Source organism: Rhipicephalus sanguineus, chromosome 5 (genome assembly GCF_013339695.2).
Source record: "Rhipicephalus sanguineus isolate Rsan-2018 chromosome 5, BIME_Rsan_1.4, whole genome shotgun sequence".
NCBI lineage: Eukaryota > Metazoa > Arthropoda > Arachnida > Ixodida > Ixodidae > Rhipicephalus > Rhipicephalus sanguineus.
The window spans coordinates 106,847,536-106,969,431 of NC_051180.1; the positions used below are offsets into that span (position 1 = coordinate 106,847,536).

The window sequence follows — 121,896 nt, forward strand, 5'->3', positions numbered from 1 at the left end:
ATCCACTGTCGTGCTATATCATCTGGCAGCTCTTCATCCCAGTCGACTTTACGGACCCACAGCTGCTGAAATAACATCTTTCCTCGTACCACGAAAGGAGCAACTAGTCCCAGTGGGTCATAAACTCTCGACACTGTTTGCAGAAGAAAGCGCTTTGTATCTTGAGCCTTCTCCAGAAATGACAAGATATTTTGAGAGCTGTAAGTAAGACTGTCGGTCTCCATGTTCCATGTCATTCCGAGGACTTTTGTTGTGGTTGGCGTTTGTCCGCTGCCGTTAGGTATAGCTGGCTCGTTTGAGTCGAATATGTCCTGCAGCTCTTGACAACTTGTTGTCCATTTTCTGAGTGGCATTCCAGCGTCATTCATTATTGCCTTTGTGGTGGCGTAAAGCTCTACAGCTGCTTGCAAGTTATTCGCCCCAATCAGCAAATCATCTACATAGAATGACTTTGCAAGTAGTTGGGCCACTCCGTGCTGCTCGTTGTCTACACCTGTTTTGAGGTGATGTTGAATGGTCGCTGTAAGCATGAAGGAACTTGACGTCGATCCGAAAGGTACTCTTGTCATTCGCCAGACCTGTATGTCGTCTTCCCTGAATGGTAACGTCGGCTTCTCAGCAAACCACAAGAACCTGAAGAGATCTCTGTCTTGTGGTCTAACACCAACCTGCAGAAACGCTTTTTCTATGTCTGCAGTCATTGGTACTTTGTACCAGCGAAATCGCATGAGGACTTGTAGCAGCTGAGGATTCAAGTTCGGCCCGGTTTGTAGGCAATCATTCAGCGATTTTTGGTCTCTTGCATGCGACGAGGCATCAAATACCACCCTCAGCTTCGTAGTGAGAGAGTCCTCACGGATAACTTCTCGGTGCGGCATGTAATATGTACGCTCCTCATTGGGTTTCCTTTTGGAGACTACTTCCGCGTGTCCCGAGTCAGCGTACTGTCGAATGGCATGGTCGTACCGTTCCAGCAGGCCTTTTTTGGTTGATAGTCGTCGTACAAGGCTCTGAAGGCGGTTACGTGCGACGAGGTAGTTGTCTTCAATTAATTCTATGTCAGGTTCTTTGCACGGCACTGCAACTTCGTACCGTCGATCCTTCTTGACAATATTCTCTAGGAACCTGGACAACGTGGTTGACGAAGTTAGCTGTTCTTCCTCTGGGGAGATGCCCATAACATCCAAAGTCCAAAAGGACTGCAGATCATCATTAATCTCCGATTGTGACCGTATATCTGTTCTTAATACACATACCATAACTCTGGATGTGCTTTGAACAAAGCTCCTTTTCTTCACAGGTCCTTGTAGTGTCCAACCCAATATAGTGTTAATAGCCACTAGTCCTTCAATTTCTTGGCTTCTGATGACTTCACCGGTTATGACCTTCCATATTTGGTCTGATCCAATAAGCAGACTTATTCCAGGCTCGGCTTGCGCCATAGGAATGGTAAGCTCGTCCGCTAATACCATCTTCAGTTCACGAAGGTTCTTGCCAAAGGAACAGTCAGTATTCGTCACTGCGACATCTTGACAGATCACTGGTATCGTGATAGCTTCGATGACCTGTTCTTTGTCTCCAAACTGACTTCTCACGTGCACTTCGACTATTTTACTTCGTCGTGGTTGGGAAGGTTCTTCAGACGCAAACGTGTTGATTGCCAGCTTCGTTTCTCCGATTACTTTCAGCTGCAAACGTGCAGCGAGTTCTTCCTTTATAAACGAACGCTGGCTGCCGCTGTCTAAGATTCCTCTTATGTAGCATGCCTTATCTTCTCTTCCCACCCAAGAACGAAAAGTTTGAAGATGTACACCTTCGTCAAGTTGGCAGCTCGTTACGGCAGTTGATCTTTCGTTCTGATCTGACTGCGTTTCGTTAACGCATGCTGTCGTTGTGTTCAATTTCCTAGTACTCTTTTCATTGGCGTTTGGGTTGCACATAGTTGTTGCGTGCCTTTTTTTACAAGAAAGGCACTGTATGCGTCTTCGGCAATCTCTGGCTAGGTGCCCCGGTATAGTGCATTTATAGCACCTCATGCTTCTGCCTAGTCTATCTTTCTTCTCTTCGAGCGTTAGAGAACTGTCGCATACCTCCGTTTCATGTCTCATGGATTTGCAGAAGAAGCACTCACCATATTTCGGCTTTCCCGTATGCGCGGTATGCAGCACAGATGCCGATGGAATATGCTTGCGGTTGTGAGTGCGTTCTGACGATTCTTGTGTCCCTGATCGCTCTCGGCTTTCGATTTCGATGCGGGTAAACTGTAGCAAGCTCTCGAGCTCCTGACACGATGACACTGTTTCTTCGTTTGTAGCAACCGATGTTCGGAGCATGACTTCACTTATACGGCGCTGGCGGTGAAAAGAAATGACGATATCTTGCGGCAGTGCTTTTAGTAGAATGTCATAGAGCATCGCAGAAAAGCTGCTTGTCGGCACCCCGAGAGCGTCGAGACCACGCATGTTCATCTGGACTTGGTCGTATAGAGTGCGCAGCTGTTGTACGTCAGACGCCAGTCTCACGCATCGAATGTCTCTCAAGGCTCGTAGGTGATGTTGCTCTATTTGCCGTTTATCCCCATATCTGTCTTTTAGTAGCTGAACTGCATTTCCGTAGCATGCGCTTGTAGTCGCAAATCCAGCGATTGCTGCAGCAGCTTCTCCTCTCAGGTAATTCCGAAGGTAATGGAACTTGTCCGTCTCGCTTAGCGTCGCATTTGAATGCACGGTGCCTTCAAACTGCTCCCAGAAAGCCGTCCACTCCCGTATGTTTCCGTTAAAAGGCTTGATCTCCAGTCGAGGTAGGCGGGGTCCAATATGTGCATTGCCGACATTCGTAGGAGCATGGACGGTACTTGCTGGATTTCCAGCGTCGACGGCTCTCTGCGCGTTGTTGATGTCCTCGATTCGGCACTGTAGACGTGCAAGTGTCGCTACCGCTTGGTCTTCGTAGTCTGCTGCTGCGGCGTATTCAGACGCGAGCTCCTCTGTCCGATTTCGTCCGATATCTTCTTCAGCTTTTCATTGCTGGATGTCAGCCGCTCCTTCAATGCGATGATTGTCGCTCTATCGACGCTGTCGCTTTCCAAAATAGCTGTCGCCTCGTTGATTATCTTGGTATTCTGAGCTCGTGCCGATGATCTCTTCTGCTTCAAACGATCCATTGCTGCAGTGTACTAACAGGAAACCTTGGGCTTGCGTCCACTCGTTGAAGTAGCTGGTCGCGGCCACCGACGAGGCTTACCAAGCACCGACGATTATTCCTCAGAGAAATCGTTCTTGTCGATGCTGCCGTCCGTGTCGCCGATTAGCCGCAGATCCCGGGTTTTCGGCACCATATGTTATGGCACGACATAGCCAATCCTGTGGCACACGGCAATAATACTCAATGCGTAGTAGAATGAACTACGATCGCTTTAATGGCGACATAGAATCCGAAGAAGAAGAAAAACACGTGCGTCGTGGGTCGCTTCTCCGCTTCCTCTTTCTCTTCTTTTCTAGGTCCCAACAAGCTGCACGTTAAAGAACCCCAGGTGGTCAAAATTTCCGGAGCCCTCCACTACGGCGTCTCTCATAATCATATCGTGGTTTGGGGACGTTAAACCACAGATATTATTATTATTAACGGGTTATGTCATCCCGCATGCGATAAAATCACTGGCTATAAGAACATACAGGTACACAGGGATGCCCTGACCAAGGTGGCCAAGATGAACGTAAGCGACATGGGTGGCCTGCCGGCCTCAATTTGCCTGAGCATCGGCAAGCCGTACATGATGACGGCCAACATTGACGTAAGCGACGACTTCGTTAATGGAAACGTGGGCACCTTATGGTACATGGAGCGTGACGAACACGGCAACCTCGTGCGAATGTGGCTTGAATTCCCAATGTCCACGGTAGGCATTGTCATCCCAGCCAGGAAGAAGCACATCACTATACCACACACCCCTTAATAGAATTGAAATGGGTGGCCGTGGTTATGCGAACCACCGCAACCACGATATACGCCAGGAAAACATCTCGTGTAAGAAGACATAGTTTCCCTTGAATAAGTAAATGCCATATTGGAGGGAAACAGCGCGAAAAGCGAAAGACCAGGCAGAGAAAGACACACACAACAACGCTGACTTACAACAAAAGTTTATTCGTCGAACCACGCATTATATACCTGCGCAGTTGAAAACGAACAGAAGAAACAAAACATGACAAGTCGAAAATAAACTATCAGAATCATCACCGAAAAACATGTCTTTCGTCTTTCGTGCTGTTTCCCTCCAATATGTCGTACCAACACGCCCAAGCAACCACTTTAGTAGCAAATGTCATAACTATATGTTAGTCACAAAGGGCCACATACGCCCAGGTATAGTCTACGAATACGATAAGCGCCAACCACTGAAGGTGGTCTACGTAGCACTTTCCAGGACGACCAGCCTCGACGGCCTATATACCTCACCAACGCAAAAGGTGACTTCAGGCTCCGACATGTTGCCGGCTCTATCGACAGGCACTCTGTCGATGACATGACCCGGCTAGCAAACAGGCCTCTAGACATGGTCTTGGTCCGGGCTACCACCTTCATTCGATGCCACAACCACAACAATCACATCAGGCTCGCCGCTCTCAACGTACAGTCTGTGCACGCGCACGTGCACGGCCTCGAAAAAGACGCTCAGCTCACAGAAACTGGCGTGTTAGCACTTTCTGAAACCCGGAGCGATGAGCCCACTATGTCGTCCACAGCAAGCGGCTTCATTGCAGGTGCGGAGGCGTGGGCACATATAAGAACACGGCGGTGCGCAACTTCAACGCAGGCCGCATCCGACTTCGCCTGCCGCCAGACACCGAACACACACAGAAAAGCACCGGAATCGGTGAGGTCTGCGTTGCGCACATCAATCACAATAACAAAGACATTCCGCTCGCCGCCATCTATCTGACAACTCTCAAGAACCCCTTCCACACATGCACACGGGTTCGTGAAACGTGCGCGCTTCTCCACTATAACGAACGAGTAAAGCACTACATATCAGCTTACCGCGCATGGTATTGTTAATACCCATGTTGCTGTTGGCATCGTTACGGAACTGTAAACAACTGGTTATGTAACACATGTGCGACTTTGAAAACATGTGTCTGCGTATACCGTTGTGAAGGAAAAATAGCGCTAAGAACGGACGAGGACCGAGGAAGACACGACACAGCGCCTACGTCGTGTCTTCCTTGGTCCTCGTCCGTTTTTAGCCCTGTTTTCCCTTCACAATGATGAGCCAACTAGCCCAAGTTTCTCTTCTTGTGCGTAACCATTTGAACATACCTTTAGCGTCATTTCATAACGTTTCGCTAAATGTAAACAAGTCACAGTTTCACCGCAAGGGCGAAGCAATGAATGCGATAGCAACAAATTGTAGTTATACGAAGTGAGGCTGGCAGCTTACTGTCTTGTATCCGATCTCGCGTAACTACAAAACGCTGGTGTAAGAGAATACGGTCACTCTAGAGAGAGATGCTCTGTCCGCATAGTCACTTCGCATTGAGAGCGCAGCACGTAGAAGGGTATACGAGCCGCCTGCTGTGATGGTTGTCGAGATAGCACACGCGCCAGCGATCGCGACCGCGCTCTTAGATTCAAAGTTCAAAGTTGCTGCTCGCACGACACCACCCCCTCTCTCGCGCGCGTCTTTTCATGCTCATTAAAGACGGGCGGGGCGTTTCCTGTCTGCTAGCCGGCAGGCCTCCCGAGCGGGGTGATATTATTGCATGCACCCTCCGAGCGACGGAAATGGGCCGGCTCGTTTCTCTGCTTCGGAAGCGTTCGTCGCCCCCGCTCGCGCGCTTTTACCCGCGGTAGAGCATACGATGCGCGGGGGGATCTTATCAATTTGGACTTCATACGGGACATAAGTAAGGTGGCAAATTGGGCTAGTTGGAACATACTCGCCATGTTCAGCGCAAAAAAAGGAACACGAAAACACAAGGAAGTGCACGACACAGACAGCGCTTGTGTCGTGCACTTCCTTGTGTTTTCGTGTTCCTTTTTTTGCGCTGAACATGGCGAATACGGGACATAACCTCTACGGCAAAAACCCGTCGAGAGTGTTCATATAATTGCTATCGCAATAAAAATTACGCCACAGTCACCTTCCCGCCGCATGCTTCGCATAACATCGATTTCCACGGTACCTGGGGATCTGCCGAATTTTTTTAACTCCTTTCGTTCCTCATTCGTTAGTTATATGCGGCAATGCAAACTTCAAACGGATCCCGGGACGCTTAGTAAGTCGCATACCCGCCTGAACGACGTTAAGTTTAGAAACGCTGACGCGATATTTTTCGCCTGTAAGATCCAACGCAGCCGCAATCATTCTGAAAACCAGATCAAACCAACTGCCTGCCGGCCTGCTCCGCTACACAATTTTTCCCGATTTGTTTTTCACATTTTCCGATGCGCAAGCATAAAACTGCTTTAAAAGCAACATTAAGGGTATCTGGAACTCGCACGCTTTCAGCGAGTGTGAATAAACGCTGAGTAAGCGAGGCAAATAGTGAAGGGCGTGCAGGGAAAAAAAAAGAAAGAGAAAAACAAATTGAAGCACCGGCTCCTTCTCTTCCACAGAGAATTCTGTCGTCTCACTTCCGTTCTTGTCGTTGCTTTGTTTTCTTACTCTTGGTGTTTCACAGCTCTTCAGCAAAGAGAAGCTAAAGGCCAAGTTGTGTGCAGCGTTAGGTAAACAAACATAAAAACAAACCGATAGACTCGGGCAGAGGTGTGTAGGGTACATTAGTGCACCGCACTTTGCACCGCTGACTCGGCCGCCGGCCCGTTTGAAGCTATGCGCGTTCCCTGTATTTTCTGGGCTGCTGTTCATGCTTCATTTTAACCGCGAAGCTGTTCTTGGTCGAGCCTTTCACGTCCGGGATCCGTGGTAACGCTTGTGGGCATCATGAACGGGTATGCGCCACGGACATTGGGTAAATACCACTACTCACCACTGGTCCACTAAAAATGAAGGCAACACTTAGCCCAACAAATGGGTATGCATTCAGTCGGGTCCCGCAGATGAGACTGCAAACGATGGCCATAGATTCATTGGTGTGCGGTCGTGAGCGTTCATTTATCAGTAGCACGCGTCTCGAAGGTCGCGAGTGGGTGAGGTCACTGTTGAATACGTTGAAGCGCCTACTTGCCACAGAAATCTGTGCGGCCTATCAGAAAACTATCATCATCATAGACGCGTACGTGCCACAGAAATTGGGTAAGTACCACTACACACAACTTCCACTAAAAATGAAGAAGGCAACAGTTAGCTCAACAAATGGCGTGTCCGTTACCATAGTCACACCACTGTCACGTGATACAGTGTGGTTATAAAAGGGAGTGGCTGTACTACCACCTCAAATCCTAACAAAAAGTGTTTAATGAAGAGCAGTGATACAACATATCTGAAAGACTTGCAAAACATAGAAATGCGTTAGCCTGACGAACGGAAGGCCAGCCGGCTTCGCTGTTTCATCGGTGTCCTCGAAGCGGAGCTGGTTGAATTTTTTTTTCTTTCTTTCCTACTTGCACAGCTTGAAGTTCTTAACTGCGTAAATGAGAGCACGCCATTCTGTAGTGCCAGTTATTCACGTTTTTTAAGCGCATGCGACAGCTTGACGAAAGATTTCTGGCGCAGACTGAGAACCAAGCAAAAAAAAAAAAAATTCACCGACGATTACGATACTGCCTAATGCGAATTCTGAGCGCAGCTGTTTAGGCGTTTTGATTTTGCGATAAGTCGAGGCGCGACTGCCTTGCTAACCGGGAACAACAGTTCAACGCGCCCACACGTTGAACTGTTGTTTATACATCCACCATGTTATGCAACGACCGTGTTGTTTATACAATAACCATGTTTATACTGTATGTTTCGGGTCTTTTCTCCTCTCCATCTACATTTCCCCGCTCCAGGAGCCCCAAGGACATAGTTTAGCCGCGTAGTAAAACACACACAAAAGAGGAACACAACGGCAGGAATAAAACTTGTAACTGGGCGAGTTGGTTCATACTTGAAGGTAAAAACTGGTAAGCGCAAATAAACAAGACAGGGACACAGGAAGACTGAGGACTGAGTCTTCACTCAGTGTCCTCAGTGAAGTCTGAGGACACAGGAAGCGCCTGTCCATGTTCAGTCTTCCTGTGTCCCTGTCTTGTTTAACAGCGCCTGTCCATGTTCAGTCTTCCTGTGTCCCTGTCTTGTTTATTTGCGCTTACCAGTTTTTACCTACAACGGCAGGACGAGGGGCGTTGTGTTCCTCCCTTTGTGTGTGTTTTACTTCGCGGCTAAATTATGTCCTTGAGTAAATACTAACTAGGCCACCAAAAGGTTTTGTTAAAACGTATTTCCAGGAGCCCCTTCCGCATGCTGCGCACATTTTACTGAGAACTATTTCTCCATGATTAAACTCGGCGCAACGGACACGATATACAAACGAAGAATACACGAGCTCAGGCGCCGTTTGTATATCGTCTCCTTTGCGCCGAGTTTAATCATGAACCCATACCAACTTGCCCAACTATCAGTGTTACTGAACTATTTTTCCCTTCGCGAGATCTCCACTTTTTTTTTCAGCATTAACACCGATGCCGTAGAATCTTTCCGAAAACTCGAACTTTCGATCCCCGTACCTTATTCCTGGTCGAAAGGAACCCCACCCCATATACTTACAATCCCCCTGGCCAGAACGTGATACCTAAAATGAGGTATAAAACGAACAAATGCAATAAATTCCCCACATTGGAACCTTTAAGCGCCACAATGACTACCCCACGGGATTTATTTTCGGCGCATCGGCGTTCGATAGCCTATACCGTTCCATTCTGATATCGGTGAACCCTCAATCACGTCATCTGCGTGGTTCTGCGAACATTCCCATCCAATCCTATCTCTTCACACAAATTTCCTTTCCTTTCTCTTTGTCCTGCACTCTTGCGCTCTTATGGCCTCGTCTTGACGGCTTCCGGCGATACCGAGACCGGCGCAAACTCTCGGCACTCGTGTCCCCGTGGTCGATCATCTCCCGCATCGAACGGTGTTCCAGGCCACTCTTCATCGATTCCGAAAGGAGCTCCTTGGAGGCTTGGATCACCCTCAAAACCGCCGTCAACGAAGGCCTAATAAAAACTGCAGAGGTGGGTGAAGATTGTTGACTAACGGTTTCTTTCGTTTCTGGTAGAGAGAGGCCGTGTCGTGCTATTTTATTCGCAAACTTTTTTTTTTCAGGCCAAGGATGAGGGGGAGCAGAAGGATGAGGAAGAAATGGATGGCAAGACAGCGAGGTTCTCAGACCGGCTGGCTACCCTGTGCTGGTGGAAAGGGTAAGGGGGATAAAGGACGATAGAAAAGAGATGTTACAAAAAGGAAAGGAGAGCAAAAACAGAAAAAGGAATGAAGAATACGGCACTGCTTAAAGTCTTTCACCAAGACCATCCTCAAGCAACGCAATAACGCTTTCAAAGCCTTTTGCGACAATGGGCGATTGCCAAGAGTGTTAGATGCGTAGGCTAAGGACAACACTTCTACAGATCACAACCCCCTAATGCGGTGGTTCCGCATTGATGAGTTTAATTTTGAAGCGTTTACGAGCGGCCGTTCGCAACGCGAATGCGAACAGCGAATTCGTTTACAAGCAGTGATACTTCCCTAATTCATCAATTACATGCTCCCTCTGTTATCGCGCACACCTATAAGTATTCTTCGTGGCCTGAAATAAAATAAGTAGCGCTTTTTACGTTGATCCCCAGATATTCACAGTTCAAGAAATTCGATAGCCTCCTCGCCAGATTTTCATGGTTGGATACGGAAATGCCAACTTCTTTTCACTTGTATGAATGGGAATTTGAAACTTTCGGGTGGCCGGCAGTGCGATTCAGACGCAACAGCTGTGGAAGGTTTTCAATGAAGAACTTTCTCGCATGGTGGTCTCCATAGCAGGGCGAAGCGTGGCCTTCGACACTGGACATGATGCGTTTCAGTAATTCAGGTGGCAAAGGGACGACTTCTGCACTTCGTCCCATGCTTCTGATATCAAGACAAAGATTACTGACCATTCGCGTAGTGATATGGAAAAATGACCGCTGACGTCATCGCCCTTATGACGCTTCGTTAATTATCAACTGCCTTACGCATTAGTTTTTTTTTTGTTTGTTTGCGCAGGATAGATGTCAATTATATCTGGGGTTTTACGTGCCAAAACCGTGATATGATTATGAGAGACGCCTTGGCGGAGGGCTCCGGAAATTTCGACCATCTGGTGTTCTTTAACGTGCAGTGACATCGCACAGCACACGGCACACGAGCCTTTAGCATTTCGCCTCCATCATATAATGCGACCGCCGCGGACGGGATCACACAGAATATATGTCAAATCGAACAGAGAAAACCTCTGTTTCCACATTGAATAAAAAGAATAACAAGACGTTTTAATGAGAAGAAAGCAATTATTTACGAACTGTTGACATGCTTCCCTCAGCTGCCATCATGACAGCATAATAAGATTCCCTCCCCCCCTCCCTCTAAAAAAAATTCATGTCAACTGAAACACGCAGAGTGAAGTAAGAATTCATGAGAGAATAGTTGGTTCTGTTTATTGTATTGGATAAGGGGAATAATACGCTCGCTAATCTGTGTCCATTAGGTTAAATGCACTGCTTAGGGTGGGAAATGATCCCTGTGTCAATAATTGTCTGGAAATACTCGTTTTAGGTTGCACAGAAGCGTAGCTATAATTCCTTGGTGTGATGAGTTCAAACTGGCTTAAAAGCAATATAAATACGATCAGTACAGTCAGTGCACCTTGTGTAGCGCAGCCATACCGTGCAAGTCAAACTTCTGTGTGTTTCTTTTATGTCATATTTTTAGACGCTGTCATTAGAATATAAGCTGGCGGCCTTAAAAAAGCAACTGCTACAAGTACGCTGTGTACTCATTATCCAACCCCGGACACATCTTCGCGTTATTCCATTTTAAAGCAGCCCGCTAGCAGTGAACTATGCTGACCTTGCGTAACAGTGGAGTGTTCTCGATAAAGCGCGCAAAACAACTTTGAGAGCTGCTGTCGGAATCGGCGGCCGCGAGTTTCGCCTTCATTTTTGTCGTCGGCACGGTGAAAGCACTCTGAAACGCATCTAGCGCGGGGCCCTTTGTTTTCACGCGCTGCACTTCATTAAACTGCAGTGTTTACTTTAGAAACGCGCGAAACCATCCCTCGTTAGCGAAACAAGCGAACGCAAACACAGCAGCCGCTGCTGCGGCCTGTCGACAGCGGAAGGCGCATTAACAAGCTACGCACCGTAAAAAATACCAAGGCCTCAATTGAGGGGAGCGTCGTCACGTCTGCCACTCTTCAAAGTATACACCTCACCACCCTCCACCTCTGTATTTGCCTTTCTTTGCAAGTTTGCCTCGTTTAAAACAAGCTCACTAAGTTCTCGTGGAAGTGCTCGTGTTATCAGGACATTGTATTCCCTTTGATTGCAACCATGTTCTCAATTTCCCCCTTCTTTTTATTGGTATAGTTCATGGGGAAGATTTAAGCGATGAAATATTCTTGGAACGCGAGCTGTCGCTGCAGTCGACGTTTCGACAGGCGGTCTTGTCTTCCTCAAGGCTGCAACTTGAAGAAGTTGTGAAAACGGGATATTTATTATTACATGTCGTCATCAACTTCCAGTTATCCATTACTGGATTGATCAACATTTAACACGAAAAAGACGCTTAGAGTAGTGAAGAGCAAAAAAAAAGAAGAAACAAGTACTATATAGAGGAAGAATGCACGGAATGCGAAAGAGAACGGTCACTTTCTTTCAAGATCTAGTTATATCGTAAAGTGGGACAGGATAACTGTAATCACGGCGATGTTTTTAACATTAAAAAATCCCAGACGATAAAACAGAAGACGCGGAAGAAACAGGCGGAAAGACAGGCTGGCTATTCTGCTCTAAGAAAAAAGAGGAAGGGAAGGAAAGAGAATAGAAAGGAGGCAATAAAACACTGCACATATCAAACCTTCCGGCAGAGTCCAACCATTCTTTTTAAGGAACCGCATGAAACTAGTTCCAGCTGGCTGAGAACAAAGTCCCGGCAGCAATCACCGCGCGAAGTGAGGCCCCAGAAATGTCTTTCAGTGTTCGTCTAAATCCATCAAGAATTAAATATGAACAGTAAGGGCTGTGGGTGGCACTGGTTACGTCTTGAAGCTACAGCCAGATGGAAGTTATATACAAAAGGTTGAGTTCAAACGCGATTGGCTGGAGCGGGGCGGGGCACAAAGGAATTTAAGACGGTCTTCTCCTAATGATACTAGTGGGTGGGAAAAACTCGCGGTTGCCCATTTGAGCCTGCGGCCACGGACGGTCGATAGTCATGAGGAGACCGTGAAGGCGTCTTATCCTGCCACCCGTTTCTCATCAAAGGCTATGGCAGCGGCACCTTATTGTGAAAGAGACGATTCCTTTTCATCGCAGAGCCGATACGACCCCCCGTTGAATTGACGTAATCAGCTGCACAATACCTTGAAAACGAGAGGTAATAAACAGGACGATATCGTTCCGTGGTCGTTGTATTTTCTTCGATACTGGAATGACTACGTTGCGCTGTGCACGTAAATTGTGAATAATCTAGAATTCTTGTTTTCCTTTCGCTCTTCTGTAAGTGTGTGTGTGTGTGTGTGTGTGTGTGTGTGTGTGTGTGTGTGTGTGTGTGTGTGTGTGTGTGTGTGTGTGTGTGTGTGTGTGTGTGTGTGTGTGTCAGGGGCGTAGCCAAGGGGGGGGGGGGGGTTGGGGGGTTGAACCCCCCCCGAAATTTTTCAATTTTGCTTGCGTATACATACACGCACACATACAAACGCACGAACGAGCATACATAAAGTATTGTTGAACCCCCCCGAAAAAAATTTCTGGCTACGCCCCTGGTGTGTGTGTGTGTGTGTGTGTGTGTGTGTGTGTGTGTGTGTGTGTGTGTGTGTGTGTGTGTGTGTGTGTGTGTGTGTGTGTGTATGTGTGTGTGTGTGTAATAATTGTTGGGGTTTAACGTCGCAAAACCTCGATATGATTATGAGGGACACCGTAGTGGAGGGCTCCGGCAATTTCAATCACCTGAGGTTCTTTAACGTTCAACTGAATCTAAGTACACGAGCCCCAAGCATTTTCGCCTCCATACCTCATGTACCAATTCATGTGTTTAACAAAGATACGTTTTATTATCTTCAATTTTGTGCTGTGATCTTGATTTCTTGCGCTGCCCTTAACTGTGTAACTTAGATTTTCGTCTTTATGCTCGCCCAGTTCATTCACCGTTATTACGTACTACTGTTGTTGCTGGTTGAGAGCTGAGATGGGGTCGTTCAAGCGGCTCTTTATGCAGGTTTATTTTTCCTCGTCTTCCTCGCCACAATTTTTATTTTTTTTTTGTATATTTGCTCACGAAAGAAGTAGCACACTGTACCATACCATCCAAAAACGACGCGAGCGTTTAGCACGAGGCTAAGACCTTTTTTTAAATATTTGCCCGAAAGTATTTTAAAAGCCACGACTGCTCTTTGCCGTGTACATACAGCTCGAGTGTTAGCCATGCGCTAATATGCAACGTGATGTGGCAGATATGACGGGAGCAATATCCCACACGCTGTTATATTGTAGAAATGTAAAATCATACGCCGTAGGCCGACTACGGTGGCTCACAGTCAAATATGTCAACTCCAAAGACCCTTCTTCCGCATTCTCACGCATACAGAAGCGATAGACGCATACGAAGCGGCGGGCTTCGTTTGTCGCCTCTGGGCGTGTAGAGCTGTAGACAAAGTTTTCAAAGTGCATGAATGGGTTTCTTTCTGCTCTTTCACCCACTTTTGTATAGTAGGCTGATTATTATACATAATGTAATACATATTACATATATTATAGTAGGATAGTAGTATATCTGTATAATAGGATGACGATTGCGTGGCGCTTTTAAGTGCGTAGCACTTTAGGGGCCCGGCTTGTCGTTCATCCAAAGGTCTCATTGGGCGTGATCGTGCTCACAATCAAGTGGTCAATACAGGCCTAAAACAAGGCTATCAATGCTCAAAACCGGGTTAAAATTAACGAACCAGGTTTAAAATAGTATAATTAACGGAAATACCTAAGAAGTAATCGCATTAATTAACTTAAAATTGCTAAAAGCGTTTCGAAAACATGCGGCTGACTTCGGCGCCGTGCGAGAGATGGTGCAACCGCCTCGCTAGGCAAGCGATTGCTCCTCGCACCGCAGTTCTTCTCCGGTGCTCTATCTGACGGGTGAAACAACCTGACGGAACTCGGCGCAGACGGCACGTATCTTAACTGCCGTAACAAGCAGGAAGTCGATAAAGCACAGCAAAAAGTAGCGCGCATTGCGCACACCGAGTTTGCGAATCTCCCTAACAACATTGTACTCGCGCCGGGGAAACCCTACATGCTTATACCTCAAACATTGACGTCATCGACGCTTTGGTAATTAAACGGAGCAGTGGGATCTCTAGGAACGGGAATCTCTGGGTGCCCGTGCGACGAACTTGCTCATGTTTCACAGTAGTGAGGCTGCATTTAGCGCAGGATTTAGAACCACACCAATCGCTTCACAAGAACGACATTTTTTCTCTGTACCGGGTGAACGTGGAAATTATTTCCTAGCAAGAATACAAGTACTAAAACAAAATATTACAGTAATAATAACAATGATGATGATGGTAAAAATACTACAATCGCTAGCACGATCACTGACGAAAAGCCCGACGCACCCATCTGTCTAGGCTGCAGCGTTGAATTCAAGCTTACATATAGTATAAGCGACGTTTGCTCTGGCCGCTTCCGCTGACTCAATATCGTAATGACATCGAATCGCGCAATGAATCGGCCGCTCTCTGTGCAGGATGCTGCTGGATCACCGTCTCTATCGCTCGTCGGCCCACGTGACAGACTTTTGCGCTTTTTCGAGGACGACGGCCGGGCCTATAGCTGCGTGAACGCCTCCGACTTTTGTTGTGCAACCCACACGTATACAGCCGCCCAAATCTTTAACCGGCGTGCGCGGGCGGCAACTTTTCTATGCGTCAGCGCCATGTGACAGAGCCAAGTTGCAAACAGGGCGAGGGCAAGCGCGTGCATAAAAAGTGCGCTCGGCTGGGTCCATCGTCTCCTATAGGCTGTTCGTTCTTACGGACGCCACCCCATATTAGCGCACTTCAGACGAGCAGGCAGCGTGAAGAGGCGAATGGTTTTACTCGTATTTTATGTTCCGAAGGTGAAAGTTGCTGCGAACAATACATGAAATAAAATTTAAACATACGCCACACGCTCACAGGGAGAACGTGGTTTGGGATGACGTCTGTAAGATGGAATAGCCACTCGCGCACGCTAGTTGAAGACTTGGGCGGCTGTAGGCGTCAGCGCATTTATTGCTCATTTCCTCCTTCCCTCCTCTCTCTCATCTTTTAGGGGCGAAGCTCCTTAAGGCGGCACCCGTTCGTCCCTCGTAATCGTCGTCATCGTAGTAGTCCGTAACAAGTCTTACGCTTTGACCTCCAAGGTGGTGCCGGTGGGAGATTTCTCCTGTGCGTTGTTGAACAATAAAAAATTCGCAGCGTGCGCGTTAACTAAAAGCCGAATTCTTCTGTCTCTCATTCCCCATTAGCAGCCATTGGCATGTTCCAGTAGGAAACGTTAGCAGAAGTAGAAGTGTAAGTGTTAGCTAAAAGCCGACTTCTTCTGTCTCTCATTCCCATTAGCAGCCATTGTTTACCTCCAAGGTAGTGCCTGGTGAGATTTCTCCTGTGCGTGATTAAACAATAAAAATTTTGTTCAAAACGCCGTTGATTGATGAAATAAACCAACGAAAGACGCCAGATGTTTTGTAAAAGCAGAACGAAAGAACGCCAGATGTTTTTCTTAAAGTGTAGTAGTAGTAGTTGTATGTAGCCACCTCGCCCGATCGTCAACGGGCGAGGTGGACCGGCAACGGCGCGAGGACCCTGCCGTACGAGAGTTAAATCACACTAAAAGACATACTTTGCGGGCGATACACTCTAGTGAGCTTTCAACTTTTCGTCTTAATGTACATGATAAAGAAATTATTTCTACGAAAACGCAAGGCACACCTTGAGCAATATATTTGGTTTTGGGACGCTAAATGGAACCATGAGGCGATGCGAAGCCGGAGCACTTGCACGATCGGGTTCCGTTGGCTTTCGTTGGGCATGCTACCGACCTCGCGTCGTGGAACGCGCGTCCTGTCTTCCCTCTAGCCTTGCGTTTAATTCGCACAGGGCGAGCGGGGAATGCGGTCGCTCTTGGCGCTCTTTCGCTCGGGAGCGGACTTCTTCCTTGCATTTCACCGATCACAAGTGATAATGAAGGGACCACGTAAACCAACAGTACAATAAAAGTTTGATGTTTAATATATACACGATGTTTCACACTCTTTATATTATGTACTGGGCGCATTTCACGGAAGAGTTTCACGGTTTACAGATGATTCCCTCCGTAGCTTCGCCCCACTCATCATCATTCACCCCGTGGATATGCTGTGATTTTTTTCTATTATACCCCAGCGTAGGGTAGCCAACAGGACGCTTTTCTGATTAACCTTCTGTCCTTCTCTCTCCTTCCCTCCCTTCGCAATGACAAAAGCGGACAATGTGAGTGAGTGAGTGAGTGAGTGAGTGAGTGAGTGAGTGAGTGAGTGAGTGAGTGAGTGAGTGAGTGAGTGAGTGAGTGAGTGAGTGAGTGAGTGAGTGAGTGAGTGAGTGAGTGAGTGAGTGAGTGAGTGAGTGAGTGAGTGAGTGAGTGAGTGAGTGAGTGAGTGAGTGAGTGAGTGAGTGAGTGAGTGAGTGAGTGAGCGAGCGAGCGAAATGATCAGTTCCCTGCGCTTATATATATAGTGAATAAAAAGCTAAGAATGCAGTGGAAGTTACATACACCACTGTCCAAAACAAAGTTAGCCTGCATGGACGCATAAGCTAAATTACGCTCACTCATTTCCACGGCGAGATCTACACTAATCGAATCACATTGTAGACGAACCCAAGAAAGCTGTAGGCAGAACAGAGATGGAAAAGCAACATGTGACCAATTGCTCTCACCAGCGCGTAGCCGCAAAAGTGTGGCAGCGAAAACTGCGACGGCTCATACGTGCTATGCACACGATCACGCTACTCTCGCAACCGTGTCACGTCGAGCCAAAGCCATTCGCGATGGAGCACGTGGGCCCGTGGTCCTTGGCGTCGCCGCAGTAAACAACGACTTCGAACCAGTTGCTTCGTAGCCGCGCCATTTGTATGCAATTGCAAGCCATCTCTTCTTGCCCTCTTTAGTAGCGGTGTAGCTTTTTCTAGCTTACTAGTCGGTTAAGTTGTGGTTTGGATATGCCTTCTCAAATTCTCTTACTACAGTCACACTGGCGTAAATCATGAGAGGTCAGGGGGGCCCTAAACCCCCTTTTGTGATCAAGTCTTTTGGATCAAGCCGGGGGGACACCCCTTTCAAGTGCCCCCCCCCCTCCCCCCTTTTGAAATTTATTTTTCAAACATCATATTTCAGTTGCATAACAGAATTAAGTATGGCATTTTCAACTTTTTTTAACGCCTGTTTATTTTGTACTACGTGTGCACCTGTGTTCAATACCGCTCAGCTGTGTAAAGCTGTAGTGAACTTGGAACTGGTCATTCAATCAGTTTTCGAGAACAAGCAACAGTACAGTGATCTACGTGAGGTGTGAACCCATGCTCGCTTTTATTTTTAATTTTATTTCAAAGCGTGATTTCAATTATGATATAATTAGAAATACAATCTATATTTATAAAAACGAAATGGCCGCCATGGCAAGATGTGCGTCCCCCTTTGTGATTTTTCTGGATTTACGCCACTGCACAGCAATGACTGACGTGGCTGACAGCGCTGCTTGTAATGTCAGCGGCGGCTTCGATTTGTCCCGACTTTGATCGTTTTGTATGGGAAACGTTGCCCCTCAAACGTTCGCTGATTCGTGTCAAGACTCGCGAGAGGAGATAGTAAATATATCGCGGAAAATAATATTCAATTTACGACGTCGCACAGACAAAAGTTTCCGTCGGTCACGACGCCGAGCGCCTTTACAGTGGAAACATTTACTGTACAATTACAGTTCTACAGAAATCGGGGAACGAGGGTTTGCTACAGAAATCGGGGAACGAAATCGGGTTTGCTCCGTTAGTCTAAAAACAAGGTATACCCAATACTTGTCTGAAAATTTAGTAATCTAATGCAGTTTTCGTGCTGATAACGTACTGTCACTTTTCACGTATTGACCCGCTGTTTATGCCCTGTAATTTATTTAGATTTATTTACAATTTATTTAAACATGGAATAACCTCCCCCCCTCCCCCCGAACTCCATCTCCCCTTCCTGAGATAATGTCATGGCCACACCCCTGTTCATCAAAACGAATCCAACGGTGCTGCATCGCCAGCGAAGGAATGTAATGAACCACACTGTGAATTTTTGATGAAGCTAATTGTGAGGTAACGGCTTATATGAATAATTAGTAAAATAATGTTATTCGTAACTGAAAACGCTTAATAAATATTGCCGTTTCTAGTCTTTTCTTTCCTACGTTGAACCCGAATGTTTCAGACACGCAAAAAAAAAAGAAAAGGAATTAGTTCGATATATCGTATAATTCGATATACACTTTTAAAAGTATTTACCGTATTTTCGATGCGCAAGTTGGCTTCACGGCATGACCTTACGTCAATGCAAGGGAGGCGATTTCATGGCAATGCGCGGGTTTTTTTTTTTAGTTATTTATTTTTCACGCGGTTTGTAGTTGGCTTGGCGGGTTATGTGCAAGGGTGGGTTATACGCGAAGAAATACGGTAGTGATGTAAACAGCGCCTCAACATCTTCATACGCAGCTGCGCGTACTCGTCGGTGGTCGGAAATCTATGGTCTGTTTTGGCCACTTTGCGACACGGGGGGGTGGGGGGGGGGGAGGTGATTCTTAAAAGGAAGAAGGAAATGAAAATGGAAATTGGGTGTGGAGTGCACGATAACTGTCTCTCAAGTGAGGACACCTCAACCGATACACTCACGGGGGATTGGGGATTAAAGGGACAGTGAGAGGGAAAAGAGTATGGTAATAGACTGTTACGGCGGAGCTGAAAGGTCGAGGTTGGCCGTGTGTCGTAGCTAAAAAAATTATCATCATCATGAACCAACAAGCGCCATCTTCGTCCTCTTCTTCATCGCCTACGTCTTCTGCTTCGTTACCAGAAGACGTGGGCCGATTTGTCCGGGGAGGGATGCAATAACTTGATGGGTGGCAGATCGAGTACAGAGAGAGAGAAAGAGAGAATTTCTTTTTTTTTTTTTTTGCCGAGGCGGGATTCGAACTCGAGTATCCACGATCCGAAGGCGAGCGTCCTAACCACTCGGCTATCCAGGCACGCTGGCAGAGCAGAGCATAGCCTTGTATAGTATAGTATAGTATAGTATAGTATAGTATAGTATAGTATAGTAAGGTGACGGGAAAAGAAAGTGAGGTTGAGGAGGATGGAAAAGAGGATGAGAGAACGAGTACAGAGAGAGAGAGGAATAGGTAGAAGGAAAGAGAAGAAACAGAGAAAAAGATAGAAGGCGAGAGACCAGCTACAGAGAAAGAGAAATAAAGACATAGAAAGAAAGAGAAAAAAAGAGAGAAAGAAAGGGAAGAAAGAGAGAAAATGACAGAGAAAGAAATAGACAGAGATTGAAAGCAACATACGCGAAAATATTATAGAAAAAAAAGAGAGAGAAAGCATAGCCGTGTGTAGTACAGTAAGGCAAGTATAGTTTAATTGCCCTGTGGCGTAGAAAAGCTATAACGTTCATAAACCGGCAGGCGCTCTCTTCGTTATCTTCTTCGTCTTCGCCCTCTTCTGCTTCGCTCCCAGAACACGTGCGCCGATTAGTCCACCACCACCAGTCCACCAGCTGTGCTGTGGCCCAGCCTTGCGCGACTTTGTGCAAGCTGCGCTAATTTTTTTTATGAGTGCGTGAAAGTTACATAATTTTATTCCAAGGATCTACCACATTTAAAGAAAATGCAAGTGTTAGAATAAATTATTGCGTATTTTACAGCAGTGTATCCAATTACAACGTAAATGATTGTCTGATTATTCATATACAGGCAGTCACGCTACATTCCTTCATAAACCGAACTCAACGACACACTCAAATTACATCACACAGTTTTCTGGCAGCGAGCATTTCTAAAAGGGTAAGAAAATATTGTGAACTTCCTGCCAAAGCGCCCAACGCCTCTTTAAACACGGCACTGCCTTCACCAAAACGATCTTGTTTAGCAAAATAGTTCTACCAGAAGTGATATAAAGTAACTTTATGCAGCAAGAATGCTTCATTTACCACCAGCTCAGTGTGCGTAGTCTTAAGCATGAGCAGAGTCTAGGTGGTGTTGGCAGAGTTCCCCAGAAAGGGGGGACGAGGTTCATCGCAGCCCTCCCCCCCCCCCTCCCCGCCTCCTTTATGTGACTAGGGGGGGCCCCCCCCCCCCCCCCCCGTGCGCGCGCCTATGTTCGTAGCCTCTTCCTTGGCAACAGTGCACAGGAATGGCAAAAGTAAGTCGCGTTTCCATAACGCCGTGGCGCAAAGGGCTAGCTACTGTTGGAATAGCTTTTCAATACCATAATCAGCGCGCTTCCTGAGATGCTGAACGCAGCGGTGACTTCAGACGTTTTCTCCACGCTCGACTGTGTTCATCATCGCCATGCTTTGCGGAGCACGGCAGTCATCGCGTCGCGTTAACAAATGATTGCGGATAAATAGGCAGTTTTAGAATAGCGTTAAGTTAGCGTTAGCGTATGAGGCATGCGCAGTTTCGCGAAAACCCAACGCAAAGCTTTGCGTACGCTATTCTAAAACTGCCTAATCTCGTAGACGCGAACGGCGCGACCACGCACTACGGGCCAACGGGCGCAACGATGAAGAATCACGGGAGAAGCACGCGATGGCAAGCGGTAGTTTCTGCTCGCTCTGCGCGGCGCCCTCCTAATCACACCCCTCGCTCTCCCAAATGCATGTGGGCGGTGAAGTCCACCTTTTGTGAGGAAAATCCAACTTCTTGTGAGGGAAAGCGAATTTCTTGGGGCGCTTCGCACTGCCCGATATTCGATATATCAAGTGTTCCGCATATTTGTGTTCAATGTAGCTGTAAATTCTCGTACGCACTGACGTTAAAACATTGTTGTGTGTAAAATAGTTCGACATGAAGAATAATTCGATTTACTCAAGTTCGATATAGTCGGGTTTGACTGATTTGTTTTGTCGCCTAATGCAGTAAATTTCGCCACTGTATCAGTCGCATTTCAATCGGCTATTTTGCTGCAGCACGCGGCAAAGCGAATTAACGGGTTTCTGCAGTGTGGTTCAAAATTATTTTTCAACTCGGTCGATGTTGAAAGCCAACAGACAATACTGACTTGCCAAGCATTCTGTGTTGACGGCATTTCATACGCAGAAATGACACAACCACCAAATTCGAACGCATGTACATACGTTTTGTGTCAAATGAGCGACACGTACACAGCTCAAACACGCACAACATTTTCAAAAGCCTGCCAGCACACAATCGAAGCAAGCGGCTCACGTAAGTACTAAGGCGACGAGCGCTTTCAGTGGAGAGCACTAATCTCAGTGGTCAGGCTCCAGTGAAGTGAGAAGCGCGTTGATACGAAGCGCCAGAGCGGATTGGGCACTCGGAGATGGTAGCGGTGTTCGTACTAGAGGTGTGCACGGGCTCCGGGTAGCCCGAAAGCCCGAGCCCGACCCGGCCCGCGGGCCGGGCTCGGGCGGGCCGACGTATTTTAACCTCGGGCCCGGGCCGGGCTCGGGCTACTTGGGGTTTTATCGGGCCGGGCTCGGGCCCGGCGCAAAGCCCGACTCAAGCCCGAAATATAGAGAATGAGCAGAAACTGTTTTCCAGCACGCATACAGCGCCTTTTCCGCGACCGCCCTTCACCGCTTTTCCTTTCCATTCGCTACTTTAAACAACAGGGGAGCAGGTAAACCACTGCCTCTGTTGCGCTCCGACAAACAGCGAAGTAACACCACCTGAGCTAGTGACGGCGCCACGCGACTGTTCGCGTTAGATTTAAGGCCAAATACCATATGAGTGAAAATGCACGCGACAGCGACGAGCGACCCGACGTATATCGCCTTCGTGCAAGCTGACGCTTGCATGGACATACCTCATACACGTGACGGCTTTGGCGAGAGAACTCCATTGTTGCTGGCATGAGGCCGTATACTTGTATAGCAAAAGCGCCGCACTTCGTTGAAGCCGGAATCGTTGGACTGCTTGCTGTTTTTGCTCGACAATTTGTAATGTGTGTATTATAGACTCTTCTTCGTGTGTCGTTTGATCATACTTGTGCCAAATTATAGGAAAACGATGCTTTGTTAAATGCGAAGCATTTCTTAGCGAACTTCTGCGACTTTGAGCGTATCTATCTATCTATCTATCTATCTATCTATCTATCTATCTATCTATCTATCTATCTATCTATCTATCTATCTATCTATCTATCTAGCCGCCTACGAATTTGTGCTCTCCTGGCCGTTTCGTTAATCGGATGTATACCAAAATGGGTGTGTCATAACATGGCCTTATTACAAACATAAATGACAGGTCATATCATGAAAATCACGACTCGCATGTCATGAACAGCATGATTTACATTCCACGACCTTAGGCTCTTGCGGCCGTTCCGTTAATTTCATATGCACCAAAATTGGTACGACGTGACAAGAATTCATGACAAACATAATGACTGGTCCTAACATGCAAATCATGACGCGCATGTCATGTGCAGCATGATTTACGTGACATGGTCTCTGCGCGCTCGCGGCCGTTTAACTGAAGGGATATATACGAAAACTGGTATGACGAGACATTTATGTATGAAGAACATAACTGACTCGTGGTAACATGAACATCATGACATGCATGTCATGTATGACATGATTTACATGCCGCGCTCATGGCGCACTCGCGGTCGTTTCGCTAGATTTATATACACCAAAATTGGTATTGTGCTATGTGACTGTATGAAGAACATGAATAACAGGTCGTAGGATAAAAACCATGACATCCATGACATGTATGTCATGATTTACATGCCACGCTCATGGTGCACTTGCGGCCGCTTCGCTTGCATGATATACACCAAAATTGGTATTGCGCGACACGACCGTATGAGGAACGTAAGTGAGAGGTGGTAACATGAAAATCATGACGTGCAAGTCATGTACAACCTGATTTACATGCCACGCTCATGATGCGCTAGCGGCCGTTTCAGTAGATTGATATACACCAAAATTGGTATTGCGCGAAGTGACTGTATGAAAAACATGAATAACAGTTGGTAAGATGAAAACCATGACATGCATGTCATGTATGTCATGATTTACATGCTACGCTCATAATGCATTCGTGGCCGCTTCGCTAGCTTGATGTACACCAAAATTCGTATTGCGCGCAGCGACTGTATGACGAACGTAAATGAGGCGTGGTAACATGAAAATCGTGACATGCATGGCATGTACGACATGATTTACATGTCATGCTCATGGCGCACTCGTTTCCGTTTCGCTTGCTTGATATCCACCAAAATTGGTGTTGTGCTATCTGACTGTATGACGAACATGAATAACAGGTGGTAACATGAAAACCGTGACATGATGTCATGTGTGTCATGATTTACATGCCGCGCTCATGGTGCATTCGCGGCCGTTTCGCTAGCTTGATATACACCAAAATTGGTATTGCGCGATGAGACTGTATGATGAACATTAGTGACAGGTGGTAACATGAAAAACCATAATATTCATGTCATATATGGCATGATTTACATGCTCTACTCATGGTGCACTCGCGGCCATTTCGCTCGCTTGATATACACCAAAATTGGTATTGCGCGATGTGATTGTATGACGAACATAAATGAGAGGTCTTAACATGCGAATCATGTTATGCATGTCATGTACGGTATGATTTACATGCCACTGTCATGGTGCGCGCCTCCGGCCGTTTTGTTAACGTGATATATACCAAAATTGGTATATCATGACACGAGTGCGTGATGAACATAAACGACAGGTCATGCATTTATATACCAGAATATGCGTTTCATTTGCATGGTGTACACTAGATTGTGCATGATTGCGTGCATGGCAAACATGCGATATATGGTGGACTAGATGCCATGGCATGAATGATTTCATTTGGCTCAAAGACAAACAAGGCGATGTATGCAGCTCTTTGCTGGCTGCTTCGCATTACATCGATTCCCACAGTGCGTGGGATCTGCCGAATTTTTTTCGCAGCGAACCTTCAAAAAGCCGGGCCGGGCCGGGCCCGGGATTGTGTTTTCGTACGTCGGGCCGGGCCGGGCGGGCTCGCAGCCCTTTGCCGTCGGGCTCGGGCGGGCCTTCGACAAAGTCAGCGGGCCCGGGCCGGGCTCGGGCTCGGAAATACGGCCCGTGCACAGCTCTAGTTCGTACTCCTGTGAAGCGCGACGCGCGTTCCAGCAGTTTCAGCGCTCGACACCGGCGGTGCCGGTGGCGCCTCCGAACGGCGAGCGCAGTTCAGAGATGGCAGCACTGTCGCGTCGGAACAACCGCAGAAAGCTCGGCAGTTAGGCCTATTTGTGTGTGTGTGTGTCCGTAAGTGTTCTGCTTGTTTATGTGCGACGAAAAACGACAGCCAGATGCCCGATAACACCTGAGCCGTGTGTGATTGCCTCGGATGTGACTGGTGCGACGGCGTGCTGCGCGGACGCACTATGTGGCTCGTCCTGGAGTGATTCATCCCCGGCGAGCGATATCTCCCGGCTGGAATTGACAGAAAAATCAAGATGGCCTCCGAGACTCAATTGCCCCCGGCTGCTGCTGCGCCGGACACCGATTCGGTGGTTGTGTATAGCACGAACGCGGTGGAAGAACGGGAGATTACCGGTACGTGTCCCCGTGCTGTCACGCCCATCGCTCACGATGATCGCGTCTCGCTGGCGCCCCCGACGCCTGACGAGAATCCGGAAACGCCTTCCTCTTCGAAAGCTGTCCCCCTGCGGGCTCCGCATGGGTCTGATCGCAGTTGTAACTCGCCGGCTCGAATAATTCGTGAGCTCTCTCACACGCCCATGACACCCAGTGCTCCAGCGGGCCGCAGGCCGCTAACCAGGCGCGGGTTTCGAAGCTTCCTGCAGAGCCGCATTCCGCGACTCGTTAAATAGGGCATTCGAAGTCACGGTCGCGACTCTGATGCAAGCACATCGTCTGACCTGCCGATCAGATGCAACTTCCCTCGTTGCTGACACCTCCCTATTCGTAGTGCCAGGGAGCGCAGTTACTGTTGGGCAAACGCGGCACAGATCGCTGTACCGTAAGCCTATGCAATTGATATGCACGAACGTGACGATCACTTCGCTTCGGGCGCGTAAATAATTACTGCTAATTCCCAGCAGCCCATCTCTCGGTCGATCGTGTACCATCTCAGATAGGGGGGGTTGAAGTAATGCTTATTGTTGGCTTCCGTCTCTGTGAGAAAAGAGTGCACCTGTGGAATTTTGTTTCCTTCACGCGCTTCGCAGTGCAGGCGCATTCCGTAGGCGCAGTGCTTTGACACCGAACACGACTCGACAAACAAGAGTCGCATTAGCCGATAAACAAGTTCATATGAGGATTCCGGAGAACACTATTGTTGTGATATCCAGGGTCGTTCCGCAAGAGGCGTTTTTTATCGGAGTGGAGAACTTGCTAGCCGTGCCCATTTTGAGGGCTCCGCGAAACTTAATCGTTCTACTGTGCCAGTCGTGCGCAGCTTAGCGTAGCACGTTTTGTTTACCTGACAGTACGCACTGAAGCAGAAGCGTACGAAACATGAAATAATTTCGCGTGTTGCGGATTTGGCCGTTTGCTTCTCACACTTCGAGTATATCTCGCACGATGGTGAGGCCAGGTAGGTGTCGAAGCGTCCCTTGCGTGTGATGTCGGCTGATGAAGAGATGAGCCGGTTTAGAAAAAAAGTTGCAACTCGCCTGTTGTCGAAATTATGACATTGCCGGTTAAAGTATGGCGTTTCTTATGTGACCTTCACTTATGGCTGTTACTTTCCTTCCTTTGCAGTCACAGAGCGGGCACCAAAACCCAAGCCACCGCCAATTGATGTGAGTAAAAGAGTTGTACTCACACCCATACCTGCACTGAATTTTGCAGTAACATCCAAAGTGTACCATATGTCACGGGATTTCTAAAATATATGTTTCATTATCACGTTGTTTGCTTCTCGTTCAGCCACATACTAGCATGGGCATGAGGCTTGTGAAAGTGTCTGCACCACCCATAATAACGTAGAAGTTGCGGATTGTATTTCAATCTTCTGCGTGGTTCAGCTGCCCTCCTAGTACAGTAATGCCCATCAAGTCTGTTGTTTTGTTTTGTAATTCACTAGGTGCCAAGCCCTTAACTGCTGCCACAAGATACCTACTAAACCGGAAGTTGTTGCTTGAAATTTACAATGCCATGTAGTGCAGAGAGATGACATGGCAGCAACACTTGTAAAGAACCACGTACATGCAAAATGAGTGTGCATACGTAACATACCACATGCGCTTAGTCTGCACAAATACACCATGTTTTTCTCCGTGGATGATATATCAAAATTCAAGTACAATTTGTAGCCTTGTGAATAGACCCTGTGCTCAGAATAAATTGTATGTAAATGTGTTTTGCCACCATCACATTTGACTGCTGCGTGTTATCCGACATTGATATTGCATTGTTAGTCTCCTTATAGATACGTCTAGCGCCGCATCAGTCTTCACTCACTTGACAGTCCACAGTTGTCGGTTGTGACCAGTATTCGACAATACAGAAGTAACATGTTCTCCTCTCAAGGTGTGAAGTCATGCAATTTATTATGCATGAGACACACACGCAAGCACTTACTTCGCTGGTATCGTTACACGTGTACGTTGCTCATGGAATGAAACACGTTAGCCAATTTAGTGCTATGTAAGGCACATATTTTCGTTTCCGCTGGCTTTCATTTGTGTCAGATCAATGTAGTATTGGCTGATACAGTTAAATCACAGCAACCATCACCTTTAATGGCCAGATTCAAAGCTACTCAATGTGGTCATTTGGAGCAATTGCTCATACCATCTGTTATACTAAAGTTTTGATGTTTCGTTTTGTGAGCACCCTATAACCTCGACCACGGCTGTATACAGTTATGCAACCTTGCACTGTATAACTGTAAAGAAACTTAAGTGTAATGTCAGTGTAATCGCGAGGTTCAAGATTCAGAAAGCATATGTGGTTTTCTGGTTTGTGTGGCTTTCCCAGAGCTCTTATCACTTCATCTCAAACACTGAATTTGGCCTCACATATTCATTTATAAGCACTCCATTCAGTCGTTCTGGAGAGAAAGGATGGAGTCCTAGACAATGTGTATAAGATTATGACTCGCTTATGTTGCAGCATTTCAACTAATTTGGCACGTGACTGTGTATTGGTGGTCATCAGGCTGGTGTTAATGCTCTCATGAAGAAGGGAAAAATTACATCGAATCACTGGAGTTATTTGAAATGAGAATAAAAAAAGAAAGAATCGCTGATAGTGATGTGTGTCTGCTGCCACTGTATTCTTAAAATCTTTCAAAAACAACCAAAGATCTAAGTTCTGTGTGCAAATCAACTTGTAGGCAACCACCCAATGATGTTTGGAATGTAAGCATCACCACGGTAATTTGCAGTGTAGCGTTCTCTATGCCATATCTGCGCTTTCCTTCTTGGCCCCTCTATCAAAATGTAAGGGAGGGTATCGCTCCCTCTACCTAGTGATTAAGAATACATACGCATGTACATACCCCTCTCACATGTGTATACATACAGGCAGCCCATGAGGGCTGGGGCTTCCTTTATGAAAGGGAGACATTGAATGTTGGGTGTACATGATGCTTGTCACTGACATAGGTCTAGGCATGACACTTCTGAAGTGCTTCAGCACCCCCTTATCTCAGAAATGCTGAAATCAATGTATGCCCTTATCATGTCTCATTTCCGGTGAAAATCTATGGCAGTATTCACGCGTTGTTGTGGGAGAGGTATTGGGATTGATACATCGCACCTCCATCACAAAACTGTTACGGTTGAAGGTTGATGGTTGATGGTGTTTGTTTACAGAATGAGGTCAGGCAACGACAGGCAAATGATTGCATTTATGAAGCAATGACAGGTGATGATGTCATCAGCTACAGAACCACTATGCCAGGGGTGCGTGCATTATCAGGTGGACTAGAAAGCCTACAAATATACAGCATGCAAGCATGTGCGTTTGGATGCTTGGGGCGTTTTTCACAATGCTGATGGCTTACTGAAGAACTTCCTTCTTGCAAGACAGTGCATTGAGATCCTTTGCACGTTTCCACACCGTTGGCTTTGTGGCGTCAAGTCACCGTTACGCTATTTGCATTGATTGTGATTAAGACCAGTCAATTTCTTTTTCTATGTCAGTATCGAAAATGGCTATTTTGCAAGCTTTTCGTGACGATTCTGCTCGTATTTCAAATGTAAAATAATTTTGCATGGAGGATCCTGAAAAAAAAAACTTAAAAATACGCATTTTGTACTGTCTAAAACTTTTTTTGCAGTTGATCCATAAACGCTCTGTTGTGTGCAGCAGAGAGAGATTCTTTGAAGGGCTCCTTTAATGTCATTTGTAGCCATGCCTTATAACAAGCTTCAACATCCATAAAATAATTTTGCGTTGTTATTCTTGTGTTTTCATTTCATTGAATTTGGAATTGTCAAATAGCTTGTTTCATTCTGACCTTTCTGACTGGGGCAATAAATTTAAGGGGGACATTCTTTGTCTGACAGCTCTGTCGCTTGCTCACAGGTGGTGGCGTCATGTCATGCGTGTTACTGATGCGACTTTTTTTAGTGAGGTCATTTCCAGTTCCATTGCTTTTATGAGCTTTTTGGTTGTATTTTTTATTCCAGTCATTTCATTTTTAACACTTGCAAAAACAGGTCAATGTTTTAAATGCACCTTCTGTTAAATTCCACTTGCACAGAATTTGGAAGCTAGGTTTAATTTAAAACCATGTGAATTTTGTATATTGTGGAGCATATTCTTGCAGTCCCAGCCAAATAAGCCTCTTTTAAAGGCACATGGCAGCCTTGGCATTGAGGTGTAGTCATCCTTTCCTGTAAAATTACCACTGGACAAACCCCTAGCTAATATTTTTGTTATAGCACGCGAGCTTGTGCTTTTTTTTTCTTTCATGATGTAGTGTGACTGTATAAGACCTTAAGCCCTTTAAAAAGCAATGTAGTCTATCAAAGGCAGCGTTCTCTGACTTTCAAAAGCATTAGATTGCAATAAAACTGTGCTCACATTGACCCTTGCTTTCTCATCTGCCAAAGGGGGCACTGCCAAGTGTCTGTCACTACATAATGAATGTAGCTTTAGTAATTACAGATGTCTATTTCCAACTTTATTACCTTGCAGCAAGTAGTAGAAGGAAAGATGACAAGCGAACATTGGGCAATAGGAAGAGTGTGGAATGGAGTAGGCTTAAAGGACTCTTAAATGGCAGCAGTTGCAGCAGAAAAGTAAATGGACCAGATAACTGAGTTCCCCAAAGAGCGGAAATTCAGTTGGTGTCAGCATTGTTGTGGATGTACAGTAAGATCTTAGAGATAGGCATTTGTCCCGACAGTGTCTATTCTGCTGGGCAACTGCTAAAACTAACTTTTTAGGCAATGTCATAGGCTGGCGATGGATGCAGAAGTGCAAATGAAGCAATCTGTGAACTATTTACAAACGTGTTTTTACTTCACAAAATTTGTTGCCAAGCTAGTTGGTTCATACTTACAAATACTGGAGAGCGCGGTTTCAGTGCAGGACCAGACGGAACACTGATGCACAGGACATGCACTTGTCCTGTGTGTCAGTGTTCTTCCTGTGTCCCGTGTTGAAACCATGCTATCCAGTATTTGTAAGTATTCTTTAAGTGACTATAGATGATAAACTGCGTTACAGGCCACCGATTCATTGTGAACACTTGTTCATTCAATCTGTCTTGTGCATCCTGTTTGTGCACTCAATATTATTTTATACTCTCTAGTGGTGGCGAGGATTTGTCCTGGCTTGCATAAACACATTGGAAGTGCTTGTGGACAAATGTATTATAAATTTATAGATTTTTGTTCCAAATGCAAAAGCATGGACCAAGGATGCTCATATGACAAAGTTACAAAAGCAGTGTGCATTTTAGTTGCACAGAGAATTGTACAAAACTTAGCTTGCACAGTCACCATTCATGAAAGTAGGGTTTGTATCTGTAATACGATACAGACTTCGGCAGTACATTTTTGCTTACTTTAAAAGTATGCATTATCATGAAGCTGACATAGACAAATGAGAGATCTGTATGTCAGCCATGGCATCACTGAGCTTCAGTTTGGCAGCTACTACGGGGACTCATACAATTGAATGAAATATTTATGCTTATCAATCACAGCAATGTCACATTTTTTCATTGTAAAATGCAATCATCTTCTGAGAAAATAGAAAAAAAAAAGAAATCTTCATTTCCTCATATATCTGCAGCACTTTATTTGGCGATAAAAGTTTTAGGAATATCATTAACCGTGACATCATGAAGGTTATATTGCAATATCATGTGTTGTGCATCATAAACAGCAAAGGGTCTGTCACATGGAATTTAAATTTCCAGTTTACATTTAATAGAACTTCATCTATTTGTCTAGTAGCACAACAATTTTAACAACAGATTTTATGTTACTTTCTCAATTTTTTGTTGCAGTTCACATAAAATGGCTTACTTGTGCAAGCTATGTAAAAATTTTCGTCACGAAATAGCTGTTTCCCGCTCTTTCGTCTCGTCTGCATTGCTCTGAAAGAAACTTGCTCTAGATCATGACCCAACCAACTCACACCAGTCTTGCTAAGTTGTAGTAGTTGGTTGTCTATCTACTGTTATGTTCCTTTTAGTTGGTGGGTAATTGTCTGCTGCAAGTTTAGTTTTGCTGAATTTCTATAATCTCCAGAACCATGAAGGGGGGGGGGGGGGGCATACAGCTGTAACACACATATTTTTTAAAATTTTTTAGTGAGTTTTGTCCAGTTTTTTGCTCAATCCAAAAGCTCTTCACAGAAAGGTCAGATGTAAGGTCAACTACTTTGTATCTAGCATGATTGAAAACCATTGATTAAGCTTATTTATAAGCGGTGTTTCTACATGAAAGAAAAGGCAAGAGCAATGCCTATTGCTCGCTTAGGACACTCCCAGTACCCATAGTATGACACCATCTCGTAACCTGTACCGTGGTGTTTCTGAGGAAGCCCAGTTGGGGAAGCCCCTATTTAGAGGGCTGATATGTCGACAATTCGGTACACTTGAAAACATGCACATACCTACACACACGAATATTCAAAACACAGATAGACTCTCACCATCTCGTTTTGGCTGTAGCGCAGCTCAGTTTGAGCCTGAAGAAAAGAGACAATAGCAAGGAAGGAAATTACAGTTAACGGGGTGACAACAACAAAAACAAGATTATGCTGCACCCAACTAGCCCAATCTACAGTTCTTGTCAGACTCTCACCAGCGTTGCATTGATTTTGTACTTGGTGATGAATTGTTACCACCTGATATCATCTGTGCATTACATTTTAACGTCTGCATTTGGGTCACCTCAACTTTTGCAGGTTACCGCAGCACAGCAATACCAACAGCCGGACAACAAGACGCCCACGACGGTGCAGCCACAGACACCCGGCAGTTCAGCTTATAAGAGCAAGCTGGACAAGGAGAAGAAGATTGGCCACCGGCGTGTTGACGAGGAGGGCCAGATCACTTACAAAAAGGTATGCACGCACTTGTTTGTCCTTTCTTTAGCCTGCAGTTGTTGCTTTTCAGATCTCAATTGACACTTATTGCACTACGAGACGAGGGTAAGAGGATGGCACGAAACGTACAAGAACTATTTTCCAATGATTTACTTCAACTCTCAGTATAGCAGATACAGTCGCTGGTCGTTTATTCAGACTCGGCGGGAACCACCGAAAAGTCCGAATAATCGGGAACCCAAAAAAAAGGATTCACCAGAAAAAGCACCTTTATTAGCCCAGTGGCCGGAAAAAACTTGTCAGTGTGCGTCTTGTACACATGCACGCTTACGCGCGACCAAGTCGGCGTGTATTTCAGCCAATGTTTGGCCACCCCTGTAGGTTGGCAATAGCACTGCAACAGCCTACGCTAGGTAAATCTGCATTTGATGGCTGTGGTGTGGGAGGCGTGTCATCACGGCACTCACTGTCCACCTGCGCTAGTTCGAGTGTAGCTGATGGATGATCTTGTCGCCCAAATCGGTGGAAACTCCTAAGCAACTTCGGATTGAGGTCGGCCTCCTTCAACCTGGCAAATAATCGTTGCTTTTATCACCATTGTCAGGGCCTTGTAGTTGCCGCGTTTCTTTAGTTCCGACGGCGCACTTGGAACGGGCGATGTTGGAGCAATTTCAGATCAGGCCTCGCACGCCAACAGAAACATCTGACAACGCACACCCTCAAATGCCAAAAGGGAACGCCGTTGGGCTAGTTGATGTTGCAGCGCTCGTGTTGTACTCTCTTTGTCCGAGATAGGATCCGCGTCATACTCGCACACGCTTTCATTCACCTCAAACGCCGCACCAAGCTGGTTCCGATCTTGTCTTGGCTTGGCTTGCTGTTTAGCCGTGGTAGCTGTTCAATGGATGCTTGACTGGCTAAAGCCAAAAGGCAACCGTTATGTGTAGCCAACAAACACAGCCTTTGAGATCGGTAATTTCTGCATGGATTTTGACACTGGCACAATCTCCACCTAGAGCCAGTGCAACATTTCAGTGCTGCAACCTAGCAAAAATATTCTAAACGTTGCTGACAGCTTTTCATGGCGTTCAACGTCGCACTTGACCAGCCAGCCAGAGTCCGAAAAATTGAACGGCGCACTGTGGGGCGTCCGAATTTTAGGTAATGACTTTACATAACTTCAATGAGATGAGTGGTGGTGCCGTGGAGGTGTCCGAATAAACGAGCATGTTCTGAATAAACGGTCAGCAACTGTATGTTGAGCAAAGCTTCAACTTGGGCGTGTTGGTGCGGCATTCTAATGTAGTTGTGCTGAGCGAAATGCACAAAGGACTAACAACTAACTACATAGACCTTTGCTATCGTCAATCTTTTGTCAACCTCTGGCGTGCTGTTGCGAAAATAAACAGTTGAAAGCTTGTGCACCATTTTTCCTGTACTCTTTTTTTATTAGTCCTTCGTGCATTTTGCTCAGCGCAACTACATTAGAATGTCATATGTGGACAAAAGCTGCATCACATGTACAGTAGCTCCTTGCAATATTTAGAAGTAGTTTGACTCAAAAGTGTTACAAAACTGGTGTATCGGCTCCATTTCGATAATTTTTCAAAACCATCTAATCACTCTATCTTTCAAGGAGCTGTCATGCTTACAATATGACCAGAACCTTTCTACCTGTTGTGGGTGTGTGATATAGACAACGTTTTTGCCTGGTTCAGGCTAAATTTTCATAATTTAGCAGTTGTGTCTTTTCATGTGTTCCTCTTGTTCTTGTCTACCTGCTAGTGATGCAGAACTATCGGTAAATTGACTATCGATAGTATTGATAGTTTTTTTTTAAACTATCGATAGTGTAACCAAACTATCGATAGTCCAATCGGTAGTACCATCGTTACTATTACTATAGCGATATTACTGCCATGCGTTTTTATTGCTTTGTTTTGACATATTCGGGTTACACCCACAAAGACTGTTAGCAACGTTTGACGCAGACCGCACCGTAATGTTTGAGAAGCTTCACAATTGTTTGAGATCATTCTGTTAAGATTACGCGAGCACCAGCGATAACGCTGGAATGTTTGATGACTGATGTATAAAGGATGACGCATTCCACCGATGATCAGATTACTCAACAGCTGACGACTGCTCCTGCCGCTATCAGTGCGCAGCATGTATCGCTTGTATTTTGAGTTTTGATTTTCTGGGCACAAGTTCGCCCAAATAACGAGCTCCGTATTTCTCAGTCTTGCTGCAGCATTCTTCACCATCACAACCACGTGACAAAGCTATCGATAGTGGTGTGAATAATCATGCGGTTGATGGCCGGCCATATTGCCAGAATATTTGCGATAGCCAACTACCAGCTTCGCTTAATTTATGAGCAATTTTTAGCAGAGAAATTAATTATTTCAGGAGTGAAAATGGCGGAATATATCCATCAATAAATTCGTATCCAAAAGCAACCAGTTAGACCTTACAATTAACTTCTTGTTATTTTTTTATTTTGAAATCATAAAATGCAATATCAATTTGAAGCCGTGCAGTCCCACCACATGTAACGTCTTCCTATCCAATACAGCTAACCAGTTTGACTTTATGATCATGTGTCGGCAAAGCACTCTGGTGAAGAACACAATCATGTCAACTTTCTTGCCCTTCAGCCTGCTCCTCCGGCTCCACTATGTACTACGCACGTGGGGAACCAAGATTATTCTGCAGTGAGTCCGCGCTGATATACTATCGATAGTACTATCGAATTTTTTACTATCGATAGCGCTATCGATAGTATTCTTCACTGTCGATAGTTCGATAGTGACTCAGCTATCGATAGTATCGATAGTACCATCGATAGTTCTGCATCACTACTACCTGCACGTTTTAATAAGCTTCATTCATGTCATACCAAGATGCCCAAATAGTCACATGAGTCAGCTTAATCACTTCCGTGTCATGCACGAGCTGGACTCATCCACACGCTTCTGGTAAAAACGTCCAAGGACGAGCCTGTCGACAGTACTTTCACTTTTCTCACGCCACCATGGACTAGTGCCTTTCGTCTTGGTGTTTTGCTGGGCTCTTGCAGATTGCAGCGCACATCCTGTTGTGTAGAAAAGTGGGAGCAAGCTTGTTTGTGCAGAGGAATTGAAACAATGAAAAAATCTGGCCTTTTTTGGTCAGAATTCTGGGTAATAGTGCGTCACGAAAGGGATCAAGGACAAGTATTTAGAAACGGAGCTCCTTACATTTATTCTTTTATTTGATGGGTGCTGCAGACGTAGAATGTTCAAAACTGCATTGTCATGTTATAAGTGGTGGTGCGGAGATATCGTATTCACGTGGAACAAAAATCATAGATGCAGGCTTATTGACATTTCGGCAGCACACTCGGAACTGTACCAGCTCATGCTAATGAACTGTGTGAAACTAATTGCACTGATTGGCTACTGTGGTAAATTGTACGGCACTTGTGTTTGAAGTGAACGACAATACCGTAAACCAAAATGTGGTCGAGGGCAGGGCACATAATGTTCACATGTGAAAGGGAGGGTGTGCATATGTGCGAGCACATGCATGTATGCATGCATGTATACACAGTGTAGCGCTTGAGGAATCGCCAAGTAGGTGGAAACCTGTCTTCGCCCTTGCTCCTTAAAAGAGCAGCTTTCAGAAAGTGTTATTGATCCTACCCATATCAATAACAGATAAAGGTCCTCTACTGTTGCTATCTTGAATATGTTATAGCAAAATAACTAGCATAAGGCTACTGTTTTCCTTCCTTCTTCTCTTTTTTCTTTTTTTTTATGCAGGAGCTTTTGTCAGATAACGGAAATATTGCACTTTATTTTCCAATGCGGACTTGTGTTTTTGTCTGGTTTTGCAGTTGCTTCTGTAAGGTTACGCTTCACATACATTAGCCTACTTCTGCTGTAAGTCCGGCGCAGCTGAGCTTGTTAACTGAGGAGTTTATTGCCTTTATTTAGACTGATTTTTAGGGGTAGCACTATTTAGTTATGTTTGGTTCAGGGAAAAGAATTTCATTCTCAAATTCTCAAGACTCGGAGCTGGGAGAAGCTCCAACGATAAATATGTGCAACAGGCCTGTCATTATGAAATACTTGCATAAGCAGTGGGTATACCAGGGTAATTAGTGATGTCCATGTGTACTTCGTAGGAACAGGCTGCTTAGCTCTCGAGTTTAAAAGTAATCTAAAATTATGGTTGTCCTTTGTTTTTGCTTTCTTCATGTTTTATGTACTTCTGCTAAGAATTTAGTAATTGTTTAGAGCTTTTGTGTCACTCAAATGAGCTCTAATTTCGTATTTTTATGCTCAAAAGGACACCCATTGTCTTCATTGTATCCTCCTTGACTGCAATTACCTAAGCCGTTTTTCAGTTATTTTACTGTGCACTTTAACTGCATGTATTTTTGCACAGAATGTTAATCGGTAGCCCTTATTCAGTGTCACCAAATCAGTAGGCACTACAGTGAAGAAAATTGGAATTATTTCAAAGCCCAAATTTAGAGTATTTTTTGTCAAGTGTGGGTGTGGTACTCAGGAAGTATGAACATGCTCAAATAAAATGGCCATTTTCGTTTTCAGACAACCAGAATTAGTATATAAGCAGTTTTCCTGTCCTGTGTTATCGCAGAGCATATTTTATGGAGCAAATTTTATCAGTTCACATTTCCACAAAATATGTCTGGGATAATTGTGGGCATTGTGTGGGCATCAAGCATTTGTGCAACTTGAGGTGTTTTTTGGCAGTGCTAATGTCTAGAAAAATCCTTATTCATTTTTCTTTTAAAGCTAACAAGCTGAAATGTTGTAGAGTGAAAAGTTAACAGAAGCGAAATGGTCTGAAATCGAAAGTTACGTCTCATGTCGCATTATTCAGGAATGCACCACTGGTGTAGTGCGAGACCTTGTAGCGGCGGGGAGTTGCTATTTTTAATGCTTACTATAGCAGTTCATGTCGAGACTGTATGCTGGTAGGAATGACTGCAATCAATAAGGATGGATGTCATGGCAACAGTGCTAAGCTGCACTCTGGCAGACATGTTTTCTTTCCTTTTTTCTTTGCTAGGAGACCTTGTCTGTATTTGCGGCATCATTGCAAACAGATGGTATCAGTTCCTACAGATCTTAACATGGTGTACACATGTTCCCTGAGGGCCGTGCTGCTTACGTTTCATACAGGGAATGGGTATTTTTCCTCTGTGTTCTGCCCCTGGCACTTTCTTTCTTTCTTTCTTCTTTTTTTTTCTTTATTTTTACATAATTTCTATATCTACTGTCTATTTAGTGCTTTTTCTTCAAACTTTAAAGGGCTGCTTTATTTTTGTAGTTCGACCCATCTATTCTACATCTACATCTATAACTCAGTATTGTCAAGGGACATAGCAGAATGGGCAACGGTTTTGTTCACCTTCTTACATGTTCAGAAGTTGCGCGTTGGTTTTTCACAGTCTATTTGGGAATGGAACGGCCTAATCTCTTTGTATTGGCCACAGTTATGTTTGACGAAATATTATCATCACACAGCCCGCAGGCATTGTGTTCACTTAAGTGATGTGATAGCTTATTGGTGCAGTTCGAATTTTCCAACTTGGTTTTTTAGATATAATACTTCGTTGCATCATTTATCAACTTCAGCAGGACTTACACATTTGGTTTCAGTGTTTTACTGCTCGGATATAATGTGGTAGATTATGTGGACATTCTTTTTCCTCTTTAATAATGTGGTCGAGCTAACTTATGTGAGGGTAATGGAGCTCAAATGTCCAAGTGTCCCTTGTAATGGAGGCTTGAGCTACCAAAAATGCTGTGTAAGTATGGACGTGTGCATGTGTACACGTGCGTGTGCACATGTACATCTTATTAGTGTTCTTTCTTTAATATATATTGCATCTTCTTTTCAGGACTGCTGACCTGATAAAAGTTTACATTGTATTTTTCATTGTTCATGCAAGACATAAATGGCCTTGGCTCTAAGACTGTTTTTAGCCTGTTTTTCATAATTTTACACTTTGCTTCATAATAGCAGATAATAGTGAATGTATGAATTGCACAAGTTTGCTTATGACAATGTGGAAATGTTGTGCAAGAAATGGGCAGTGAAAATGCAAGGAAAACATTTTGCTTACTTAAATGTTCCATGTTGTTTTGCTGCATCTTTCCTTGTTTTATTCTTACATTGTGTTATTCAACATCATCATGTTCAAAATAGGAGCATCACATGAAGTACATTTTATATATTTCTCCTTCATATTCAAAGTTCTGGATAGTGCTGTGATCTTTACTGCATGAGTGACCTGCATTTTTTATTCTCTCTCTTCCTCAGATTCAAACATCACAAATTATAGGTTCAATTCAACTAGGCATAGGTTACGCTGTTGGCAGTTTGGCATCGAAACCAGAGCGTGATTTATTGATGCAGGACTTCGCCATGGTAGAGTCCATCTTCTTTCCTGGGTAAGCTTTGTTGTTGTTTTTTTTTGTTTGCAACTCACATTATTGTCTCTTTTTCCCCAGTCTCTGAATTACTTTTGCATCAGTGTTTACAGGCTTATCCTAAAGATGTTTCCCTTCATTCTCTGCAGCTTGAATGCATTTTTCGTGCACATATTTGTCGTTTGCTAACCCCTGATGGCCGTCTTTCTTGTAACATCGGAAGACAAATTGGCTGGTTCAGGACATCGTCACCTCAGCATTGTTCAATATTTTTATTGGCAAAGGTGGACTGCATCCTGTTCTAAAGGAGCGACAGACTGAACCCTGACATGTTTCCAAAGAATTTGCTGCCACCGGGAATACCTAAACACAAAAAATTTCTATGAAAAATACCCAAACACAAGAAAATACTCGGAAATGTATGACGTCACACCGTCATACCAACACAAACGTTTCAGGGTGAAGTTCAGTATGCGGAAACTAAAACTTGGCCTTCATTTATTTCTTCCAATAACCATGTTACAGTAAAATTAACTAGCATAGTACTTTAAAAGCGTGCATTATCTTTAAACTTATTTGTGCTTCTCTTAAGTGTGTTCTTTTAAAATGCTTCTCAGCATACTTATCTTTCTGTCATAGAGAGTCGAAGCAGGCAATTTGAGGCACTCTCTCTCTCTCGCTGCCTACTGCACTGCCTACAAAAATATGTGTTTTACCTCATAGGCTTGGTAGCAGTTACAATGTTTCATCAATGTGTTAAAGTGACGCAACTTGAACCTGTAGCGTAAAGCTTCAGGGTTTGCTTCATTGATCTAATTAAGAGGCGTCCATACCAAAACCAAGACTGCCGCAAGTTCACAAGCAGAATTCAGCAAATACAGTGAAAAGTTTCATGCTTGCAACAGTAACTGGAACGCCTCAGAATTTTTATGCCTTTACCTTGTGATGCCATTCTCAACTGTCAGATTTAACAGCCTCATCCACTGTAACTGTATTATACATTCAGTTATCATAGAATCATTGGATATTGTGCATTGGCGAGCTCTTTATTGTTGTTCACTGCGAGTAGCTACTAAGCAAGGGAAATTGTAACTTAATAAGCAAAGTGTCAGCTACTGCATTTTCATGTTCACAGGTTCAGTGGCTACATTGCCATTCTCCGTAGTAGTGGCGTCCATCTTACTAAGAGAATTGCATCGAGCGCTTCACTGCTAACTTTACTCCATTCTATAGAAGAAAGTGTGGCGAAATTTTATCGCATAGAAATTCATCAGATGCAGACGAACTGTTTTTGTTTTGTACTAACATGAATTTTTCGTAAGGCATTTGAGTTTTCATGCTTCCTTTACTCTTTTGGCCACTTTCCAGGGAGGGGAGCAATCTCACACCAGCACATCACTATAGCGACTTCAAATTCAAGGCGTACGCTCCAGTCGCCTTTCGATACTTTAGGGACCTGTTTAGCATAAAAACTGAAGATTTTTTGGTAAGTCATCTCTGTCTCTTTCACTTCACACATTGGGTCGAGCCTGAGGAATTTGATGTTCCGTAAATTTTTGAAAGATGGAAATGGTCACTTCATTATTTGGAACCCAAAGGCTGTGGTTTTAATACGTGGTGCACATGTACATATGCCCTAACCTTTGCAGCCCATCACTTATGACGCAGCTGCAGTTTTATCGTGCTGAACCTTTAGGGTTCGATGTGTTGGTGGCTGCACACATTTTTCATAACTTTTGAACTTGCAGATAATCTAAACTATTTACTGCATGTTGCCATACTTCAAAAGTTACAACTGAAATTACTTGCGCTACAAGGTGCTGGTTTGGTGTTCCTGATGTACAGGAAAATCATGAGAGTTTACATGTAAATTTTTATGAAGGTTACTATAACAATGCTGATGCATCTCAGTGGTGCAGCAAAGACAGTGCCGCTGTGTGCAGTGCTCGCTTTTGGCTGTTTTAATCATTACCATAGCCGTGGAGGGACATTGTTTGGCCACACTGCCCACTCTTACAAACCTATGCCGCAGCACCCTAATGATGAGCATTCTAATTAGGTTTATAGAAAGAAGCGAAGTTGTATTGTTCGTTATTCAGAATCAAATAAGTGGCACACAGGAAATCAGCAAACTTCAGCCACTGATGCAAGCACTGCCATATTTTTCTGTCAGAAGCGCTTCTGAAATCATCTAATCTTCATGGTTGCAAACAAACATCAAACCTGATTGCCACCAATCCTGCAGTATATTTCCCCGCCACAGTGGTCTAGTTAGTTATTGTGCTCGACTGCTGACCCGAAGGGCGCGGGATTGGATCCCGGCCGCGGCGGCTGCATTTTCGATGGAGGTGAAAATGTCCCGTGTGCTTAGATTTAAGTGCACGTTAAAGAACCCCAGGTGGTCGAAATTTCCGGAGCCCTCCACTACGGCGTCCCTCATAATCATATTGTTGTTTTGGGACGTTAAACCCCAGATATTAGTGCAGACCACTTATAACGTAACCGTATATAGTGCAGGACTGGTTATAATGCGGTCTTTTTCAACTCCCGTTTACCCTCCCATAGAACCGCATGTATACGCATACCGCTTATTGTGCAGTCGCCCAAGATGAAATACCATTTATAATGCGGTTGCGGGAAAATATTTCTGACAAACGGGGTAGCGAGTGCGGTTCTCAAAGGAGGTACGCTGCTGGGGAGGAGCGACGAGGTCGTTACGAAGGGCGAGGGCACGCACAGTGAACGAACGAGGGGCGGAGGGAGGAAAAAGACCGCGGCAGCGCTGTGCGGGCTCGCCGAGTGGGGAAGGATGGTGGTTGCCTAGGCGACGGAGTAGCCTTTGCACCGGCGGTGGCGAGGCGGCAAGGCTCCGCGGCCGCTTGCCGACAGCGCGTTACGCGTGGTACGTACGATCGCGTCCTCACCAAGTGCGCTTTAAAGTAAGTTTCCTGTCGGTAAAAGCGTCGTTGTTATCACACTTGCTACAGATATCGCGTTTGCTACCTCGTCCGCAAATTGAAAAGTTTTGCGGCTTCATGACGCGAGCTTTCGCCTTTTCTGCCAGTGCGCGGACTTAAACGAGCTTGGCGGGCTGTTGTCGCCGCTGATCTCCCGACCGCGAACACAAACTTCGTATCACGCGCGCGCTGTTCTTGGGTTAGTGCTTGAGTGCGATCTTTTCGACGTCCGATCTTCATGTTGTCTTGGACAAACTTCCCACGACAACATGCTGAACCGCACGCTAGGCAGGGCTTAAAGTCTCCCTTCATTGGAGGGGGGGCCCCCATAAAGCGGACACACACACACACACAGATATATATATATATATATATATAAAACAAACGCGGTGCGCGCTGCCATTCCGAATAACGCAGGATTTCTAGATATATCGGTCAAGATCCACTTTCGCGGTCGTATTATCCAATTTTGGGCAAAAATGTGATCGTATTAAACGCATGAAAATGCATTATTTCCGAGGGATGCTGGCCGGGAATAAAACAAAAATGTATTGAGCTGAAAAACGTATTATGCTGAACCGTATCAACGAGATTCCACTGTATATAATAATATATGCTATAGACTAAGCGTTAAGAGAGGTGTTTGCGATGATCACAGTGCAGTGAAGCCAACTGTCTCTCCAACTGAACAAATGCTTATGAATGCTACACAAATATATTTCGGGCATTTATTCAACGTGTCAATTCAACCAAGCATTAAATGAAAGTATTTTGGCAACGATTCTTCAAAATTAACACGTGATATACAGGCTTAAAGATATGTCAACTCAAAGTAAGTAACATTAGTTGACTCACTGGATTCAGAACCTCAGGCACGGCAATGCTATATTTTATTTTCGCTACCCCTTGCCTAATAAAGTGGGCAAATTACATACGTCTCTGTAATTACACACTTGTGATGCACAGCTAAAAGGATCAAAATTGAGTGGCAGGCTAAACAGACCATAGTGAACCATTACTGATGCACGAGCAGGTAGCTTCACACTCAGGTGCCTTGTGAAGCAGTATGCTGCGCCAAGGCGCTCTGTCGAACAGGGTGGTGACCCGTGGTTTCAGGAGGCGTTGCCCGTGCTGTTCAGTGTCTCAGCGAATTGCATTCAGCAGTACGACGATACCCGTTTTCTTCTGTTTTGCTAACACCCCGTCAACCAAACATTCGCGATTAATAAATCATTATTCGAGAAATTGCAGAGTATAATTTCCCCGCACAAAGCACTACTGCCAAAAAATTCAACTCCAGCACTTGTCGAATGGGTGCCGCAGTGCCACCGTCGGACAGCCGAGGGGGGGCCGGGCCCCTCCTTAAAAAATGAAGGGGGGGCCAGGCCCCCCCGGGCACCCCCTGACTTTAAGCCCTGACGCTAGGCCTAATCAGCGTTGGTTGCTTTTCGGTAGCGGTCGCGGGCGATAAAAGTTGCGGTTTGGTGCGGAATCAACGAAACTTTTTGCGATGGCTGCACTTGAAGGGATGAGAATCATATCGTTAATGAAAACGAGGGCATGGTTGGCACATGCAACGTGGTTGGCACATGCAATGGTGGTTCCGGATTCGATTGCAATGTCGGACATCGCGTGCGCGCCCGTGAAATCGAACGATCGGTACCTCTCAGCACGTGAAATTTCGGTCACGATTCGACATGGTTTCTGTGTAATGCGCATACCTCGAGATGGCCTGAAAGGTAGTCGGCGAATTTCCGCGATGGCACTTTGTTTTGATTGCTTTTTTTCCCCCGTGTTCATTTCGTTGGCAATGCGGGTCTTTGGCGGTTAATTTTTGAACATTCAGAGATTTAAGTGGTTGTAAGCGCCCCAAATCGCATATGTCGATTATCGGACACGCGAGGCTACATACTCAACACGTTTTGCGCAAGTGCAGCCTTTGAAGAAGGTTGTTTTGGTTATAGTGCGGTACCGCTTATAGTGCGGATATTCGCGACTCCGGCGACTCACGTTATAAGCGGTCTATACTGTATTATTATTGGAATGGCCTTCCCGCAGACATTGTGAACATTATTCATCATGAACAGTTCCGTAATTCCATAGCTAATATTGTATACTCAGGCTCTTTCTAAACTCACTGTAAATTCACATTTTGCTCTATTGTTTCATGTGCGTTTTCTATTACTTTTTTTTGTTTTGTATTTCGTTCCTTTGTTTCTTGTTTTTTTGTGTCAAAGTGTTGTTACCACTCCCCCTCTGTAATGCCTCTGGCCCTGAGGGGTATAATAAAATGAAATAAAATGAAATGAAATGAAATTATTCTGCAGCATAAAACAGTCAGGCGTCATTATAACGAAGTTGCTGGCTGGCAGCCAGCCATGCCGAGCTGCTGGCCAAAGTGTTCAGGTGCATCTAGAATTTCCCCTTTTAAGGGGGGACATGGCTTGTGGAGACCAAAAAATCATCAAAGAAAAAAGTGTTTTTTAAATTATATTATTGACATCTACAGCTATTATTTCGCATGTAAAGCCTAAGAGAAGTCTTATTAGACCAGTATTTCATCTGCAGTTTAGATCTGTGCAACGAGTACGAGCTGAACGTTAAATGTTTTTGGGTCATTTATTTAGCTTGCCGGAGTCATATCTCATGATCTAGAACAGCTAGAGCTGTAATTACTTTTTTAACATAAAGCCCAAGCTGTGTATCACAAAGTGCTGAGAGCAGAATTCTAATTTTCTGCTCACAGATATTTTAAAATTGATTTTGTTTTTTCTTTACGGTAGTCATGGTACCAACATTGAATTTCGATCATCTGCAGAATGACTAGTTATGATCCGATCTGAAAACTGTTTGCAGCGTTGCACTTATTGCATATAGTAGTATCTAGCTATCTGATAATATTCACTTTCTGCTGAACGGCTTTTCTCCTATTGTCTCCGGAAACAATAGAGAGGCAGCTTTGTGTATCTCGTAAACCAGTTTGCTTACAAGAAAAATTATTGTATATTTGAAATCAGCCTGAAAAACCAAACAAGTCTATTTAATTTCATCAGGTTTGGACATAAGATACAGAAAATATCTCCACACACCATGTCCCCCTTTAAGTTCACGTATGCTGAGTACTTTATATTTTTGCCATTAGAATTGCAAACTTCAAGCTGCCAAGTGAACAAAGATTTACGTCACTGTAGCCGATAGTATTGTCGAGGTTCTTGCATTAGAATTTGTTTTTAGTTATGGCTGCAGAATATCGATTGAGATTATTCATTCCAAGCAATATCTTATACCTCTGTCATTATATATTATGTAATTCATTATGTTGAGGTTTCACTGTGCATTGAATTGTATGCACTCATCTCATTGGCCAATTTCAGATGTCCTTGTGCCACGAACCCATGAGGGAGCTGACAAACCCTGGTGCCAGCGGGAGTGTATTTTACCTCACCAACGACGATGAGTTCATCGTCAAAACAGTTCAGCACAAGGAAGCCGAGTTTTTGCAGAATCTGCTTCCAGGTTACTACATGGTGAGTGCGTCAAACTTGAACCCTGAAAGCCTTATGCCGGAGAGTTGACAAGAGACTGCCGGTATTCGGTGTTGCAAACAGAAAGGAACTGTGTGTAGATCACACGGCTAGTGTACTGTGATAGGGTGGCACACTGATTTCTAACGAGTAGGCTTGTGCGAATATTCGAGCACTTCGAATATTCGAACGAATATTACAGTATTCGAATTCACTTCCACACGAATTCAAATTCTAGGAAATTTCGAAGTATTCGAAGTGAACGAATAGACATAAATAAGCCTCATCCAATCCCCTGTAAAGGTGGTTTCACTGCAGCGGAGGGGTGCTATACCGTGCATACCCCTGTCCAGGAGGAATGCGCACTGCCGCGAAGCTACACTCCAAGGTTAAATGAACATACTACAGTCGAACCCACCTATAACGATCCCACGTATAACGATCTATCAGTTATAGCGACCATATTTGGGTGCACTTACGATTTTCCAATGCCAACCATTGAAGCTGCGTCCACATATAGCGAACATTTTTCAAAGCCTCCTACTTTTACAACGAACACTTAAGACACGGTCGCGGTAAAAATATGGTGCATTCGAAGCGAAAAAAAGTTAAAACAGGCCTTCTAAAGCGTGAGAGGGGCGCGCGCTCGCGCGTGCCCCACTCCAGTTTACTCGCGTCTCAGATGTCCCTGATCGGCGTGCACCGCACGCAGATTTCGGACACTATGAGCAAGGTCGCTCACTTTCCAGCCTTCAGTGGCACAATGGTAGTGAGGAAAAAAAAAAAAAGGAGGCAGCATGAAGCCTTGCGGTCAGTTTTCGCACGGTGACCTTTCCTGACGCCGTTCTCTGTAGCTACGATCGCCTACGATGAAGCAAACAGTGCCTTGGAACGCAAGAAGGCATAAATGCAAGAAGTTATAAACGCGATAACTTTCCATCGTATAAAGGTTTGCTGCGTCCCTAAACTCATCCACGCCACAACGTGCCGCAAAAGGTCGTCCGTCTTTTCGGTAACTGCAGAGACCGGTCAATCGGTGATACCGACATCCGCGCGATTGCGGCGATGCCTTCGCGGATAAGCATCAGAAAAGAGCGAAGGCGAGGTGATGGCCATCGATGAACGTGCAGTTATGACGTATAGCCAACAACCTTATGTAACAGTCATCTGTAGATATCTGCTCGGCTGCGCGTGTGGCGTACGCCGTACACTGTCGGATTGACGGCGGTACGAGCGCGCCATGCTGCTGTTCGCAAGTTCGCCGCCGCCGCGTCGTGCGAGGCCGCTTTAAAGTGCGTGTCGCTTTGCAGAAGTGAAAGTATCTCGCTGTTGTTGCGCGGCGCGGGCACCGAAAAACATCGATGCACTGACAGCGAGCGTATACTGCGTGTTTGACTAGGTGACAACTCAAGTGCGCCGCGCATCGTCGTGCAGGACCGCGAGAGCATCGCAATGACGTAGAGTGCGCGTTGCTTGCAAAATGCTTGTTTTCGCCCCGTTGAACTAACAGGCTACTCGCCGCACCCATGCACCGTCCGGAGTGAAGCTGGCATGAAGAACGTACAAACATGCACATACGGCATACAGCAAGCAGCCCGGCAGTGACTCCGCGAGCCGAGTAGGTGACGCGCTGCACGCAACTAGCCAGGGATGATCGGCTCCACGTGGCAGTACCGCGCTTTGGTGAAACGGTGTCAGTTCATTGCAAAGGCAGGTAATTCACTCATTAGCACGTAGCGGGCGTCGGTTCATGACGCGAAAAGGCTTAGCTTGTCACCGGAGGGGTTGTTATAAAACTTTAATAAAAGTGCACAGAAAAAAAAAAAACGAAAAACGGCTTGGCCGCTGAGTGCACGTTTTTAAAGGCGAGTACATATAAAACGAACTACTGATATATAGCGACCACTTTTCGCGACACTTTCGAGTTCGTTATAAGCGGGTTCGACTGTATTACCCTCACATCGATTCATCATTTTTAAAGTTTAAAAGCTCGTTATACCGGCTTATGGCTTATATGCTCTAAGTATAGTAAATTTTAAAATGTAACATATTTTACAGGTTATCACTTGCATTCTACCGAAAGCCAAATCCTGCTACTACTCAAAGTTGCTTCCACTGCCTTTGAGCCAGAAAGAATGACATATATGCATATGCCTTGTTTCAACTTTAAAAATATTGTGCAGGTTAGTTGGGTCATGACAAATATGCTCATTTTTCTTTATAATATGTGATATATACTATTCGAACACGCCTACTAACAAGTTCACTTCCCAGTTTTACCCAAAAGGCAAAGCGTTGAAAACCGTTGTACAGTTTAGTGGTGCACCGAAGCTCCTCAGATGTGGTTATAAGTAGGGGTGTACGAATATTCAAACTTTCGAATATTTTTGTAATAGTGCTTGCTATTTGATTCAATTCACACCGGAATCTTACTATTCGAAGTACTAGAACTTCCAGAAAATAAATATACCATTTCATTTGCTTAAAATCAAATCACAGTGCTTCTAAATGATGTGCGTAAACCCAATTCTTGCGAACTTTGACCTATCGAAAGGTTAACAGCAGTGACCACACCTGATTTTGGACTAGGTAGCTCGATGACTGCGCCCAGACTAGAAAGAGTGCAGCATAAAAAACATGGCTGATCCCTTTGTCATAGGAATCGGTATAACACGAAAGTGAAATGTGTCTTCGCAGACGTAGTTGAGCGTTTGTTGTACATTCTTTCGCCCCAAGCGCAAAGCAATGAATGCTACAGCATCAAATTGTAATGTTACGCGAAGCCGCTCGAAACTTGCAATGTGCTGCTCAAGCAGAAAGGACGCGCGGAACGAACATACACAGGATGAACACGAACTTTCACAGTTATAACTTATTTCTGTGTGTGTGAGCAGCGTGCTCCTTTCGCAAAAGCGGCCGCTGCAGTGAGTGAGGTGACCTTCGTGCTCTCAACGGAAACTTGCAGGCAGAGTGCAAGATGTACAAACCACCGAGATCACGAGATAAGCGCCCGCACGAGCGACCACGCCCTGTCGAGGCACGCGCTAATCCGTGTGGGGGACGACTTTTAAAGTGTGCTCTTCGAGCCCTTCGCGCCATCTCGCTAGTGATGACGAAAACACGCTGTACCGCCGATCTCTGAGTACTGCCACCGGCAAATGGTGTACATAAATAGCTCGCTGTTAGCGTAGCAGAGAACATGCCGTCTGTGGCGGAGTCGTTTCTTGCTGCACGCTGGCGATCGAGAGGTCGTAAGTTCGACTCTCGGTGACGGAACTTTTTCTTATAGTTTTTTCTTTGCCATTTGTTAGTCTTCATATTTTACAACGTCATATCCGTGACGGAAATGCGTCAGTGGAGCTGTGGCGGACCCCGGCATAAAACACTTTCGTGTTAAAATGTGGAGCGCAGCATCTGCTTATACTGTACTTAATTGAATGTAACATGCACTCAGTTTTCGAGAGTTCTAAATAAAAATGCATCTACGCGTAATGTAACGAGATCTTTTAAAACTATGGCATGCTGTTATGTTGACGATCCAAAGAAAAAAAAAGGCAAGCACAATGCATTCTCTGAGAAGGTGAAATTTATTTTGCTCGCAGTTCCTTTCCTTCAGTGATGCAGTTTTGGTGGCTTTAAAGGGGTCATGAACCACTTTTCCAAGTAATGATCTAATGACCGCAGTATCTGAGTTTACTGCCTCCTGAATCGATTGCCGCAAAAATTTCTCGAATCCATCAAGAATGAGCGGAGTTATAGGGGTTTGGTGCACGCGCTCACGCTGTCCCTCTTTTCTCGTGCCGACGAGCGCACTGGAAGCTACACAGAGAGGGATGGCACGGGGGAAAGATGTTACGTCAGTGCGCGTCATGAAACGCGATCGCTCTCCCGCTGTGATTCGCGTGCGCGAGTGCGGCTACGGTGTACTGAGGAGTGCGGCGCCGGCAAGTGGCAGCACCCCGTGGCAAGAAGCGCATCTGATCCGAACGCCACTCTCGATTTATGTTGGCTATCGGCCAATGAGGATTCTATGTCTTTTGCAATGTGGCGATGCAGATCGCGATGTCAGTCGGCAGACGCCCCGCCCACCGACGAGAGTGAGAACCGGCCTCTGTTTGAAAAGAGGGCGCCTGAGAAAATGGCAACTTCGCGTTCCGCTTGTAGCCTTTACGCGCCACGCACGACTGCAATATTTGGCTGAGCAGTTCATAGCCGTGTCAGCTTTCCGCAGGATGTGTTTTTTCAACAACCCCAAGGGGTGCTTCGTGGCCCCTCTAAGGTCACTTCTGGATACACCTCGATCGCCCTTTCAAGGACCGTTACCTTGACAAGCTCAGTCTACATGGAGGGGCTTGAACATGCAACTGAAGATTTTCTTCCTTTACACCACTCACGGACACGGGTTTCAGGCACGCAGGATGGACGTGACGCAGCAGTCCTCAGCATGCAAGATAACTTTCTTTTGATATGAGCTTTTATAATGAAAGGGGCGCGGCACCATTTCCATTTCGCTGGGAACAAATTTGACGCAAACAGACCATAGTCGAACACGAAATTAGCATGTGTGTTCGTCGCCATTTTGTGATGGCGATGTCACTACATCTGCCATTGACAGTCAGCTGTTGCTAATGCCGCAAATGTGGTTTCAGTTTCTAACTCGGATCAACTCGTTTTGTGAAACATGCTTTCCTAATAATGTCGTGGTGCCGCGAAATCAGCCTGTGGTATAAAATTCATTAGCATCGCCCGACAAACGGTGAAATATCAAGTTATCCAGGCTTGTGACATTACTGCATGTTACGTCATCCGTGTCACCATGCAACAGTTAGCAGCACAATTTCGTTCTCACGCAGCGGACAGCGCGCTGCCGCCAGGCCTGCAGGTTGCCATGCAAAAAGAGTTGTTTTGTGTTTGGCCATGCTTAGCACTACATTTTAACGTAAAAGTGTTACTTGGCCAGGTTATCGAAAGTGCGCACTTGTCTGGGATCCGCAAGAGCCGAGTGCGGAAAATGCATAGCCTTTCCCACCGCAACTCACGCCGGCGCCAACTGCCGCAGAAACCACTTTCAGCCGCGGAGTAGGAGAGGAAGATACACGCAGAAGATGAGGAACTTCCGACTTAAAGGAAGCGCCCTTGCCCGCCACTTCAGTTGGGCCTTCACAGAAGTTGAAGGAGTAGGGGAGGGAGCTTGAGGAAATAGCATCTTTTCCTTTCACATGTGAAGTGTTGTCGACACCACTTGGGTTGTACCAAATTATGTTAATAAGCACAATTCGGCCTCTGCATTGCCTCATTCTTTATAAGGCAACTAGGGAACACCACTTTGCAGCACCCTTGCAGCACTTCACCAACCTAGCCAAAGGAAGCACTTTCATATTCCTATCTCAAAAGAATGTTTTCAGGAATCCTCAGCAACTTTTTTTCTGTAATTTCACTTCGATGTATCCGAAAAATATTCGAGAAATATTCTAAAAGTACTGACAAAAATTACTTAGTGCAATACAAACACGACACACAAGAAAGGTGCACAAGGCTTGTCCCTTGTGCACCTTTCTTGTGTGTCGTGTTTGTATTGCGCTAAGTAATTTTTGTCAGTACTATGCACAAACTAGGCCCCCAAAGGCCCTATTAATTCTTAAAGTATTCGATTCGATTTGCACTCAAACCTTAATATTTGAATTCGCTTCGCACCCAGATTTTTGTTATTCGCGCAGCTCTAGTTATAAGAATTAAAGTCCCTAAAACTTCGTAAAGTAGCGACACTTTCCTCCTCCGCTCGCATTCCTCCTCGTTCTCCTCTCCTTCGCACTCTCTTTTCGAGCATGGCGCCACCTACCTTGCTCCTGCGTAGCAGACGACGCTTCGCAAAGTGAGCGCGCGCTTGCCAGGCGGCGCGCTTTAGGCATTCGCACTAGCCGTCTAGCTCTTAGTACGCTTTTTTGTTTAATTATATGTTTAGGAGATGTTAGGACACGTGTGTAAAGGACACATGTGATGTTGAACGGTAATGTCCCGCTCTACATGAAGCCTTCTGAAACCTATACATTGTACACGTCGTCCTCGCGAGGCAAATTCGCCGCGCATACCAATGACGCACTGAGGCTGCCAGTACGCACTAGAGGTAGCCGTTCTTTATTCCGAACTTGCTCAGAAATACAGGCTCGAACTGGTCCTCGGAGAAATGGTCCTAGAAAGATTAATTTCAGTTATACTACCCAGTACGCATTGCTGCTCATGAGAGTATTTATCTTAACAGCACTTAAGAATGAACGAAGAGCGAATGCAAGATGGCGCCCCGGCAAGATTTGTCATGTAAAAAAGATATGTGCAGAGAGCAATGACTGTCAGTGCAAGCAGCAGCTCGGAGCTTCATTGAAAGAAGAATGCGCCAGAAGGCGTACATCATTTCCAGTCGATACATTTATACAGCGTTGGCTGTTTCGTTAAGAGATTAGACTCACCAACCATAGTGCACAAATGCGCCTCGTAGACGTACTTGACATACGAACTGTACTCGCTGCTCAATGAACGAGCAAGCGATCGAATAAACTAGCCTGCCACCGTAAACGTTTCCTTCGCGAGAGCTCCACTCGCGGATAATAATATCTGGGGTTTTATGTCTCAATACCACGATATAATTATGAGAGACGCCGTAGGGCAGGGCTCTGGAAATTTTGACCATCTGACGTTCTTTAACGAGCATTGACATCGCATGGCACACTGGCCTCAAGCTATTCGCCTCCATCGAAATGTGACCGCCGCGGTCGATCGCGACCTTCGGGTCAGCAGCCGAGCACTATAACCTCTGCTCCACCACGGCGGAAAGCTACTCGCGGATATAAACCTCCACAAGCAGGGGCGTAGGCAGAAATTTTTTTCGGGGGGGGGCACCTCCTTGATCTGTAGTGGGGACGAGCAGGCAGATGTGGTCGAGTGTCATTTTCTGCTCTGTATGCTATGGCAAAAAAAAAATTTCGGGGGGGGGGGGGGGGGGGGCACAGGCCCGGTGTGCCCTAACGTGGCTACGCCCCTGTCCACAAGAAATGGCACGTAAACCTTCGCGCTAAATATACGTGAGGTTCCTAAACGATGAACGCACCCTGCGACTCGGATGGGCACGCACGCTTTGCCTACCTACCTTCTATCGCAAGTCCACCGGCGGATCCGTCGACGTAAAAGAGCCAGAGAAAGCTATTTGCTCCGGGAAAAAAAAACCGAGCACGCAACAAAACAAACAGAGAGTGCCACTCCTAATTTGAGCTTTTGCACTGCGAATCTCTGAAGTTTCGTAATCCCATTTTCGATCGTCAGTCGACGTGCCTCCGCAATCGGCGTGCCATGCTAGGCGCACAAATTAATACCGCGAACTCAAACCAGTAGGCGGATCACGTCAAGCAGAAAACGTAACCACATATTCTCGAAAAAAAAAAAACACTTAGTACAGACCCGCAGAAGCAGTAATAAAACGTGTGAGGAATAGCAACGTACTGCACGAATATCTGAGACCTGTCTACGGCGTTATAGCACGCAGCTATTTGTGCGAACCTCGACGAGTACTTATAGTGAGAGGATAGCAACATACATCGCACAGTCGCGTCGAAAACGTCGGCCAAAAGTTACTTCCTTCGCAACTCGTTGCGCTTCCCGGAAGGTATCATAAACAGCTTTTTGCCTTCACTTGATTTGTTTCTGCGTCCGAAAGCGCAGCAGAAGCACATGGCAACCAACCGTGGCGTCAGTCTTGTGTGCAAGGTATCTCAGAGCACAACGCACGCGAAATGGAAAGTGCGTATCCATAAAACACGTGCGCTGAGAAACAGTGAGCCCGCGCTACGCGAGCAAAGATGGCAGTTGCGGGCGACTGTAAACAAGCGACCGCTCCGAGCGGTGCCACGTGACGGCAGTTGACCAATGCCGACGCGGCGTCAGGCTCGGAGAGGGCAGAGGAGGGAGAAAAGAGAGGAGGCGCGCTTTCATGCACGTATGTCGCTACTTTACGAAGTTTCAGGGACTTTAATAAGAATACACGGAGGTGACGTGTTGCCACGACACGATATGGGACGCACGATGAGAAGTGTTGCTGCTGACTTTCTGGCATCGCACCTCAACTGCACACGAGATAATAAAACTGAAGGAAAACCATCACCTTTCAAAGCTCAAGGTGTACCATCCGGTTAGCTGCATGCACCACAGTTTGGGAGTTTACTTGTTCGATCGCAGAGGTTGGCTGTTTCTCTGTCATGGCGCTTGTGATGTTGTAGAATGTGATGCTGCACGCATTTTTTCCAGAACTTGAACCAAAACCCACGAACACTGCTGCCCAAGTTCTATGGCCTCTACTGCTACCAGTGTGGCGGCAAGAATGTGCGTGTTGTGCTGATGAACAACCTGCTTCCCTCGGTGGTGCCCATGCACCAGAAGTACGACTTGAAGGGCTCCACCTACAAGCGAAAAGCGAACAAGCATGAGCGCAGCAAACGCTCTCCGACCTTCAAGGACCTTGACTTTCTCGAGCACCATCCTGATGGCATCCTGCTAGAGGCTGACACCTACAACGCTCTCATCAAGACCATCCAAAGGGACTGCCGGGTATGGCTGCGCTCTTTGTTTCACGTTGACGAGTTTGTTTTGAGGGCTGTTCAAGAAAGCCAGCCGTGAACGTCATGAAGTGCCTTGCTTAAGGTTGTGTTTGTTTAGAGCAGCGTGCCTGAACAAAGTATTGCATTTAGGCAATGTGTGAATATTCGAGCACTTCGAATATTGGAACGAATATTACAGTATTTGAATTGGCTTCGACGCGAATTTGAATTTATTTAAAATGTCAAAGTATTCAAAATTAACGAATAGCCGTATGTTAGACAGCATGAAACCCCCTGTAAAGGTGGTTTCACTGCAGCATAGGAGTGCTATGTCATGACAACACCTATTCAGGAAAAATCTGCACTGCCGCAAAGCTTTATTTCAAGGTTAAATGAACATATTACCCTCAAGTTGATCAATCATTTCTAAGTTTAAAAGCTTGTTATACGGGCTTATATGCTCTAAGTATATAGTAAATTTTAAGAGGTAACATATTTTACCAGTTTTCACTTGCATCCTATGGAAATTCAAATCCTACTACTATTCATAGTTACTTCCACTTCACTTTGAACCAGAAAGAATGACATTCGCACATGCCAAATTCTAATTTATAAAAAATAGTGTGCAGGCAAGTTGGGTCATGACAAGTATGCTCATTTTTTAAAAATAATATACGATATATACTATTCAAACTGTTCAATTCAAAATTATTTGACCAAATCACTATTTACTTCGAACCTAAAATTTACTATTCGCACATCCCTAGTGTCAACCAATTGAGTTATTGTCAAACAACCCTCGTGTTTATCCCACAAAGGGTGTTTCTGTGAAGTTCCTAGTGAAAGCAGTGTGCAAAGAATACTGTTATAAGAAATTTAATAAGTATCAGAGTCAAAAGACCTGTGTCACATTGTACCAACCTCATATTAAGTCGGCGCATGTAGCATACAACATAAGGGCATGCCGAGTTTGAGGGCACCGGTTCAATTTCTGGCTGCGGAGGTTGCATTTCAATGCAAAAACATCGTGCACTTATAGTTAGGTGCATATTCAAGAAACCCTGACAGCCAAAATTAATTCGGAGTCCCCCCACTACAACATCCCTCATGAGCATCACGTGGTTCTGCCACATGAAACCAAAGAACTGAACTTTAAAATAAAATAATATAATAATAATATCTGGGGTTTAACGTCCCAAAACCATGATATGATTATGAGAGGCGCCGTAGTGGAGGGCTCCGGAAATTTTGACCACCTGGGGTTCTTTAACGTGCACCCAAATCTAAGTACACGGGCCTCAAGCATTTTCGCCTCCATCGAAAATGCAGCCGCCGCGGCCGGGATTCGATCCCATGACCTTCGGGTCAGCAGTCGAGTGCCATAACCACTAGACCACCGTGACGGGGCAACTTCAAAATAAAAGACAATTTTCTTAGCTTTGATTTCAAACTTTTTTTCTTCTAGAGGGAACAGATCAGAGGCTTTCTATGCATTTAGAGCAGCTTTAATTGGCCCATACTATCTCTCTTGTGTCCATTCAAAAGAAAGAACGGGTGCCTGAAGTTGTTGTGTCATGAGATTAACTTCCGCTTTAGTATTTGTTCCAGATAATTTGACTGAAATGATCGGTGGGGAGAGACTCTGTTGCTTCTAGTTACTCTTGAACCACCCCCATGGCAATTCCTGTGATGCATAGAGATGGGAAAGCTTAGCTGCAATGGTTGCCCTGTCCAGCAACCTTGAGCAGACCACGTTTGTACGAGCAAATGAATAGCATAAGGCTCTGTTCCCATAAATAGCATTTGTTATCACAGTATGTGCAGTGACCACTTACAAATGAGAATCATCAATTCATTGTACATTTGGATTCATAACTTGAAATAGGAGTAAGTTTGCAATCATGCTGCACCTCCCAAGGTCACAAATTGTAGGCTTTGTAGGTCTGCACATGCTAATCAAGTACATAGCGCTTTGGTTCATCCATTCTTTTACGTTGATCTAAATCACCTCAGTATGGATGGGGTTGCGAAGCCATTCTTGCTATCAATGCATTTCCCACAGATGCATAATTGTAGCCGTTCCTGCTGTTTTGGTGTTTGAGTTGCTCACCTCTGTGATTTCACAGAGGTAAGTTACTTTACTTACTTAACTTACTCATCTTAGTTGCTTACTCACCTCTGTTAGTTCCAGTTAATGTCACCTCTGTGATAGATTTTTGCTGTGATAAAATAAGTGAACCGGCTGGCTTAAGTGCACACATCACATGATGTTATGGGCTGCCTCGTGCCATGTGTAAAATTGAGGCTGTGTTCTTCATCAAATGTGCAGGTCTTGGAGAGCTTCAAAATAATGGACTACAGCCTTCTCGTAGGCATTCACAACATCGACCAGGCGGCGAGAGAACGAACAGTGAGTTCCTTCCATGTTTGTGATTGTGAAGGTCAAGCTTGCCCTCGTTAAATTTATGAAGTGTGAAACAGGATGTGCTAGCATAAGGGAACTTCCATGAGCTGCAGCCTGAGTCTTTCTTTCTCGACCATCGTTTACTGCCTTGTGCACTTAGTCATTGTTGAATCACGCCATGTACTGTTAATGTTTCCTATGATGTGGACCGCATGAGTAGTACTTTCTCTGTGTTTCTCTATGTCAAATTCATGACCCAAAACCTAAATAGTTAAAAAAATACTATGCGCATTCCTCAATTGAAGTTACACAACAAATTTTAAATAAATTGCAATAAAATGGAGTGTCCACTGTAGCGCTAGCATTTTGCAAATTAATGCAGACGTTATTTTGTATTTAGTTTCTTTTTGCATAGATGAAGTTGTACAGATTATATGGGGGTGCGTTTTGCATTATCGTACAAAAAGAAAAATGCTGTCACATTTGGTATCAGTGTTTGTTAATATGCTGAGCGTCAATACAGATGCAAACAGTGGTGAACGTGTTGGCTTTTTATAACATTGGTGCAGTCAGTATTCGCTGGACTGTGTTGCGCAAGATTTCGTAGGCATATGTTAAAATGCATGAATTGATTCACATTGCAAGAAATTGTGGGCAGTATCTGGCAGTTAGCACGTACGCAGACCTCACAGACTCACTCTTCACAGAGAAATATCAATAGTTTCTAGTGCTGTGCTTTCTTTAACGTTGATTGGTTTCAATGCTTCGTACATTCGCATTCAACTATACCTGCCAACTCTTCCGAATTTTCCGTAAAATGTACGAATTTCGACCTCGCTTACGGTTTTACGAATGTTAGCTGAAATTTTACGGAAACCATATCATTTCCGGTAAAAAAATTAAAAGTTCATTAAAACAGCGTGGCCTTCGTGATCAGCTACTGCGCATTGCCGTAGCTAGTCGCAGAGGCCCCGAAAATGGCGCTGTATTATCATCATCAGCAGCAGCTGCTTCAACATTTAGCGACTTCTGTAGTCTTCTCGGGGGGTGGCTACGAATCCATACCGCCTTGACGCGTACGCAAAGTGCGAACATGTGGCAGTGGGCTTTGTTCGCGGGTCGGCGGTGAGGACTACACTGTTCGTGTCGCTTTTCGTATGACCGGCTGCCGCGTCCGACGCAGTAGTACTGCTATCTTTAAGCCCAGGTGCGACGTGCAGTGGGCGCGTTTGGGAGCTGTTCGAAGTGTTGACGGATCGCTCAGGTTCCACAGAATTTTATTGGTTATGCTGGGCATTCTCTTCATTCCCCACCGTAATGCGGAATGCGAGAGAATATTCAGCACTGTCAACAAAACTCGAACGGAGTTTCGCTCATCTTGTCTGTGAAGAAACTCTCGAGAGCCTGCTGATGGTAAAAGGGAACCAGAGTGGAACTTGCTTTGAGCAAAGCTACACGGAGAACTTTCTGAAGCGGGCAAAGTCCGCAACAGCAAAGTCACTGCAAAAATAAATTGTTGCCCAATTGAGTTGTTGCTGATTACTCTCTGACCGATTTTACTTATGGTTGCAAAAACATGATTAAGCTTGTCGCCAGAGGCAAAACCCTCCGAACTTGAAAACAAAAAAAGTCACAGTTTCACCGCAAGGGTGACGCAATGAATGCGATAGCAACACATTGTAGTGTTACACGAAGTGAGGCTGGCAGCTAACTGTTTTGTAACCGATCTCGCGTAACTACAAAATGCTGTTGTAAGAGAATACGGCCGCTCCAGGGAGCGGTGCTCTCCGCATAGTCACTTCGCGTTGAGAGCGCTGCACGTAGAAGGGTTTACGAGCCGCCCGCTGTGATAGCTTTCGAGATAGCGCGCGCCAGCGATCGCGACCGCGCCCTTACATTCAAAGTTCAGTGTTGCTACTCGCGCGACACCCCCCCCCCCCCCTCCCCGCGTCTTTTAAGGCTCAATAAAGAAGGGCGGCGCATTTCCTGTCTGCTTCGACGGCAGGCCTCCCGAGCGGGGTGATGTTATCGCATGCACCCTCCGATCGACGGAAATGGGCCGGCTCGTTTGAACTCTGCTTTGGCCGCGTTCGTCGCCCCTGCTCTCGCGCGCTTTTACCCCGCGGTAGAACATACAATGCGCGGGGGGATCTTATCAATTTGGACTTCGTACCGGAAGGACATGACGGCGACGCCAAAAACCCGTCGAGACTGTCCATATAATTGCTGTCGCAATACAAAGTGGGTTGGCTACACCCCCCCCCCCCCCGCCGCATGAAAGTTTTACTAATTTCTATGTCGCCAGGTTGGCAGGTATGGTTCAACTATAGTTGTGTATTGTGAGCAATTTCCGTTGACTTGATTACACATTGCGAGATGTCATCTTTGGTGGTCAAGCAAGCAATCCTCACAGGCTCACTCTTTTGCAAAACACAGTCACGGTGCACACTGCTGTGTTTTGTGTGATGTCAAGGGGTGTGGCACTTCGTTTATACATATGTGTTCAAGTGTAGTTGTACATTCAGATTGTTTGTGCATTACCTTGATGAGCATCTTGCATGTAGGAGCAGCAGTCTCAGGGTGCAAAGGATGAAGTGAAACTTAATTCAGCTGGCTCGGAAGAAGACTCCAGCTTCAAACCAACAGGTGAGGCCTTTTCCAAGTGCTTCCAGCTAATTCTCAATGAGGCAGATGAAAAGGAACGGGGATTTTTTTTATATTGTTACAAGCCATGGCGTGATTAACCCATCTCGAGGATAATTTCAAGGTTAATGACACAACTCCTTTGACTAGCCCAAACTTTGATGTTACGTAGTAAACTCCTGGGTAACTGAGTTTAGTATGTTTCTTTTTAAATATGGTGCACACTTGGTAATTTCTAGCTTTCACGTGTAATTTGTAGACTAACTTGGCATCACATTTGCTTTGGTAACTGTGTAGCTGCTGCTTGAACTTCACTAGCACCGTTTATTACTGTTAGAAATGAAGATAAAATGTACTAACATAAACAAAGAAACTTTTATAAATAACAACCTTAATTTTTCTTTGTCAGCCATCGTTTATTGTCCTTTGCATACCTTCATCACTGTAGAACCGTAGCTAGATCTAGGCACTGCTTGTAATGTTTCCTTCCATGTTGACTTAAATTTAAATGCATGAGTCTTATTGCCCTGCTCTATGTGAATAAAGTGATGCTTATGTGAAACATTGGACGAGTCTAGGCAGTTAGAATACTCTTTACAAACTTTATTTGCATTACCTTGGGGGAAGAAAAATGATTATAATAGTGATAATCAGTGGAAGGGATGAAGGAGGAATTTTTCCAAGTTTTGTGGCCTGAGCCAGAGGCTGGGATGTCAGTGTGGAAGTGAGGATTACACCATACAGTAGGGCTGTTCTTACATTTTTTTTATGCACTACAGTAGGTGGGCCAGGTGTCTAGCCCCCGAGTGCATCACCGCTGCCAAAAACAGTTATCATCTAGGGTTTGTTTTTCGCTTAAAGCAGTGGTCGGTAGAAGAAACAATATCTTAATCTTTGGTGATGGGTGACAACCAGTGTCAAATCTGTTGCCAATTTAGCTCTGTGCCCAAATCTGACCACTGCTGCATTTTACACGAGATGGCTTGCTCTAATCATGCTTTTTGCGATCTGGACGCTGTGAAAAACAGCCTGTAATCTTGTGGGAAATGATGTGATAAGGAATAAAGCATTATCTACAGTGCAGTTTGCAATAATCAATCAGTGGCGACTTTTGCTCTTGGGTGATGTTGAGCAACTTGCATGGTTAACCCGAAAACTTTTTTTTTAGTAGGCAGGGTGTAACGGCGGGGGTCGCGCCATTGCAGAAAACACACTGGTGATGTGTCATTCCTTAAAGGAGTACTGACACGAATTTTAAAAATTTTCGGATTGTCACTGAGTAAAAACACTGGTGTAGAGAACCCTAAAAAAAAAAAGCATTGTGGTGTCTGTGAATGCATCGAATATATTGTCAATACCGTTACCTTAAAAAAAAACACTTTCGGTTTCGAAATCGAGGGGGCGGCTTCTCGGTGATGTGTAATTCTTTCTTTCTTTCTTTCTTTATTTGTTTCTTTCTGTGCAAGTACAGAAAATGGAGCGAAGGCAAAAGGCTTAAAAGCCTGACAAAGGGCCTTTGCTCCAGGTGCAGTGAGGCACGCAGGCCGTCATAAGCACTTTGCAGGATACAAATAATAGGAATGAAAGAAAAAATAAAAAAGGTACATGTGCAAAATAATGTAGCAAATACAGCAATAATAAAGCATGATTTCTAGTATGGAAATGTATACACTACAATCGTGATGTTCAACATACCAATTTGACATTAGTTGCGAGTGCTCATCGCAATTACATAAGGCATACAGAAACGACAAATAATAAAAAATACACAGGGATGCTCGGGGAAAAAGTACACAAATATACGATTAGGAATTGTCGTACGGTGTAGTATTTGTACCAGAAAAAAACAAACAAAAAAACGTGAGATACAATATGGGCAAACAGGAAACAAAAACAGTAGTCAAGAAAATTCAATGTTGTTTTCAATCAGTACTATCCTGATCATTTGCTTAGAAACTGTGCAATTTATATCTAGAAGGCTGTCGATTTTGTTTAAAAAGGTGGGTACCTGGAAAGATGTGTGTTGCCGTCCGTAGATCGTTCGAGTCTTTGGAGTCCTTCTAGCATAAGTACGAAAATCATACAGAGAACCACGAGGATCCTGTGAATGATAGAGTCTATTGCGTTTTATGTACTGAAATAACTTAAAATAGAAAATCTGGCTGGCTTTGAGCATACTAAATTTCGAAAATAGCGGTTCTGTCCGCAAGTCACGTATAGGGCCACGAAAATCCTCAAAGATTCTCAGGACCCTCTTTTGCAAAATAACCAATTTAGAATAGTTCGTTAGTGTTGTAGTCCCCCACACAAGCGCGCAATAAGAAAGTCGTGAGTAGAAGAGAGTGTAATAAAGTGAATTTTTTAGCCACAGTGGTATGAGAGAACTTAACCTGTATAAGCATCCAATACTTTTACTAAGTTCTGACATTAACTTCGCTATATGCTCATTCCAAGATAAGTCCTCTTGAAACCAGACACCTAGGAACTTCTGACTCTTAACTTGTTCTAATATATGGCCCTGGTATCTAATAGTCATATTAAAATTTCTTGGCTTATTCACGGGGGCAAACAGCATGTACTTGGTCTTATTTGCGTTTAAGCACAACTTATTGAGTTTCAACCATGACGAGAGCTGGTTCAAAAAAAGGTTCACGTTCCCTTCTAGGTCGACAAGTGAAGAACCCTCAAAAAAGATGTTGGTATCGTCCGCATACATTACTAGTTTGGGGCAATCTGGAATGTGGCAGAGATCATTAATATAAATTATAAATAGGAGGGGACCCAGAATGGATCCCTGCGGCACTCCTTTCTTCACCACGACGTATTCTGATGGCTTGTTATTTATGCTCACAAATTGGTATCGATTTGTTAAATAGCTTTTCAATAGGTCATGTGCAATTCCTCGTATACCACATGAGCTTAATTTATGTAAGAGGACGTCATGACATACGGTATCAAACGCTTTACGCAGATCTATGAATAGCCCAACTGTGTATAATTTTTCTCAAAAGTATCTATTATGTGATCTTTTATTTGAATTAATGCAAGCTCTGCAGACTTGTTTTTTTGGAAGCCAAATTGTGCATCATTTATAATATTGTATTTATCAAAGAAATCCTGGAGCCGCTTGTTCATTGCACTTTCATATACTTTCGACAAAACAGGTAGCACTGATATGGGACGATAGTTGGTCATGTGTTTCGGATTGCCGCCTTTAAAGATAGGACATACGCGAGCAATTTTCAGTTTGTCTGGGAAAATGCCCGTGGTAAAAGAAAGGTTGATAATATACGCTAGGGGAGCGGATAACACATCGGCTACGTATTTTATCGGCACAGGTTTTATTTCGTCGTACCCTGCTGCACATTTATTTTTTATTTTCCTAATACTTTTTTCAATTTCGGTGCATGTGACAGGGGTTAACAGAATTGTATTGGGAATGCTGCAATTGTTTAACAACAGATGTAGATCCTCACCATCTGTGTCATCTTGGGTGTCACAGCTAGTTATGAAATACTTGTTGAATGCCGTTGCTGCATCAACATTATTAAGGACTCCCGCTTCTGTCTCTATGATGGTTATATTGCTATGAGCTTTGTGGCCCAGCAGGTCTCTGACCTCATCCCAAATTTTCCTTGGGTCATTGCTTATTCTGCTGAAAACATCTGCGTAATAGTTCATTTTGGCCTGTTTCAATTCATAATTAAGTTGATTTCTGTATTTCTTGTATTCCTTTAGCGTATTCATGTCGCGGGACTCGACAAATGCATGGAACATGCGGTGTTTCTTCTTTATTTTTTTATGCAAGGCATTGGAAATCCATGGTTTTCTTATTTTTTTGCTCTGGTGTTTTTTCATAACCTTCGGAAACGCAATATCGTAGCATTTTTTCAGTTTTCCAAATAATATCTCATACGCAATGTTTGGGTCTGCTTCCTGAAGCACACGCTCCCAGTCTTCTATAATTCATTGACGAAATAACTCCAACGTATGATCGTTGATTTTACGAAATACTACATTTTCAGTCTTATTAGCTTGATAGTGATCACGTGATATAGGAAAGGCTAAAAAAATTGGCAGATGGTCGCTTATTTCTAAAGAAAGTGTTCCAGCGACACACGATAATGTGCATACGTTCGTGATACAGACGTCAAGCAGAGTTGCCGTTTCAGCCGTCAGTCGCGTGGCTTTTGTGATGACGTTTTCACAAGCAAAATAATTCATAACCTCTGTTAGCTGTCTAGCTGAGGCATCCAATGAAAGCATATCGACGTTGACGTCACCCATAACCGCAAAAGCTAAACCAGAATGACAGGAATAATTCAGTATATTTTCAATCGACTCCAGAAATGCTGGCTTGCTACCTGAGGGTGGCCTGTAGACCACGGTTATAAGCGCCCTAGGCAGGCGTATCATTAAGCATTCAATATTTTCGTTTACACTGGAAAATTGAGGAATAAGTTCATGGTTAAATATTTCCTTGACGTAAATGGCCACACCACCTCCTCGTTCTTCAGTACGCACTAGGCCATTGTAAGTGTAACCTTGAAAATAAGGAGGATCTTCGCCAGTCGTTAGCCAGGTTTCCGAAAACATAAGTACATCAAAAGCAAAGGAAAGCCGAGAGAAATAGTCAACCAGCTGTTCTTTTTTATTCCGTATGCTGCGTACGTTCACATGAAACAATGTTAATCGTCTATGTGCGTCATGCAGCAGTGAATTGAAAGAGTCAAGCTCATAATAGCACGCTTTTGCCATTTTGGTAGCGTTCCGACAATGTAATAACCACCAATACAACTGTCACTGATCTAGTCAGCCTCTGCGGTCATTTTACTTAGATCACTAGTAGTGGCTATACTGAGCACCGGCGAACTTTCGTTTCGACGAGTGAATACCTTCCCATTTGCTGTCCAAACGAACTTCCACTGCATCTCCCTTTTGCGTTGTATTGCGGCCCCAAGCAGTTGTTTGCCATTCCTTGTCAAGTGTTCATTAACGTACACTGGGGATGACACTCGACTGCCCAGTACCCCACTGTCAATTTTAGCTTTCTTTGCTTTGCTTAGCAAGGCATTCCGTTTAGTTCTTCGTACAAAGCGAACAACTATGTTGCTTACATCATGCCGAGCAGTGGGCACTCTATGGCATGTGTCAACATCATCCTCAGAAATTTCTTCATGCACAATGGCTCCAATTTTCTTGACAGCCTCAAATGGTTCTATATCAGTAGGAACGCCCTTGATTTCCAAGTTATTGGAACGCTGGTACTGCTCGACCTCCTCGACCCTGCTCCGCAATTTGGCATTTTCAGCTTTTAGCTCCTCGTTTTCTTTCAGTATTTGACTAAGGCCCTCTTTGAGGTCCTTCACTTCATTCAAACTGTCCTTAATCTCTCGGAGCTCTTTTCTTAGTTCGCGACGCAGGTCATCGATGGCCTTAGCAGTGTCACGCGAGTCCTTCGTCATTATCGGGTGGGAACAAGATACATGCAATGCACTCAGACAGAGCTATAATCAGTAAAAACAAAACAAAGAACTATGTCCGGCAGCAATGCACAAATGTAAGGAAAATAGCGGCCTCAATATTGCCGAGAACGTTTATCTCACCTGCAAAAAGGTGTATCTTTTAGTGTGTGGTTTCAACGTGCACTGCTGCCGGACTGCAGAAGAAGCGATGTTTCCGCAGGCTTTATATATCAGCGGGACACGTTGCCCTCTGGTGACGACAATCTTGCAATCTTGATCACGCAGTGGGCGATAGTTGTCCACCGGGTCGTCGATTTCCTTGCTTGCTGCGATGTCACAGAGTAGCGCAGATGCTCGCAAGAAGTGTCTGCAAAAAGGTGTATCTTTTAGTGTGTGGTTCCAACGTGACTGCTGCCGGATTGCAGTGTAACGTCACGGGGAGACAGCAAGTCGCAACGTACTAGTGGCAGATTCGTCATCTGCTCGGGGTGCACATAAACAACCATGAGTAAATTATTGTCCAGTGATCATGACAGGGATTTCTACGTTTAGGCTGCATTCAGGACGCAGAGTTCACAAACTCAGCAGAACTATGTTGACTCGTCGGGATAATGTCCATTGCGGTGGGGCTGGCTTGCTGATGGTCAGCAACGAAAACATTAAAATCAAAGTAAAACATTTGATATGTGTTGTCTGACTCCGGCGTGTGGAGAGCGTTGACACTGCATGCCAAGGAAATGAAAAACGTCGCTTTTACGATGTCTCAAAATCGTGTCACTGCACCTTTAAGAACATTTGTGTGCATTCAGCACTTGACTGGAAATACTAGTAGCATGCTGTTCACTGCTGCAAGCATGCATTGCTGCAACAAAATACACTGGCTTTACACTATGTAGACGGGATTGACCCAAAAATATGCCCGTTTTAACTAATGGTCTGCTATATCCAGGTTCATTAAAACTGAAACTGGTCACATATAGGCAGCCCAAACTAACTTCGAAAAATAATAAATTGGCTAGAGGAACGTTGAGTCACAGACATCTCGAGAAACACATCCTAGCAAGGGCATGCTTGAGCCTGGGGTTGATCAAAACTTACTTTAACTGTGGTTGCAGGATCTGGGCTGACGCGGAGTAAGTCCGTAAACCGGCAACGGCTGGCGAACTTCTCCACTGCCATGGAATCAATCCAGGCTGATGTAGAGCCCATTGATCATGACGAGGATGTTCCGTAAGTCCACTTTCCTATTTCAGTTTTTAAATTTGCGACCCATGCAAACACTTATTGACATGGGAGCCCTGCATCACCAAGGACTTAAAACCATTTGATGATAGTCTTTTTTGGATATGTATCTCTTGTAGCTACAGTTTTTCTTGTGGGTGTTGGGAGGTCATTTTTACTACAAGGCTTTGTTCAAGGCTATACCCACCGTTAGTCTGAAAACATACTAACCTGTCGTGACTACTCTAATATTAATGCATAGTTTACACAGTTGGTTTAAGTGTGAGTTACTAGCCTATTTTCTCTTTACTTCTTTACAGAACCGGTGGCATCCCAGCGAGGAACTCCAAAGGAGAGCGACTACTCTTGTTCATTGGAGTCATCGACATTTTGCAAAGCTACCGGCTCAAGAAAAAGCTTGAGCACACCTGGAAGTCCATGTTTCATGACGGGGTGAGAACCACTCCCTTGCGGAGGCACTGTCAATAATTCTTGGGCCCCTACGTTCTGATTTTAGTAATTTCCAGATGGTGTCACAGTCTATAGCATTTCTCGCACTTCGCCACGCAGGAAATGAAAGCTTGATCGTTCACTGTGTCATTAATTTACTTATTCACCAAAGTGTGGTATGCTCTGACTGTATGCTAAAGCATTGTCCTTCTATATATCAACTACAGCTGCACAGAGAGGTAGAGGGCGTACTGGGGACCGATTGGAGTGTGTCAACATAAAAAACTGTGTTTTGCGGCACTCAAGATCAGGGTGGCTAGCGGTGCATCAAACTTCAGCCTTTGTCTCTGGCTTTTCCCCAAGGCAGTTCATGAAAGTGGGAGATATCATTCTGAATAAGCATTGTGTGGTCTCGTATTTGGAATTTGTAGATGTTATTCTCTTTTCTATATGCATGCAACTTTGATAGGACCAGTGAGGCAGTTCAGAATTATTCATCAGCTCAAGAGGTTTCGAGTTACTGGGATTTAACTACATTTGTCTGCTATTTTGATCCAGTAAAGTCGCACATTTAGACATTTAGCTACTTAGATGTTTAGCTATGTCACGAAGAGGAGGTGATAAAACAGGCTGCTCCTAGCAGCACTTCATGGGTATTTGAACAAGGACATGCTATGGCACTCAAATGTTTGCTTGTGTTACAGCAGCATTTCCTAATCTTTTTTTTTTTGTTGGCGTATTACTTTATTACTGGATGCGAACTTAAGTAGATGTCTTGAACAGTGGTTCAGGTTAATCTTGTTTATCCCTCCTCTTTCCTGTTTGTAAAAGTCTGTGCTAAACACTCTTAAAAACAAGGCTAGAAGTCAACACTTGCAAAAGTAATACATTGCTAAATTTATTAAAATCTACTCATCAATAAATTGGAAGTCCTCACCCCGTGAACTAGCTGTGCTCTGAAACGTAAATCCCGACCTGATTTAATAATGTGTCGTCGTTCTTTTCTGCCCGGGCAGGACTCTGTTTCAGTGCACAGGCCCAGCTTCTACGCACAACGGTTTCAGGACTTCATGGCCAAAAGGGTCTTCAAGAAGATTCCCTCTCGTGAGTAGGGGCATCACCACAGAGGTGGTCATGCAGTCATCAGTCTGTTGCCTTCCGCACTCTCCTTCACCACTGAGGGCCTTCTCTGTCGCACTTTCACTGCCTATCCTGCTGCAACTAGCATTGTGCACAGCCGAGCATTCCTTTCTGTAGTGCAAAGTTCCACAAAAGATGGCAGAAAGAGTTCTGGCCATGCGTTGCCTTGCACAATCTTTGATGGCACTTTTTTAGATAGATAACTGGATCGTCCTAATTTGCACTCGTATAATCTGTGGTTCTTGAAACAAGCTTCAGATTCGGTTGACTTGGCCTGTTCTAAATGCACTTTTTCAAGCAGCTGTAACGTGGACACTTCAGATAAAGTTTTTCTTTTTTACACTTGGACAGAGTTGGGAAAATTACCATGCGAGTGCAAAGTAGGCCTACTTTCAAGACGCAGTTATATTTTGTATTCAAGTTTCTGCATACAGTGATGTCTGGCACACTACAACATGGCAACATCAATCTGGTTTGCCTCTAATGAAACCAAGTATAGCAATATGTGTGCATGCATGTCTCTGTTCAGATCATATAGCACGAGTTTGGATCGTCTCCTATTCCACTTCAAGTAACTTAAAGTACCGTATTTACTCGAATCTAACGCGTACCTTTTTTCCGGAAAAACGAGTCCAAAAATCGCATGCGCGTTAGAATCGAGTACCGAAAAAAAAAAAAAACTCGGTTGTCGTATTGCCATCGACATTTCAAAATGGCCGCCTCCTACGCGCCTTGGCCGTTTCTGCCATTTGTTCAGTTCGTACGTGTGCTGAGGAGATTGTCATCCCGTTCTGCGTTCGCATCGACGGCATGGAAGTGCCGGCTCCAAATACTCGACGAGTGTACCACAATGCCGCATTTAAAAGAATAGTTATTACATGTGCAGAGAGACGGACGGAAATCTGGCCGCATCGCGGTCGTTCAGATATAGTTCGGATATAGTGCGAGACTGGCGCGAACAGCAGAAGATTTTTTACAACAAAGCTTCACGAAAAGGTTTCAGTGGACCAAAGCAGGGCCGGTTTCCCGAAATCGAAGAGTGTTGACAGCGACAAGGAGTTGTCCGACAGCGACGAGGACTGATCCATTATGCGACTCGTATCGCCGCCGTAGTGGTGACAGTTTTAGCAGCAAGGCCCGCTTTTTGACTTTGTGTTTTACTTTTTTGAAACTTCAGTTCTTTAAAACCCAAATACTTGTTCTTTTGAATGTGCGAACTTTGACTCCTACGGACTTTTTTTGTTCTCTTCTCTCAGGAAAAATGGGTGCGCGTTACAATCGATGTATTACTTTTTTTTTTTTTTGGTCGCGGAAAACGGGTGCGCGTTGCAATCGAGGGCGCGGTAGAATCGAGTAAATATGGTATATCTCCTTGCTTGACAGTTTGACTTCACCGATGCTTCGAAGTGGCAGTACGCCTTTCTTTAGTTTGAAGGGTGTACAGGCTGCACAGCTACTGTAAAGGTGTTGTAAATATACCTTGCCATACAGAACTGGCAGGATGTCGTCAAGGGGTCAGTTGCTTCCCGGCATGTTTCACAGTGTAGTCGGGTGTGAAGCTTTGCACTGCAGAATGGAGTCTCGGTGCCATTCCATCTTCTCGGGACTACGGGCCGGAAGGGAATCGGAATGGAAGGGCACTATATGCGCACTTTGTCACCACTCTTCTCACGCATTTTGTTCCTTGCAGCCGCATCACGCATTGCACTGTATCTCTCCTCTTCTCCGCACTTGCTGACCCTTGCCCCTGTCGTTTTCCTTACGGAACCTGCTCTTGTTTATACTAGTTTGGCAAGGTGTACCAAAGGGCGGCTCTTGTGCCGAAACAGGCCGCACAGCGTCACTCACCATTTGGAGTGAAGAGACCAGAAGAGGCTGCGTTTCATTCGTGCTTAAGCATTTTGAAGTGCCACCTTTCGTGTGTTTATCACATACCTAACCTTCAGAGGCAGGCATTGTTTGTATGCAACAGCCACGCAATAGTTCTTGTGTGTAGCGCAACTTCTAAATTTCAGACGCCGTTTGAGAACTTTACCCACACAATACAGCTGGTATTGGCAATCAAGCAAGGAAGCAATGGAATTAGCTATGCTCTTTGGAGACTGTAAGCACTGGCACTTTCCTCTCCCGTCGCAGAGTTTTGGGACAAATGCAAATGTGCGCATTTTGAAACTGGTCATATCCGCAGTTTTTTTTTTTTCCCCAAAGCATTTTCTAAGTTTTGTTTCGCAGCTGTGGTCAGTCCACCTACATAAAAAGACTTGGGGACAACATTCAGTGAAATTATTCAGAGCATGTGCAATATTGCAACTGCAGCTATTGAAAGATCTAGGGTGTCCACAAAGGTAGCATTCGTAATAGTGTCTCTAGATTGATAAAGCATGCAGCACGCACTAGGAATGTCGTGTCATTTTGTGATAATACAGGAGTGAAAACCAGTTGTCCTGCCACTGTATGGGATGTTTCTTGAAGTGCTTCCGATAAGGTGGGTCATCATATCCAATTTGTTGCGGGAGATTGATGGTAGGTTCAGTAAGAGGGCTGACAACTTGGTTAATCTTTCAAGGCACGTACCTGCTGTAGTATATCACAACATGTAGCATGACTGACCCTGGCTGCGGAGTTAGTACCAGTGACCCTTAGCCCAATTTTCTACATATTTTTCTACTTATTACATTTCCTTGGTTTTACATTCCTTCTGTGCATCAGAGATTTCGGCATATGTAATCTTTTACAATCTAAACGGCTGCAGTGCTCTTGCTACTAGGCTTGAGTAGCACATTTGCTTGTTTGTCCCGTAAACTTGGAAGTTTTAACTGCAGTGATATTGCTTACAGTGCAGAAACATTGAAACGTTATTTTGTAGCCACAACCGATCGGCACTACAATTACTTATCACTGGTTTTAACACCCGGTTACCTTTAAGTTTCGAAAAAGGGTTTAGGCAGTTTCACACAATGTGCTCAAGAAAGTTGTGACGGTTGACCATATTTACCTATATATGCCAAGGCCTATGGCCGTGCGAGTTAGTAGCCGAAGTCAAAACAGAAACAGTTGCCCCATGCGACAGCTAGCCCTCAGACTTTTTAACTCTAGTGATATTTTTAGGAGTGCACATAAAACAGGGGGCGTTGTGATGGCAGTGCTTGCATACGAACAGTTCTTACGGTTTCCTGTGAGAGAGCCGAGTGGTTAGGATGATCACGTGCCAAAAGCAGCTGACTTCTCTGCAGAGCAGTTATCATGGGCCTCGAAGAATGCCTTGTGTAATCTTTTACCTTCTGAAAGTGACGTTGTGGAAGCTGTGACCATGGTTCAGCTGCCAATGCTGAAGTGGTTCAGTTGGTAGATATGTGGTATTGACAAGAGGCGAAGGCTCTCTTCACACCAGGTGTTTAAGGATTTAGTTTTGTAACTACGGATTCACTGTCTCTGCCACATTAATGTTTCTGAGCTTTCTTTTCACATTAGTTCTACAACCCTGAAATTTTCACTTGATGGTTGTTTCCAAGCAAGGTTAACGTATTACCAAAAAGCAAGAAAGCTCATATACATACTACATATTCATGATTATCCTGCAATTCTTGCATACTCATCACATCCGTCAGATTAAGTACACTAGATCACATAGGATAGTATACTCGTCCATCAATACATGCAAATTGTCTCCCTCCTAAATGAGGATTTTCAACTGCTTCAGTGGCAGTTTAACCAAAAATTCTTGCAGCAATGTGATTGTTGCTTGAATGCATAATTTGCATCTGAATAGCTGTAGTAAAAATTTGCCAGAGGTGCATTCGTTGCATTTTGTAGGTTAGTGGTGTAGGCTTATTTCTCATTTCTTTGTGCTGCCAGTACTGGCCGCTCTCTGCGAGAATTAAGCCATTCTCATGCGTCCACTACGTTAAACTAACGACCACATTCTGCATAGTCTCCTTCCTCAGTTTAACCACTGTCTTCAGCATCTTGACAGCAATGTGCACTGTTGATAATGCATGTACTATTTAATTAGGTAATGCTAAATTTAAACATATTTAGTGGGTGGCATCATAAAGACATTTAGTCTAACAATTAGTACTGTGAATGCTTTAACATTTCACCAGCAAATGAGTGGTGTTTTTGAACAGTGCTGTAGTCGCACAAAATCCCAAAAATGGCCCACCCCTAAACTTAGCCTAACGACCGGCCCCTCCTTCTTTTTTCCTGTTTGCTAAAAAAGGCGACCCACCAATGTAAATTTCAGTGTTCTTCAGCAAATATCAAAATAAATTAACAATAGCCATGTTAAAATTAAGACTACGATCAAAATAGATCTTGACAACTGGTACAGCAGCTGCATATAGAACATGCCATTCCTAATTTTGAGTTCCTTGTTTTCCCAACTTGTCACTTAACTGCCTGTAGTCTAGCCGATAAGGAAAGCTTCACTTATTGGCAGGATTGGTTGGTAAACATTAACAGTTGTCAATAAATTAGGGTTTGACACCTTTCTGTCAATATGTTTATCACCCGTGTACAACGTTGGCCGTTTTTAGCCGCTCAGTGAAAGGTGTCAAGCCTTTAAATCACATTATTTTCTGTTTAAGTGGGCTACCTCATGGGACTTTTTCTGTAACTGCAGGTAATAAATAGTGTGGTCATTTCATATTAAGACTTTGTTGAACAACAAACCTGGTTGTAAATTAATGATTTTAGGCTCCTGTTGTCGCAAACAGAGCAGCGAAATCCTTCCTGCAGATAAGCTCACCGTGTTCCTTGCATTTTTTTTATTATGCACTCATCCGTATGCTTAAAGCGGCACTAAAGGCAAACAGGAAAAGGTGGACATTAACATACTGTTTTAAAAACCCCACAATGCTTGTTTTGTGCGAAGAAAATGCTCAGTTTAGGAAACACTTGCATTCAAAGAATCCACATAGCTCTTGCACAATTCGAATCGTCCACTTCCCAACGAAGTGTGACATTGCATACATCATCAATGCCTGTAGCTGCCCAACAGTCAGCACTACGTTTTCTTGCATAAAAGGCTACAGTTTGGCCAGGAAATAAGCCTATGACACCACATTAATGTGGCATTTTCTTCTGTTTGCAGTTAACTCCACATTCAGGAATGTGCCTTGATGCCATGACTTTGCTTAGTGAAATCTGCATAAAGTAGCGCCGGACATGAACATGCTTAAGATGCTCATTTAGTCTCCTTGGGTGCACTCGCAACGGGTGTTATGATGACATCAGGTGGTCAAGTCGTGGCTTTAAATTGGGTCGCATTTCTGAACATGGAGGTTGTAGTGAGTTTCATGAGCGAGCAAAGCCTACGTAACAAATATACGTAATACAGTAGAACCCCGCTGTTACGTTCCTCACTGCTGCGTTTTCCCGGCTGTTACGTCGTTTTCCGCCGGTCCCGGCATAGCTCCCATAGGATACAATGTATTGGGAACCCCGCTGTTACGTCGTAACTGTCGGACCGTTCCCGTATGATACGTCGCGAAGTGCGATCGGAGCCGACCGAGTGACTACCAAAGAGAGCGGCCATGGTGCATTTTCACGCAGCTTGGCCTCGTTTGACCGTAATATTAGCCACATGAGAGGCGCAAGCAACAGAATCTTTCAATTGATGCAAACAAAAGCATGGCCTTCGAGATTCAAATTGCAAAGATGGCGTCTATGACGTAACTGTTCGCGAAAGCAAGGCCTTCGAGATTGGCATTTACTATTGACAAAAGCATAGCCTTTGAGATTTGCATTGCACAAACATGGCGTGTATGACGTAATTGCTTGCGAAAGCAAGGCCTTCGAGATTGGCATTCACTTCTGCCATCGCGTTGGCGTAGACTCATCATCAGGAGTTCGAGCTGGTTGGAGCTCGCATGGTCGTGCGTGCGGTTCGCGGTCGGACTCGCCACGCCGGTCGTGATTGCGTGTGCTTAGTTCTTTCATGCCTACAGCTGTTGGTGTTAAAAAAATCACATACGTTGATTACATTTCTGTGGATGAGGCCGTCCTTAGCTCCGCGTTTCTATCCATCGACCAGATCGCGGCTGAGCGCGCCAATTTTCGTGCTGCTCGTAAGAATTGAAATAAAATTCTGTACCACTAAATATTTTGCCGTTTTTCCTGTTTTTCGTCTCTTACGTTTCCCGTCTCTTACGTTTATTTCCTACGGTCCCTTCAAAAACGTATCAGCGGGGTTCTACTGTACGTGGCACTATGTGATAAATCCGCTGGTGTGCAAGTTCACAGGCAGTGTAGAGGCTTTGCAAAACTGACTTCTCAACCATCTCCCTATTTGCAAGGGATGTGGTTTCTTAAACATGGAAGTCATGTCATGTTTCTGATTCCACTGTCAACCGCAGTGCTCCCAGAGGCATAGATTTTGAGATTTGTAGCTGTTGTGAGAGGAAGTGAAGAAACTGTTGTTGGGATGTGAGCTTGGGCACCACCTATAGAAAAGCACATCAGATTTCATTCCCTCATATAATGCACTGCGAGGATCCTTTTATTATAAGTGGTTGCGTACAAGTGACAGAGATATACCAGAAATGTACGTCATTAGATAAGTATTCGAATGTTCCACTGGAGTCACAGCTTGTGCCTTATATTTACCTTAATATCTTTATTATGAAAGTAGTATATTGTCAATAGTACTGACGTTTTACATGCTCCGAGCACAGATTCATCACTGGAACCTAAGGTGTTATTTGCGTTTAGTGCCTCTTTAAACTAGTATGCTCTGCTTGGCATCAAGACTGAAGTTGTTTTCACTAGTAAAATTTGACATGACAAGACACAGTAGCTATAAAAAGGTATAACATTGATGTGTACCATAGTCAAGGGTTTATGCTTGACATAGCTTTTCCTGTATGCTGTGGCACGCCTCAAACATCCGAGCAAAACTATAATCTCTCACAGGACACAGGTATAACCTGTTGCAATCTACTTACAAAGGCTTGTTGCAAATAGGCTGTTGCTATGACTAGGCAGATTGGGTCGCACGGCTTTTTTAACGTGTTTCACACTTATAGTGTTCGTAACACTACTGTAGGCAGCAACTAGCATTGAATGAAACCATTGTAAGGAAAAAATGCACTTTAGGACATCACTTCGTTAGTAATATTCACTTGCAAGTTCTATTACTCAAAGTAGGAACACCGTAAACGTAGTTTATGCTTCGTTGTGTTTCAAATCTGCCGTTACCCTTTAACTCTTTGTTTTCTTTTAACTGATGCACATACTAACTGCTATGCACTTTGGGGAGTGCTGCTTGGTCTAACAGTGCCAGCTTCTCATTCGCATAAGGCCTAGACGTCGTCTCCAGCATCCTCTACATTAACAAGACCAGCTTCATCCACTCCACATTCTTGCACGTTGAAATTGATCGTGGTTTTTTTTTTTTTTTTATTATTAACGTATTTGCTATTTCTTAAGGGTTGTGTTCCATTGGTATCAATTGCGTGAACAGCGTCCTTTAGTGTTCACCGCTGAGCATGGTCGTCCTTGTTACCGTGTTTTTTCTCCGGAGCAACCGAGCATAACTTTGACTGCACGCAACAAGAGTGGGCCAGAAGCAAAGATGCAGATATTTATCTACTACTATATTACTTGCTAGACAGCCACACACTACCACCTTTTTCTTTTGTACCTGTTTTTTTTTTCCCCTCCCTCCTGCCACGGTTTTTGTCCTCCCGAGATGTTTGCCTTTTTCCTCCGTCGTCGTGCCCACTGTGGACGTGTGGTGTGTGTGTGCTGCCCCCTCCTCCTTTTGAGTGGTGTGGGAAAATGCCAAAAATCTTGTTGCACCCTGTGCTTTTTAATTGCACCATGCACTCGCATGCGGTGGCCATGGTGGTGATTTTGGTGATTTGGTAAAAAGCATTGGCAATTTTTTTTACCTCGTGGTAACAGTGTACCTTATTTTTCTTTTTCTTTTGGCTTGGACAACTTGACTGCCCTCGTGGCCTCTAATGGCTTTGCTTCTGTTTGCTAAAGTGTTTAGCAACCCAAGGCTTCTCACTTAAGTCCGCATCTCCCTCTTAACATTAAAAGTGATAGCTTTTTAAATGATGAGATGCAGCCAGAACAAACATGTCGTTATTTTTTAATTAACCAGATCTCATGCAGTTCTACGTAACTAGATTCTTCTCATTTTTTTTCCTATTATTGTTAAGGGGGGAAGAGGGTTTTTAAAAATCATCAAGATTCCCTTTACCAAATTTAATGAAACTGCACAGTCCTGTTTAGTTTTCTTTGCTGATTCCAAATATGCAATTATTCTTCAAATATGTCAATTAGTTTCAAAGTTAATTAAAATTAATTAGCATTGTTTCCAGGAACAATGAAGCAAGAACTACTTATCGATATCTTGCTTTAGGCACATAGCCGGATACTAGGAAACATAAGCTTCACAGGGGTAGGAATACTTTTTTTGATGTGCAAACTATTAAAAATTAAGGGCGCTACCTCTTTCTCAAGTACGATGAACCAACAAGCCCGCATCGCCAACCTAGTTGAACAGAAAGCTTTGATATGCTGTATAATTCTTAATAGTTTGCACATCAAAAAAGTATTCCTACCCCTGTGAAGCTTATGTTTCCTAGTATCCGGCTATGTGCCTAAAGCAAGATATCGATAAGTAGTTCTTGCTTCATTGTTCCTGGAAACAATGCTAATTAATTTTAATTAACTTTGAAACTAATTGACATATTTGAAGAATAATTGCATATTTGGAATCAGCAAAGAAAACTAAACAGGACTGTGCAGTTTCATTAAATTTGGTAAAGGGAATCTTGATGATTTTTAAAAACCGTCTTCCCCCCTTAATACAGCAGCATATTAAAAGGCAAATCTAGTAGTTTTGAACTTCCTCAGTGCAAATTGTTCTAACCACAAAGTGTAGTCTTTGCTTTTTAAACGTCTCAGCAATATCAGATTTTGCCGCGAAGACCTGATCACTTGGTTATAATACTCGGACACAAACTGAACGAATAACAATTTTTATGGGCTTTAGTCATTCCTTTTTCTTTTCCTGAAAAAAAAGTGACTTTTAGCATGTTGAATTTTAAGATTTAAGTAGTTACTACCTCGTCGCTGTTAACTAATGGGTTTTTCTTCGTTGAGTGGTCCTAGCTTTGCTAGCAATTCTTTGCCTTCTGGGCATTTGCTAACATGACCACCACTTGAGTGTGCCTAAGTGCAGTTATGCAGGAATATGGACAAAAACCACTCGCTGCTGTCGTTTATCAGCAGACCGGCTGCTTGTACACAAGCAGCAGGTACTTGGCAGTGCATGGATTCACTTAACCTCTTTCAGCCTTTGATTTCTAGCTTCTGGGTCACATATAGAAATGATTCCTAGGAATATAAAATGTAGTATGGTGGGAATTATGATCACTTAGGTTTCATAACAGGTACATTCTGAAGTGTCATGATTTGTTTATTCATTAAATATTATGCAGTAGTGTGAAACAGTTTAGTGGATGAAGCTCAATACTCTCCTTAAAGATCAACTCCTGCGATTTTTTTTTACCATGTCATGGCAGTTGCAATTCCATGTTCCTGAGACATTCCCATGACATGTGCGATTGTAGAAATGCCAAGAAAATGCTAATTTGGAAGTTAAATGCAACACTAGTCATGCTTAATTGAAATCGAGTGATGTCAGAAAGTACCTAAACAAGCAATTTTGCACATGTGAGCTCCGTTGCATCTCTTAGTCACAGTGGTGTGAGCAACCAGGCATTGAAAACAGTGAGATGATGACTGTATATACTAGTATGTGTTGTCATGTCTGCTTATTGATCATTCTTTGTACTTCTTTAGTGCCCACAGTTTGTGTTTGATAAACCAGGCATAAATTACAGCCTTGCACACATGATCACTCATTTCTAGACCGCATAGTTCTCTCACAGAAATGTGATTGCCAGGCATGTCAGTCCTGTGTTGGTATCTGTATGAGGCAGTTGTTTATGGTGCTCTGTCGAAGGGGCCACCACTTGTTGCCGGCTTAGAATGAGAGGCAAATTGGCGCACCTCAGAAGTTATATAACGAGTCAGCATAACAACACATGCAAATGCTTCCACCTGAATACATAGTCGCCTTTAATTTAGGAAGGGGCCTTGTCAACGTGACTTGCAGCCCTAGAGGATGGCAACATATCGATGTTGACAGTGCATCGTATGGCTGCTTTTCAAATTTTGGGATCGCATCGTACAAAAGAAAGAACGGGCAAATGAAAAACGTTATGCTATAAAAGCTGTTTTATTCGGCTTAAGGTTCAGGTAACATTCATTGTTATCAGATGCGAGAACTTTGTGGCTGGGCTAGGCCTTACCATGGCTGATGTATAGGGTCGTCCACATCTTAGGCGAACACCTCCTTAGCATGCAAGACCTCATGGAAGCTGTAAGGTCATGGACGTCACGGAAGCTGTGTACCATGGTGTGCTTCTACACACCATGCAGAGACCCTAAATAAACCTTCTAGTTTTACAGGCTCGAATACTAATGAGGTGGGCACCTTGTGTGTGGTCGACCCTGTACATGCAGCCAACAATGCAACATCAGTTAGTGCCCATCACATCCACAAAGAATTAAACTCTAGCGGCAGCATCATGTAGCACCAAAACATTAGCTCACAAACATCGCACTTATGCTGTGGGATATCTGTGCTGTCGTCTGCTATTTATTCCCAGCGTTCTTGGCAAGTGCCTTCATACAAAATGTGGAAGCAAAGTTGACTGCTTGAGGTAATCAGTAAAATTCATGTGTAAAGAATGTGTGCATCCCTCAAGCCTGTTGTTTTGCAGAGGAACGGGCCCTGCAAATCTCGTTGAGATCTATTGACCTTGAAAAATTGCTGGAGTTGGTCTTTAAAACATTTTAGCAGCAAATAGCAATAAAAGAAGTTGCCTCATGCTGTCTCAGGGAATCCATGTACTACCAAAGGTTCTTCTGGTTAATAAACAATGAGATTTTAAGTTTCCATGCACTAATCATACCACAAATCTTTATGCACCCACCACTGCAGCAAATCATCATTCATGAGCATCCTTTACGATGCGCATGAATACATGACAGATACACATTATAACATTTTATCTTTACGCACATGAGTTAGAGGTTGCCATTGCTACAGGGGTTCATGTTGAACAGACCTGAACGGCACTAAGATTTTTTAAACTTTAGTCGGCTAAACCAACTCAGTGTCTTTTTACTCTCATCACAGAATTTTCACATTAAGGTACACTGAATTAACACTTAGAAGTACATTTAAAGAATTTGTAAAGCTTTAATTAAATGAACTTATATGTATAGGAGCAGAAGCTGGGAGCTTTACATCTTATGTTTATGTGTCAGTTTGTTCATTATACATCACTCTGCTGCTGTTAATGATAGCTTACGGGTGAGAAACAGCGCTAAAAAGACGGGACAAGGAAGGACACGAGACGACGGCGCTGACTAACAACCAAATGTGCTTTATTCCTTCAGTCAGCATAAATATACTTCACCACTAACGTAATGAAAAAACAGAAAACTCAGCCTGCGCAGAGGCAGTAAGGCGATCAACGAGACAAGAATTCTATCTCCTTCGGAAGGAGGGAAATCGAGGGGAAGCTTACACATGCCTCGCCGCTATTGTAGATGTGATAAGCTTCTGAAATGAGGCGCGCGCGCTCGTCATGGTATTTTGACAAGAAAGTGGCATCGTTAAAAGATGGATGGCAACCGCAACTGTTACAGTGAAGAGATAACTGACTATCTGTAGCTTGTTTTTGTACCTTGTTCAAATGCTCGCGCATGCGGTCATTAGCGCACCGCCCCGTTTGCCCGACATAGTAACGCCCGCAAGAAAGTGGAATCTTGTATACAACTTCTTGACAACATTCAACAAACTTCTGCCTGTGCTTCTTAGTGCATCTTCTTTTCTTCTCTTCTTCTCGGTTGACTTGCTGGCACAGGCTACCAAGCTTATTTTGGGCAGAAAACAACAGCCTAACGCCTGCCCTGCTGACAACTTTCTTGAGATTGTGCGCGACTTTGTGCACGTACGGAATAACCGCAACAGTTTGCTTCGAGTTTTTCTCGGATTGCACAGCAGCTGAGCGCTTGTTTTTAAAGCCTGCTACGAGGCTTTCGGCAATGTTAGTCAAAAGCGTTGCTGGAAAACCTGCGAGCTTCAGGCGTGCTACTTGTGAAAGAAAACTTGCTTCAACTTGGTGGTCACAGGACCTGTCTAGCGCCGCCTTCATGCAAGCTCTTGCAATTCCGCGTTTAACAATCTTCGAGTGCGCAGATGAAAAAGGGAGAAGGCTCTTTTGAGATCTGGGCGCATAACTCCAACATAAATGGCTATTTGAGAACGAGAGTTCCAAGTCTAAGAAGCGCAGTTTGCTGTCTGAGGGATGCTCAGTGGTAAGTTCAAAAGAACTTAATTCCGTGAGGAACACGTCAAAAATTGTAGCAGCAGCAGGCTGCGCGTCAGAAGGGTTAGTGCTGTAAAAGATTAAAAAGTCATCCACGTATCGCATCACCTTAACCGTGCTCGTCTTACTTAGCTTGCTCTCAAGATTGCGGTCATAGCTAGCTAATAAAATGTCACTAAGAACAGGGGCGATGCAAGAGCCTATGCACACACCTTTCCGCTGTATAAAAAGCTTATCTTCCAAGCAGACAAAGGTGGATCGCATATAAAACTTTAAAAACTCTAAAAACCTGTCCACAGTGATTCCACTTGCGTTTTGAAACCTAAGAGCCCCATATTTGTCAATACAGTTGCTAACTTCTGTACACACATCTTCCTGAGGCAACGAATAATATAAGTCCTTGATATCCACGGAAAAGGCACGCACGCCCACTGGACACTCATCCCGGAGAAAGGCCGAAACAGTACCTGGCGTCCTTATGAGGTAGGGGTCGTCGACATCAAGGAGGCACAAAAACTTTTGCAGAAACACTCCCACTTCTCGTTGCCAGGTTCCGCGCTCAGAAACAATGGCCCGGAACGGGCACTGTTCCTTGTGGGTCTTGGCGCTGAAGAAAGCCGAAAGGCTGGTCTCTTTGCAGGCCTTTACGGAGGATGCCAGTTTTGCAAGCCCGGCATGGTATTTCTTGTCAAAATACCATGACGAGCGCGCGCGCCTCATTTCAGAAGCTTATCACATCTACAATAGCGGCGAGGCATGTGTAAGCTTCCCCTCGATTTCCCTCCTTCCGAAGGAGATAGAATTCTTGTCTCGTTGATCGCCTTACTGCCTCTGCGCAGGCTGAGTTTTCTGTTTTTTCATTACGTTAGTGGTGAAGTATATTTATGCTGACTGAAGGAATAAAGCACATTTGGTTGTTAGTCAGCGCCGTCGTCTCGTGTCCTTTCTTGTCCCGTCTTTTTAGCGCTGTTTCTCACCCGTAATCATGAACCAACCAGCCCAAATGCGTACCCTTCTACAGTTCATTTCTACTACATCGGGCTCTTTTTCATCGTTCGCGCCATTCTCGTGTTTACATTCTTCAGTCGTCTGCATCAATCTTCTCGCCACTGCGACTTGTAGAGCTCGTCTCTACGCCTACTCCCTCAAGCATTCCTACCTGCCGCCGGAAGTCGCCCTTCTTTTTGGGGCATTGAAGCCTTCAGAAGGCCACGTGAAAAGAGTGTGCCGAATTTTGAGGTCAGAAGCATGCCGACAAGTACGCTTCTACACTGACTGCCTGCAGGTTGTGAACCGCAACGAACTGCCTTTCCCCAGTGCCCAGAAGAAGTTTCTTCAAGACCTGCGACTGGCGTCTCAGACTGCCGACTTCCTATGGGGCAACGTAATAGTCCAGCTGCCTAGGAACAAGCATCGTAGTCCAGGGCAAGGTCAAGAGGTCAAGGTGCTCGGAGATGCCTCGATCCCGAAGAACGTGGCTGATCTTCTGAAGCTTGGGCCGAAATTTTGTGAGCACCCTGATCTGGATAAGACAGAGCTGCTCAGCCTGGTGAGAACAGCTGCTGGCAAAGCAAAAACGGACGAAGCTGACAGGTGTATCAGAGAAGGCGTTGACTGCCTGCCTCAGCAGGTTAAAAAAGGCAACAGAGGTAGGCTTCGCACAGCGGTTACCGTTCTTCGAGAAGCGGGGCTGAAACTGCTCCTCTCCGACAAAGAAGGAGGATTCGTCGTGTTGCCTCGAGGTCTCTACAAAGAAAAAGCAGACGCGGCCATTCTTGGTAACTTCAACGAAGTAAAAGGAGTGGTTCCTGCGAAGGTAAAAACAAAGGCCATTCAACTATGCGAAAAAGCCGGGCTTGCAAAACTGGCATCCTCCGTAAAGGCCTGCAAAGAGACCAGCCTTTCGGCTTTCTTCAGCGCCAAGACCCACAAGGAACAGTGCCCGTTCCGGGCCATTGTTTCTGAGCGCGGAACCTGGCAACGAGAAGTGGGAGTGTTTCTGCAAAAGTTTTTGTGCCTCCTTGATGTCGACGACCCCTACCTCATAAGGACGCCAGGTACTGTTTCGGCCTTTCTCCGGGATGAGTGTCCAGTGGGCGTGCGTGCCTTTTCCGTGGATATCAAGGACTTATATTATTCGTTGCCTCAGGAAGATGTGTGTACAGAAGTTAGCAACTGTATTGACAAATATGGGGCTCTTAGGTTTCAAAACGCAAGTGGAATCACTGTGGACAGGTTTTTAGAGTTTTTAAAGTTTTATATGCGATCCACCTTTGTCTGCTTGGAAGATAAGCTTTTTATACAGCGGAAAGGTGTGTGCATAGGCTCTTGCATCGCCCCTGTTCTTAGTGACATTTTATTAGCTAGCTATGACCGCAATCTTGAGAGCAAGCTAAGTAAGACGAGCACGGTTAAGGTGATGCGATACGTGGATGACTTTTTAATCTTTTACAGCACTAACCCTTCTGACGCGCAGCCTGCTGCTGCTACAATTTTTGACGTGTTCCTCACGGAATTAAGTTCTTTTGAACTTACCACTGAGCATCCCTCAGACAGCAAACTGCGCTTCTTAGACTTGGAACTCTCGTTCTCAAATAGCCATTTATGTTGGAGTTATGCGCCCAGATCTCAAAAGAGCCTTCTCCCTTTTTCATCTGCGCACTCGAAGATTGTTAAACGCGGAATTGCAAGAGCTTGCATGAAGGCGGCGCTAGACAGGTCCTGTGACCACCAAGTTGAAGCAAGTTTTCTTTCACAAGTAGCACGCCTGAAGCTCGCAGGTTTTCCAGCAACGCTTTTGACTAACATTGCCGAAAGCCTCGTAGCAGGCTTTAAAAACAAGCGCTCAGCTGCTGTGCAATCCGAGAAAAACTCGAAGCAAACTGTTGCGGTTATTCCGTACGTGCACAAAGTCGCGCACAATCTCAAGAAAGTTGTCAGCAGGGCAGGCGTTAGGCTGTTGTTTTCTGCCCAAAATAAGCTTGGTAGCCTGTGCCAGCAAGTCAACCGAGAAGAAGAGAAGAAAAGAAGATGCACTAAGAAGCACAGGCAGAAGTTTGTTGAATGTTGTCAAGAAGTTGTATACAAGATTCCACTTTCTTGCGGGCGTTACTATGTCGGGCAAACGGGGCGGTGCGCTAATGACCGCATGCGCGAGCATTTGAACAAGGTACAAAAACAAGCTACAGATAGTCAGTTATCTCTTCACTGTAACAGTTGCGGTTGCCATCCATCTTTTAACGATGCCACTTTCTTGTCAAAATACCATGACGAGCGCGCGCGCCTCATTTCAGAAGCTTATCACATCTACAATAGCGGCGAGGCATGTGTAAGCTTCCCCTCGATTTCCCTCCTTCCGAAGGAGATAGAATTCTTGTCTCGTTGATCGCCTTACTGCCTCTGCGCAGGCTGAGTTTTCTGTTTTTTCATTACGTTAGTGGTGAAGTATATTTATGCTGACTGAAGGAATAAAGCACATTTGGTTGTTAGTCAGCGCCGTCGTCTCGTGTCCTTTCTTGTCCCGTCTTTTTAGCGCTGTTTCTCACCCGTAATCATGAACCAACCAGCCCAAATGCGTACCCTTCTACAATGATAGCTTGTCCATTTTCTTGCATAATGAAGGAGCACAGGTGCAGCAGTTAATTATATGTGTTATTGTTTTCTTACTGAAATTTCGATGTCATAATTAATGTTTCCTCGCAACCTCACAATCTGAATGAAGGTATACGTGTATCTGTGCAGCTAACCATACACAAATAGTTTATGAAGCCCAGTTTTTATATCCACATGTCGCTGTACTAGACAGCTGGCATGTGTTCCTGGAAAGTACTGGTGAAAATCACCTTCTTGCCCAGCAGGTACATTGCCATTATTATTAGCCAACATTGGCATAAATATGATTTGCCATGGTAGTGCATGGTGGCATACTTGTTGTGTAACTTTAATTTTATAACTAGTTCGTTTCATTCAGTAATACGCAGATAGCTATTTTAGGGATGTGATTGATAAATAATCAAATACAAGTACAAATTACATAAATTTTTAATCGTTTTCCAACAGCTCCTTAATTTGTTGCAAAATAGTTGGTGATTTGTAGTCATGATTGGTAAATTATTTCAATTTGCAGGCTGATTCAAATAAATAAGAATATTTAATTTACTGTTCTGTCTTTGTGAATATCATACACCCTTTTGAAAAGGTTTTCATGCTTTCAGACTTTCATAAGTGTAAATATGCTAATAAGGAATTGTATAACTGGCACCTATTGTGTCTTCATAAGCAGCGCAGGAACCACAAGACATATAAAATTACTGCATCTATTTTTACTTGCACAGATACATGTACTTTTTAGTGTTAGGTGTCTAACATCTGTGTATACCTTTGTCACACAAATTGACTAACCCATTGCATTAAGCCAACAGAGAAGACCTTTAGTAAATACAGCAAAACTTAAAAATTGATGCAAATAGTACTGTAAAACTTTTGTCCCTGTTGTTCACAGTACTTGGCGCTCTTTAAAATTACAATGGCCAAGTTTGTAGTTTAAATGGTGTAATAAATTGCCAGCGCAGCCATTAAAAAACATGCCACCGACTTTGAGTTTGTAATGTAAAAGGCAGACATTGTTTCACATTCTTTTTTGTGCCTTTAGAGGAAGTGGCAAGCATGTGAACTGATTAGTTACTTGAGTGATCTTAAAGCTATAATAATGTGTGATGCAACAAAGCAAATAATTTTTTAAAAAAAGGGAATGAGTCGGCTGCAAGCAATACACAGAAGGTGCAGGTTGGCAATCTGGTGAAATTAAGTGTTAAAAAAAATACAACTCAAAGAAAACTTGCGTACGAACTCTGTAGCTTCTTGCTGGAAGTTTTTCCTTGCAGTTGCACCGTTTGTCTTCTGATAGCAGCAGACGAATAGACCTGCCATGGGAATTGTGTGCTTTTTAGTTGCCCTTATGTGCAAATGCTGTGTTGTCACTGTGGTGACCTGTGGTCACAGTGTTTGTATACTCGTTGTTGTTGTTGTCACTGCTTTGCGACCATCTTAAAATTGAAATCCTTTTTTTTTTTCTTTCCCCTCTCTCTATGTCTTTCTCTCTCTCTTTCTCATCTTGCATCCGCCTCACACATGTTCTCCCACTTGGCTTTTTTCCTCTTCCTCCTCCCTCCTCAACATTGCCTCCTATTTCTTTTCCCATGAAATCCTCGAAACTAGTGGATCTCCCTGAAATCAAGGGCCCTCATCGCAAATTTAGAGCCCTGGTCTCTAGTGTCTTAGGTAGGCTTCACCAGATTTTTTTACTTACACCCCTTTTCCCTGCTCCCTTCTCTTACGCTTATGCCTTTGCTTGCTGCCGGGGCTTTGCCTGTGACAGGTACTGATTAGTTAGTGCTACCTTGCCGATCACAGTCGAGCGAGGTCTTGCTCTGGCACTGGAAATTTGCACTTCGCTCTTGGTCTCTCTTGTCAAAGCCACTCGCTTACATCAGGCCCGCTAGGCTTCTCTCCCTCTTTTTGTCTCGGGATGCAAGCTTTGTGTCCCAGCTTGAGCCTTGTATGCAGGGGCATGCGGGTTATTTTTTCAATGCTTTCGCAGTAGCTGTCTCTTGCCTGCTTGGTGTTGGCGCTGCTCTTATCACTATGAGTTTGCCTCAACTTTTAGTGTGGAGTTTCTGCTAGTGGTAATGGGTTCTTCTTTCTTTGTGTGTGCGCTCTGCAGTGTGTGCTTGGCCAGTTATGTGCCAAAAGAATGGCTTTACTTTACCATTTGCCCAATGGATGATGTTTGATGTGTTTAGTTGCTAAAAAAGATGGCTTTAGTAAGCTGCTGCCATACTGGCTTATGTGTGGAGTGGAGTGGCTGCATGTCATAAGACAGCTGTACGAAATTTAGTGAATGGTTTCAATATTTAGGAAAATGACAGTGGTGTAGTGTTTTGTGTTCTGGTAGCATCTGGTATACGTGATAATAGTGAATGCGTAACTTTGTTGCAATGTGATATTGAAGATAATTGTTCAATGCTGCTAGCTCTAAGCATTTAACTGTAGTCAAGGTGTTTTGTGCTTGAGATTTGCAGGTTGTACACACTAACGCAATAGACGCATAATCACCTTCCTGTATTAAATGGAAAGTGCTCATTCTTTGGCATCAGCCGTAACATTTGCAACGTGGACTCTACGTTACTCAGTACTGTACGTCATTTCATGAAGGCATTCATTCTATCTTTGGGGGACACAGCAGTTACATTTCGCTCATTTAACTTATCATAGATAGAGGAAACTAGTACAAACTTAAAATTTTAAGCAGAGGGGATCTTGATCACATTGCTACTCATAAGGTTTTGGAAAAAAAAAAAAGAGAAAGGTTTCGTTACCATGGATTGGTTGCCATCCTGCTTTTTTCATAGAACATTTTTTATGCTGCATTACTTTTATTTAGGATGAAAGCAACGCTATGAACATGATATCAGCCACACGCAGTGGATCTCACCTCAGTATAGAACCGAATGTTGCTCTACCACATGAGACATAAGCTGCCTGACACGAACTTGATTCCACACCTTGTAAAATGTCACGCAAATAGAGGTGCAGTAAAACCTCGTTAATTCGAAGGCCTCGGGACCGAGAAAAATATCCCAATTAAGCGGGATTCCCAATTATCCGAAACAATGCGAAATCAATGAAATCAGCCAGAAAACGTGATATACGGAAGTCACACCTTTATTGTGGCAAGTCCGCCTACTTGGAGAAAAATTCCTCCATGCGTGACTGATGCGTTCGGTAGTTCCCAGCACTGAAAGTCATATTTTCCAGCCTGTCAATGAGGCGCAGTATCTCAGCCTCACCGGCGTTGCACTCGACGAAGCTGCGCACAACACTCAAGGCATCGATGACATCCGCCAAAGGGGGTGCTCGGGAGGGCTCGTCATCGCTGTCAACATTAGAGGCCGAATCGGTCGATCTCGCAGCTATCTCGTTGTCGATGTCGACGCAACACGTCTGCACTGTCCACTCGACATTTGCGTACTCGGAGAATCCGATTGGAGTGCACTCCTCGTCCTCCGCGTGCAAAGCCTCATATCGAGCGCAGAGAGTCTCCTCTTCTTCATCAAACGGGCAAGTGACAGCGGTGACAGCACACTCTCGGAGGTTGCCTCTTCTTTCACAAACCCGGCGTGCTCAAAACACCGTCGAATAATGGTGGCCTCCACCTGCCTCCATGCGTGAACAATGAGGCAAATACCACCGAGGAGGTCAATGTTATACTCCTTTCCGTTGTCATAGCAAAGGAGCATTCGCTTCAACAGATTGTAGCGATATATTTTCCTGGCATGGTGTATGACGCCCTGGTCCATCGGCTGCAATAGCGACGTCGTGTTCGGGGGTAGAAAGACCAGCCTGATTGCCTGCAGGTTCTGAATGTCGCCGTGAGCTGGGCAATTATCGACGACGAACAAAACGCTGCGCCCTGCGGCCGCAAACTTGCGGTCAAGGTGCCGCACGTATTCTTCAAAGAGTGCAGCCGTCATCCAAGCTTTCTTGTTGTTTTTATAGATCAGGTCATCCTTGGATGGCAGTCGTGCATTTTTGAAACAACGAGGCTTTTCTGTCTTCCCAATAACAAGCAGTGGCAGCTTGTGCTCACCGCACATGCTTGCACCAAACAAAACAGTGATTCTATCTTTGTTCTGTTTCCGCCCCTTAATGTCTGCCTCCTTCAAAGCGAACGTCTTCGTAGGCAACATTTTGTAGAATAGAGCAGCTTCATCAAGGTTGTAAACATCTGCTGCTTCGTTCTTGGCGAGTTGTGGAGCCATGGTGTGCTGCTTCTAGCCGTCGACAACAGACTGATCCGCGCTGCCACTCTCGCCACAAACAGTCACGAATGTCAGGTTGTTGTGCTCCTTCCATCGGCAAAACTACCCATTGCTGCATTTCTCAGAATGTCCAAGTTGCAGCGCCAGCTGGTTGGCCTTCTCACGCAATATGGTCCCATTGACAGGAAGGTGTGCTGCGTTGGCTTTCTGCAGCCAGTCGATCAGAGCTGCTTCAACGTCAGCGTACGTAGGCGGGCGTACTCGTGTACGCTTTGACGAGTGCGTCTTGCTGTAAGCATCGTGAATTTTCTCCTTATTCTTGATGATGTTGCACAGCGTTGACAGAGGCCCGTGGTGCTTTTCGGCGAGAGCCGTTTTCGACGCCGTCGACTTGCTGGCCTCTTCAATTAAGCACACCTTTTCGTGCAGGGACAAGCTCTTGTACTTCGGCATCTTCCTTCCAAGCACACCTCAATCAACCAATTCACAGGGAAGACACTCAAGCGGAGACAGGAGACAAACGGAGCAGTCGCACCGAATCGCACAATGCTCGCCAGCTGACATCCAAATGACACAAAGACTCCACAAAACATTCACTTTGCTAGATGTTCGCTAGAGTGGCTAACATCGCTGTTGAGAAGATGATGATCATGATCGCAACCGCACGCATCGCCGTCTGGCAATTGCTCAAACATGACGTCTACGACGTATTTCCGCTAAAAAAAAGCATGGCCTTCGAGATCTGTACATAAAAAATAATGCGTATGTTTTAGTTACAGCCTCCGAGATTCACAACACCCTTTGCATATCTCGGAAGTCGCGGCCAAGTGTGCCAATAAACCGGAAAGTGGCAGACTGGCCGCACCAATTATCCGGTTAAATTTACATGTAAAAATTTGGGACCGCGCAAATAATACAAATTATCCGGGATTCCCAATTAACCGAGTACAAATTACCGAGGTTTTACTGTACCAAACTTGCTATGCTGCCTCTGAAACCTCTAATGCAGTACATTGCTGCACAATGAAGATCACAGAGGCCCAGGCACGTGCTCTTAGTTTGGGCCTTGCACGACAGATCCTACAAAGCTGCACGTCAGATGTCACTTGGACCGTCACTATCGTGGCTTTTAGAAATAAGGAATGGGCAGAAAGAATCCTATTTGCTATCGGAGATGTACAGTTTAAGTTCTAACAGGTCCGCATAAATTATTTTGAGTGCAAGAGTTCACGAGTGTTAGTTGCAACTTATTGTGAAGTTATACAACGCAGTCAAGATGCACTGAAAGGCTCGAAAGAGAGACGAAGTTACAATCAAGCTTGCTTACATTCCACTTCAACATTATAGGTTTACAGAGGCGTCTCACGTAGCCTGAGTCACTTTGGAACGCTAAACCCCACAAACCAAACCAACTGTTTAAAGAGTTAAGAAGTGGGAAAAGGTACTTGTACAATACACTGAAAGGCATTGAAGCAACTCTCCCATTATCACCAGCAGTTACAAATTATGGTGTGTTGTGTGTTTGCAGTGCCATCCTCGCACAATGAATGAAGAACTCGAGCTGTAGATGCAAGCCACCTGTTGGCGATGCCAGTTATTTTGCGCAGTTTGCAGTATTTAAATGCAAAACAGGTCCTAAAAGAAATGGAAAGAAAAACGACGAATCAAAACTGCAGTATGCTGTAATTAAGCTTGGGGCAACCCACTGCACTTAGCTCATTCGGCTTATAAAGGCTGGAAATCTGGTGTATCTGGTAAAACAGCATCAAATTATTCTTGTTCCCTACCAAGGCAACGTGGAAAGCGAAATGCAAGTTCTACCTTTCACCTTGTAGAATGATTTTAGTTTAGAATAACAGAGCTGAGCTACTAGTTGGTAAGTATTCATTTTAAAGAGACAGGGTGTGCAAACATGGACGCAAGAAAGAAGTCAAGACACCACAAACTCCGACTAACAACTGAAGAAAGGCACAACAGCATAAAAGAAAGAAGGCACATAAACTTATCTGCGCATGCTTATGCAATGGGCAAACCTGGTATCAATTCGGCACGCATGGGGGTCTACGTGAAAGACAACTGTTAAGGCATTTGATTTCATCTTTATGCAAGTTAATCGACGGTTGGCTCGCACATGTGCTACCACTATTCTCGATATGCCATGCCTCAATCATCAGGCGCAATGATTTTAGTGCAGTGAGTGAAATGGTTCGAAGCGAGTAGTGGTTCACACGGCAGCACCACTGGCACACATCAGCACGAATATCTGGTATGGGACAGCTGGGAAGACCTTTTTTCAATTCTATTTCCACTTGTTGCAAGGTGAACTACCTTTTACTTGGCATCACCGCAGTGCTATTATTCCATATCGTTTATTCTCATCGGCACTGCCTCATCTGGCTTGCAGTCTTCATTCACCTTTTGCTGTGTTAATTACCTTCCCTGTCACATGTGAGTTGACGTTATCTGCACTATTTCTACTCCCCAGTTGTGAGCTCAGCTCTTGTTGGTGTACAGTACAATCTATTTTAAATGCAACCTGAAGGGACCAGGAGTATATGCTCCGTTCAACGGAAGTTTCGTTTACTGAGAAAGATGCATAGGTGTGCAGCAGTGTTCAGGAACATTTGAGGAGCAATTCTGTTTAAGTGATTCCCGATTACGAAGATTCTAGTGTATTTTGGCATAATTTGGTACAGAACAAAGAACTCTTCAACGTTTTCAGTTCATGCTTTTACCAGGTGCAGACATGCAGTATGCGGCACTTGCTTCCTGACAGGGATGCACAGGGGCTCTTTCATAGTGTTCTGTTTATTCATTATAAGTTAGGCTACTTGCCTCATTACATGAAACAAGTTAATTAATGTAAGGAAGGAGCCTGCATAGCTGTGTTAGTCAGGTGCCTTTCAAAGCAGCTTTTGAAAGAAAATAGAAACTGACATGTGCAACAGATGTGTGCTAGTTCAAGCGTGGCACTTTCAGTCTAAAATGGGGCTAAGAAAGTGCTGGGCAGGGTTGTATATCTGCCACTCAGGATACCCAGGTTTAAAAAGTGACATTAACTGCTATGTGCTATATATTTAAGGAAGTTTGTGCAATGCCACATGAACATGCCTAATGGCATTGAAAACCTAACACCGTTTACGACATCATGCATTCTCACAACTCATTCAACCAAATGAGCAGTTACAGCTGTATGCAAAAGTATATTCTGAAGTTTATCAAATTCTATATAAAATGTGCGTATCAATGTTTTTAGTTGTACTTCGCATACATTTTCCCGCAAAATAGTTTTTCTTACAATACTACAATTTAGAAAACAAGTGGCTGATTGCAAGACAAAGCTTGCTGAACCAAGACACCTGGCTGTGCATTTGTTGGTGTGGGGCTGCCACTTTGTTATTATGTCGCGTGCAATTATTTTGAATAACTTATATTCGATTTTCAGAACATAACGAAAGGCGCAGCCGCTAGGTAGACTTGGTCACATTTGACGCATTATAACTTGTTAGCAACCAAAATAATGCAACGTTTTTTAATGCAGAATGGTAGATGACATCCTTCACTTCAATCAGAGCAATTTTTTAAAATTAAAAATGGCCTTTTTGAGAAAACTATCTTCAAGCTTCGCTGTTTTTGGCAAATCACTTACGTTACAGCCCAATTACTGAGTAAAACAGAGCACGATAAAACCATGGAAATTATTTTTTAAAAAAAGCGCAAATATCAAAGTTAATATGTACCGATTTTTATTGTCCTCACTTTAACGTGTTTGCAGCAATAAATGCCTGCAATTCAGGTATTTTGTGCGATTTGCCATGTTTGTGATTTTTTTCTTCAGAAGTGCTTCGACAAGCAAGAGAAATAATACACTCATAAGATTGTACTTCACTTGTTCTTTGAGAGGAATAAGTATTTTGACCAAGAAGTGCACCGTTTTTTTCCCTAGGTGTGCTCAAAATTCAGAAATCGCGAAATTGGCGGAAAAGTGCTTTTGCACCCAAAATTTATATATATATTTTTCAGGCGAACAATTTTTCTTTCACAAAACTAACTTCGAAATCATTGTTCTAGGTCTAATGCCTAGGCCTACAGTAAATTTCTTCAAAATCGGGAATGCCGACCTGGACCTCGTGTTCGATCTTATCTGGACACACCCAGCACAGATATTTTTTTAGATTATGATGAATCCTGTTTGGCTGCACTCTGATAGGGCATTATCCAGTGCCCAATTTTAATACTTTTGCATATTACGTTGGTAACTGTCAACTCTCCCAACCCACGGTTTTAGCTGTATGGGTGGCTGCTATGTTACAGTAACATCTATGTATTTCATGTGCATTTAAGCATACATTTTGTGTGCTTCATTTCATGTGTAACAGGTAATGTTACAAAGGCTAAATGCTTCCGTCACTGCTTGCATTTGCAACCAAGGAGTAGTTCATAAAATCTTAAAGGTAGTTTTTCTTTATGAATTTTATGTTGTATTCTTATGTTATGTGAAACATTATACTAACACAAAGTCTCGGTGCACTTTTATTGTGAAATGTTACACAGTTATGGCGTGGAAAGTTATCACGGTCTTATTACCACTGAACTTGTGTATTGACACATTTGTGCGACCAGCAGCCTGCCTGGAGGTCATGAAATAGTGGCATTCACCAGCCCGTTTCTCTGAAGGCTGCGCCATGCGTGTAAAAAGTTTACTAGTTCATTTATTGTTCACACCTTTTTGTAGAACATGGGTATCAGAGAGGGAAGCCTTTTGCATTATCGAAGCTGTGTGGCTGTCCTCTTTTCGATAACGAAGGTTGTCAGTTAGATATGATACTCCGAATTAAAGAGAAGAAAAACTCCAACCCAAATTTATTTGATACCTCAGCGTTTTAGAGCCTTACTGGCTCCTTCTCCAGTGGTGATATGGAATGAGGCGATCCACTGCTTTTGTGTGCCCTTGTCGCTTTGACAAACATGTAGACAGGCTCGCAGATACTTTTCATAAACGTTGGGAGTGAATGGTCGGAAGTGTACCCATTGAACAATTGATATTACCTGGTGCCTGCCACACTGCACTTCTATCCTCTCTTAGTTTTCTTCAACACTTTATACTGCTGCTGTGTGGTGAAGCGTATCCAAGCAAAGCGGTGAAGTGCACTTGTAGGGGTGTAGCACAACACAGTGTACAGGCGTATATCGAACGTAGAGGTGAACAGGACTTAATATACACACAGCACAGTGCTCTACTTATGTGTGCTATTTCCTAGAGGACTTCACAGCTGTTCAATGTAGCAATGTAGCAATAATTCTATATGTCAGGGTTCAGCTGTATTTGTTAAATGTACTGTTTGAGCAGGCTAATGTGGGGAAAAATGGACAATATGACTCGTTGGAGGTTAGGCTAGAGGCACTAGAACATATATTGCATGAGTGTGTGCTTCAGAAATGAAAGAAAGTGAACCTAATATTCAAGACAAGGGTGTGGTTTGGCAAGTCAAGAGCATATGTTGTAGTATTTAGTGTTATGGAAAGCCATAAAAGCAAGCTTTTTCTGTGGGTGATAAAGAAGGTAGCTTGCTTGCTGGACATTTGATTGCAAGATGTGCATTATGATGCATGTGCCACACTGCATGACTAGATGCTCTTTTGAGTAGTTAACTGGAGAGCAATTTGTATTTCACCTAACTAGCTAACTTATACATAGTGTGATCCTTGTTCATTTCATTATAAAATGGCAACCTTGCCTTTATCAACAAGTATATAGTGAAGCATGGTCTAAAGTGATTTTGATTACTAGCCTGCATTGGGCTTTTGAGTCTACATTTTTTACATGACGTCAGCGACTTTAGTAGGACTGAGTGTCTTAGTGGAGATAGGTCTGTTGACTTAGCAGTCTCCAAAAAAGGTTTTGGCAAAAACTAAAAATGCTGTCTCATTGCACTTGTTTAAAAGGGGGCCTTGCGATATCATTTAATCTTAACGTCCCAATGGGCTTTATAGCTCTGGTTCTAGGGTGACTGCAAAAGGTATTAAGAAAATTGGTGCAGCCCATAAGAAAAAGAGGCATACTGTTTTGCTTTCCACTCGTTAACTGAAGATTCATATTACATCTAACCAAACACACCTTTCATTTATATAGCAGCAAGTTCAATTATCCCCACTGTGACCTTCCCACCACAATTTATAGCCGCCCCTTTTTGGCACACGTCACTGCTATATTTAGAATCGTCATGTGCAGCACACAAGTCATCACAGTGCTGTGACTGACTTCTTGTGATGCTTTGATGACAATACCCAAGGGACATTCGTGTTCTGTTGTTGCTCAGAAAGTGGGGCAAAAGTGAAAAAATTAAAATTGTATATGACATTGTTAGGCCTCTTCCAGTCATCTACAACTTACCCTATCATGAGTGAGCTGATTCCATTTCATGCCTGTGAACTTAATTTAATCAGGGGATCATTGGGAGAGACGTCTTGCAGGGGACATAACACAGGCTGATGATGACGATGAATATTATTGTTGTTGTTGCTGCCAATGCATTTGGGAAGCTACAGCAGATAGTTCGAGCGTGGTTTTGCAGTTATGGTTCTATGCGTCTTAGTCTACATCACTGTCACAAGATGATGTCATGAATGCTGCTCTGTGCATTTGTGTCTCCTTTGTACGAGTTGTTGGTACTCAGCTTACTAGCAGATTAAAAAAAAAAATTGTAATGAATTTCTTTCATATGACGGAATTGCGACAGAAGGTGCCGCAATGAAGCTGAGTGCTACATATCCTGTATGCTGCATGCAACCCGTCTGGAAGAGCCTGAATCGTTGGCCAGCCCAACATGATATGGAGTGAAGAGCTTGCTTTGTGTAAACCATTGGACCAGGCACCTTTGGTGTCGGTTTTAAGCATTTTTAATTTGCAGTGCAAATCCGAGACCAATTTAGCAGCTTTAAAAAAAACTTAAAGGATATGTTTGTGTGGGAAGTCATGACTTCATGCAGAATGAGCAGCTAAGATTTATGTGTTGTGCTACATGTGTCTCACCTGTGCTGCTGAAAATGGAGCAAGTCAAAATATTAAAATACCCTGTAGTTTTCACTACCGCTGAAGCTTTGCCAGACCTTATGATAAGTGGATATGAAACGAATACATAATGTATAGTTTGCATCACAGGGCCCCCTTAAGGCTGTGCAAAGCAGAAAGCTAGCTTTGTTTGAAACAAAGCACTAAAATAAACAGGCCGCACTGAATCCTGGCAAATATTGACGAAAGGCATAAGTATATTTTCAAGGTTAGCCTAATTTTGCTTATTAGAGCCGGTTGTTATAAGAAATCGTAGCTTTAATTCCAGCTAGTCTCAGCACAAAAGTGTTTGGATTGAGTTTGCTGCATGCTGCCTTTCATTTGAAGAGTTATCTTTGCGTTGCATGCAGAAGGTCTGTTGTACTAACCACATGTAGCAAGGGGACTTTGGGAAACCTACTGCTGAAAGCTGTGTGAATTACTGTAGTCTTTTATGGTTAATTGTGCAGTTATGCTGCCACTTGCGTGAGAGTGTGTGCAGCTGATTTTTGTCTCAAAAGACTCGTTTTGCTTTTTACATGCTGGTGGACCAAGAAGTTACATAACGGCCGTGTCTTGTGAGCTCCATTTTCCATAGTTTTTTTGCCCTCTCTCCTTGGGCAGAGGTATATTCGAAACTTTCTGGAGCATCATTCCTAGTGTGTAGAAGGCTGCACGAAAGCCTGCGCTTCTTTTCTTCCTATTGCTTCCACTTGGGACTTCCATATTTACCAATTCGCAAGTTTTTCTTCTTTCTCTTGCTTCCTTTCTCGCTTCGTTTACTTGATTCTTCGCTTCTTTACTCGTGGAGGCCTCCTATTCATTCACGTGATTTTGCTTATCATGCCTGCATGCTTCTCTCACATTTTTCGCACAGCACTGAAGCACTCACCTTCAAAAAGGAAAGGAGCTCCAGGGAGAACACGTCAGGTTTCAGCCAACGAACAGGATGTCATCAAGGAGGAAACGGAAGCGGACACATCGCCAGGCAAAGATCAAGGTATTTGTCAATAACAAAGTTGCTTTTATAGATGACACCTTTTGCAGTGTGACCCCAAGAGTTAACTCATTTGTTGTAGCGCTAACTGAATTTAATGCAAATAATACATAATTCTGTTGTGGACGGTTAGTCTGTGCTGTTGATGTTTGGTTTGTGCTGTGAACCGTGGTGCCGAGCTTTCACAAAGCTGCAGACAAGTGGGCAGTAGCTGTTGGGCCAGGAATGGAACTTAATGTTTTCAACCAAGTATGACCCAGAAAGTGCAAAAACCACACTTTGGTGTGTGTTTTTTGTATGTGTGTAATGAGAACACAGATTGAGAAACACTGCCCACTAAGAAACACTGCCCTGTAGCTTTGGCAAAAGGAAAGGCACTCCTCGATACAAAGTGTTTGATGTAGTTCGTTCTGGTCAGGCAAGGTCTTAGCAAACAAAAACGGAGCACTTGCGTAGTTAGAGATCTCGAAGAAACAAACATATCTGTTTGTTCAAGGGTGGCCAAATATTTTCTCCAACGTTAACTCCGTGTTCTGCTTTTAGTTGCAAAGATACCCCTCGTGTATTACATTGCCACTGCTATTTGTTCGAGTGCATTTTTTGTGTGGTCGGGAAGCGTTCTGGCCCTTCATGCTTGTGCATCGATTGTGGCACGCGTGAAGCTCGCAAGAGAAGCGGCCCGATCGTGCTTGACGAATGGAGGCAGCAGCAGCAGCCTTAGCAGCGGCCCCCAGTGAGCTGCAGCGGACAACGCCAAGCCACAACGAGGGCCACTGCTGTTGCTGATGCCACCGCCACCCCCTACTGCCAAGTCTGCGGTTTGAACGAGATCTCTGGCCCACTCGTGTCGCTCGCAGGGGACAGCTGTGCTTCGTGATACTCCTCCTGCGGACTCGATTTTTGATATCGCCTCTTACCTCTCGCGGCGACATGTGTGCCCATTGTTGCCAGTTGTTGACGCAGTTTGTACCAGGTCGCCGTTTACGGTCGGGTCGCCTAACGAAACAGAAATGTCGTGGCATATTTTTATGCAAGCTTCGCAGTGTGTAAACCGTTCGTGCGTAGCCAGGCACAGCTTAGATTTGTGTAAATGTGTAGCAATGTACGTTGCCTGATTTAAGACTTTGGCTTTAGCGTTATATGTGTCTGCCAAGATGGCAGGCCGAGAAAAACTTGCTTGTCGTTATTTAGAGAATTTTTCACTTTGGCACTATTTCTTAGTAATATATGATGTCGTTACTCTATGTTGTGAATATTTGAGCACTCCTCTGTTTTTGTCTTACTTGTGATGATGAGCTGTTGTCTAATCATATTCTTCTTTTAGATGTTCATATCTGTCCATATTTTTAAGTGTAAAATGCACTTAGTTAACAATTAGTGTTGGGTATGTGCAATTGTACAATGTTACACAGTGGGCTCTAAGCTCAAGAGTATACATTTAGCCGGTAGGTCTGACATTTCTGTGAAAAAAAAGTTAACAGACCCAGGTGCAGAGATATCCCCACTTAGAGTTTGTGGCTCCAATACACAGGGGCAATTACAACTAGTGTTTCTATACATATGAATAGTTCTGTTTGCCTTGCTGAGGCTTCTGTTTTAGAAATACTTGTCTTAAGGAACAACTATTTTATGTGCAAGGTCACTTTGTTTTACAGTACTATGACATTTAAATGTGCAATCCCCGTGCGTGTTGTTCACTTATTCTTATTGTCCATGCTTGGTAGCTGTGTCTTGGTATGCTTGTGTAGTATGTCGTCCTATTGTGATTTCTTTTTTTTGGCATTTATAAGTGTTATGAAACATTGTAACATTTACAGTGTTCGACTTGTTACTACTTAAAGCTGTTACATGCTCTTGCTATTATGCAGGTATGTTACATTATTAGCACTGTCCACTACACTAATTAAATAATGCCTACAGTAGGTGCCAACTGAAAGTACTGCAGTGTGCCTAATCTTATCACGACATACAGTAAAATCTTCAAAATTCAAGATCAAGTTATCCAAAATTACGTGTGACTTGCATGATTCAGTCAGTCTTTGTCATAATTTGAACAGCCAGAGCACACAGTATGTTTTTAGCTTGGTCTGTAACTACCAAAGCTAGGCAATTCTAACTGCTCTTGAACTTCTTGCCACTAGAGCTCATGTTTAAAGCATCCCTCTGTAACAGTGTCACACCTGATTGATGGCAGTTAAGGATGCGAAAGAACTGTAATCATTCTGACAGCTGTCACTTTTAAGCATACTGATCTGAGGGTACAACATGTTTCTCAACAAATCTCACTTTTGCTGTGGAAGCACACAACCGACACGATGCCCTCACCCAGAAAAAGTGATGACCAAAATATTGACTTGCCAGCCAGATACTCGTCATTCGCCTCTGTGTATTTGGACAATCAAGTTTGGCCAATATAGGTCAAGGTAATTTGGATACATTCAGTCTGGCCAAAAGCCCAAATGCCCACTCTGGAATATGACTGTGGAGCGTAATTCTGGAATATGAGTTCAGGAATATGATTCTGGCCACTTCAAATCACCCAACCAAATATTCTCATAACAAGTGCTTAACATAACAGTTTAGTAGACAGGCACTGCTTATATGTGTGCCTGTTTAACGAAGTTTCATGTGTTTTATCCCCAAGTTATCTGGGGTTTTATTTCTTTAATTCGAAAATCTAATTGGAATATATTTTTCTGCTATGTTTATAGAATTATCAAGGTTTTACTGTAGCGTCAATTATGTGCCACATGATTTGTACACATATGCCACTATATTTACTTATGGTAGAGTTACCTGTGTGGACGTAATTCTCATTTGTAGAGGTGGCCACTTGCGAATGAGACGTACGAAGTGATATAGTATAGTACCAGTGTCTAGACGGATTTCGTCCAATAACGTGATGTCAGTTGCCTCCGGAGCAGCCTGCAATACACAGTCTCATTTGGCACGTGTGACTCTATGACAAAGGAGGATGGACAGGGTCGTTCGCACAGCATAGTGTCGTCAGCAAATCCATATAATTTTATTTACAGTGTAGATAGTAGTTCGTTTCAGAAACTAAAGATGCCGAGTGACGTGCTGATCCCCGTGGCGTTGGCAATCGCATGAGCTTCTGAGCAATGATTTCCCTGCTTCAGATCATTATTTCAGCGTGCATTTATGAAACTTGATTTCTGTGTAGAAATATTTGAGCAGTACGGACTTCTGGCTATTGAAACCTTGCGCTTTTCTTTAGTGTGTTATGTATATTTGACCTGCTGTTTCACATGGCAGCATCCTGTGATGATTGATGGCACGAAGGCTTGTTAGCGTACTAAGCGTTTAAGCCGCAAGGTTTGTGGTTCTCGTGCAGAAGTGTCCTTACATATGTATAATTGTAAGAGTCACAACGCATTTATTTTGGACTTGTCATGATCTTTCCGCTCCCTTTATCACAAACAGTGTGGACTGGCAAGTTTTACTTGGAAGTGTTTTGAACCTCTTGTTTTTTTTTAACTATTTATGTTCATTTTGAAGTAAGTATCCACTCACAGTTCGAGTGACTGGTTGATGCCACATTTTGAGTCAGATTTAAGCAGGAGTCTGTTTCTACTTTTTTCTGTGGTTTCTCGAGTTGAGGCATCTTGCATAGACAGACAGTTCTCGTTGTAATATTTGTTTTTATATGTAAGATTACTTCGCAAGTCCTTAATAAAGCTGTTTTCTACACATAAAAAGATGCACTGTCCATTGTTCCCACTCTGTTGCTGAACTCTAATGGACTTAATTGCAGCAAAATGCATCAGCTCAGAGCAGGTTTAGTCCAGTTCTATGCTATTTTATACCGACTCCCTTAACTCCTACACATTCCCAGAAGCCTTGTCACGTTTTATAGTAAGCACATACAAGTTTTCAGAGGCATAATTCGGCATAAATTTAAGTGCATATAGTGGAGCTCTTTGTTTTCTTTTTGAGCACAAGTCGAAAGTGAAAGATGTTCTTGGATTTCGCGGGCACATGAGAGCGTGCACGTATGAAAGCCTTCTTAAAGCAAAAGTTTGATTGTCTCATGCTCCCGATTTGCAGATGCTGTCTTGTAAAGTAGCCTGGTCACTGGGTGTATGTGCTGATAACTTGAGCCAGTAAACATGCGACTCTTGGCATAATGAGATTTTTTTTCATTATATTACATGTTAATAAAAATTGCTTTGTAATTGCATCATTAGAATTATATTTACATGAGTTTACATTTCGTTTGTGTCACTTTGTACAAATGTTTCCGTCATTAGCATAACATTTGCTTAATGGGGCCCTGCAACACTTATTCAGCATCATCAGTAAACGCTGCCATTCGGTAGTCAAGGCACCTCAGAACACGTGAACAAAACATAGTGCAGCACGCAGCCTAGCATTTACAGTTAATTTTCAAAGTCAGCTAGAAATTGCTCAGTCCATGGCCATTGGCTGATTTGAGCATAGTGAGCTGCATAGTTACCATGCCCGCCACAGGATGCCGCCACGTGCCCACACGCTTTCGCAGTCACACTGAAAGTAAGCCATGTGTTCGATGAAAAAGAAAGAAAGTGCTCATGCTGATGACGCGCACTGACGAACGGATGTAGCTTGCCCCCTTGTCATCCCCCTCCCTCTGCATAGCTTTCAGTGCACTTGCTGGTACGAAAGGAAAAAGAAAGCACTTAAAGTGTGCGACAGATCCCCGTCACTCCGCTCGTACTTGACGGACTCTAAAAATTTTGCGGCAGCCAATTCGTGCGGCAATAAACTCCTTGAATGAAGCCATTCGATGATTACTTGGAAAAGTGTGGCAGGGCCTCCGCCTCTGCTGTGGGAGGCAGAGAATTGCTGCCGCCGGGTACCTACCGGTAAAATAGGGACAAGCGCACTTCCGGCCTGGTGCTCGGCAGAACGAAGTTCATAGTTGCTTGGGAGGGCACCCACCCTGTGGGAAATTGGCGGCATGGGACCGCCAGACCTAAAAATAAGGTCACCCTTTTTTTTTTTTAGCATTTACACGAGCGTCAAAGGAAAGGTTTGCTTTACGCTTGACTCTCGCATAACCATGTGACCTGCCAAATTTTCTCATGGTTGTTTTCTTGGATAGTGTGGATCATATTCAGAAGCACGTGACTGCCCTAAAAAGGGATAAAGTTCCTTTGTGAAAATGTCTTGGGGCATTTGTTTCACAAGGTACGTGACTATTGTAAGTGGCAAGGACTTTAACCACGCATGTAGAATCAAGACTTGCTTAGGTGCTTTGCTGTCCACGTCAAATCATTCTTCCTTAAGGTATGTTGCATAGAAGAAACAGTAGCATCCATAGTACTAAATAACTAACCAAGATGGCTACAGACATTGGTTACTTGTCCGGCTCACTAGCAGTCTCACAATAGCCTGTGTATTAGATGCATGTATGAGTGCGTTCTGCCGCTGTTGCACTACTTCCAGAGTTGTGTGAGAGGTTGTTGCTGAAGACTGTGATAATGTGGAATTCTGCCTTTGCCCCCCATTCCCTTCCCATTCCTGTTCACTCTCGGCAGACTCAGACTTGCCATCATCTGAGAAGAACTCTGTGTTCAAGTTCAGCGATGCGGACACGGCAGCCATGATGAAGGAAGCTCTGAGCTTGTCTTCGCACCCCGCTGGCACAGAGCGGAGCAAATCCAACTCCGAACATGTGTCAAAGTCGGTTGTGCTACGTTCGCCTGCCACTGTTGTCACCATACGAGCCTCCGAAACAGTCAGGTAGTGGGTCTGTTCTCTTTGACACTTAACTTTTGGGGTATTTCCTTGCTTCGTTTCATGCAAAGCAGGCAATGCTGCAGAGGCTAGCACCGACTCTTACTGTAGTCTGGAGGTAGCTTATTTTGTCGTTAAGATGGAGGGTATGCTTTCTGGTATCCCAAAGCTAGTGACAGCATTTTTTTTTCATTTCCCGAAATTGAGAATTTTCCCTACATACCAGCCTTCCCAAAGCCCATGTATCATGCTTTGGATGCACATAAAGCAAACTCGGGTGGTCAAAATTAGCATGGTTTCCAATCACCGCAGAATGCTTTGCAGTCAGATCATGGTTTTCACATGCCTCAAGAGGCTGAGATGACAGCGTTGAGCTGCATCAATATTGTCACATCAGCTGCTGACATAAGGCATGTGCAGCATACAGAGACATACTGCATAGAATACACTAATACTACAGTGTGCTAGTACATATGCTGCCTAGTGTCTCTGCTCAACGCTGCACTCACCAGATCATTGCCTCCAAGGTGGGGCTGTGTGCACTGCCAGATATTGGATGCCATGGCCAACTATTCAGTGAACTGCTTCGCTGACATTTGCTGCATAGGGCACGATTAACGATGAGTTCATAAGCAGCTTCATATAAATTTAATGAAACCAACAGAAAATAATCCAAGGAAAACATATGGGACATCTGTAGTCTTTTTTTTTTTTTGCAGTCTAATGTTTTTGACTTCAATTGAAAGGAATTAAAGTGGGCAAAAACCACTCTTTCTGTCTGTGGGATCTGAACCCACAATTCGCAACATTCAAATTTGGTTGTAGGTTCCGATCCTAGCAACGGGAAGAGTGATTTTTCGTCCACCTTAATTCCTTTCAATTGAGGTGAAAATCGTTACACTACAGCTTTTAAAAAACTACAGATAATGTCCCCTACGCTTTCCTTGGCTTGTCTGTTGGTTTCGTTATTTATGTCTAACAAAGAAACGAGCCTCTCGAGCAATTCCACTTCTTTGGTACTCTCATGTAAATCTAGGCACCAACATCAGTTTTAGTTGTATCGAGGTTTAACTTTAAGAAGTAGTAATCCTGCAGACAGCGCAGAAGATCAAAAACAACTGCACTAAAAGAAATGGTTAAGGTGAGACATTGACAGCCGTGCTACCTGTGTAGCCTTTGCATCATTGTCTGCTATAATTGTGAGACGGGAGGATATAGGGTTCCATCTGTGTGTAACACCTGGTGTTGTGCGGTGTGGCAGCGTGAGCTCCCTGGGGCCATCTGCCGTGCGCAACCTGACGTGGACTCCCCCCCACAGTGTGGAAGGCTCTACCCCCACGCACACGGAAGGCACGCCTTCATTCACAGAGTCCAGTTCCAGCGGAGACATTGGTGAGCACTCGAGCTGTATCTCACGGTCTGCATTATGCTTGTCACACTACCTTGCTCACCTCCTGCTTTTTTGACTTGTAGCTGTAGACGTCCTTTTCTTGGGAAGCTGTAAATAGTGTGCTGTGTTTGACCGGCATGGATCGTTACAGCAGGCTGCTAAGGTGCTTTTTGATCCATAAAAATCTGGATGATTAATTTGTCAGTGGCAGAAAAATTGCCATAGTTGTCAAACAGGTTGACAAGTCCTACAGCTCTGTTTTGCCACTCTATGAAGTCAGCCCAAGACTTTGCAAATGCTTAACTACATCATATGCAGTTCATGCTATACTCTAGGCCTTTCAGATGCTTCACTCTATACATACTTAGGTCATCTATACTCTCTACTCTATTCAGCACATGTTTTTGTATACTCTGTATCCTCTAGAGATGCCAGTCATACACAATCGGCAATGGCTTGGACACAGGCTGTGTTGCTTGCCACTGTCTGGCTAACATTGGATATTTACCCAGATACTGTGTCAAAACTGTCGTGTAACTCTCCTGTCAAGCTATGTTGTGTAAAGAAAACGGGGAAACTTTTCACTTGTAGCTGCAACCATATTCGGACCTGTAGACCTGTGCTGACGGATTTTGTTTGAAACACGATATGTTTCCAAATGGCTCCGGCTGACACTCAGTAAATTACCTAAATCAACCATTCTTACTAGGGGCTGGTCAATTATAGTTATTTGTTTCTTGCAGCTTGCCCAACGACGCCCCTTAAAAACTGGATGAACAAGGGGTCGCAGCCTTCACTCGGTGACTCACAACAAGGGCTACACGACAGTGAAACGGTGAGTTATCACCCATCTCTCTTATACTCATCACTGCTGTTTTACAGTGACTGCACCTTGTTTTGTCATGCTGAATGGCATTTTGAAAAATGTGCGCTGCATTTGTGCACTGTGCGGTAGGCTGCTCAGCTTTTGTGAATGCAGTGTAGTGTCTATAATAAAGCCCTAAAATTAGGTCCTCTTGGCTTTGTGAGAAAGGAATGATATCAGGGTGATGAAATAAATTATCTGCACTTCTGTTGTAGAGGTCAATTCAGGTTAATTTTTGAAAACAGAAGTAGATTAGGTTTTTGACGTGAGAACCTCGCTTTTTAACAGACTTGGTTTATCTGTTCACCATCAGAATCTGAAAGGTCACATGTGTGTAACATTTCCAGTCCTAATAAACGTAAGCCTAGGTTGTCAGAATAATCTGGTCTCTCACTGTGGCATACTTCAGTCATATCATTGTTTTAAAACATGAGATGCCTTTATAAGAAGGTATGGCATGCAAAAGTATTAAGTCAATCAAAGTGCGGAAATTCTTTCTCACCCTAATTTTACTAAATCGCTCATTCAAGCGAAAATGCTGATTGGTTGCCCATAGCATTTCAGAAGTCCCTGCACATAAGAAAACCTTGGAACACTGGTTTTCAAGCCAACTTTTAAGTCTCATCTCCGTCAGCGGGAAAAGAAAGCTGACTTTAGCTTCGCGATTCTCGGTGTTGACAAAGACGCAGTTCCCAGGTTTTGGACGTGTTTATGTAGTACCACGTCCACGAACGTTTGGCATGAAGTGATGTCTTTGTTCTGACGTATATTCTGAAGTCTTCCAGTTTCGTGCTGTGAATGTCGACCTTATGCATTTCACCTCACCTTCTGTAATGGGTGATGTACCTTGCAACATTGCAGCATGAATGAGGTTTATGCCTGGTCTCTGCTGCGCCATATTTTTTTCTACGCCTTTTAGTGTTGCACTCGTGTCACGTGTGGTGTGAAAAATAAGGCGTGGCACGTTTGCAACTGCGCGTATTTCTGGGTATTGAATAGTTAGTTTCCCCTGGAGCGCTATATCGTCTCGTGCTGTTTCATTCCAGAAGCTTTATTCCATTATCCTGAACCTTAAATGCACATGCATACCAGCCTTCTGAGCATGTCTGTAGGTGTAGGATGGCATCTTATTTGCAAGCTGTTAATGCATAAAGGGCACTACAAAAGTGGCGAGTGCGTTGTTCCTTTGTACGTTATGTGCCATCGTGCTTTGAAACAGCATTGTGGGAGCAATAGTCAGTAGTAAAATGCATGCTTTAGACTCCCTGTGCTAAAATATTTTCGCAGCGAGTCATCTTATGGCTCAGAATCTGCTGTAGACAGCATGCTCAGATGAGTCATGCTTAACTTGTTGCTCACCATATTTGCTGACACAGTATCTTATAGTGCGACTCTTATTTCAGGTAGCAAGAATCTAGTATATTCTACATTGACTTCCCTGCCTCTGTGAAGCATTTCATATAATATTCGTTTCAATAACATTGCAACGAAAGAGTTAGAAAATTCTTGCAGCCCAAGGAGCATTGCTTTTTCATCTACACTCGAGTATTGGTTTAGGGTAGTAATAACCGTCTTTCCTACTTTCCTACATGCCTACTGTCGATGTGGCAAGTTTGCAATGCATAGTATCAAGGCTTTTAAGTGTTACCATGTCAGCATGACTAAGAATATGACTGAGAAGTGTTCTCACTTCTGTCTTGAACAGTGGCATGTGAGTACAAAATGGGGGCTACTTACTTTTGCTTTGCAATTTTTCTGTACTGCCACCGTTTGCTACTTAGCTGTTGCTTACTTCAGCTGTATAGTCTCTGCAATGCTGTCGTGCCTTCGGGCAAGTTATTAATGTGCATCTTGGCCCATTCGTATTTACTCTGCCAGGAAAGTTTTGTCGTGCATTAGATGAGCATTTCTTTAGCTCGTTCACATTTGGCATCATAAGCCAGCTTCATTGTCATGTCTGGCTTTAAATTGTTAGCCGTTCTTATTTGCTATGGATTAAATTCTGTGCTTAGCTGATAGCCTAAATCTCGAGACCCACTCTAGAAACACTCATGACTGTGTACCTTTTGCACTTGTTTTCTGTACTGAAAAAGAAAGTGATGGCTGTCGTGTAGAACTGTGTCATGTCTGTAGTTTGTAGTGCTGGTACGGCATGTTTGAAAGTAAAATCTGCAAAGACACCTTTGAGAATGAAGTATGTAAGGCTGTTGTTTTGTGATGTCTGACCCCTGTAGGCTTTCCGCCCTCCCTTTGTGTGACAAAACTTACACTGTGCTGTTTGTTATACGTATATATACATAAGTAATCTTCAGCTTGTGTAGCTAGCAAAATTACATACTTGAGAAATGGCACCTGGGTACAGTTTGCCACCCAGCAATCATGTCGTAGTTGTAATGGTTGAATTGGCCATCTTACTTGCTGGTGTTATAAAAATCAGGAGCTATTGTAGGAGCACCGATGTTCTTGTTTCGTTTGTGAAACTTTTGTGGGGCTGGTGCTTGAATCAGCCATAAATTTCGCTCTTCAAAAGTTTCATAGCAGCTAGGTGACTTCAATGTTCAATTTCTTTCCATATATGTTTCAAAGAGCACTTCAACATCAGAACTTAGTAGCATCTAAAAAACTGCGAACTCTCTACTCAGACATAGAGCTTTAGCTGAAGAACGCAGATGTCTCCTTTCATATTCTCGCTTGACTATTTCATGTGCTCTGTTTTCCAGTTTTTTTTTCCTAAACCTGACTAAACAGAATAGCTAAACTGCACATGACACGAAATGTAGTTTAGGCACAGCAGCCTTCTTCCATTGTAGTCACGTCTTCCTCAGCGGTCTCTTCCACTTCTGTCATTGGCACTGCCTCAACTTATTAACTGCATGTGCTTTGTGATGTTACTAGTCTTTTCACGGGGCAAGTTGCTTGAATATAAGTTCCAGTTATAAGTACTCCCGGCAATGCGTGTGCCTTTGTGTAGTTGGGAAATGCCATGAAGCAGCCAGTTTACATTTTGTCTTGTGATGCCCCTTTTATTAGCTGAACAAAAAAAAGAACTCTCAATTTTAAAAAAAAAATTGTTTGCAGTAAAATTATGCAGCCTTCATGTGGACGGACACAAGTTGTAGGACGCACTCAGCACCACACGTTAAAGGGACACTGAAGCGAAACACTGAGTCAGTTTAGAATGATAAATTGCTTTTTGGAGACCCTATTGCCATCAATTTTGCCATCTTCGGTTTATAAATAGAATATAAAATAAAGGTCAAAGTTTCGTTTTGGAATTTCTTACCAAAACTGTAACACCCGAATGTCACTTTGATGTCATGAGAAATCATTGAATAGAGAGATTGAGAGAGAAAAAGTGACACAATCCCTTATGCATTCGCCCAAGGTGACTTGAAGGCGAAAGCCATCTATTTCTTGTCGTTCGATTGCATTGGTCATTCCCGGGTAATAATCCCGGGGAACGGGTAATTTTCTGATACGAGGTAAACTGTTTTTCTCTTTGGTGTCCCTTTAAGGCGGGCATGCCCACAATGGACTGAAGCATATAAGCACTTCATACTTTTCACTGCAGTTTCCTCAATTGGTGCCAAGCAATGCTGGCAGTAAGCAACCAACACCGCCCACTACACAGCCCACAGTCAAATTAAGTCGCACTCGCATCTGTCCTCCAAGAAATAACTGCATCAATGTCAGTGTGACTAGATATTTCAGGGGCGCCCACTGCATGGGGTGCCTTAACGACTTCGTGCCCTAAGTGACGTCTCAAATCGAGAGGTAGCGATTCACGATATAAAATGCTAACGCTCACGGCTGTAATCCTTGTGTTGTGGTTGCTGACTGTGCTGTTACCACACTGCCAAAAGCCAAGCTTGTGATGTCATACCTTTGCACCATGACATCAATAAATTCGTCTGTTTCTTTTTTTTTTTTTTTACTCTACTCATGTTAACATTCAATGCAAAGTTAGAGAAGCCACTAGTAAGGGAGAAAGGGCAAATATGAATGCTCTGTTTGAGTAGTATGTACTACTATGTACTGTGCTGTGTGGAAATACTATATGGTCATCCAATTGGTACGTTTGTGATATATACTGCACGATCACCACCGCATTCAATCACCCCGACGTCACTTTTGGCACAATGTCACTCTGCATCTGGTGTGGCTTGTGTGAAGACATTTCACTTCTTGCCAACCGTGCACGCGTGGAGCAGTTTTAAAAAAAGTAGCTTTTAGCACAGCGACTTTCTTGGCTGAGCGTGCAGTCTGTACGTGCATTACATATTAAAAATGTTTGGTCACGAAAACGCCACACGTATTTTTCGCATCAAAGCTTTTATTCAAGCAACTTGCCTCTGGCAATGCTAATTGCCCTAGCTGGTGTTGGTCATTAGACACTGTTGCCAGTAGACACTGTGGTTAATTGTCTCTGTTGTCTCCTTCACTTGCTTTAGCCACAGGGTGGACCACTCGTTGTCATGGAAACGTCAGTGTGACTGATGCACTCAGGCCAGTACAAAAGCAAAAACCTTGAGCATTGCCAGGCTTTCGCTGCCTTTGCACATGTTGGCCGTGCGGCCACTTTGGTTGGTAGCGCAGGCCTTTTTTTCCTACACGGCATACACAAAACGCTTGGTGTCATTTTTTTTCCGCCTGCACTTACGTATCTATTATAACTTCACATATAGAACCACAAACTGTTTTATTCATACATAGTAATTCATATTTTTTCTCCTTAGCAGCAGCTGCTTTGTAGATGGTACAAAAGTGGAGCACTGAATTTTGAGGCCTGATGCTGCAGTTTTGCTTGTTTAAAAGTTTAACTGCATAACCAGGGTTTAACCATAAGGAATGCATTTCTAACAATTTTGGCCCAGCAATTACTGTGCAGTAATCCTGGTCAAAACGTTCTCAACGTAGTTGCCATTCAAAACGAATACCTGTAGTAACATTCGAGCCACTGTAAATGTGTTCTTATTACATGACATAGGATGAGCACACTAGTACCAGGTAGGTGATGTGCTAGGCTTGTAGGATCATGTTTGTGTAACATTGCTTGAATAATTTTAACAATACCAGAATAAGTTTATCACGTTAATAAAAGGTGATAATTACATGATATGTATATACAGAAGGAGGTCCTGTAGTTAGAAACTGGAATGGGACCTCCTGTGCATGATGACAATTATTATAACAAACAATTGTAACATGTAAATTTAACAATAATAAAATCAGTTAGCAAACATGGCCTAAATGAACAGAAAAACAACAGAGGTATAAACAACTACAAGGCATAGGATTAAACTGTAATGTGATGGGTCCCATTTAGCAGCTTCTCTTCATTACTACTATCATTACAATACAGTAGAACCCCGCTGATACGTTTTTGAAGGGACCGTAGGAAATAAACGTAAGAGACGGGAAACGTAAGAGCCGAAAAACAGGGAAAACGGCAAAATATTTAGTGGTACAAAATTTTATTCCAATTCTTACGAGCAGCACGAAAATTGGCGCGCTCAGCCGCGATCTAGTCGATGGATAGAAACGCGGAGCTTAGGATGGCCTCATCCACAGAAATGTAATCAACGTATGTGATTTTTTTAACACCAACAGCTGTAGGCATGAAAGAACTAAGCACACGCAATCACGACCGGCGCGGCGAGTCCGACCGCGAACCGCACGCACGACCATGCGAGCTCCAACCAGCTCGAACTCCTCCCGTTCTCCGACAAATAACGATGATGATGAGTCTATGCCAACGCGATGGCAGAAGTGAATGCCAATCTCAATAAGGCCTTGCTTTCGCAAGCAATTACGTCATACACGCCATGTTTGTGCAATACAAATCTCAAAGGCTATGTTTTTGTCAATAGTAAATGCCAATCTCGAAGGCCTTGCTTTCGCGAGCAGTTACGTCATAGACGCCATCTTTGCAATTTGAATCTCGAAGGCCATGCTTTTGTTTGCATCAGTTGAAAGATTTTGTTGCTTGCGCCTCTCATGCGGCTAATATTACGGTCAAACGAGGCCAAGCTACGTGAAAATGCACCATGGCCGCTCTCTTTGGTAGTCACTCGGTCGGCTCCGAGCGCACTTCGCGACGTATCATATGGGAACGGTCCGACAGTTACGACGTAACAGCGGGGTTCCCAATACATTGTATCCTATGGGAGCTATGCCGGGACCGGCGGAAAACGACGTAACAGCCGGGAAAACGCAGCAGTGAGGAACGTAACGGTGGGGTTCTACTGTATTATGCAATGCCTTTGCCATTTATGTAAGACTTTCACTTATTTAACAAGAAAGGCATACAAGACCTGGAATAGTCCAGTTAATTCTTTCTTGGCACTTCGATGTAAGTCTCGCTATTGCACGTCCTATATACAATTATCACTTATGCTTCTTTTTGAATTGCCCACACCCGAGCCAGAGAATTGCCTTTAACCAACAAAGATTCTTTCTTTATGCTGCACGCGGATTGCTTAAATGAGTTTGTGCACATCCATTGCATGTTGTAAGCCTGTTCCTTTTTTCCACTTTTTCTCACCTTATGTGGCCTTCTTTTCACTTTCACGTTTCTGTGTGGCTGTCCACTTTTTTTTTTAATTCTATTTACACATTATCAACAAAGTCTACGGCACCTTGGTTTTTGCATCTGCTTGTTTGTCCTTGATTTGTTTGTTCAAATTGATCTGTAGTGTTGGGATGCTTTCCCACTTCTTTGTTGTTTTTATACATGTTCGTTTGTTTGTGTCTGTGCATTGCAGTGAGCTGCGGTGAAAAAAAATTGCACGAGTATATTTTGGCGATGGAGGAAATACTTCTTTGCAAAACAAAATGCTGAACATACGCATTAAAGTTGTGTTGAGTGTGCTCTAGTGATGCAGGAATACTCATGGCGTGTGCTGAGTCCTGCACAAGCACATAGGAAGTTCATGAAGAATTTGAAAATATGCTGGTAGATGCCAAAAAGTATACGCCAAAAATCCTAAAGTGGTCAAAATATAAGTTGGAGCCCGCTGCTTTGACATTTATCATAACTCTTACATTGGTTTGATATTAGCTGCTCAATCAGTCAATCAATCAATCAATTTAGACCTTGCGTTTTTTGTTCTGCAGCTCGGTTACTCTGGCAATCGTTCATTGCCGCAGTGTCCTCATCTTAAGACTGATGTGAAGATGTAACCACAGCTCACTGTACTGCTGTTGTCCTGTGTGTTATTGTCTGTTGTTTTTCGTTTGTAATAACCACCTGTATCAATGTCTGTCTTTTGTCAACTCTATCACTTTGTTGGTTCTGCTGGTTTCACTTTGGTTCTGCATTTACCATTCTTTTCTGTGAGTGTTCCTTTGACATGCTGTCTGTTCTTTTTCTTTCTGATTGTTGTAATGTGTATATTACTAATTGTCTGGCTCGGCTGCTCTGACGCTTGTTAAAGGTTTGTAATGCCAGGAGTTTGACTTACATGAGTTGTAATTTTGAGGGAATACACAAATTGGGAGCTTCACCCTTTTCAGTAGGTCGAAGAAAAGACTTTTCTTATAGCTGTGTAGCAAATCTCAAACGGCGTGCAGCATTTATGGTTTACGCTTATTGAAATGGCACCTATAACTTGTAAGTCCACGAAAATAGCGGCATGAGGCAGGTGCCGATTATTTCTAAAATTTCGCTTGCATGCACTCGTTTACTAGCATTATTAGTTGCTAGGCTTAGTTTACTAGATTGGCCATTGTGTAACATACTCCGAATTGAGGAAAAAGGTCACAAATAACCACGTACTTGTCACATTGCCTGGCAGTACAGTTTTAAGAGGATGGCTTGTGATGGAAAGGAAGACATATTAGTATTTACCAATTGACTGGCTTAGAGCACAGATGGATCATAAAGGCACTAGTGGGATTTGGTTCTGCAGCCACAATACTGCGGCTGTTAGCTTCACTCTGTATGAATGTACAATATTGTCACATTCAGTACGACCTGCAGCGTGCAAGATGTGCAGAAGTGTTATTTTACAATGGATTGTTGTACTGCTCAGCATCGGCCAATCACATTTGAATGGCGGCTGTGAGAATATCTCACCGTTTCATTATACACGCAAATGTAATAGGGTGTCAACATAGAAATACTGACATGCTGTGATCAACAAAAGATGGGTAATCGATCAAGGGGTCTGTTTTTTTAAACACAACCACAAGAAGCCAAGGAAAGCTTTGGAGGTGTTAGCTATTAGTTGAATTGTGGTAATTGCCATAAAAGGAAATTAAGGAGTACAAGAAGACAGCTTGCTACCGGTGGGGATGGAGCCCATAACTCCACATGTACAGCAGGTGTTGTCTTCTTTTCTTCCACTTTTATTTCGCTTTATCTCTTAGTTAGTACTGCAACTCAATTAACCCTTTGAGGTCGATTTTTTTTGCAAAAACGTCACAAAAATGTGTACAATGAAGCCCGCTGATACGTTTTTTAAGGGACCGTAGGAAATAAACGTAGGAGACGGGAAACGCAAGAGCCGAAAAAGAGGAAAAAACAACAAAATATTTAGTGGTACAGAATTTTATTTCAATGCTTACGAGCAGCACGAAAATTGGCGCGCTCAGCCGCGATCTAGTTGACAGATAGAAACGCGGAGCTGGGGACGGCCTCATCCACAGAAATGTAATCAACGTATGTGATTTTTTTAACACCAACAGCTGTAGGCATGAAAGAACTAAGCACACGCAATCACGACCAGCGCGGCGAGTCCGACCGCGAACTGCGCGCACGACCATGCGAGCTCCAACCAGCTCGAACTCCTCCCGTCCTCCGACAAATAACGATGATGATGAGTCTACGGCAACGCGATGGCAGAAGTGAATGCCAATCTCGAAGGCCTTGTCGCGAGCAATTACGTCATAGACGCCATGTTTGTGCAATACAAATCTCAAAGGCTATGCTTTTGTCAATAGTAAATGCCAATCTCGAAGGCTTTGCTTTCGCGAGCAATTACATCATAGACGCTATCTTTGCAGTACGAATCTCGAAGGTGATGCTTTTGTTTGCATCAATCGAAAGATCCTGTTGCTTGCGCCTCTCATGCGGCTAATGTTACGGTCAAACCAGGCCGAGCTGCGTGAAAATGCACCATGGCCGCTCTCTTCGGTAGTCACTCGGTCGGCTCCGAGCGCACTTCGCGACTTATCATACGGGAACGGTCCAACAGTTGCGACGTAACAGCGGGGTTCGCAATACATTGTATCCTATGGGAGTTATGCCAGGACCGGCGGAAACCGACATAACAGCTGGGAGAACGCAGCAGTGAGGAACGTAACAGCGGGGTTCTACTGTGTTCTTTTTTATTGCTGAATTGAATTCTTCAGACAAATCTGTTTCACAAAAGAATTGTCTAAAATCTTTTTGGGGTGACCGTAAAGGGACAAAAAAATCAATCGTGTTGTTACATACACATGGTTTATTCGTGAGTAACAGCAGGATAAATTCTAAAAAAAACAAAAAAACATACAACTGTTAAAACATTATGTGTTGAAATAAATGTCTGTGTGGTTCACAGACGTACAAAAATAGATGCATGAAGTGGCGTTAAGTGGAAACATGGGGGGAGAAAAGCCACTTTTGATCCAGTTAGCATTGTCTCGCCGCGCATGCTTTTGAGACGTCGCTCCCTTGTCAACATGTGAGTCTTAACTCGTAAGTAACTCCTCGTATGATGGGCTGGCATTTACTAAATCAGATTCTGATTCAGCAGTCAAACGGCGATTCCTCCGAATCGCTGCTAGACTCACTTGCGGCAGAGAAACCAGCGCGCACTTCCATAGCAAAAGCCAATTGCGCGGGTGAGCGCACTGAAGAAAACTGTAGTTGTGAGCACGTCCGGAAAGCGAAAACAAGTCCGAAACCTATAATAATCCTTCGTCTTATAGCCAAGGAGACTGAAACAGGAAACACAAACACAGCGTAATCGTTTGTGTCAGTCAGCGCCTGCACAGAAACCGGTGCATGGAAACTGCACGAAAACTCGTTTATTGCTCCCCGAGGAGCAATAAACGAGAGAGTAACACAGTGGTCACCCTTTGAGAGCTTCTAAACCAGAAAGCCGGCCGGGAACCGGCCGAAGAATGAAACCAAAACTAGCCGGCGCACCGCTGTAGTAAAGCATAAAGAAAAAACGGAGATATCGGCGCAAGGAAAAAATTCCACGTATTCCTGCATTGTGGCAGCACATGCCGTGCAGGAGAAATGATCAAAAAATATGCGCGTTTTAAACATACAGGCATGGAATACATGTACATCTTTGACAGTCTTTTGGCTGTTGCGGATTACGCACATGTACATCTTTGACCCTCAAAGGGTTAAAAACTGCAAATAATGTCCTTTGTGCTTTCTTTGGCTGGATTGTCTGTTAGCTTGACGTAATGCTGTAATCAAGTAATTCCCAGGGTACATCCAGAGAATGACAGTGATTATGATAGTACCAGATGGGTTAGGCTGTCTTTGTTTTATTAAGTACACATCTAGAATTCATAACGTACAAGAGTAAAAACGATGCACAAAAAAGGAAAAGCACGGATGAAGTGAGAGCTGTTTTACAACTCAAGAGGGACTGAAAAGTGCGTTTTCAAATAGCAAACCTTGTGAAACTCTAAGACAGCACATTTAAACAAGTAAAACAACAACTGGTATAAAGGCACTCAGGAACGGTGTGGGGTCTCTTCCACTCAAGGAACAAACGGCACATTGCACCGTAGTGCAAACCAGTAAGGACGACCGCCACCATAGCTCAATTAGTAGAGCATCAGACGCATTATTCGAAGGTTGCAGGTTCGGTCCCTGCTGGCAACAAGTTGTTTTTTTTGTCCACCTTAATTTCTTCACATTTATATAATTACTACAAATAAGGTCCCCTATACTTTCCTTGGCTTCATTGTCTGTTAGTTCTCATTAAGGTTGTGTCTGACGAATAAAAACGAGCCCTTAAGTTTCTCTTATTTCATTCAAACCAGCAAAAGGTCATTTATTTGTAACATTTGCATAGTAAGCACGCGAGCCAAGTTATACAACCAATAAGTGTGCCACTGCAACACGATGCGGAATAGACTGCTTGACTCACCACACCAGGACAGCTAGCAAGTAAAGTTCACCCCCTGCCAGAAACCTTAACACATGTTGTTTGTAGGTCATGTCTCGTAAACAAAGGCGTATTCGAGGGAACGGGAAGGTGTCCAACGGGGTACCTAGTCCCAGCAAATCTCCCTATCAGGCTCCCGAGAATTGACCCCGCGCAACCTGTTCCAAAGCCAAAGAGAACGAAAACCATTCTGGATGGTGCCTGCGCAGCCTGGCCGTCAGGTAGTGTCGCCATGGCAACATAGGCACCACCTTTCGTACTATGGCACAACTATGCCAACCTAGACTTGGCTCGCGTCCTCTGGTGCAGCCATCTTACAGGGCATGCTAGCGTCATGCAGTGAAAACAACTTATCGGGGGATGTGAGCATCCTCAGTTGTGTACTAGTTGTACACTATCGAGGCAGGCAAATTAATTTTATGTTGCATCACTGGACGGCTTACCCACTCACAACTGTGCATGCTTTCCAACATGAAATGCGTCTGCCATGGGGAGCCGCCAATCGAGACACACGCATACACCTCCGGTAACCTGGTAATTCACAAACACTTACAAGTTTGCAGATAAACTAAAACTTTCTAATCATTCTGCAGTGAACTATAGGCATCAATATATTGATTTTGACCTGAATATTCCCCAATTTCCTGATATTAACACACAAGTCTTCTTGATTATGCGAGTCGGGGAAGTTTTAAACTAGTCAGCACTGCTATTAAACCTTGGAACGTGTTTGAGTGTGCACGATGTTGCAGGTCGTGCTGAGTGGCATAGTATATAGTACATCCAATCTGTTTTCAACAGTGCGTGAGCATGCCGTTAGCATTACCATCAGCGCATTCTGTTGAGAGCCACTGGCAGTGTCACTGCCACTGCACTGTGGTTACTTTAGCTGATGGCACCTTCCATTGTTTTTTTAAACAAACACACAGTGTCACAAATGCAACACTGCTACAGCATTTGCGATGCCGTGACTTCTTTAACTCGTGCAGTCGCAACGCTTAAAGGGGATCTGCAGCACTTTTCCAAGTAATTATCGAATGGCTTCATTAAAGGAGCTCATTGCTTCACATATCAACTGCCGTGAATATTTTTAGAATCTGTCAAGTATGAGCAGAGCTACAGGGATTTGTTGCATGCATTAAGTGCTTTCTCTTTCCTTTTGTAACAGCGAATGCACTGAAAGCTACACGAGGGGAAATGACAGGGGGGGGCAAGAAGCTTCGTTAGTTCGTCAGCACGCATCCTGACCTCGAGTACTTTTTTTTCTCTCTCTCTTTTTTATTTCTCCCCGAATGCGTGGCTTACTTTCAATGTGATCGCAGGCAAGCACGCCATCGCCTAACGGCATCCCGCAGTGGTAACTATGCAGCTCACGATGATCAAATCAGCCAATGACCATGGACTTTGTGCTTATGGCACGGTCATTTGGGTTTATGGCATCATTTGTCGAAAGAAGAGGGAGCGATTTCTAGCTCGCCTTGAGAATTAGTTGTAAATTCCAGGCCGCATGCCACGCTAAAATGTTTGGCTCACATGTTCTCAGGAGCCTCAACTACCGATCGGCAGTGTTTTCTGACCATGCTGAAAAAGTGTTGCAGGGCCCCTTTAATGACATTTTATCTGGCATCTCGACATCATTGTAAGACTGCTTGGTCTGTGTATGTCTTACCATTTTCGTTGGCTGGTCGTGTTACTGTCTGTCCAGCCTTTATGTCATTCTGTAATATACCCTCTTTTTATGCATGTTTGCCTATGTGGGATTGTCGTAATTCTGTAATGTCTGCCGTGTCGAACCCCGGATACGAACTATTTGCTCTTTGTTTTGGTCCATATTTAATGCAGCAACACACTGGTATACAAAAAGTAAGGCATATTAATGTGGCAAATATAAACAGTACATGATAAATGTTTTTCTTTTTCAAACACCTTCTTATTCCTTTGTGTGGCGTCAGCATGGCCTGGGCATTACAGAATTAATGAGACATTTTCAGGTTGTGGGATTATTTTTTACTGCAGGTTTTATGTGAAAAAATACACATACAGTGACTATATATTTGGCAGGTGGATGAAGTAAACTGTGTTAAAGGTGTTAAACATGCTTCTCGACACTTTATTTTAAATTTCAGTTGTCGCTACAGTTGATCGTGATTAACAAAATGCCCTAATAAGCCTCTGTGTTCTTGCATTTTTTTTTATGAAACACTTCAATGCCTGCATTGATGATTGTGCGTTGCAATTTGTACTAAAGCCCGTGCATGTTTGTCATACATTTGTTGTGGATCGTTGTTTACATTACAGTGCATGCAAACAGCAATTGAATATAAGTAAACTGTAGGAATGCCATAATTGCTGGCATGTTTCAGCTTGTATTTGGATCATGAGCACCGTGTTTTTTACCTGTGCATGAATGTGTGGTTCTGTGCCTGCCCTTTTGCCTGCATGATTGAGACAGAGAAAGAAGACTAAAAGAACCACAGAGTGGTAGCCTTGGGCCTTTCTGTACCTGCATTTGGGGATACAAAGGCAGTCTCAATATGAAGTGCGAATCATCTGCCGCTGTAAAGATTTGTTGTTCTCCCCGATGGTGAGCGCAATACATCTTCAGCTGATATTAATTGGAAGTGGCCCTAGTCAAATGTACTATAATGCTGTGCTTGTTAAAGGCACGAGTTTGAGCACTTAATTTACTCTAAACTCGGTCTTTCAGTGAAAGTCATGCACTCAAGCTTGCTATATTGGCCGGAACAGTGCAGGCTAAGAATCCTCGGGAAGTGGCAATGGTGTGTCGATCTCTCATTGGCAGCAACACCTATCTTATTAACCACTTTGAAACTCCCCTACAGGAGTCAGTGCCCGTGACTCCTTGAGGGGAGTTATCTGTGGCTCCTCTAGGGCAGCACTCTAAAGAAGGACAACTCATTATTAGGGGAGTCGTCCGATGGCCTTCTAACGGTGTCATTGTGTATGCTTAGCCGCAAGGGTGTTTTCACTTAAGCCTGGAAATCGAACAACACAGCTGATTGAGCACTGGGTGGTTCTGCTCTTGAGAGTCTGCCTGCGTGCCCGTTTGTAGTAACAGAGAGATCCTGGCTCCACGTTACTGGCTCACTTATATCCAGCATGTTGCATGGCCACCGGAACGGCAGAAGTCGGGGCGTCGCATCTCTCACCGGCCGTTTTCTCTCATTGCAGCCAGTGGCCAGCACTGCCTCTGTACGCCACGACCTCCTTAATCCCATTAACGAGGATTGAGTGAAGAGAAAACACAAACAAACAAAAAGGCCCGCCTTGTGAACGACTGTTCTGTGTGCTGTAGTGTTGGTGGCATCAAGAGGAACCACCATCGGCCTGCATGTGTGTGCGTGTCCGTGTCGTGAACGCCCCCTCGGCCTCGTGCGCCCTCCCCACCCAACATGACGATGCTGGATACGTTTTGGATGTTTCAGTGCTTAAAGTTACATCCACTCGCCTTCTTTATTATTTTTTTTTTGTTACTATTGGCTTCTTGTCTGCTTGTCTGTCGATTCTGCCGAAGTCTCTACGATCAAACCACTAATAGATGCAGCATCTTGATCAACTAACAGCGTGTGTCACGTCACCATCAGCCATGCATCTGCAGCCTGCCTGAAGCTCTACTCATGGTCACGTGATGAAAATGAAAAGCTTGTGCAACTGCTGACTGTGTCGTCTCAAGCTTGACAACGAGATTGTTTTGCTGTATAGTTTGTCTTTACCTTGTACATGATACATGTGCAGTCTTCATTTTCTTTGGGGTTTGACCTGGCCCCACTTTTTTTACGTTATTTTCAATTGTATGCGCTTATAATTGAGAGTATTGTGTAAGCCACACTGGAACTTTGTTGTCAAATCACAGTCCTTTGTCTCTATGTCCATGGTCACAGCCATTACATGTAGTACTGCTGCATCAGCCACTCTTGGGTGACTAGCGTAGTTGCCTTATAAAGAAAGGCAGGCTTATGAAGGTTCGTAAGTTTGTGCGATAAAAATATGCTCTGAAAAAGAAGCATCAAAGAAAGAAAAGACAATGGAGCTGCAGCCTTGTTGACTTTCTTTTTATATCATTATCTATTTTACTCTGTATGGTTTCGTCAAGAATGATTTCGTGCAGGTGACCATCTTCTATTACTGGCTGTAATACATACCATGGCACTGTGCAATCTTTTCTGTTCTGTACGTTTGTGCTTGCTTTCAGGGATGTGTAAACATTCTGTACCTCACATACTATAGTTTGGAATAGTTTTGTTTTGTACTCAACTGTTCTGTTTCAGAATTTTAAGTTTTATTTCTGCACTTTAAGAAAAAATTGAGTATTTGGGGAGTATTTCTGCCACGCAACTGTAATCGTCATCTACCTCGCATACTTTCCTCGCGTTATCACCGCGGCCCCGGTTCTTCCCGGTCACGAACGGCGCTTGCGTTATCAGTGTGACATAGCGTTCTTGACAGGAAAGTGACGAGAGCCGGGTTTTCAAGAAAGGAAACGCGAGCAAGCCAGATGACGATTGTTGTGTGGCAGAAATACTCCCCAAATACTCTATTTTTCTTATAGTGTGAGTACACTCGTCTTTGGCTGAAAGTTTGGTGAAAGGGTTGTTGATATGATCATTTAAACCATGCTGCCATCAAAAAAGGCCCATGAATGTGGTCCTCTGGTCGCCTCATTCCCCATTATAAGCCATCCAATTTTGCTGGGACTAGACTTTCGATATTTCAAACTGAAGAAGATATAGTAGTATTTTTTGCCTTTTTGCTCTCAAAAGCATGAGAATATATAAAAGTTAACTGCATATTTGGAAACTCGTATTTTTTATTATTCATGGTTGATTTTAATATAAGAATACTTGCTGTTAAAAAGCTGTTGTGAAACTTTATCCTATCATAATCACTAAGCTTAAGGTTAGAAGCATTGAGACACTGAACATTGCCTGGCTGTTTTCAAGCAGTGGTGAGGAAGCAAAAGTGAACATAGGTTAAACATCAGTAGCCAGAGATTAATGATCTGTAAGACAGTTGGCTTTGTGTGTCGTTGTAAATTGTTGTCGTCTTGAAAATGTCTTCAGCATCGCAACGCAGTACTGCTGTTATCTATAGGCGCGCACCGTGGCGGGGTGAGGGAGTGTATTATACTAGTGTCGTCCCCAGTTAATTGCACCATGTGATCCGTGTACAGAGACTGCTGTCACCATGTAGGTTATTACTTCACTGTGCCATGGATGTTGTCTGCCTTTACTTATCGTCCCATTTGTGTGTATAGAGCAAGAGAGGCCTAGGCGTCCTCTCCGTGCGTGTGTCACAGATAAGTGCCAGTTTGGCTTTAACTTTAGCGGAGACATATAGTTTCACAAGCGTGCACTTCAAAGCCTTCTCAGCCGGTGTATCCTTCCCCCCTCAGCGCTGTGTAACATACGTACCCCGGAGGCTCCTGTTTGCAAACTAAGTGGAACAAAGGTGCTAGTGTGTCTACCCGTTTTTAGTGTTTTAATCAGTGCAATGTGCCGCGCGAGCCGCAGGAGGCCTTGGAGAAGTTGCATGAAATATTGATGTTGCAATTCCAATCTTCCCATTGTAAAATAAAAGGTCTCTTCTTTTTCCACTCTGGTGGCATGCATAGTTGATGTTAATTGCCTATGCACGAACTTTCTCTACAGGCATCATTTCTTTCTCCGCTTTAAAGAGCCAAACAATTAATCGCACCTTATTTTGCATAGCTAAGCTGTGCTTGCATCAGTTAAACTGTCAGGCAAAGGTTCACATACTGTTTTGTTCATTCTGCACCGTTTCAACAAGTTGGCTATGAACAGGAGTCTGTCAGTGTAGCATCTGTTCCCTGGCTAAACGGTGCTTAATTCAGAAGTGTTCTTTGGGCGAGTTGGTGGTACACATTTAAATGTTAACAGCGCAGAACAACATAGACGAGCGAAGGCAACAAATGGCGCTGTCTGTTGTCTTCTTTTGTCCACATTGTTCTGCGCTGTTGTCAATGTTTAAACTTAATTCAGCTATACATTCCCGCACATTTGTATCAAACACAGGGTCAGTTGTCCGCTGTTGCATTACATGTTCATTGAACACACGCAGTTGCAGGCTTATCTGCTTTTCTCACAAAAGCAGTGCGAGGATAAGTTCTGATGCTGCTGTTGTACTTTTATTAGACACCCACCAAGTTCGTCATGACAGATGACTCACAAACCTGTGCTTTTTTTTTCTCCCCACTCATAACTGCAATCTCCAGGTCTAGATTGGGTGAGTCACGTAGAGAGAAATAGTGCCTTGGTGCCTTTGGTTGACAGTTTTAGTTTTTCCTGTCTGAATGCTGCATCTACTACCGGCTACTGGTTTATAAAATGCAGCTGCATTAACGGCTGCGTTTTCCCCCCCGCCACATGCATGATGAAGCTGGCTTTGGGTTTTCTAACCTCCAATTTTACGTTTAGGAGACTGCAATTCTCTGCCAGTTGTATAATGAACTGTCGCACCCAGTTTTAAGTTGTCCTTTTTATCTCTAGCCAACTTCATTTCAGGAAAGTGTGAATCTACTAATTGGATAACTTTTTTTTACTGGACCGAGAAATTCCGGCCGAACAAGTCAAAATTGATGCATGAACAAAAACACAATTAAGTCTTGCTATGAATCATAAGTTGACAGTCATTTCACATTTCTCCTGCATTGGTTTCATAATTTTTTTTTAAGTGTTCTATAGCTATGGGGCTGTAGAACACATGGGACCACGAGGCAATGCATGATTTTTTTTACTGTTTGGTGTTGCTGGAGGCAAACGTGTTTAATGGGAGGTTTCGCGTGAAAAATGTAACGTTTATTTTTTTTTGCCTGCACTCTTCACACACAGGATGCATGTTTTTCCTGTTGCGGCCTGTTCGGTGTTTTATTATTATTATTTTAAGGTGGATGCTTTTTTGGGGTGATTAATGACTTGCACCTTATCGAAGAAATGTGTGCACGCAATATGGGGGGCGAAGCTCATGCAGGCGTAACATTTTCTCTGTTTTCAGACACGTCTCTAGTCTTCCACAGAAACTGCAACCCACTTTGCAATGACCAGCCTCCTCCCCAGCTTCCTCCTCCTCCCTGGCTTTGAGGCGCTCCAAGGTCACACGTGTCAAGAGTATAGTTGTACATACTAACCATTTCTTCTTCTTCTTCTTCGTGTCCTGTAAAGAAAAGTAACTCTTGAGGGATTCACTTCCCCTCCCGCCACATACCATGCAGCACTGCGGGCAACCTGCTCTTACTCTTCAAATCTTACCCCTACCCTCCCCTGCCATTCTCTCTTTCGCCTTGCATCACAGCAAGTTGTGGTTACCATGCGCTTACACAGCTGCTTTCATTTTGTACATAGTTAAATAAAGCAAAGACACCGGGTGTATGCATCGCCATCATTTTCTGTCTTGAAGTGTTTTGTCATTGAGTTGTGCCCACAATAAATGTCCTCGCTATGGCCAAGAGGAATTTTTAGGCCAAGCGAGCAGGAATGCCCCATGCTGCTGCCATCGGTTCGCCACCTCCACCACTCCTTCACAAGGTCAGCAATGCTGTTTTGTCACGTTGTAGTTGTAGCATTGTACGGACATTTGTGTACGAGAATGGTGCATGTTTAGCTATTGTCATTGCCGAGTGCCGCATCATCAATGCTGTTGTCG

General features: G+C 44.0%; 2 protein-coding genes across 11 annotated transcripts in view; one reads left to right on the forward strand and one right to left on the reverse strand.

The window, feature by feature from the left end:
* The window catches only part of LOC119394892 (uncharacterized), a 9,810-nt gene extending 8,338 nt beyond the window's left edge, over positions 1-1,472 (reverse strand). Inside the window, exon 1 of the mRNA XM_037662192.1 lies at positions 1-1,472. This exon is cut by the window's left edge and continues 34 nt beyond it. Coding sequence (XP_037518120.1) covers positions 1-1,472 — 1,472 coding nt within the window.
* A 23,218-nt stretch (positions 1,473-24,690) lies between these two features.
* LOC119394093 (phosphatidylinositol 4-phosphate 5-kinase type-1 alpha) lies at positions 24,691-121,635 on the forward strand. Of its 10 annotated transcripts, none has more exons than XR_005184053.2 (19): positions 24,693-25,047; positions 26,218-26,258; positions 31,834-31,992; positions 38,317-38,447; positions 39,795-39,912; positions 44,758-44,910; positions 53,200-53,499; positions 55,819-55,899; positions 58,458-58,539; positions 65,117-65,231; positions 65,543-65,675; positions 66,689-66,776; positions 84,452-84,514; positions 94,983-95,105; positions 100,643-100,847; positions 102,103-102,233; positions 102,975-103,066; positions 107,548-107,679; positions 117,409-119,825. XR_005184053.2 is itself a non-coding variant. In XM_049415619.1 (19 exons), the coding sequence occupies exons 1-18, from the start codon at positions 24,948-24,950 to the stop codon at positions 107,587-107,589; spliced, it is 2,157 nt and encodes a 718-aa protein (XP_049271576.1). In that variant the 5' UTR covers positions 24,693-24,947; the 3' UTR covers positions 107,590-107,606; positions 117,413-119,825. The 10 variants fall into 10 exon arrangements, 9 of the variants coding, with proteins under 9 accessions (XP_037517262.1, XP_037517268.1, XP_037517264.1 ...); XM_049415619.1 differs by having other exon boundaries at positions 107,548-107,606; positions 117,413-119,825; XM_037661334.2 differs by lacking the exon at positions 107,548-107,679 and having other exon boundaries at positions 24,691-25,047; positions 102,160-102,233.
* Positions 121,636-121,896: the final 261 nt, after the last annotated feature.

Coding starts and splice junctions, on each gene's coding strand:
- LOC119394093 (XM_037661327.2), top strand. CDS start 24,948: ATGGCCTCCGAGACTCAATTGCCCCCGGCTGCTGCTGCGCCGGACACC. Junction 53,500..55,818: donor CCATCCAAAGGGACTGCCGG/GTATGGCTGCGC, acceptor TCAAATGTGCAG/GTCTTGGAGAGCTTCAAAAT. Junction 102,234..102,974: donor CAGTTCCAGCGGAGACATTG/GTGAGCACTCGA, acceptor TGTTTCTTGCAG/CTTGCCCAACGACGCCCCTT.